Source organism: Vidua chalybeata, chromosome 14, assembly GCF_026979565.1.
Source record: "Vidua chalybeata isolate OUT-0048 chromosome 14, bVidCha1 merged haplotype, whole genome shotgun sequence".
Classification (NCBI taxonomy): Eukaryota; Metazoa; Chordata; class Aves; order Passeriformes; family Viduidae; genus Vidua; species Vidua chalybeata.
The window spans coordinates 19,653,818-19,797,996 of NC_071543.1; the positions used below are offsets into that span (position 1 = coordinate 19,653,818).

Sequence of the window (144,179 nt, forward strand, 5' to 3'; positions counted from 1 at the left end):
CTATTTTCTGCGTGGAACAAAGACAAGACAGAAAGATCAACACAATTAAATATTAAACAGAAGTAATCACATAGGCAGCTAAGTAATAACTCAAACACCCTCTATTTTATTATGCATTTCCAACTAGCCAATTAAATTATAAAATATTCTGAATGTGCCTGGCATATCATGCTGCCTGCTAGGTCATTTAGCCAAGTTTAACTTCTAGTACAGAGAATCTGACTAAAATTTCTACTGAGCCAAGGAAGCATGCAAGACAGAGGGTTCTACTTTGTTGAAGCTGACAAAAAGCTGTTGCCCTTTCTAAGAAGTCCAGAAGTCCTCGAGTTTTATCGAATGCCAATGGGCTGCCAGGTGCAGCTTCAGAGCCATTCAAGGTGATAAGCTGAGATATGACACGTGTGGCAATTTGCAGCCTCAGCCTCACACCTCGAGATCAGGGGGCCAGAGCAGCACACAGCAGCCCCTACCTGCACGGAGACACTCTTCAGATCCAGGGCTCAGTGCCTGCCAGGCACAGAATGTATCAGGGCTTCATGGAACTTCAATGGCTCATTCACTTGCTCTAAAATCACACACCTGCTACAAGTGTTTGCTGAATCAGGGCCACATAGGCTATTTGCAAGTGATCTGTAATTAAATGCAAACTGTGCTCCCAGCAGAACAGTAGCAACTAATAATAATGATGATAAAGATAAATATTATCCAGAAGAGAGGCAAAGGACATCATTATTGCCAAATGAAATATGGCAACACTAGGGGTTTAATATGCTTCTAAGAAAAGCTTGCAAAATCTTTGGCAGCATAAGACTGAGACTTCCATCTGGATAAATAAGGATCCAGACTGAAACCTGACAAGTTTTTGATTTCTTTAGGGAAAAACTCAGAACCTAGCAGCATTTACTGCCCTTCAATCAAACAATACTGCTATCTAACAATTTCCACCTTAACAGCTCATCTCTCTGATGAAACCATAACTGTTCTTAGTTATTCAACTCATGCCCATAAATGGGTATTGGAAAATAATCTCTCTCAGGAAAATTGTATTCTTTACCTACGAGGAGAAAGAATAAACTTGAGATTTGGGGTTAATCTGATTCGTCAGGACATTGTCAGCATCAGGATGGCAGAGCTTAGAAGTGTCCTGTTAAATCAGGGTCACACTAAGATACCAGAGGATCTGGCTTTGTTAAGCTCATCGAGGTCAGGCACTGGCCTTTGTAGGCAGTCCCACAAAGCCCCAGCCCTTCTGTGGGGAATGGCACAGGCAGTGCACAGGTAAAGAGCAGACACTCCCAGTCTGGGCACTCAGCACCAGCTTCGCTTCTGATGCCAAAAGCTCAGAAGCTGCCAGCTCAGTACTCATCAGGGAAGAGACTTCCACCTGAGCTGCAAGTCTCATGCTAACTTGAAAACAGGGATCACAAAAGGGCAAAGGTTCAGGGAGAGCTGCTGGTCCACACATTCCCCGAGATTCTTACAGGGAAATCTCTTCTATTGAGCAAATGCAGCAGCTCCTGTCCTTCCTTCAGATGGAGGCCCCAGAAGGACATCAAGGGACTCTGCTGAGGTGACAGAACTTGCTCTGTAGACTGGCACTACACCACTCCACTGGTGATGGGGCCCTGAGGAAAGAAACTATCAAATGCTATGAAGATTGTCACTAAGATGTTCCCTTTTTTCAAGTTCAGGCATTGACGTTTCTTTCTTTTACAGTCACAGGTCAAAGTTCTGATTCCTGCTGCCAAAGGGAGGAGGGCAGTGTGATGAGTTAGACCCTGGTAAATCCATCTGTGACACAACATTGCTTTCCAGCCCTCTGTGGGTATATTCAAGAAATTTCCTGAAAGAGTTTTCAGGCAATTTCACAGGCACTGACACTGGGCAATGGACCAACACCAAAACACCAGCCAGTGTCTGACTTACAGGGCTAGGTACCCTCAAGAACATGTGCTAAACATATTACTTATAAATAACTGGATTCAAAAGGGTAACAACAGCTTCATAAGCAAACAGAGCTTTAGAATAATTAATAATTGAGAAAAATATTTTTAAATTATGCTGACATAGTACAAGAGGACTCTTCTTTGAACATCTAAGGAGAAAATTAACTAGTAATTGGGCATGTTTCTTGATCCATCTACTATAGTTCTGTGCTGCACCCCTGGCAACAAACTGGAAGCACCAATAGCCTTGACAATGAGTGGAACTTCCAACAATATTTTTGTGCATGTTTGAGGAAAAGAATAAAATCTTTCAAAGGCTGAAATACAATAATCCAGTGGAACATCAGGGTTAAAGATAAAGGATCTGGGATGCCATACATAACAGTAAAGCCCAGAGTTCTGAGAGAAGAGGTGTTCAGGCTCAGCTCCTGCAAATCTCACCCAAAGGGGTAGACACAGCACAGCCTAAAAAGAGCAGGGCTGGAGGGGACAACTCCACCACAAGCATTTTCTCAGGGACTCTCACAGCAAACCCTGACTGTGCTGACACGTGTGGCACCTGCCTGGCATTTTTCCTGACATATTCCTGGAGAGGGAAGGAGAACCCAAGGGCTGTGCAGAAGGCCATTCTGCCACTCCAGGACAAGGAGTGCAGTGTTTGCTGTCTGCATCAGTAAAAGAAACTCAGGACCTGAAACTGCTTCCTGGATGTGTGGGTATTTTAGAAGCTTTTTCTTGAGTCATATTTCTTATAACAATTTTGCAGCTACTCCAAATCACAAACACTTGAGCAAAATCTCAAGAGTGCCATTCAAAAAATGAAACCTCTATAAATTTTTCAGGGAGATAATCACATTAAGTGGTTAATAAATTCATTGTTTTAGAGGAAACTGTTAAATACTTGTATCCTGAGAAAGCTTCAGAGCAAAGACACTAGCTAGAAAGAGTAAAACCAAAACCAAAAGAGTGAAATTATCCAGTCTTGCTGTTAAAAGCCTGAAACATTTTAAAGATTAAATAAGTATTTCATGTTACTATTTTTAGCTAAAGAAAAACAGCATTGTCCCTATTAGACATTTCAATTTACTTAAAATAATTGTGCCTCAGTAGCTTACAAAGGAGTGATTACATACAATGTGACAATTGTATTACTTACTACCCTTGACATCACATCAGTGAGGGTCACTCTAGTTAAATATTTCATTTTCTATAATGTCCATCTTCATCAAGCTATTTTTGAAGCAAACTGAAAAATCTTCAAATCTTTGTTTCTTTGTCTTTGTAAAAAGAGGGCCCTGTTCATTGTTCCCTTTAATACTTAGCAAATTGCCAGAGCAATTCACAAAACCCTTAAAAGAAAAGGGCATGCAAGAGAAATTCAAAGTAACTCACTGAAATTGTCCTTTTCTCACTTTCTTAGTCTTTTCCACTGTCAAATACCCTGCCTAAGTCCAGTCTCTGTCAGAGAGGCAAAGATGCTTTATTAACAGTACCCTCATAAATATTCTGTGCTTGAATGAACGAGATGAAGGATACTTGACATTTAAATGTTTCTTACAACTTCATTTATAAAGCAATTCTCTGATATCAAAGCATGCCTCCATAGTTACACATGAAAAAAATTACAGCTTTCCTAGGCTGCTCCATAAGTGTCTCACCATCAGAGACACATCACCATTTTCTTAAACCCATCATGAAGGAAGTTCTATTTGCCAAGTCAGACCCGCCCGGATAGCACTGCTGAGAAGGACACAGCACTAAGCTTTAGTGTCTGTGCCTTACCTACAAACCCTCACCACAGAAGCAGCTTTCTGCCCTGGCCAGACTGTGGAGAGCTGTAAATCATGACACTGCACGGGGTACTGGGGAGTGGAGGGAATATTTCAGTGAAGTCACAGATCGGCCACCTCCTCTGCACCCTCAGCCTGATCTGCAGCACTCCTCACAGGAGCTGAGGAGAGACAGGAAAATCCAGAGGCCTCCCCACCCTGCAGAAGTGTCTCCAGAGCAGCAGAGCAAGTACCTGTCCAGGTCAAAAGCAAGAACTCCAAAGCCAGCAGCTTTCCAGCAAGTGGTTTGTACATGTACCAGAGGCTGATACTGACCCCTACAAAACCTGAATTCTCATTAACACTTTCATTACTTTTCCTATAGATTTGAGGTCTTCTCAAGTACTCTCAAAGAAAAAAAAATTGAATGCACTGCATTAGTATTAATTGATTGTTATCGTTATTGTTAATAGTGCTATGTATCTTCATATGGTAAGTATTACTTCCTGCTTCTCACATCAGCATGAAATAAGCCCCAGTATGGAAATGTCATTCTGCAGATCTCAGCACAGGCAGGCTGACCTCAGCTCTCAGGAATTAATGCACAGCTTTAAAGAAAGTCACACATATAAGTCACACACACAGCATATATTACTTTATGGGTTTCTCTGTAAAATAACCTATCCCTCTTTGAGGCATGATTTAAAGACAGAGCCCACAGGACATAAATCACAGCTGCTAAAAATACAAACCCCTTTAGGACATCACTCCTTAATGGCATCAAAATCTTCACAGGAAAAGACACCTGCCCTGGTGACAGGGAATAATCACCTTCTCCAGAGCCTGTGTTGGATGCCTGCTGGAGTTAGCAGGTGCACAGTGCCAAGTTTCCCTTTGGAAGAGAAGATGAGTTTCAAAATGCAAACCAAAAACCTGTATTTCCTCAAAAAGAAAAAAAAAAAGCTACTTTTGAAAAGGGTGAGGTGTATTATAAAGAAAAAGGGGCACAAAGGTCTCACACAACTCCCTGGAAAAGGCTGCCCCATTCTTGCACCCCAATTAGCAATGCAGTCAAGCCAGGACATGGGAACTGGCTGCTAACAGCCACCCTCACTTAGTGGCTTTACTTCCCAAACGACTGGTAAGAGACAGATTCAGAGAGTTAATTTTATGTAAGAGGTCTTTCTCCAAGTTCCTTTTGATGGTGCACTAGGTCATCAGGTCTTGGAAGCAATAATAATTCTGATTTAATGTTAATTTTCTTTCCCTTCCTGCCAAAGTAACAATGCCATCATACTTAGGCCATTTTCTTTGGTCAACAAGACTTTCCAGCCACCGTGGAAGATGTTAAAATGTTGATACAGTTTCATCCCAAAGTAGAATGTCTACAATTTACTCTATTTTTTAAAATTGACACTTTATCAGGCTTTTAATGAGCTTGTAACACATTGCTTCAAAGTCTTTCTTTCATCATCCCATCCACATTCTACTGAATATTAGAATAATTTTACAGAGTATAATCCATGTGCATCCACAGGGCACAAACGCTGAGCAGAAAGAGCACAGTTTGAAAAAATCCCCACAGATTTTGTCAAACCAAGATCATCTTACGACAAAATGCCTGACACATTTTGCTGATAGTACCAAAACCAACAAAGTGAGTATTATCATATATTAGTGTAAGAGCTGGACAACATGCAACTCAAACCAGAGAGCAGATTTGGCAGCAGCTTTCTCCTCCCCTCCAAAGTGACCTGGCTCACACAGGGCTCTGCTCTGTCCAGGCTGTGACAAATATTCACCTTTCAGTCACCTTTCAGTCACCTGGCCTCGAACACTGCCAGGGATGGCTCATCCACAGCTTCTGAGGCCAGCATGTTCCAGTGCCTCAGCACCCTCACAGCTTCAAACTTTCCCTCCCCTTGCCCTTTGCTGAAAGGCTTTAAATTCCAAAATAATGATCTAATTCTTAAAGAGAAAAAAAAATTACATCGTCCAGAAAAAAAAAAAAGCATCTCAGTTTGATGTGAAGGCAGATTATCCCTGACTAAGGCTGGCCCAGTGCAGAAGCTTGTGCCTGGAGCCTGGCAGCTCTGATGATGAAAGGCACAAAAATGAAGGCATAAATCTTGCAATACCTAGCTTGGACCATGAATGACATTCCTTTCCCTGCAAATTTCCACACCCATTTGGCAAACGTTGCATTAGCAGATCCTCATGGACACTGTAAAATAGGTGGCTTTTCCCATATAGTTTTGGTGCTTTTGTGTGGTGCTTTTTTCTGTTTCTTCATTTTTGCAATTAAACTGCTTGACTTCAGAAGTTATTGGCACACAAAGAGCACCAGAGATAACAAAGCCCACAACAACCACATGAGGTAAAATAAAAACAAACAAACAAATAAATAAATAAATAAAACCTTGCTGTATTTTTATTTCCCAGCTGGAAGTGAGAAGGATATTGGGAATGCTTATGAAAACATAAATAAAGATAAGAACAGTCATTCAAAAATGTGTGTCTCAGAAAAAATACCCTAAAGATACTATTAAAATATTCTGGATAATAGGTAACTGTCAGGTTCTACCCATGAGCAGCACTAATTCTGGCATGTATCCTGCCCTCAGCCATCCCAGAGGATGTTCCTCCTGTGCACAGAGCCAGTGCATGCACAAAACTTCCTTTGGAAATGCCAGCCAGGTCCCAGCAGCAGTGAAATTACCCTGTCAGCAGGGTCCTTCACTTGGGTACAGTATCTCACTGACAAAGCTCTCATGCTCCACAATCCCACTCTTGTCTGACTGTCATCATTTCAGAAATCTCTGCAATATGCTCCTGGAAGGGGCTTGACATAAAGCAACTGGAACCAAGCTTTGGATGGGGAATTGTCCCAGAAAGCATCCATTCTAGACATTGTACAATCCTGAACCAGATGCTTCTCACAAATGCTTTCCTAGTGGCACAATTCACCTCATTTCCATGTCTCATTTAAGATCTCACACTTCTTACAAAGTCTACTGAATAAGGCAGATGTCTTTGTGATATGTCAGGGACTTCATTTGCCTTGTGGAAGCTTCCCTGCTGACTGCTCAATACTCACATGTATCCAAAAGTAGACCTTATCTCCTTTGATACAGGCTAAGAAGGGAAAAGAGGCTTCATGAGACAATTTCTTATGTGTGCCTTCCTCTCCTGCCAACATCCCAGCTACACCAGTCCCATTTTCCCTTGGACTAGGCAATAAAGACAGCTGAAGTCTTCAACCTAACAACAGTGTCTTTATTTACTCACCCATGTTTTGAACATGCAAGAAAGGAATAAAAAGGAGGGAGAAAAGATGGGAGGTGGTTGTTGGAACAACATCTGCTACATCTAGGAACAGAGAGCATGTGCACAGAAATTAGGGCCAGATACTCACATTCAACAACCAAATATGTAAGCATGGAAAAATCATCAGGATTCTCAAGTTAGGATTCTCCTGCACTTTTACACCTTATTACTGTTACCTAACTAGATGGGATCTCTGCAAGGAACAAGCCCAAGATGTACCAACGTGAGGTTAGGGGCAAAAGCCCACTTTGCCTGTCCAGCACCTGGCAGCAGCACAAGCACAGCTCAGAGGGTGTATGAGCACCTGCCTAGGCGAGGCTGTCTCCAGCCCCGAGTGATCTTTCCACAGCACTTCCCTCGCAAAATAAAACGTGGCAACATCCTCGTTGGAAACTGCAGTGCCTGACACCCCTACCCAGATAACAGAGCACAACAGCTTGTCTCACCACCCTTCACCAAGGCCTGAGACAGATGCAGTGCTTTTAAAGCACTCAGCACTGCCCCTCCAGACACCACTGCCACTCTAAAGCCCAGCACTTCAGCTCAAGTTCACACCACTCCCTAAGAACTGCATCTAGCCCACAGCAGAGAGCTGCCAAAGAGAAGTGCTCTTAGCCATTCCCTGCTCCCACGCTCCCTCCTCAAATTAAAAGGCTGTGGCAAACATGGAATACAAACAAATTCCCCGTGTTCAGTGGCACACACCACATTTCTGTCCATTATTAGATGTGACAAACACGAGAGGGGGCAGAGCAAAGGGCAGGGCACTCGGCGATCTTGGCATACAAAACTTCTCAAACATGCTCAGAGCAGTGTGGGATTACTCAAGGCTTCCCATGTGGTGGGTCAGCAACACCAGACGTGCAGCAAAACAGCTTCCTGGGAAACCGAGACAGAGCAAGAGCAAAACCAGCCCTGGACACATCCTTTCAGCACCTGGCACACATCAGTGTGTTTCAGGAACTGTTCACCACTTTGGTCTCCTTAACTATCACCTTGTTACACTAAAACCAGCCCACTGAGAGAGATTTTGTCAGGTGCAGAAAGAGGTCAGGCTAATGCCAAGAATCTGGGGACAGAAAAAACTCCATCTTTTTCCATCACATGTTCAAGATAAGAAAACGCTGCTGGCACATCCCATTAACATCCTGCTCCCCAGGGCACACTGCAACATGGTTTGTGTTGGGGCATTTCAGCCCTCAGAAGACAGAAAGCAGTCCCTGAAGCACTGCACTGCATGCAGCATCCCCCTCCACCAAACTGCCTTTCCTGGAAAAGCTGCCCCAGGCCTGGTAAGTACATGGAGATGAAGTTTTACCATTCAAGAGGGACGGAAGAAGCTCTCACTACCCCAAGCACACGTGGTTTCTCCAGACCCAGGTAAGCACCTCACACTGTGCTGATGTGCCATTGTTTGTTTTTCAAGCATCTTCAGAGAGCAGCTTTCCCTTGTGGCAGCTCTCCTGCACAGGCTCTGTTCTCATGCAGACAGAAGGCTGCACTGCTGCCTTTTTGATCTGGAGGCCAAGCTGAGTGGGCTAGAGGAGGGGGATGCAGTGGGAATTCCTCCACCCTAATGCTATTGGTTTGCTTTTCAAGATGCTCAGCAGCACTGCACGAGACAATCCTGTGTAGCAGAGGCTCTCTTTAAGATGATATCCTCACTTTCTTGTGTGACCTTTATTCCCTGTTTGCTTTCCTCAGAGGGTGAGAAGGCTGTCACCGATCCCGGAGCATCCCCGCCCCCAGGGCTGCTTTGTCCCGGCTCGCACATCAGCATCTCCATCCTCACAACTGCTTCTCCTGCTAGCAGAGTCAACTACAGAGCACGAGGTGAAAACCCCTGGCACGGTGATGCTTGTGTGGGCAACTGCCCTCTCCCATGTCACTCCTGCAGCTTGCTTAACCCCAGCCAGAGCAATGAATGAGGGTGCAGGATGAGCTGCTCTCCTCGAGTGTTCTCCTTTTGCTCCCTTGCTGGCACTTCCTTCCTCCCGGCCTTTGCCACTAGTTCCCCCGAGGTGGCAGAGCCCAGAAACAATAATAGGGATATTGAAATGGCTCTCTACTAGAGAAACAGCAGCAGCAGCAGCGGCTGTCAAAAGAGAAGCTGCTCAAATTCTTCAAAGGGGTCAGGAGAAAGTAAACAGCCACCCGCTGTAAAAGTTAGGGACAGGAGAGGACAGCTTGCCTACATGCTCCAGGAGAAGCCAACACTCTCCATTTCACTGACAGTGCCTGACCACACGGAGAAGGGCTGATGGACTATGCCTCAGACTCAGCCTGTCTGCACTGGCATTGTGCTTCCAGATCAGAGGAGGAAAACATCTTTGGAGATGCTGCGAGACAGAGCTGGACCCGAGGTCTTCCAGCTGCCTTCTAGAGATGGCACTAGGGTAGTCCATGAGGAAGAAAAGTCAGACAGAGGCTTGGATTAAGAGTGGACAGGATCACTTCGAGAATTGTACACTGGGAGTTTTTATATTACCGCAAACTTTTTTATCATTATTAAATGTGAATTTCTACAACACTGACCAAGATTAGCACTAGTTTACAAACTCTTTTTCCCCTCATGTCTTCAAGTCCTCAAAATGTATATTTTTCCCCCATGAATTTTCAAATGCTCAATATTTTCATTGCAGATATTTCTAGAAAATTCACGACTAGCTCAGCATTTCCTATTAAATTAACATTGCGGCCATTCTTAGCAACTTTAACTTCTGGAAACAGGTCAAACCACAAAAACTCACACCTACAGCTGTGCTGTATATAGATATCCAAGCAGACAGGAGCCACACTGAGCAGTGTGTGGGAGGAAGTGGCCAGAGATGTTCGCAGACGTTATTGCCTCTTTTAGACACCAAGCAGGGACCTAAACAGATCCAAGAAATGCAGCTGAAGATCTGTGTGGCTTTACATGGGAATTTTGTGGTCATCAAAGCTTCAGATTAGCATTTCAAGGGGAAAGCAAAGTAATTATTATAGTTTGTTACTAATTTGCAAACAGCCCATTTCCCACCATACATATTAAGAGTATCCTGAAGACTTGTACAGCCTCCAGAGGAATAAAAATCATATTATAGTAATAATATGGGCAAATTACATGTAAAACTGAGAGAAAATTATGTTTTCAAACACCATATTAAAACCTATCAGGAATCAGCCTCCCACCCAGCCAAATGTCAGGAGGGAAGAGAAGACTAATTCAGCCCATTTTATACCCACGTGACCCAAAAGGATGCTGAAGGAAAAGGCCTCCTGTACCAGCAGCACTGCACACTCCTGCAGTTTCACCCCAAGTCTTGCAGCAGCTAGTGCTTCCAGGAAGCTTCAGAACCTGCAGGCATATGACTCACCCAAATCTAGGCTCTGTACAAAAGAAGAACATGTACCATAAAAATAAGTTTCCAATTTGCAGTTGCAAATAAAACCTTGTAATAGGCAACACAGTTGGACCTAAAAGCTCGTAAACATGACAACACATCCAAAATTTTTTTTAAAAAGAAAAAAACCCCAGCCTCATGAACTTTCTGAGGTATAACTCACTAATTTTGAGCACTTATGGCTGGCAAAGGTATACAAATGCCTTGTAAAGATGCACAGCAAGTAGGTCTCAGAATTCCCACGTCAGAGATACCACCTGGACTCAAACAACCAGACAGTGGCTGCTTTTCAGCATCCAGCTTTGCACAAGTCATTGCCACTTCCTTAAGTGCTGCTGTTGGCAGTGCAGGCCCCGGTACAGGTCCCTGGCTGAGCTGTTCCCAGCAGGCATGGCATCCCAGCCCTTTCCCTGGAGAAGGAAAGAGCCAGCCATCCACATAAGAAGACAGGGCTTTATCAGGGAGCACGACTGGGAAAGCCCACCTGCAGTCAGCAATACCACGTTTCTGAGGTTTTCAAAATGCAGCCACCTTTGGGGAGACCCACAGATTCCTCCTCACAGCAAGTTTGATGAATAAGAGTTGATAAAGGTCTGTTTTACAGAGAGTTTCTGCTCCTCAACATGTCCCTAGCCTACATTCTGTGTTTTCCAACAAAATCCTTTTTGTGCTTTCCCCCTGCTGCCACTCCTGCAAGGAAGAGCTCCCAACAGCCACCTCCAAAGTGCTTCATTGTTTGTCTTCAAGCCAGCCTTCAAAGTCTCCTGAAGCACCATGCAAACAAACAGCTTGCCAGCACTTAAACAGCACCTTTCCTGAGAGACATCCACAGACCAGCCCCTTATCAGTCCTCACACACCCCCATCTGCAAGCCCTTGTCTTGGGCTCACTTCGGAAGTGGTCTGAGGATAAAACCATTTGGTTTTGTTCCAATGCTTTCCCTGACATCCTGGAGCACAGCTAAGACTCTTTGGCCTCACAAAGCAAGTAACAAATTCTAAGAAAATGAGCCCATTAAGAGTTAACCTGAATGTGTGTAGATTCCCTGCATGTGTTACTAGTAGGAACTGAGAAACTACCTTGATTTCTTCTATTTTCACAGACACATTTTAGTTCCCTAACTAATCTATAAGATGACTTCATAGAATCATAAAATGCTTTAGGTTGGAAGTAACTTTAAAGATCATCTCATTCCAACCCCCTGCCAAGGGCAGGGACACCTTCCTCTATCCCAGGTTGTTTAGTGCTCCATCCAACCTGGCCTTGAACACCCACAGGGAAGGGGCAGCCAGCCTCTCTGGGCAACCTGTCCCTCACAGGGAAGACTTTCTTCCCAAAATTCCATCTTACCCAGCCCTCTGGCAGCTGGAAGCCATTTCCTCTTGCCCTGTCACTTGCTTTCTGTAAAGTCCCTCTCCAGCTCTTTTGTAGCCACTTTAGGCACTGGAAGAGGCTCTAAGATCTCCTGGAGCCTTCTCTTCTCCAGGCTCAACAATCCTGGGACACATTACCATGGAGCTGGGACACATTACCATGACCTTTCTAAAAGAAAAGATAGAAAATAAATCTGGAATCACAAAAACAAACCATCTGAGCCAAATACTATACACAAGTGAACTCCCGTGATACAGCTGGTTATTTATATTGATTTGTCTGCAGGAGCAGGACATGGCTGCAAGAAAATCCACGTTTTATTTTGTCACCTCCCATGAAAAATTTTGCTTGCAGGCACTTAGGTTACGATTCTCCTAACCACTCATGAGACCTAGTCCCACCTCTCTGAGTGGGACTGAAGATTCATCTTCAATCTTACAGAACTCTGTTAACTCCTCAGTGGAACAATTCACCCACCTGTGAAGCTGGGACAATACCTTGGTCATGGCTGTTAGGAAGGTAAATTCATCTCCATTTGGGATATATTATTTGATGACAAAAGAAAAAAAAAAACGGAGGGAAAAAATGCCACTGACCTCCTCCCTGTTTTTTTTTTCTCCTTTTAAGTGGTGGCAGGAAGATCTCAAAGTTTGTAAGAGTCATTAGGCACTATCATGGTATACAGAACTAATAATGATGAGCAGTTTAAAACATATCCTATTCCTTCAGCTCAGAAAAAATTATTATGACCAAAAAAATTAGAGCAAAGTGAAAAAAATGTCATTATTGAAATAAACCATGGAGATCCCACATGGCGAGAAGCATACATTTGGAGATATCATTTATCCCCTAAAGCTATGGCTACAGTAGAATAAAGTTAAATTGCTTGCAGTTCTTCCAAAAGACAACCTGTTCTTGGAGGTATCATAACAGTTTGGGATCCTGCAGTTGCTATGGCAACTACTGCTGCATTCAACAACAAAGTATTGTGTGTAGTCAGAGAAATCTGCTTAAGTTATATCTGCTCCGAGTTTCCAAAACTACACCAAGTTATTATGCACCCGTAAAAATAAAGGAACATATACTGAAGAAACATATTTAAACATTGCCTTTCGGGGCACGGTCATCATGGATTCTTATGAACCATTGGCAAATACAGGTATTTATTTAAATAAACCAAGGTGACATTAGGATGACATCTCAGCACAAGAACACAATTGCATGATCTCTGTGCATGTTTTGACATTAGCCTGGTAACACAATAGGCTTTCCCTCTGGCATTTGGTATGCATTTGCTGAAAAAAAAAAAAAAAAAAGCTTTAAAAATGATAAAATGCCCTGAGATCTACCACTTTGTCATTCTAGGTCTTTCATCTCCTGCCTCCAAGAGCTACAACCTTCCAGGGAAATCACAGCCCAAGCACACAGCAAACACACGGTGCCCTCCATGTAAATAATCTCACCAGTGCCAAGGCCCTCCATTTCCTTTTCCAGCTCATTGCTCTTCACAAAGGACTTCCAGCAGGAACACAGATTATTTGCAGTTCGTTTGCATACTACGGGAGAAGCTCTAACACACTTCATAAGTGCTTCATTTGCTCCAGTTGCTTGCTTTATCTCAGCAGGGATAACCAGCATATGAGCCAAGAGCCTTTCCCAGATGAGAGGTATCTGCCAGCAAGCAGCTGACATTTTTTTCAGTTTAAAAGATTACCTGCTTTTCTGTGGTAATACCTAAGCACAGATCTACTCCGAAAAGATAGCAACAGAAAACCAAACCATTTCTCAAAGGCAAAACAATAGAGATCACTCAGGAGTGAAGCTTGGAGACTGAAACAAGAATCACAATCTCTGCAGCACTACTGAGATTTGAACACTTAGTTCATTAAAGCAGGGAAAGACAACTCATCATTTCTGATTTCCCCACAAAATTCCTTTTATGTTTTGTAGTTAAGAGAAGCTACATCATTCACCACAGGGGTTTCTAACAGCCTAAAGTCACCTGCACTACCAGAACCTGAACACACTGGAGTCCCAGGCAGTGACACTGCAGGCTTGAGGAAGGAGGACTCATGGTCCCCAGTGGTGACAGCACCCTACTGCTCCTGCTCACAGGCCAGGGGGAGAGAGCAGAGCTTCTGCCACCTCCCACAGGGATGCACAGCCACGTGGCACCTATGGAAGTGCTCACAAACACACTTGGGTACAAAAGCAAGTGCTCTGTAGTTCTCAGATTTAAATTAAATGGCTTCAAAATTTGTGGAAGAGCAAGAGGACCCTTCTTGAGTATATCTGACTGTTGGAGTATATGTTCTTTGGGGCGGGTGTCTCCTTTATGCACTGGGATTTTAGCTGAGGAGCCGAAGGAGAACGCTGGAATGGTACTGAAGACACCTTTTCCCAGTTAATCAGCAGCCCCAGGAACAGAGAGCAGCTGAAGCCAGCGGTGAGCGCTGCCCTCCTGAAGGCACAGCTCCCTGGCACAGCCCGAGGCAGTGCTGCAGTGCTCCCTCTGACACACACAATGGAGAGGAGCTTCACCTTTTACTGCTCTTCCACCGACAGCACACAACGAGATCAAAGAGTTGGGTTTATTTTTACATTTTTATGACTTTTCCCACCCCTTTGCGACTACGCTGGCGGCATTTCCCACCCCCAGCACCGTGCCCTGGCTGACCCCACAGGGATGCCTATGCCCAGGAGGGCAGAGATACAGTTGCTATGGCAACACTACCTCCAAATTTTCTGGCCTCCATGCATGCAACGCATTAACCTTATCATTTAATTGCCAGATGAATTTCAGGGTGGCACACAGAAAATTACTTTTAAGTAGATTTGCAGAGTAGTCATTCTGCACATCAGGGCTGTTCTCCTCATTACCCCACCACTTGACCCACCGTGCAGAGTCCTTTCTCCCTCCACCAGCCAAAATCCTCACAGGAGTCTCTGCTAAAGCCTCCTGCTTTCCTCTGCCTCACAATCTCATCCAAAGCAGGGACCACCCCTTCTCTGTGGTCAGTTGGAGGCACCATGCAGGGACAGAGTGGGCTCACACTGTCACCCCAGTCCAGCCAGGAGGAGCCTCTTACAGGATCACATACTGCAGGAAATTAATCCCACACAGGGCCTGCCCTGCTTAGCCCAAGAGCGCTTCCTCAAAAATCTGTTATTGCAGAGAGCTCTCACAACAGGCTGGCAAAGTAATAAACCAAATTCTTCTTCCTGCATAAGGATGCCATGGAAGGAGAGCTGGGACCTGTCCCCTTCAGCTCCTCACAAAGCAATATAAAACCAGCCTCAGGAGCACCCCACCCCCTCCCACCAAAGCCACTGGTCAGAGCTACTGCCCAAAACCACTGTGAGAGCAAACAAACCACGCACCTCCTGTTGATCCCAAACCTCCTGGAGCACGTGACCTCACCAAAAACTTCTTGTTTTCAACACTCCTCAGTATAGAACTTCAGAGATTAAACACCTAGCCAGACCCCAGGGAGTACTGTGCAGAATTCCTTGGGCTTGTGGACTATTAAACCTGCAAATTGATTTTGCTGGCCCTGTAATTTTCTTGGCCATTTGCAGGAGTGAGAATCAACCACTTACCTTTTTTTTTTTACTACAGCCACTTATTATGAGCACATGGGGGAAGGAGAGAAGTGGGAGGAATCTATTTTATTTCTTGGCCACTTAAACTTGTTTATCCTAGAAAATAGCATCCAAAGGCATTTTCCAAGAAAACAGCATGATACTATCTGCTATCAGCAGCAGGTATGGAGAGCTCTCTGCTCTTTCCATGGGCTCACAGAAAGACCAGCTTCTGCCAGGAAAGGAACATGAACCAATATGAAAACAAGAGTATGTGAGTTTATTCACAGTTACAGTGACCAGTAAGTCCTCACCGAACCGTTTAAGTCTGCAAGGTTAATGCAGTATTACATAAAAAGCATTTCCATTCATTGCTTCAATGTATTCCATGCATTACTGAATGCTATTGTTGTATGCATAAAAATCCACATGTTCAACAAAAAAAACATTCAGAAAACAGAATTCACAGACAAGGCTGGGAATTTTCTATAAAAAATAAACACCTCAAGTGTGTTGAAGGTACACAGGCCACACAAGTTTGGAATGTCCCAGGTGCAAAGGTGACTCTCAACAGTTCTCTCTGGGCACTGCCAGTTTTATTCATAAGGAAACAGAGGAGCAAATGGCAGAAGATACGATGTGTAAGCTGGTTAAATGTGGCTGCCTCTGTTCCCATTGTGTGTCTGCCATCACAGTAGATATTTCCTGCTTCTGGATGTTCTGGACAATAAATATTTACAGGAAGGTCATTAGGGCATGGCAAATGCTGACAGAAGGGCTGTGTATCACCCCCCAGGGGGATGGATCTAGCAGTACATGGCATGTGCAAGACACCCTAAGCAGGCAAGGGTGAGTTCCCAGTACTTGGGTAAGTCCCACCTCTGGCTGTCCCTCGAGCTCATTTGCACAGCCTGCTGCTGTGCCCAGGCTTGGCAGCCTCTGTGCTGCCTGCACCCAGAGCCAGCAGCTCTGCCACGCTCCCCACAGGCAGCCTGAGCTGGCACTTGGCCTCCCCAGGCGTGCACACCCACAAGCCCAGCTCAGAAGTCACTTGAGCATAACCAAGTGGAAGCAGCTCACACTCCAGAAGGGAGCACAGGAGGGAGGGAAGCAAAGCGCCGGCATTTCCAAAGGGCGCTTCCCTTCCCTGGGTCCCTGCTGAGGCAGACAGGATTCAGCAGATCCCCAGCAGCACTGGGGCCCTTCCTCCCACAAATCTCCACGGTCAAAATGTTCCAAACCCTTTGTTTCAAGTCTCTCTCACCCTTTGCCCCGTGCAGACACATGATCATAATCCTCTTTCTCCACCACCCTCCCTGTGCATCAGTCTCCCCTTACACCACGAACCTGCTCCAAGAATTATCCTTCCTAAAACCCACATGGCCCACAAGGAGAACGCTCTGGAGCTGATCCCAGAAAAAACTTGGGGCCCTGAACACAGCTCTGCCTCCTTGCAGGGGCTGCAGTTGTGATGTGTGCTCTTTCCTTGTGGTTACACCCACTAACCTGTTTGCTGTTTTACACAGCCATGTAATAGCCTGACCACCACAAGGATTTTTCTATAATATCCTCTAAATCCTCTCACATCTGCCTCCTGCTAAAATACTGCCTGTCCATGCAGAGACACACACTCCCTCTGTCCAGTCTTACTGCTGCAGTCACTTGGACACAGACTTCAGTTACCTGCAAAAATAGAGAAATAGGCACTCAGTCCTGTTTTAAATAATGAAATATAGATTGCCCCAAACCCCCACGTTTGAATGACAGTCTGAACAGCACTCACTTCTTTCTCAGCCAGCCACTGCCTCCTCATCTGTAAAATGGGGCAATGGCACTTCTTGCATCTGAGCGACAGTGTTTGCAAACATTAAGAAACGACTCTGCGCAAGCCAAAAGGGAGTACTCTATTTGCATGCAAATTCATGTAAAAAATTAATCCTCACGTGGTTCCAAAAACACGATGCATACAAATACATTACTGCAAGCCTAAGAAATTTAGCTTTAGAAATGTAGCCAACTGTTTTCTACACTGACTGGGGGGAGGAGAGGAGAATCTGACAATGCACCTTCCTTTATTTAACTGTGAAGTCTTTATTCTATATCTAATATTGATCCTTAATTTTCTATCAGCGTTTTGACTGCAAGAGAGCAGGGGACAAACAGGAGTGGCAAAGACAATCCATTTATTTCACCCTTTCTTCACTCCTGGGGTCAGCTACTCCCTCTCTGAATCAGTGCTAGACCTGCTTGAATAGCTGAGAATGAACCTTCCACAAAGTGTGGATTTACTTTTACTAAATCCTCTAAGTATTAAAGCTCTTCACACCATTTGGTCTTGAAGTGATGCAAGAGTGAGGTGTGGACACCAGTGACAATAAAGCACCATCTGGCAAAGTGAACTCCAGGCAAACAATGACAAGCACAAGTGAAAAGAATTGCAATGATTTCCACAAACATGTGAAATACTATAAACTGTGTGACTTAGCAGCTTCCTTCTCCTCACAAGTAAATAAACATGTCTGCAGAAGGCTGTTTGGTTCTGCCTTTTATATGAGTTGAGAATACACAGAGACGACCCTATTTGCATTCTGCTGTTAAAAAAATACATGCAGATTTGTGAGCAAGGGGGGAAAAAGGGCGAGAAAGAAAGAAAAAATAAGAACTAACCAGACTTCACTTTTTCTTGGTTCTTTACTGTCAGGGTGATGTACTGGAAGTCTTTATTTCTTTCAGCTTGGGCCCCTCAGTAGTTCATTCTCCTTCCAGCCTGTTCTCATGCCTTTCTTATCACCTGCTGAGGCCTTGATCATGGACAGAGCAGACAAGCAGCAGGGGACAATTAGAGAGGAGTTCAGACTTTGATCATTTGACCATATGTGAATACAACAGCTGACCACATGTTTTAAAAGACAACTAACTTAAAAGTATTAAAAAAATCACAAAGCAGGCATAGATACTTAAATTTACATTTTAATTATCTGGCACAATGGTGCATTCAACTTTGCAGAATATTGAATTTTTCTTCCTAAATGTACACATGTACACATCTCCAAAAGGAAAAACAGCACTTTGCTGCTTCTCTGGAGCCTAAATAAGCATAGTAGCATTAAAATAAATATTTGGATGATTTAAAACATAAACAAACATATCTATCTAGTAATCTGCAGTTTTTACTGACAAATAAATTCACAAATAATTTCTGTCCTGCAGACAGCCCAATTTAAATAGAATAACACTGTATTACTTTACCTCTAAAATTACCATGTATTTTATAGTACACAGACATATGGCCCTGCACTACTTACACAAGTGATTTTTTTCCCAGAACCTCTCTGTTAGCCTTTAAAACTTAATACAGAAATACAACACGATTTAAAAGCTCAGCTGTTGTAGGGATTTGGTTCTTATTGCTCAGCTGCCTGTTTTTTCTTTCAAAAAAAATGAAAAAAAAATCTTCATTTACTCAATTGTTCAATCTTTGCTAAATCTTTAAGTTATCAAAGCAAAAGGTCCAGTTGTGAGCAGTTTAACTGCAGTCACCTGACCCCAAATACTTGGGAAAAATCACTGTTGGAAATTTCTGTATACAATAGAAGAGGTATCATCATTTGTGAAGATACGACATCCACTTATCTTCTGCGCCGACCAGATAATTAACATATTCATGAAATGGCTATTTACCCTCAAATAGGAGGATAATAGAAAAATAACACTAATTGTTTTGGCAGCAGTTTGTTTAGGAGTTATCTGAGGCAACAAATGTTTCTTTTGTAGTTGTGGAAAGGCAGAAATCCTCCTTTCTGTAAACACTTCTGTCTTCAGCTTTCCTTCCTCCCCGAAATTTGGATACTACCAAGGAAAAACTGTGGAATCAGTGAAAGGAGAAGGAGAAGGATTTAAAAATGAAATGGTAGTTAGTTTTCTTTGGATAGCAATTGTTTGCATATTTTTATTATAATGGAAGCCACAGAGTACAACAGCATTCTGGAAAATGCTGTGTTTTGCAGAGTACAAGAAGGGCTGTACCACATGCTGACTGAACAAAACAATGGTACTAATGGGGCATGAAGGGTGTGTACAAAATATTTGAAGAGGCTCAGGCTACTCCAACACTCAGGCTTATTTTTTGCCTCTCTGACTGGACTATAAGCTGCTTCCTTGTTGGCCCAAGCCTGCCCCTAATGAGGGCAGAGGGCCGACTGCTGGCAGCAGGTCAGGCCGTGCCTCGCTGCCACAGCTGGACAGCAGCAGTGACCACCCGTGTGCAGGGCTGGGCACTCCGGCCACAGGGGCAGTGCTGGCCACGCTGACCCACGGCCCCTCTCAGGCCACGCTGACCCACGGGCCTGGTCCGGCCACGCTGACCCACGGGCCTGGTCCGGCCACGCTGACCCACGGGCCTGGTCTGGCCACGCTGACCCACGGGCCTGGTCCGGCCACGCTGACCCACAGCCATGGTCCGCCCACGCTGACCCAGGGCCCCTCTCAGGCCACGCTGACCCACGGCCCCTCTCAGGCCACGCTGACCCACGGCCCCTCTCAGGCCACGCTGACCCACGGCCCTGGTCTGGCCACGCTGACCCACAGCCCTGGTCTGGCCACGCTGACCCACGGCCCTGGTCCGGCCACGCTGACCCACGGCCCTGGTCTGGTCACACTGACCCACAGCCCTGGTCTGGTCACACTGACCCACGGCCCTGGTCCGGCCACGCTGACCCACAGCCCTGGTCCGGCCACGCTGACCCACAGCCATGGTCTGGCCACGCTGACCCACAGCCCTGGTCCGGCCACGCTGACCCACAGCCCTGGTCCGGCCACACTGACCCACAGCCATGGTCCGGCCACACTGACCCACAGCCATGGTCCGGCCATGCTGACCCACGGCCCTGGTCCGGCCACGCTGACCCACGGCCCTGGTCTGGCCATGCTGACCCACGGCCCTGGTCCGGCCACGCTGACCCACAGCCCTGGTCTGGCCACGCTGACCCACGGCCCCTCTCAGGCCACGCTGACCCACAGCCCCTCTTAGGCCACGCTGACCCACGGCCCCTCTCAGGCCACGCTGACCCCCAAACATGCCCAGCTTCCCCCGTGGCCCGCAGCACGTTCCACCTGGCTGCCCAGTGAGCGGTGCCTCAAGGTGGCCTGGGAAGCTGCCAAGGCCACTCCAGCCAGCAGCATCTCTGCCATGCTCTCAGCTCCAGCCAGCCCACAGGCCACCTCAGCCACGGGAATGGGATGGCCATTTCAACAACGTGCTCTGCCTCCTCGCTGGGGCTCAGAGTCGGAAGAGGAGCACAGCATGCAGCTGGAAGACAGGAGTAAGTTCAGAGAATGGAAAAGGAAACCTCTCCAGTCCTGGAAGCTTATCAAAAGGAAAAAATAATCAGTCTGGTTTTTGTCTGCAGCCACTGGACCTTTCTTGCTTGCAATATTAGAAGATAGTATAGCTAATCAAATATGAATTTTCAGCCTAAGGCTGAGAGGTGAGTGGCCGAGGGTTTCTGGGCTTTCCCAGGTTATCCTGCAAGGAATTTGGGGTTGTTTTTAAAGGCAAAGTTCACCTCCTCAGCACCATACAATAGCTTCAGCCCTCCAAAGCAATTGTTCTCACTGAGAATCTTCCTGCACCTACGGGCTCTCTGTAATAAAATATGGATGCAGTATTAATTAAATATAGATGCAATTTCCTCCTCCTTTCTCTCCTTAGCTGCTATCATGAACATTAGTGAGGCGCCTAAGGAAAGCCTTGCTAACGGGGAACAGCTGCCACACTAATTAGGCGCCGTGCTCCATCAGCCAGGCCCAGGCCCAGCAAACAGCACCTGACTTCTCCCCTCGCCATTCCCACAGCTGGCCCTGGCCCTCCAGCTCAGCTTCAGGCACAGGAGAAGGCCCCACAGAACAGGACGGGGTTACCCCGACCCCCAGCAGGTTTTGGTTGAGCTCCCTAAATGCCACAAGCCTTGTCTCTGTGCTGAAGACACTGCTAATGGGTCACGTTTGCAAAGCATTTGGAGCTGTGCTTGGCAGCATTGCCATCTTTGGGAAAGGCTGAGGGAAAGGCACTGCCAAGGAACAGTGTGGCCGTGTGTCAGCTGCCAGAAATTCCTGCCCCAGCAGACAGTCTGCTCCCAGAGCTCCAGCTAAACAAAGCAAATCCTGAGCCCATGGTGCTGCTGGGCCCATCCCCACCTTGCAGCCACGGAAAAGAGGGGACCAACCCCCCCTCCAAGAACAGTAAACCCAGAGAGCAAGAGGGAAGGGCCCTGCCTCTAAAAGATCCTTTGCTTTCACTGGCAGACTAAAGGGACCCCAACCTCCCTCCTGCATCCTGGCTGGGCAATTTGACAGAAGCTTTGCATCTGAAGTTGTATCACTGGGACAAAAATATTTTAAAACAAGACTGAAGAACGAAGAGGCCAAAACAGGAATAGGACATCACTAGGAGCTCATACTCCACTGGCAGCAAGACTCATGTATGAGTGGGGAGACCCATCTTCCCAGCACTGCACTGTGGCTCATGAACCATTTCTTGTGATGCCATTTCCTGTAGCATGTGAGAGCAGCCTTCCTCCATCCCCACCACCACCTGCTCCCAGTTTACCAATTACCATTTAATGTCCTCCATCTGTACAATGGCAGCACTGGTACTTCCTGACCTCACAGGTATGCCTGTGTGTCTGCATGTGTGAAGATAAATATATTAAAGATTGGGAGGCATTCAGGCCCTGGGCCAATGGGAGCCATATAAGTGCCAAAGAGACTAAGACAAATGAGGGCCATATAAATAGATGGCTGGAGAGCTGCAGCCCTGAGGCTACAGGCAAGAAAGGGGCAGAGGCAGAGACAAACCGTGGGAAAGAGCCCTGTTTGAAGTCTCTGACAGAGCACCCGAGTGCCAAGGAACACGGAGCAAAGCCCTGCTCCTCACACTGCGAGCTGTGCTGACACCCCTGCCATCAGGAGGCATCCCAAGGAGAAGAGGAAGGGTTGTCAAAATAAGCCCAGTTTTAGAGCAACAGCTGATAAGGGAGCCCGGTGACACACAGGAGCCCTGCCATGGCTTCTGGAGAGGTGCCAGAGGTGTAAAATGGCTTTGGCTCCCAGCACAGGCAGGTCCTGGGCTCTCCTGGCACCACCCCCAGCTCTTGACACAGACAGTTCAGGCAGGGAAGCAAGGAGCAAGCAGAGGTGTCCCTCCTCAGTCCATGACACATGGACAGTCACCAGGAGCAGATCCACCCCCTACCTGCATCTGCAGCCCCAAAACTTGGTGGACTTCAGTCTCCAGCTCTGTCAATCCTGCTGCGAAATGCACTTTATAAAGTGTCATAAATCATAAAACGCATCTCCCCCTCAGATCCACTGCCTCTTCTGCAGCTTCTGAGGAGGAAAAAAGGCACCTGGGAGAAATCTGGCCCACAAAGGTTCACAAAAGACTGCACACAGCGCCTTACTGGCAAAGAAAGAAAAAAGAACAGAGGAAAGGTAGAGACTGTAAGAGGTTAGAGGGAAAAGCAGCAATATCCTTTGAGAGCTCCCTGAGCTTTTCTGCCTGGTAAGCTTTGGGGATCTCTCTCAGCTTTCAAGAAGAAGGCAGCAGCATTTTTCAGGGGGAAAAAACCCCGTAACATCGAAGGGACACAGATCCTAACCATCAATATAGTTATAAAGGAAATAGGATGATTTTGCCACAGTAGGTCTGCAAAGCGTCTCCCAGGACTCCAGCTGGTTAGCCAGGGGAGAGACTAAGAGGATCTGCTCTCCATTTCTTCCCTGGTACACCCAGACACTGCTAAAGCAACACCTCCTCTCAGCTTTATTATTTAACATTTATTACAGCAGCACCCAGAGGCCCTCCCAGATCCTCAATAACATACAAAACACACAGACAGTTCCACCCCCCAGAGATATTTAAAGGCAAACCACAGAGCACAGCAAGGAAAAGGGAACAGGCAGAGGGGTAGGGACAAAAAATACCTCTTTAAATTCGGAGCAGCCAAGAGCAGAGTCACAGAGCTGATTAAAGGCTGTGGAGATGCATTTCAGTGAGAGAACTCTGTCTAATTAGCTTATCAAAGCCTAGGTTCATGCACACCTCTGTGGGAACCAAACTGTGAGAGCAGTTTCCCAGTCTAGCAAAGGCCTAACAGACACAGAAGTTAAACACAGCCTGACTGGGCTACAAGTCACTCGCCACAGGTGACAGCGATGCAGATCCATCACTACAGGTTTTTAATGAAGACAAAGCAGATGGTTTGGAAAAGCACCCTTATTCAAACAAGTTCAGTCATTTCAGGAAAATCCTGTTGCCTTTTGGGAGAGGTGATCACAACAGAATTAAACACAGCTTTCCCTGCACTACAAGGATTAATCAAATTGAAAAATATTGAATAGTGGAGTAAAGGATCACAAAAAAGTACTAGAATGCAGCAACAATACATATTAGCTCCTGTTTATTTCACAGGGAGAAGGAAGAGGTTTGTGTATCTCTCCAGAGTCTTAAACTGCTCAAAGATAAAAATGAAGCTCTTCAAATATTCCATACAAACAGACTGCAATATACTGATGTTTAGTTTTTGCCTGGGGCTTAGAAAAGTTTGCAGCACTGCTATGCTCCATAAGTCTTCAGTTTAAACACTCCCTCCATTCTCAAAAAAAAAAAGGAAAGAGATCTTAAGTCACTGAAATTGATATGGATGCAAAGCAGAGAAAGCTATTTCTAGGAAATTAATCTTCCCTTTTGCTCGTCTCAAAGAGACTGATGCAACAAAGCTGCAATTGCATACATCCACCCAGGATTATGGAACCAGATAACCCAGAGGTTTTGCCTGCAGGGACTCAAGGGTATCAGCTCTCAGCTCTATCCAAAATCTACCAAAACTACCATTAACATGCAAGTTTAGCACAACTGAGGTTTTAAAACATTTCACAGTATGACCAAATCTCACATACCCAAAAATTACCATGAATTTCCTGAAAACTACATCTATCTGTACTCTGGCTCCAAACTTCCACTCTGTTTTGATTTTTCTTTTTTTTTTCTTTTTCTTTTCTTTTTTTTTTCCCATTCATATTTGTTCTTCATTTTCTCTTTAACTTTTGGAAGAACACTAAAGCACACAGAAGTCCTCTAAAAAAAGGACTTCTTGTGGAGAATAAAAAAAAAAATCAGTGCATTACAAAAACTGTAACCCCAACACCCACCTGGATGTGCTGAACTGCCTGTCAGGTTGTGACACATGACTTATCCAAGTCCTTCCACCACTCTTACCACATCATGACATCATTCATCATTTTTAGGGCAGGTTTTAAACACACCATGGGTCTTTACCTCAATTCTATTCCTGTATTAAATCTTTTCCTGGGCTGCAATGCTAAAGAAACAAAAGCAGAGTGAGGACCCTATTTTCATGCATCATACTAAACTGTGTATCATAAATACAGTCATAAATACAGCTAAAATCTGTTGCACTCTTGTTATTTCCAGCATTTCTGCAACAAAAAAAATCATCTGAGGTAAAAGAACACAGAGTAGCAAAATCAGCAGTAAACACTACTTTTTGAAACATAATAAATCAAATATTTCACATAGACTTAGCCAAAAGAAAAAAAAAAACAGTTTTTTGAGCCTCAGGAGACGTTTATGCTGTTAAAACAATGTCTTCACTGCCCCAAGAATCAAGGGATGGTTTGGGTTGGAAAGTACCTTAAATATCATCTAGTGCCAGGTCCCTGCCATGGCAGGGACACCTCCCACTGCCCCAGGCTGCTCCAGCCCCAGTGTCCAGCCTGGCCTCGGGCACTGCCAGGGATCCAGGGGCAGCCCCAGCTGCTCTGGGCACCTGTGCCAGGGCCCGGGAAGAATTTCCTCCTAATATCCAACCTAAGTACACCCTTTCACCTAAAGGCCACTAAGCACTGAGTTTTTGCAGAGAAAGGACTGCCAGCTAGGCAGGAGCCCTTTGACAAACAAACCAGTCCAGGGCAGCAACTGCAAGGGCTTGAGGGGTTTAAGAGAGAAGGACACGCCACCCTTTTGGAGCTAGTCTTTCATTATTTTTGTTGGAAGAGAGAATCCTGTGTGCTGGGAGGGAGAGCCCCACCCCATCCCAGACCTCATCCTGCCATTTCTGCTCTGCAGGATTTTGCTTAATGACACCTGCACCTCCTTGAAAGGAATAACACAGCAAACCAGAGACTGTAGTGAAGGTCACTGGACTAAACCTTTTTGCCTTCTGTCCCATAGAAGGGACCACTAAAGGAAACATCACTTGCCCTCTCATTTTAGTGGGATGTGATTCCGTAGCTCTTAAAAGTTCTGGTTCAGCTTTTCTCTCCCCTCAGGCCCAGGAGTGGCGTGCCCAGTGGAAATCACCCCAGCAGGTCAGCAGCCAGGCTGAGGGCCAGCAGGGCTAGAGGCAAACAGCACACTGCAGCTGCACCTGGGGCTGGGCCAGGCTGCTCCTGCTCCTGCTCCTGCTCCTGCTCCTGCTCCTGCTCCTGCTCCTGCTCCTGCTCCTGCCCAGCTCACTCAGCTGCTCCCCACCCAGACAAGGGCTCACACAGAGCTCATGCCTTTGTCTGTCCTCCCAGGCCAACAGCAGCTCACAGTGACAGGCCGCATCCCCAAAGGGTCAAGCAAGCCAAGACAATGAGGAGAACGAGACAAACAGAGATTTCCCCTTTGTGGCGTCACTCTGGATTTTTCAAGCATCCACAGTTACAGGAAAATGACCATAAATTTGACAAGAAATTGGAACTTGGCTCTTTTCCCTATGTTTGCATTTTACAAAGAAAGGGGGGGAGAGAGAGAGAGAAAACCCCCACCTTTTGGTGTTTGTCCCTTGTTGGTTTCACACGTTAGAAACCTAGACTAAAAACAAGAGGGCAATAGGAGCTGTCAGACTTCCACCATCGCGTCCCTGGCTCCTCCGAGTGACACACCAACAAGAAACTTCTGGTATTGTCCAAGGGAAAAATCAGGGCAAAAGTTGAAAACGCAGCTGAACGGAGAGAATGGCAAGTTCTCCCAGCAGGAGATGTCTAGAGCAAAGCTGCCGCTCCGGGTGACCGGAGCCCAGCCCGGGTCCCGGCAGAGCTGGGAGAGGTTCCTGTGGCCCTGCCACCGCTAGAGGAGGGCAGAGTGCCACCGACAGAAGGGGCGACGCTTCCACAGCTTTGGGAGACAAACCACAGCCTCAGCTACCACACACAGACTTTGCACTGCCTCCTTACCATTTCTATTTTTGTAACCGAGGAGTCTCCTCAGTATTAATGAGATTCAGTAGGAGCTGGGGCAAATGACATGACACACACCCCCAAGGTATCTCCAAATTTCATTTAAAACCCAAGGGATCCCAAACCCATAGACATCACTTCTAGTCATCACTAACAATGTTAAATCATGATTCAGAAAATTTCAGCTGTAGAAATCAAGCGTCTGCAAGACAGAGTTACCTATTTTTCTTTTTAAACAAAAGCTGAAAGTTTCCATCCCTTCTACTCATTTCTATAATCCCCATAGAAAGTCTTCAAATATGAGCTGAATACAGAATAAAAGTTGATGAACCAAGACAGCAGGACAGCCTTCAAAAGGACTCCAATTTAAACAAAAGATAATCTTCCCATTTTTAAGACCATCTCATCATTTTGGGTGGGTTCAATCGTTAATTTTCAAGGGTACAGGACTGCTTATTTTGTGGGCAAGTTTCTGGCATTGATGGAACAGACAAAAAGCTATCATTTGAAAAGATGGCAACACTGCAGAGCTGAGCCAGTTCCAGAGCCATGACTTGTTTACCTATTGAGCACTCTTAGATCCTTCAAGGGGCAGAATGGTTTCTAGAGGCTTCAAGCCTACCTCTCTGAGCAGTACATTTGACTGTATCCCACTCCATCCCGTGCTCTGCTGGAATTCCAACTCCTAGCCATGCATCCGAGCTCCCATCACCCTGACAGACCCAAAGGCACAAGGCTCACCGTGGCTGCAGCATGGAGCTCTTCTCTGAGGACAACTGATGGTTTCATTCTCTGCAGGAGATGCTTGGATGGAGTTCTTGAATGAGGGCTACTGCAAGATGCACGTCACAACAACAGCTAGTCCTGGAGCTCCGCTGCAATCCCCAAAAAGGGAAAATTCCCATGGCAATGCCTTAGGAATTCAGCTGGAGAGAATGGGAGAACATGCATTATTAAGTAATAGTCAACAGCATGAGTAGGCACTGTGCATTATGCCAGCTACAAGTCTAATTATTTAAGTCTGTACACAAGACCCACACATACGAACACACACATGCAAATATACATTTAGGGAGAACAGATTTTACTTTTTGGCATTGCAAGTCCTTCCACAGTATTTTTCCATTTAGGAAACTCAGATATGATCTCCCTATTCTTCTTACAGAACAAGTTCTCTGTTTCAAACAAAGAACAAACAAAGTCCCTCAGTTGTGAAAGCAAGTCCTTCTTCTGCAGCAAATACATCAACTCCACCCCACAGTATTAGACAGAAATTTCAGCAAAAAGTAAATAATACAAACTTATTCTGATACATAGTCTACCACAGGTAGTATGCTGCAGCCCTAAACATAAAACCAAAACCAACCATACAAAAAAAAAGAATCATTTATAAGACAAAAAAACTTTTCAAAGCATTGAATTTTAAAATCAACTTAGAGAGTAAGTTCTTCCCCAGCCTCCAGAGTGTTTTCTCACTTGCAATATCAATCACAGTAGCCAGAACTCAAGAATTAGGATGTAGCAGAGCACTACTCTGGAGCATGACATTTTAACACAATGGTGGCCATTTCTGAGCTTAAAATAAGCAGTACTACTTAATGGTAAAATAAATTCTACAGGCTCTTCCAAATAGCTCCATCAACTTGGATTAAATAGCATACATTTCACGTGGCAAGAGGTACACCATATCCAGTGCTGAACTTAGCTATTTTAAAAATTAATTAGGCAATTATACACATGGGGAAACTGTTCTAGTAATTTAGCTGCTTAATCAAATCCCAGGTACCAAATTATGGACCTGATCCTGCAGTTCTTATTCAAGTCAAACTCCTATTGATGTCAGTGGGAGTTTTGCCTAATTAAAGATCAGGACATACACATGTGCAAGGCTGCTTTTAAACTGTGGCTTTGAATTTAGTCTTAGGAATATGAATATGGCTCTGAATCCCAAATCGTTGCCGACAAGTTTCTCATGTGAGACTTTGAGTATATTTATATATCTTTTTCCTAAGTCTGGCTCAAATTAACTTTTAGGTAAAGTCTGGAGATTTAGCTAAAGAGTCTTACAGTGCCCAATGGCAAACTGACCTAGTTTTGCAATTTTATTTTAAAACCAATGAAGCACTGCTAGAAAACAGGGAGCAGGTTGCAGACATATCACCTATGAATCACACACAGCTGCAGGAGCTGGGTTTGTGCTATTGTTTGGATCACACAAGGTGTCTCCAAGGGGTCAGCTGAGTATGTTCCCAAAAGGGACTGTCCCAGAGAAAGGTTCTGGCTGGTATGCCCAAGTCTCTGCCAAACAAGCTGCAACACGAGTACGCGAGGAGGAGTCTTTGGGGTGGAGGAGCAGGAACAGTGTCCTCCCTCACGTTCTTCAGTCCCAACCATCCAAGAGCCCTTGTGAGCTGCACTTCAGGCAGGGGCAGACTGGGCTCAGGGCTCATGCAAGAGAACTGCCTTCACCCCTGGCTGCTCATGCTGGTGTTGAGCCAACGCCTTCGGAGCGGCTGTACTGACAGACTCTGCTGATCCTGCCTCTGCCTCCTGCAGATGCCTTGGTGATGTGTCAAGGGGCACACTGAAGCATCAAAGGCTAGGAAAAGGTAAACCAAAATCAGTCAACAAGCAAGAAACCTGGTGGAGCAGAAGATTACTAAACACTGACAGTTGCCTGGTTAGTATTAGATGCTTAAAGGGAAATGTCTGTCTGTCCAAAAAACATGGCAGTGGGCATATACCCCAGTTCCCTTCTGCTCAGTGGCAAGGAAAAGCAGCAAAAGTTTTTTCCTTTTAAGCAAAATAGAAGCAACACTTTTCAGCCAGCACTGGGTTGTCTGTGCATTTGCTAAGTTACGCCTTCAAAGCAGGAAGGACAAGACCTTGTGTGTGTCTGAAGATAGAAGGAAATCACAATTCTGTCTAATATACTGGAGCAATTGACCATGAAAAGGTTACATGTTAGGAAATAATTATCTCTAGACACAGCTACTGACAAGGTCAGTGTCCACAAGGATTATTTCCTGCTCACCCAGTGCCTGCTGCCTGCAAGGGAGGTGGGTCTCCTGAGCTCCCAGCCCCACATTTCACTGATGCTAATGGCACTTGTGCACTGAGTGGCCCAGCAGCTGAAGCAGATAACCAGGAGTGAAGGGGTTAAGTGCCTGTCACAATAGAAACCTCTGGGGGCACTTGACCTTTTCACATTTTTTATTCAGGAATGAGCATCTTGTGCCTGTTGGAGGAAGTTCATCTACATTTGTCCTCATTCTTCACCCTGTTTGTGTATTGTCCCTTCCCTTCACTCAGTGCCCCCAGTGTCCCATTAAGTACCAAGCAACCTCTGTTGATGAATACGAATTTAGAGCAAAGATAGAGAGGGCACAAATACTGCACATTGATCAAGTGACTTACAAGGAATTTAAACATATTCAAGGCATATGTTTCTGCCAAATAGCTTCCTACACATATAATACTCACCTGTCAGTACTTTGGCGTGAAGAGGAAGAAAATCACAGATAGTGAACAGAAGCACTATGCTACCTGGAGCAACAGTCTGACAAGAGCATTAAAGATGTTTAAATGCTAAAAAAAAAGACTAAATCATAGCACTGACTTTCACATGTTAAAGAACGTGCCACAGAGAAGGCACAGTGATACCTGCCCTTGGTCTTTCAGTCAGCAATTAAGACTGTGAATTCCTCTGTTCCAAGAGGGAGGGTCTGCAAACCTCTCTGGCTGCAAATCAGTCAAGGGGGATAAATCCAGAATGAGTTTGTCACTGTTTCGTTTAGAGACAGATATTCTAAAAAAGTGCAAGCAATATTCAAGACCTTGATCCTGCTGGGATCAAGGAGAGTTTTGCATTGGCTTAAATAAGAGCGGGCTCTAGTCTTAGAGCACATGTGTCCAATTTGTTAATGTTTTGGGTTCAAATAAAAAACAAATCTCAAGTCTTCCCGGCATGGGAGTTTCAACCACATTCTTCCATTGGGGGAGAGCATCAGGGCTTAGACAAGAAAGAGTTTCTGAATGATCTAAGTGAATGGTCCTGAGGAGACTGGCATTACTGTGAGCTTTGAACACAACTACAGAGGGTCTTTTATAGATGTACTCCAGAGGGGAGATCCTTAGATGGGTCCTTTAATGCCTACCCCCATATGCAATCCAGATGAAACTCTTTATCAGATGGGGCCTGGATCTTGCTCCCATTAGAAGTTCTGCCACCGAATTCAGGGGGAGCAGATCTATTTGTCTTAGATGCTTATATGGCTTCCCTTATCTCAGTGCCTCAAAATAATTACCTTTCATTCTTTTGAGTCTGAGGAATACTCTTTTCTCCACTTTGCACACAGAGCACAGCCAGACCAGGTGACATAGTTATGTGTCACAGGCATATCCAGGTCACAAAAGGGGCTTAACTCCAAGCATCCCAAATCTTAGACCAAAGTACTATTCCACACCTTGTCACCACCATGAAACACCTTTCTCAAGTGGAGACACACAAGTCAGATTAGAGCAGCCTGTTTCCTTCTCTTGTTTGGACAAGGAGGAACAAACCCATGTGAGAAAACAACATTCAAGTATCTCTCACTTCTTTTTTCAAATAAGTTTTTCCAATTTGTCTTCTGCCACTAGTAGATGAACAGCAGTCAGCCCCTGGCTGCTGAACTATGCTGCAGTTCTAGAAAATATCCTTCACAACTTACACATCTCCACTGGCTGCTTTCCAGGACTCAGCAACCCATCCCAAGATAAAAGTAGTGATCCAATAAGCCAGTGGGTATAATACCAGCACTCTAGCAAAATCTCTGGGACCTTCAGTCACTGTCCACTATGTGCCAGAGGTAGCAGGTAACTGTGTTGTCACCAAACTGTCCTTGAAGGACATCCACAAAAGAGCTTTTGGGAGGATTCGGTGCAGAGTAGAAGGCAGGTCTTGGCCTAGAACAAGAATTAACTGAAGACACCTCAAGCTCACAGAGGAATGTTTCCTGGCAGTGGATGCTGCAAAGTCCCTGAAGTGCTGGAACACTTTCAGAAAGATCCATTCCCCACTGGCAAGGGACAGGTGTGCTCCTGCAGCCACCACCCAGTGTCAGTCTCCCCACCTCACCTCCAGGGACGTGTTCCAGGGCAGCACCAGCCAGCAGGGATGAGCACTGGTACTGCAGCAACTTGTTTGCTCCAGGCACTCTTGCACAGCAGCCAAGCCAGCCCATGCCATGTGAACACACCTGCACGTGGGAGGTGGCACAGCAGCCTCCTGGAGTGGCAGCAGCATCTAATTCCCTGGTAGCTTCATGTCATCCCTGTCTACAAACCACCCAGCCCTTGGCTGCACCTGACAGCCACTTACCAGCATTTAGCCCATGGCTGCTTGGAGCACTAAAAAGGGAAACACTGCGAAAGCAAAATCACCTCCCTGAATATTTGTTATTACTTACCTTCCTGACAGCCCCCAAAGGGCTCCAGCTGGGCTTTACAACCATGCCTCAGAGTGAAGGCTGTTAGTACCAAAAGGAACTTGGGAAACAGAGGGAGAAGAGGTCACTGGGAGCACCCGAAGGAGAACCCAGGTTCCCAATTTCCAGACTAATACCCTGCCCAATCGCTCCCTATCCATTTTCAAGAGTACTGACCCAAATACATAAATGAAAGCAAGCATGTGTTGTTTATTTCCAAGTATGACTGGCATGGTTTCCCCTGGGCTCCATGTTTCTTGGAATTATTTGAACTGGAAACCAATCAGCCTGTATTCGCTATTGATTTATTTTATAAAAATCTCTCATCCCTAAAGTAACAGTGCCTTTCCATGTCTCAGCCTGCTGTTTAGTGACACAGTAATCTAAAAGTTATTGATCACTTGGGTCTCTGCAGCCATAACATATCTTTCTAAGTGCCTTCATGTAGGACTATTTGCAACATAAGTACATAAATGGCAGGGCTGCTAATAAAATCAGCAAAGACATTAATAGAGATGTAACACTTGTGTTGTAACACAGCATGGACAAAGGCCAGTGGAGGCCAGCATCAAGAGGGAACAAGTATGGTCACTATGAGAGAACTTTCATTTCTCGTGGAACACCAGAAAGGCCACAACCAAATTTTAGTCTAAACAGGATTCCCAGGCTGGACACGGACTGGTCAGGCTACTCCCAACCTGAGCAGCGGAGTATCAGTGCTGGAGACACCAAGATGGTCTCATTCTGCTACAGCAGCTCTACTTGACTTCAGTCTACCCAACATCCTTCATGACTTCTGCTTTTCTACAATAGCAATCAGGGTCAGTGCACCCCAGGACACAGGACCCAGAGCAAGGAAGGTGTGGACACGTCACAGGAGAGAGCTGCTGCAGAAGTGCCAAGCTCTCCAGCTCCTGCTGCCTTGAACGGATGTTGGCAGCTGCATTTTTTTCTTCACCTGCTTTGACAGAGTCATCAACATCAGAGTCCCAACTGATCTGAAGCCAGACAGCACAGCAGCTTTCCAGTGGGCCTGCCTCAGTGCCACAAAGAAGGAGACCGTGTTATTTAGACCAGGTTCCGTTTCAGCAGGAAGATCAAATTCAGTCAGGAACAAGGTCTCCAGGAAGGACACTCAAGTGCATTACCCCAGCTGAGACATTCGAGGAGCTACAAATTTAAACAAGAAACATGTTGCCCATGGCAGAGATAAGGTGTCTGTACATCAATAGTTATCAGCATGTGCCACTTTACCCAGGCAAGCCACAGTGAACTGTGCCTTCCCTGTCTCCTCCAAAGAGAGCCAAAGTGTGCTTATTTTACGTGGCACAACTCATCTCTGCAGCCTGGACTCTGTCCCACGTGGCAGTGCTGTCTTCATGACCAGAAGAGAATTTCCCCCCTGCTAAAATGAAATCAATCATGGGAACAGGACAGCCCTCCCTGACACCGCTAGGCAGTGAGCCTGCAGACAGCCGTGCTCAGAACACGCTTCCAGAAGCAGCTTCCAGGAAACATTTGTAACCATTTAAATTTCCCACCCAAGAAGTTTTGCACTTGTCAATTTACCTTATGCCACAGGTTTTTAATTTAGTTGTACGGGAAGAAACTTTATATGCCTCAAATTTTATATGTTAATGCCAGATGTGAACACAATAGCATGTGTTCCCTGTCTGCCTGCTGCACTTCTTGGGAAAGGATGCTGTAATGCTGCAGCTCCAAATACTCACACAATCACCAAAACACTTGCCCCTCTTCTTCAGCGATTCCCCCAGTGCCCTGGGGAATTCCAACTGGCAAGACAATCTGCTCACACATACTTCCCAGCCTTCGGAGCACAAAATATCCCTGGATGCAAAAGGATTAAAGACAAAAATTTGATTTGCTAATTACAAAAGATAATAAGGAAACTGCTGAACACCATGCACTGTCTATTGCAACATAAGAATGCATTCCAGCTGCTTCCATGTACAGAGAGGGTGGAGATTATTGATCCAAAAAGCTTTTAAATCAATGAAGGTGCCAGAGTTCTTTCTACTACATAGACCTGAGATGGATGAACATGAAAAGATGCGACTTCTTTTGATTATCATTGTTTTGCTTTAAAACTAGGAATTCTTTTGCACATTTTACTGTTTGCTTTAGTGGGTTTTTTTTGTTTTGTTTTGGTTTGTTTTTTTTTTTTCCAGAAGTTAAATATTTTTGCAACTCTTATCAGTTCTTGAAGTGTAACTCAATACATGATACACACGTTTGTCCTCCTGGACTTCCAGCACTCTTCCAAAGGCATCCCTGAGGACAAGGCATACAACTTCAAATTCCATGACTACTACGAGGCATAAAAAATAGCATTACCTGTTAATGGCATCAAAGAGCTCACATTTGTTAAACAATGAACAATATTTTCTTGTTAGAACCACTGCCCAAACATTGCTGGCACAAGCTGGCACTGGCACAGCTGTCTTCCCTCAAAGCCTGGCCCAGAGGAGATGGCCAGGCATGAACTCTGCCTTGCCCAAGCTCAACCCCCATTTTCATCTTGATCCCTTATGGAAGAACTGCCCCTGCACATTCCAGGGAAGGAAGACGTGTCCTGCGGACAGCCAGGGCAGGTGAGCAGGGAGAGAAGACATCTCTTCTGGCCTCACTCTGTGTCTGTCACTGGGCACATGCTCCTGCCTCAGCCTCCAACTTCACACTCTACAAACCAATTCATTTCTGAGTCTGCCCTAACTGGGACACCTGCCCCATTGGGAAGCACATGTGTTTGCCCCAGCCAGCCTGCTTTGAGCACTTGCTCAGCATTATAACCCTCAGCAAAGCAGGGGGAGAAGGGGCCCAGGGCAGCTCAGCATGGCAGTGCAGAAGCCACGATGGGGCCCATTTCAGTTTGATTTGTTGCGGCACTCTAGATGCAAGATGAAATCTGAGAGATGAAATCTGAGCAATTTCTTGCTTCTCTTCTTTCTGGACAGTTATTAACACTATAAAGAAGGCTGAACAGTGGGGCTTCCCAACTCCATTATTGTCAAGGCCTATTTCAAAGGCAGTGGCTGAAATGCCCAGTGCTGCCTTTGTTGATCCTGGGCTCAGGTCTCCATGTTCACTTCTGTCAAACCGCAAGGCTGAGCAAATTAAACATAAGCTTTCTCTGGAGGGGTGGAGGAGGGGGAGACAGGGACGAGCACTCCCTCAGCCTGTGTGCCCATTATGCTCACTCCACTCTCACGTCCTTGTGTAAAACCAGGGGAGCAGAAAAGCCACAGCAGTGCCAGCTCTCCTGCCTGAAGCCTTGCTGGGCACCACTGTGAAGCCAAGCCATGGGCTGGGCTGTAAGGGGTGCTGCAGCCTGACCAGTCTGCCCTACCTGCCACCAACCCTTCTGATCACACTGAATTACAAAACACACGGGCTCTTTATTTTCCACCTGCAGGGAGGGGTTATTTGTCCCCAGGACCCGTGACAAGCTTATTACAGACCGTTTCAATTCGAATCAACTGTCAAGAAAAGAAAGTGGAGAAAACGCATTAATTAAACGGCTTTACTCATGCAGAAAAGCTGCCAGCATGAGCATTTTAAATTACCTGGGCACACCTAGTGGATTTGCATTCCCTTGGCACGGCTTTGCTCTGGCCCACAAAGCATCATCCACTCCATACTTCCATCTGAGCAAGGAACAAAAGAGACTGACAGCCCAGCACCACCTTCCCTGCTTGGGGGCCAGCACCCTTCCCGAGGGATTTTGTGTCCGTTTATGCAGAAACCTTGCTCCTGCTAGATGCAGGGACAGGAAGTTTGGATTCTTCTATAAAACTAAAGACCAAGGCAAAAAGAGGCCTTCTAGAAACAAAGGAGGTGGAGTGGTGCCAGCAGGGGGGTAACTGCATGCCATTGTTAAATATTAACATAAAATAAAGCAGTAGAAATGGATGTCCATCAACAGAATTAGAAGGAACTAAGAGAGTTTAAGAACAAAAGGTTTACTTATTTAAATTACAGGAGATGAAAAACAACTGGAAACGCAATTTATAGCACAAAGTACAAAGCTACAAGATTGCTAAATGTAATTATATTTCAAAGTACGCTTCCCCCTACATTTTAAACTAAACATGTACAATTATTTTCACTAAAATAAAACTAATGACAATGTAGCCTTTAGATGTTCCATCCCTTCCCTCAATTGCTTTCATATTCAGTTCATCCCTTTACAATAACCAAAGAGTTTGATTCCCTCATTCAAATAGAGGTCAGCCTTCAGATAGAAGACTAAAGCTTGAAGAAAGAAAACCAGATCTTTATTTTTAAAAATTACCTCTTACTCTTAAATTCATGGACCTTAGATTGTACTATTATATTTCTTTTTATCACTTCTCTGCACAAAGGAAGGATGGAAAAGCAGCTGACTAATTAACTTCACTATTTGTCATGTTTGATTTGTACATTTAATCGTGGCAGGGATGCTTAAGAGTAAAGACATTTTTAAAGGTGTTGAAAAGTTTAAGGTTTTTGAGGTTTTACCCTGCTTGGGAAAAAGAGCAACAGTGCTAAAGGCCAGCAGGGTCCAACACTAAGGCGGATACCTGCATCAAGGCCTGGCTTTGCAAAACCAAACCACCCTTTATTGCACTTTTTGGCAACAACATTCTCCAGGTGCAAACTTTCCTTCAGCTGAGACACTGGGCTGTTCTGCTCTGCTGCTGCAGAGCTGCTGCTTGGTTCCACTGGGCTCAGGAGCAGCAGACTCCATCCCAGTGGGCAGATCAGTCAGACTCCACAGAGTCCTATCCACTAGGCATTTTAGGCATCTTCAGTTCCAGTTAAAGGCATTTTCAGTTCCAGGTGTTTCCAGCACTGACCCACAGGACTGGACCCCGACCTGCAGAGCTGCCTCTTGAAGCTGCCCCTTGTGTCCCAGGTGATCAGACCCTTTATTCCTCAGGCCAAATTCAGTGCAACACAAGGCTTGTGGCCATCCAGCCGAAGGTCATCGCTAATGGTCACTGCTTAAGGCCAGGTAACATTCAGAAATGAGACTGGAGAGGTTTTCAGAAAAATCAAAATGCTGGCACAACCAACTTTATCCCACTATTAACTTCTCCATCAGGAAAAAAGTTCAGGACCTAAGTCAAACATCAATACATTACATTTCTTAAAGTTTCCCTCTAGTACAATTTTTATACTTAAAATATATTTAAGAGCCAAATGAAAACTTTTTGTCTTAGTAAAAAAATAAACCTATTTATTTCAAAATAAAATGTCTTGCAACTCCTTGCTGTGACAAACTTTTTCTGGTTTAGCTCATCTCAAAAAAATATTACTGTTTCAGATGCCAAATAATTGCCAAATGAAAAAAATAAAAACAGTTACTTGGGCACATCTTTTTAAAGCTAAGAGCATATTTCAAGTGTTCTGTGCTGCAAACCATTCGTTTTGATTCACCTAAAAAAATTTACCAGTTCACCAAGAATTCACTGAAAAAAAGTACCAGCCCCTGCTAATGAGCTATAAAAAACACATGCACATATAAATTAGTTTATGTTCTTCTGCCAACAGCCTGTACCAGATGTTTCAGAGAAAGACACAAGAAGCCTTGAAGTAGACAGATGTGAGATAATCTGCCTCCCACCATGGGTGTTTTCCTAATCCCTGAAAGCAGAAGCAGAAGTTGAGAATCCTTCCAAAAACATTGCAGCAGTTTCTGTTTGCATTAGCTGTTATTGAAGACAAAGCTAGCAATGACAGCTTTTACAAGCTCTGTTTTCAGTTACCTACAGCTTTGCAAAAGTTTAGACAACGTTTCATGCCAGGTACATTTTGGATTCAATTTTTGCATTCTCTCTTGATAGATTCTGCAAGAAATAATAACTTTTAAGAAAACTATTTGAGGAATATACATCATTCCACAGGCATTATAACAAACTCTTGCTGACTGCCTCAAGGCACAGATAGCTTCCCAACAGAATTGTCCCTCACATTTAAGCTGAGGGCTTTTGCTGGTGACAGGGATTTCACTGTACCTTTTACTAATTTAAAGAAAAAAAAAAAAAAAAAAAAAAGAAGGAAAAAAGAACCACATTTGGCCAGGCTGTAAATCTTTGGGGAAGAGAGAGTCGGGACCATTCTCTTCCAGCAGTGTGTTCACAGAGCAGGCTCCAGCCTGGCTCAGCAGGGGCTGAGCTGGGTGCTCTCCTGCCCTGCTCCCTTCTGCCTGTTCAGCAGGCAGAAGAGCCAAGGCCCGGGAGGTCACGGTCACCACTCCCGAGATGCTGCTGCTCCTGGTACCAGCACAAGGTGAACAGGCTGCAGAGCACACAGACAGTGAGAACGGCCCCTGGGAGAGAGCGAATCGGGGAGCAGCGCTGAGCTGGAAAAGCTGGAAGCTGCTAAGTGCAAATGAGGAGCTGCTGCCGGGGCCAGGGCACCCCCTGAAGAGGACTGAGGCATGCACCCCGTGAGAGAGGTGCAGGCAGCGCCTGAAGAGTCACCGTGCCCTGGGGAAGTGCCCAAAGCTGACAGAACAGGGATGACCAGCAGTGTGGGTAGCACTGGTTACCAGCTCAGCGTGGGCTGAGCTGGAAGATGATGCCATCCAGCCCCTGTCCCGGGCAGGGACAGCCTGGCTGGATCAGGCTGCTCAGAGCCCCAGCAGCCTGGCCTGGGAGCCTCCAGGGATGGGCACCGAGCACCTGCAGAGCTCTGCTGATACAGCGAGCACGGGAGGGAGCACGGGGCAGCACTGGCACAGGGAAACACCTGCACACACCGGGGAAAAGATGCTCCAAGAGCCAGAGAGGGCAGCGAGACCACTCTGCTGCAGGGGCTGAAATGGAACCCGAGGTGCTCCATCAGCCACACAGATCATGTTCCTGCAAGGTCTCAGTCCTCCACAAGGCAGATCACACATGAAGGCATTCACCCGTCTTTCTGTTTGTCCTATTTCAATTACAGGAAACACATCAAACCTGTCAGGGAGCTGAAGTCTTGATTACTACAAAGTCGCAATATTTGGGTGCAAATACTTGGATCGAAAAGTAGGTCTCTGAGAAAAAAAGCTTGATCACCTAAAAACTGATGCAGTGCCCAGTGTAGAGATCTTGTTTATACACACATTTTTACTGGCTTAACACAATGTGCCATCTTAATTGGTTCCGTCTACAAAAAGCTAAATGCTAAACAAACACCAGTTTTGTTTAAAATAAGTCTTATTCCAGCCTATTTTAAACAGATTAGGAACTTATTAAATTTAAGAACTTTGTTGAACCACTCCACGCTGTCTTACAGTTTGAAAGTGGAAATATACATGCAGAAAATCCACAAGCAAGACAGATTTTGCCAGCATCTTTTGGTAAAGGCCATATGTTCAGATGCTGAAGTATTTGCACCCGCAAAATCTAAAGTTAACTCCTAAAGTTTAACTGCAAGCAAGATGAGAACAACAAACTGGTGCAAAAACAGTTATTAGTGTCCTGACAGGAAAAAAAAATCATTTTTAAAAAATGAAAGAAAAAAGAAATCTAACTCCCAGGAGATTATTGTCAGAAGAGAGGCCTTGTTAAGACATTTCTAATCTGTTATTTTTGCAAAATGAACTATGAAGTATTCAGTATAATAATTCCAGATATAATGGGCTCAACAAAAAGGAGAGGCGCCTAAATTTTAAAAGAAATGTATTCTCTTTAGTTTTTATTTGGGTTGCTTGAATATTAATTTGTTTTTAAAGTCGTAGTTTTACAAAAGTTTTTTTATGGCTGAAAGTCAGAATTCACAACATGAACATATGAAAAACTCTTTAAAGGACTGGAGTCTTGCTGTATTTCAGCTACAGCCTGCAGCCTATACTCCAGAGAGACAGCAAAAATCTCACCAAAACCAGGAATGCTTTAATAATAAATAAAAGCTTTCCTGTCACTGAAAAATATTTTCACCACAAAAAGTAACATATTTTCAATTCTAATGTTGAACATCTCTTCAACATGGGGACGTTTTCCTTTAAAGAACCCTTAGCACGGGTGCACACAGTGACACATCTGCTCAAGCACTGGGAAAACCACCAAGGCCAGCTTCATGTCCAGGCACTGCAACACTTCTGCACGAGGAGCTCCCACAGCCAGGATGGGACCAGTCCAGGTAAAACAGGTAATAGAACTCAAAAAAAGGTTGAATTTTATTCTTTTGGACAGGGGAGCAACCGCCTTGCCCTGCCTTCCCCTTACGGTGACATTGAATCATCTGTTCTGCACAGAGCAGGTGAGCACGAGCACACCTGACCCGTGTCCTTCTGCAGGACTGCTACAGGACAGAGCCCAAAGTGAGTGAGCACACCTGACCCGTGTCCTCCTGCAGGACTGCTACAGGACAGAGCCCAAAGTGAGGGAGCATGAGCACACCTGACCCGTGTCCTTCTGCAGGACTGCTACAGGACAGAGCCCAAAGTGAGTGAGCACCTCTGACCCGTGTCCTTCTGCAGGACTGCTACAGGACAGAGCCCAAAGTGAGGGAGCACCTCTGACCCGTGTCCTTCTGCAGGACTGCTACAGGACAGAGCCCAAAGTGAGTGAGCACGAGCACCTCTGACCCGTGTCCTTCTGCAGGACTGCTACAGGACAGAGCCCAAAGTGAGTGAGCACGAGCACCTCTGACCCGTGTCCTTCTGCAGGACTGCTACAGGACAGAGCCCAAAGTGAGTGAGCACGAGCACCTCTGACCCGTGTCCTTCTGCAGGACTGCTACAGGACAGAGCCCAAAGTGAGGGAGCACACCTGACCCGTGTCCTCCTGCAGGACTGCTACAGGACAGAGCCCAAAGTGAGGGAGCATGAGCACACCTGACCCGTGTCCTTCTGCAGGACTGCTACAGGACAGAGCCCAAAGTGAGTGAGCACCTCTGACCCGTGTCCTTCTGCAGGACTGCTACAGGACAGAGCCCAAAGAAAGGAACCAGCTGAGCTGGGACTGACCAGGGGCACAAGCACTGCTAGGCGAGGGGGGCCCAGCAGTGAGGTGGGACACGGGCTGCACATCCTGCACTGCTGGGCCACCAAGCCCCTCCTGAATGCTCCCCCAAAACCAGGGAACGACTGGCAAGGATGAGCCCATGCGGTACCAGAGCCGGTTACCCACACTGGTTATCATCTGGGTAGCCCTATTACCCATCCCTGTACCCACACTGGTTACCATCCCTACCACCCACCTGGGTTATCCATCCTGGTTACCCATCCCAGTCACTCCCTGGGTTACCCACCCCGGCCCCCGCTGGCCGCCCTGCAGAGCCACTGCAGCGGATGCAGCGACTGTCAAACTGCAGGGGTGAGCACCCGCAAGCAGGAGGGGATCCCGCTGGGACCCGGGGAAGGAGGGGATCCCTCTGGGACTCAGGGAAGGAGGGTATCCCTCTGGGACCCGGGGAAGGAGGGGATCCCTCTGGGACTCAGGGAAGGAGGGGATCCCTCTGGGTACCCCGGGAAGGAGGGGATCCCGCTGGGACCCGGGGAAGGAGGGGATCCCTCTGGGACTCAGGGAAGGAGGGGATCCCTCTGGGTACCCCGGGGAAGGAGGGGATCCCGCTGGGACCCGGGGAAGGAGGGGATCCCTCTGGGACTCAGGGAAGGAGGGGATCCCTCTGGGTACCCCGGGGAAGGAGGGGATCCTGCTGGGACCCGGGGAAGGAGGGGATCCCTCTGGGTACCCCGGGAAGGAGGGGATCCCTCTGGGACTTGGGGAAGGAGGGGATCCCTCTGGGACCTGGGGAAGGAGGGGATCCCTCTGGGTACCCCGGGAAGGAGGGGATCCCTCTGGGACTCAGGGAAGGAGGGGATCCCTCTGGGTACCCCGGGAAGGAGGGGATCCCTCTGGGTACCCCGGGAAGGAGGGGATCCCTCTGGGACCCGGGGAAGGAGGGGATCCCTCTGGGTACCCCGGGAAGGAGGGGATCCCTCTGGGTACCCCGGGAAGGAGGGAGTTTAACAGTGTCCATAAGTGATGCAGGCCCCACCATCACTGACTGAAGCCGAGATGGCTCCTCTGAATTACACACCAACTTTTCACATGCCTTCTTTCAGGTGGGTACCTTTCTTTTTTTTAAACTCTTTTTCCCTGGCTACCTTTTAGAGCTTATTGCTGATTTTCCACTTTGTTGCTCAACAAAACCCACAAACACTGTTACAAGACCATACCAAGCATCTGAAACTTATAAAACATTTAAAAGCTTTACATTTAACCTATCAATTGGCAATAAAACATACTCCAACACAAATCCACTATTTGAGACAGATGTTTGAAATATGAATGAATGTTTGAATATTCAGTTTTAAATACTCATGATAAAAGAAGCTGCAGAGACATGCCATTGATCTAATACTTGTTTGCACATTCCTTAGGGCTATGCATGAAGCATAATGGGATTTCTATGTTACTAAACAACAAAAGGTGTAAAAATGCCTTTTCAGTTGCAAACTTTGTTCATTTATTCCTGTGGCAAAAGAATGCAAATCTTAAGTCATTTTTTTGTGCACTGACATCAAGTCTTTCTCACACAAAAAGTTCCTTAAAGAAACAAGAAGAAAGTTCAGAATAAAGTCATGCTTCCTCCCCCACATGTCCCTGCAAAAGAAAAAAAAAAAAGAAAAAAAAAAAAAAAGAAAAGAAAGAAAAAGGAGAAAAGAGAGAAGGAAATGTCACTTAACCCAATTGTACCTGCCAGCTAAAAGCAAAGGCTAGTTAAGTGGTGACTCTAAGCTATTAGGCATGTATGTCAGTAATAAACATGGGTTTGCAAGATCCAGGCTAAATATTTGTATGGTTAAGCCTTCCATATTTCTACTGCAGGAATTTCTGCCCCAGCCCTGGGGTGAAGTGACAGAACCTCTTCACAGACGGAGGTGGCAAAGCAACTCTACATGAAGGCAAATGACAGCTGGTAACTTATAAACATGACCAAGAAGATACTCTTTAAAAAGCAATATTCCCTGTTAATACCTCTAGTTTTGGTCTTTTCAACCTTTCATGTGTAGAGTAGGAGAGGAGCTTTTATTTTCACTATGAAATTGCAGATATTTAAAATTAATACTAAAGCAGGAATTGAAAGAATGGGGTGGTGGGATGCATTTTCAAGGAGTGTAGGAAAACAGTGTTAATGTCAGAATCAATCCTTGAGCTATGAATAACTTAACTTCAAAGCTGATGCTACTGTCTCACTGAGCACCCTATGTCTTCAAGGAAGATAAAGCCACATATGTAGTCAAACCAATGTTTAATTCAGATTACGCAAAACAATACAGAAACTCGACTGGAGCCAATTAACTAAGCTTTCACTGACTGATAAAAATGCCATTTCATATCCTTTCTGTGTACAGCAGGTAGCAGTTTGAGGGTGTTACAATTCTGAACCACATTCGCTGACCAAACACGTTTTTATGCTTAACACATCAGCAGTAGAATTTCAATGATGACAGTTGATATTCTCCACCTTCCAAAATGAGAAGAATCTTTACCTCTACCAGGAACAAACCCTCATAAGCCTATATTGACTATGCAGAAGTACAGAGAATATTTTCCAGTGAAAAATATCATTTCGATAGGAGATCCTTTGGAAAATGTGAGATACTTGGCTCAGGCACTGTGCAGAACTTCAAGTGGATGTCTGCTACCAGTGTTACTACTGTCATTCAAGAAAGAGGCCAACTTAGGCCCTGTTCTTGCCCAGGGCCAGATTTTGGTTCATCTGTGTGATGCCTCATATGAGCCAGTCTGCCCAGTGCCCCACCAAACAAAGAACAAGGACAGCTGTCTCCCAGCTAATGTCCCTGTGAAACACCACTCCTCAAGAACCTGCGCTTAATAGCTGAGCTGCCCAGACACAAAACGTTTATGCTGACTCAGAAAAATGCAATGAAACATGTCCCACTTCAAAATTTAGTATTGTAGTTCCACTGAGTCATGTATTTCCAAAATAACAGTTGCTGGCATTGTTGAGAGTGAACACAAAAGTATCCCTATGGAAGAATTTACAGTTAACCTACCTTAAACCTTTTGGGATCTGATTCCAAGACAGCCAAAAACTTTATAGGTAACTGATGGGGGACTATAAAAGGCTAAAAGTTGGCACAGCCACACGGCAAGGCAGACTGGTCACCATGCAGTGGGTGGCAATGACAGCATCTGAAACCTGGAAAAAAGTCCCTTTATCCCTGCAAGGAAGAAGCCAGAAGATTACACCATTGATTATGTTCAGCTGCAAGTCTTCCACAAAGCCCTATTTCCAAAGGGCTGGCCCCAGTGCTCCTTCCCAGTTCCTACTTTCTGTGTGCCAAAAGCAACTTCATCCCTGTCCACAGCTTGCCCACCCATCTATGCAATTGCAAGTTCTTTGGGGTGAGAGAAGTGCAGGTGAGGCCTCACAGGGGGGTGGTGGCCCTTTAGGAGTGACAAATACAAACAAAAACTGTGCAGGAAGTAGCGACAGTCTGAGCAACCCTTGGAAAGAAGCAGAGTTGGAAAGCAGCTGTATCACCCTAAGGTGATACGTAGTCTAAGCCGTGCCACTGGTATCAGACAAATGCAATGCAAGCAATGTTAGCTGCCTGCACTAAACTTCACAACAGACAGCCAGGAGTGGAGGGAGAGAACAACTGAGCTACTTGCCAAGAAATTCTGTGATTTTCCAGCTAACCATGCAGCTGTAAAACTGAAGAGTCCAGGCTGGATTATGCAGTAAGTCATATTGTAGGCAGTCAACATATTTCAAAACACACTGGTGAGCTTTCTGTGGAATTTTGTCTTCTCCTTTCGCCCTCCTGTCCATTTTATTACAAGTTTCAAGGCCCCACCGCTGACATCATCTCAAGGGACTGGTGCTGGCCAGCACTCACTCCTCGGCCACGCAGATGCCCAGTCCCGCGGGCACCACAAGCCAAGAGAGACTAACAAAGAGGAGAGGAGGGTTTCTTCAGAGCTCCTCGTAATGGTCAGCGTCTGACTCCGTACGGGGGGGATAAAAGGAGAGCGGTAAGTCTGTTGTTGTCAAGATGCAGGAGAACGCTTAAAAAGCCTTTGAAATAGGCAATTTCCCCTCTCATCAGTATCCTCTTGACTGCTAAGCTCCCTCCTTTGTCCCTCACCTGAATGGTGATCAGCAATGCATGATTGGCCAAGGGCCATCAGCAGTAAGGGACAACAGCAGCCGAAACCACTGCGGGAAGGCAAGGCTGATCTCTAAAGCCCTCTCCGCCGCACGGAGGAGAGGAAGGAATGGCAAAGATAACAGCTTCATTTGTCCTGCCTACTTAGGCACAGGATATAGGATTTGTGCTCGCTCATATTAGGCATCCCATCTCTGAAACGAATCAGAATCAAATGTGTAGGTGCCAGGAACCCCGCTGCCAAACAAGCTTCCACTCTACAATCCTTAATGATATTTTTGCTTCTATCCTCAAGGATGAGGGCAAGTAGCCCTTCCACTCTGCTCGTTTGCTGTCCTCAAACAGCCACACTGCCACCAAGAAGTTTCTTCTTTGCAAAGTGTGTTGTACCTTCTGGTCACACTGGTTTTGTGTTTCACCCGACTGGCACATGCCTAACAGCACCCTGAGCTTATATGGACTTAAAGATCACCAAAAATCGGCTTCATGGCCATAGAAAAAAGGGAAAGTTTTATTCTTTGAAAAACTTCATTCCTCATTAGGGATAGTTCACCTGTGATACTTTAACATTGCTGTTGAACCTGACTGCGTGAGGAAGAGTTCTCCAGAGTTGATTGCCATGTAGAGATTCTTCACTAACCCAGCTCCATCCACATACAGAGCATAATCACCAGTGTGTTACCACATTATTTCTGAAGGGCCAGACTCCCATCTTTTATGATTTTTAGAAGCTAGAAATAAAGTTTTAGAAAACAATAAGGGAGTAGAGAGAGTTTAAATAAAACCAAGCAGAAATTAACAGTCTGTTACTTTGTGTGTGTGGCCATTTTCCTAGGGAAAAATTATATTGTGACAATTCTCTGAACAACAATGCCCTAACAAAGACATCACATGTTACATCATTTGCTCAAATAATTACACATCATTTAGATATTAGTCTTCTATCTCAAGGCATCACAAGGGAGTCTTAGCTTTTTGAGCACATGCAACTCCCATTAACAATAATGAGAGCTACTCACATATTCAGGATGGACAGTTCCTCCCTTGGGAATCTCTGCATTTGTCATACCTCAGCTGGGGAAACGTAACAAAGGCAGACCCTAAGTCAAGGAGGATTCAGACACTGACCTGCCATGACTGATTCTCAGCATTTCTCATCAGTGATTGCTCCCCCAGCTCCTCAGGAAATGTTACTGGGATGTTACTCACTGTGCTCCGGAGCAGCACACCTGTCCCAAACTCTCCCCAGAGCTGCTCTTGCTCCAGGCTACACCACCAGGCAAACCCACGTTAGCAATGAGTGAGAACCACTTTCTGGCAATCCTGTTTCTCAAATTCACCTTATCGGATCAGATGCAGATTTTCAGATGGTGTTTTTTACTTTGGGCTTTTCCAAATATTGTGCCTACTAACAAGTCCAGCACAGCAGCCAGCTGGGTTTGCTGGCAGCTTCTGTTAGGGCAGTGTCAGTCAACATCATCCTCCTCTGTGCTGCTGGTGCCTTGAGAACTGACATATGCAAAGGAGAGCAGAAGTGTGAATCACACAAGTGTGGCAGCCAGGTCACACTGAGACTGTACCAGCAGGTATTTAACCCCTTCTTCTCCTCCCCCTCCTCAGCCGTGTCACATCTGTAGAGTTCTGATCAAACTGCTCTTCGCAGCTATGCCCATGAGGAAAGTGCATTTCCATGTGCTGCACAAGCTTTACTCCTGCTTATAATTCAGCAGAAGGTCCAGGAGAAGAAGATGGAGGTGTCACTGTTGAAGATGAGCAGAGGACTGGTCATCAGGGGCTTTCAGCTCTATACCAAATTTTCCTGTTGGGAATGAAATCTTTTTCACTTCTGTTTCAGCCTCCAAAACAGTGACTGCATTACTTCTCATCCCTCTGAAGGAATGCTGAGAATGCAGCCATTCTTTCTGAAAGGCATTTTAAAAGCAGAAATGCTTGTTAGCCTTGTGTGTCTGCACTAGCCCTTCTGTCATATCCCTTCCAATGTCTCTTCAGTCCCCTGCTTTTGTTTCACACCAAATGCTTTCAACTTCAGCTCACACCAGTCAGGCTGATATAGAGCACTCTCCTCTCAGCAATCAAGTCCAGCAGTAAAATTCATTGAGCTTAACCAAATCAACAGAATTTCAGTGGGACATTTTAAATAGTAGCATAAGTTACAGGCTGAACCTCACAATTATAAAATTATCACCATTTTTCATTTTTATCAGTAGCCTCAGTGCTCAGTAGATAGAAATAACACTGACTTCCAGGGCTGCATCTCCCAAATCCAGGGCTGCCCAAAGCAAACTCCCCCCTCCAAATGCCTGCTGTGATGTGCAGCACTGCCTCGTGTCCTAAGGAGTCCTTCGCTGACATAAACTGCTCATCTAAATATATTACTTTCTGTGGCCAACATGGTCAATAAATGGTGTTCCCTTTATTTGTACCATTCCACAGTCATTATGAAACCTGGTAAAGAACTTTCTCCAAAGCAAAGTTAAGCCAGATTCATGCTGCTCCAAAGTGCTGATTCGTCTTTCTGGTTGATTATCACTCAGAGGAAGACATCACTGTGCAACTGAAGAGAACAGTACAGGAGGACACTCCAAAGAAGAGAAACAGTATTAAAAAAAAACCAAAAAAACAAAAAAAAAAACCACAACCACAAAAAAAAAAAAAAACAAACCAACAAAAACCCCAAAAAACTACTTACCTTCTCTTTCACTTGTTATCACAAAATCAGAGCTTACTTTAAAAAAAAAAATTCAGAGGAAAACAGCTTCCAAGATCACAATGCCATATGAAATTCTTTCCCAAGCTCAATAAACTATGACTTATAAAACTTGTAAAATCCTTACTAGACTCAAGACAGCTCCACATGTGTCTGTGGCAAGAAGAATGGAACCTTTTGCTAAACATCTGCTAAATCTTGCCTCTTGGCTGGAACAACTCTACCCATCCCAACAGAGTCTCGGCGCTGCTGACTGCAGTCTGGGACCGATGAAAGCTGGCTGTCTGCAGGAGAACACTGCTCTGCCATGGTGCTGTCCCACTGCTGTGAGTGCTCAGCCTTTTCCAGCAGTACTGCATGAAGGCACAGCTCCCAGGCCAGCTGCAGCCCAACACTGGCATGTCACAGATCATCCCGGGCTGAAACCACCCGGCTGCCAGCCACAGAGAGCACCGAGAGCATCTCCATCTGTGCTCTGGGCCTCTGGAGCCCAGCACCCGTCCTGACAACAGTCAGAGAAGTTACAGGAAGTAAATCTGCTTACTTGTGCACTGTATCAGCAATTAAACATTTCCCACTTGATTCCCTGTAAAAGATTTTTAAGAATAATCTCTCCTTAACCCAACAGACATTTTTCTCTTTTGAAGCCATCCTACAACTCTTGATTCAGAAGAGCAGAAGCATCCTGTGTTAATACTATTTGGAATAATTTGCTAAAACAGTTCAACACATGGAATTCACAAAAACATTGCTTGCATTTGCTCAGAGCAGCTTTTTAGCTTTAAGGAGAAGCCAGTGATTTCTCATTGAGCTGCAGAGATGCAGAACAAAGTCGCTGATGTTTCCACAGTCTGCTGAGGTCCATCTCCACACACAACTCTTTATAATAGCACAAGGACTAGATCTGCTGAGTGGGAAGTTTGCCCATCTACACCTTTAAGACGTGCTGGTCCCTGACCTGGATGTGGGAAGAAGCTGGACATCTACAGAGCAGCTGAATGTCCCAATCTTTAATGACACAATCCCTCCAGCTCAATTCTACTTCCTACTTTGGGATACTTAGGATCCTAAATATTTATTTTTAAAAGTCAGCTGTACCACAAGATGCTTCCCACTTCTTGTGAGCATAACAGATATTTTTTACCATTAAATACCTTTTTTTTTAATTGTTTTTTCTTCTGACAGTCCACCCGATGCTATTTATAATAAATAGGCATTTCCCCATTGCATCTCTGCACAGCCTTAACACTCTGTTAACTCGTTAACTGTTAACTAGTCTCATGGATTTGACTGATTTTTGGCAATAATTTCTTTCCCCACACTGTAAAGCCTTATATTTTCTGAGGCTGTCCCTAACACTGTAAAATATTATATATAACCCAAGTAATTTACCTTGGAGTACAGCAATGCTCAAGATGGTCTCACTCGGTCTTTAGCATGTGGTGCACCATAAACCATGAATATAAGAAGCAATTCTCCTGTATATCACAAGCACTTTCCCTTGCTGGGGTGGATTTTTTTGAAACTGGGAAGTCATCTTGACAACCTACACAAAGAGGCCCTTCAGAAAACTGAGCACTATATCACTGTATTTATTCCACACACCTCCCTCTTCTCAGATGGAAAGAGGACAGAAAGACAAAGAGCAGTCTGCATTCTCACAAGACAAAAAAAGATCTCTCACATCTAAAAAAGAAAACACTATGGCAATCTGGGAACTCCAGTGCATTAGAAGATGAAAGATAAATTGTGTTCTGTAAATGTCACACATGTTGTTGTTATTCTCTCTAAGAGGAGGACCCCATTGTGATAAGTACTACACATGCTCAAACTAACAGGCTGTTCCTGTCCCAGAGGCCTCATAACCCAAGAGAAAAGCAATATTGTTACCTCCCTTTTATGAAGGGGAAGTGGGACACCACAAGATTCAGTGACTTGAACAAGTTACTCAATGAAACAGCAGAGCTGAGAACTGAACCCAGATTCAAGTCTCCATCACATGATTTAATCCTCACAGTGTTCAAAATCAATTTTAGTTAAGCAGTATCTAAGCTTCCAATTGGCACCCATGATTATTTCTACTTCTACAAAAAATTTGATTTATTGTTCATTCCCTCATTCATTTTAGATTCCTGTAAAACTCATCTTTAAAATATATGTCCAAATGATACAACACAACCACAAAACAGAAGACTTTTACAAGAAGATTACTTCCACATTCAAATTCTGAGAGTACTGACATCTATCTTCAAACAGGCACTTCGAAAAACATACACAAAAAGCCCCCATTACATGGAAGCACAGAGTAGCAGTATTGTGCTTCACAGGTGATCACAATTTTGTTCTATTACAATAATAGAAGAGCGATTATTATGCTGCCCATGAGGGCAACATTAAGAACTGAGGTGCTCAAAACTTTCTGAAAATCAAGGTAGTACAAACCAGGAGATGGGTACCTAAAAAAAACCCAACCTGTTAGCTATCCAAGCCAGTGGCTTCAAATTCCTGCCTAATTTCATATATGAAATAAGAGGTGAAATCACACACTAAGTTACCTAAACATTTGTCTATTTAATATCTGAACCTAAATCAGTATTTTCAAAAATCCTGAAAATGTTTTCTTGGGAAATAAGATCAAAAAGTACTCTAAGTCTTAAAACAGAGTGAGGAGGGATGTAAGTTTTTTGGAGGTGCACAGAATATTAGAAATTCTGAATTTAAAAATAATGTCAGAGCAAACACACTAGTGTAGAGAAGCTGAAGAGATGCCCAGTTTGGAACTGTGACCTTTAGAAGAGTTAACCCTGGGTCTTACACAAGAGCTGAGGTAGAAGAACACGTTTATAAGGCAACAAGGCTAGACAGAAAGCTGCACCCTGGGGAACCATGAAATTTGTGCAGGGTGAAGAACATTTATAATGAAGTTCCAGCACTTTGGGCCGGGGAAGAGCAATAGTCCCGCCAAGCTGGATGGCTCTGCTAGGCTGGAAAATGTCCTTTCGCAGAATCCAAGGGTTGCGTCAAGTGCAGCAAGTTCTTCCAATTATTTTAAAGAAATATTGGCAAAGTGCATTCTGTTCCCATGCAGTGGGCTTTGCACAGCTCCAGGAGACAGCAGTGGGGTTTGGTTTGCTCTCAGTACGCGGTGAGACCGGGCTGTGGCCACGTTCTAAGGGAGTTGGCCAGAAAAGGTCAGCAGTAGTGCAGGAGGGAGCAGAGGTCTCCAGCAGAGCAGACTGCTACTGCGATAACCTGGAGGTCACCACGGTGGCCAGAGCAAAGCCCTCACCACGGCTGAGAGAACACGAAATTCAGCTCCTTAGAGAACTGATTCTCATTCATCCCTCTGGAAGAGAGACTGGGAAGTGCCTCCTGCTGCAGCTCTTGGGATTTCACGGAGTAAGAGTTCAATCAATACCAGAAACTGAGATTACAGTGAACGTCTTGGAAGTGCATGGAAGTGGACTGCTCTTCTCACTGGCAGCCCCAAGCGATTCTCCTAACCTAACTCACTGAACTCTATTTGTTCTTATTCTCTTCTTTGCCTTGACAGTGCACTTATTTCCTCATTTTTACAATGAAAAAAGTACATAGGGCAACCTAATGTTGCCAGATGCTCTATTTGACAAACTGGGAATAGTAAAACTATGTTGGATTACCGAATCTGCTCAGAAAAATTTCCCTGTTTATGTCTGACATTTCAGCTTGGTCTATTCTGACAGGTTTCTGGCTTTTCAGCAAGAAACCCTAAACCAAATATTTTCAAACACTACCTCAAGAAAATTAAGTTTGCAGAGTTTTTCTTTGGAGAGGCCTTATTTAAAAATAATTTTAAAAAACCCAAGCCAAAACAACAGCAAAAAAAAAGAAAACACAAAAAAACCAACACAAAAAAAAAACCCAAACAATCAAACCCATAAAGTTTGTTTTCTCCTCCTCAAAAAATAGACCATTTTCTTTTCTTGTTAAGTGATTTCAAGGACTAGCAAAGTAGGGAAATTTCAAGTAACTCTAGATAGTAGTACTAGGAAAATCACCCTTCCCATGCAAATTTCTCTCCAGTATCAGCAACCCCATATCTTTATCCTCCACTGAATGAAAGTACACATGGAAATTAACAGAAATTTCTGCCAACATGTTCCCTTTCTCCAGGGAATGCTGCAGCAGCTCAAAATTTGCCTTCACTGCTGCAATGCTTCAGTTATTGTTTGGAAAGCAACATGTAATTCTTTCATTACCATGTTTGAGAGAAAGATCGCTCATTTCTCTCAATCTTCTCCTTGGTAATATATCATCCAGTGTTTAGGAGGGAAAATAAATAAAATAAGAGAGAAACATTGCATTCTCCCCAGGGAAAGTCAGATCTGGGACACTGTGAGGAAAAAATAATTGGTCCCATTATTATCATTGTGTCTAGCTTTACACTTAAGGGAGAAATATGTCTGAATAGCTGAATAGCTGGCTCCATCAGCAAGGCAGATAGAGGAGAAATTCCCACAGTGTGAGTACGTCTTCACACACTTGGAGAACGTGACCACACACAATACACATGACAGTGGAGAAGAACAAAGCAGCCTCAGGAAGTGTCCCCGATTGTTTTCAGCTGATTAGGGACATATGCCAACAAGCCTCGAGTTGTTGAGGGAAGCTTTGCAACTTGGGGAGGTCAAATTTACATAACACAATTAAAGGCACCGAGTTGTTTGGGTCCATATAAAACTCACATTCAGAACAATGTAAGGTACAAGTTTAAGACAATTTAGTTGTTTCAGACCAGTTCAACCAAGGGACAGCTTTATCATTCAGGTTGAGTACGGAGGGGAGAGATTAAAAATCAGTTACTAATGCAAAAAGCTAATTTACATTAACACCATCCACTTGTTTTGGAATCAAAACGCACAGACTTCAACTAGTTCCAGCAGTTTTAGAAAACGGCGTTAAACCAGCATGAACATCAGGCCTTGAAACAAAAATACTGCCTATTACTTTTTTCGAAAGTCACCACACAGACCTAAATTTCTTCGGATCAAACAAACCACCTGAAAAATGAGTGCACTGAAGTTGGCAGGAATGTGGCAGGTTGGTGCTCTTTCCAGCAGAGAAGCCAGAATTGCGGGTGTGAAGGCTCAGTCATCCTCAGTCCCAAAGGCTTCCCTGAGCTCTGCAAGGGGTGCAGCATGCACCTCTGACTGCTGATGGCATCACTCAGAGCCTTACCTGGAGCTAATCAGGTAAAGCACCACCTCGGTGCTGGGCCAGGAGGGCCAAGAGATGCCTCGAGAGCACCTCACCTCCACGAGGACTGCTCCTTCTCTCCTCCCCAGCCAGCCTGCCCAACAAAAAAGGAATTACATTTCCCTACAGATCGTTCAGACTTCTGCAGAGATGCATTAAAAAGAGCCACAGTGGTTTAAAAAAAAAACCCAACAAGATAAACTAAACACAGTACTTGGAGAAAAATGTAAGGCTTCCTGTAAATTAAACTGAGCCTTTTTACATAATAGATCGCTCACAGCTATTTGTAAGGAAGTGACAAAGCTGCTGCAGATCTTAAGATATTGTAGCGAGGTTCACAGATGCAGTTATGTAAATATTTTCTGACAACTCGGCTGCTACCGAAAACATTTTTGAAGTTATCAAAAAGAATTCAAAGTATTTTCCACTCTCGTGATTAAGGTTTTATTGGCAAAAAGGCAGTAGCAGAAGTGTTGAGCAGCATGATCCCTTCTGCAGGAGGCACGAGGCCGGGCAGCAGCTGTCACACACGCCGGGGGCCTGAGCCCCAGCGCTGCTCCTGGGGACAGCAGGGTGGGACTCTGGGGGTGCCCACAGCCCACGGATGATGCCTCTCTGCAGGCTGCACAGCTGGGCCAGGATGGGCTCCCATTGAGGTGCCAGAGGTGACACTGCCAGCTCAGCCAGGGCAGCTCACGTGTGTGCTGAGAGAGTCCTGCAATCAGCACCCGCAAACACAGACAGCAGCCTGAGCTCAGAGGCAGATCCATTTCTTGGCATTGCAAGCAGGAATATCACACAGCCTGGCAGCGCTCCGTTAGCACATGTGTTTTATCTACTGTCACAAATGCATCGCCATTCAGCTGCAGTTGCTTTTGGAGCTTATTTTGCTCTCCAGACATTTAAACTGGATAATATTTTTTTTACTGTTAAGCAAATACAAGATAACGTCCATTAAGTGAAGACCATACCAGTTGGAAACAACTAAGAGCAGGCCATTAGAGGTTTGTTAACTCTCTAGCAATCCTCCAGGAATCATTAGTGGACTCACCAGCTCCTATTAGAGTCTGCAGTGTTTGAGTCTCAGGTTTGAGACAAAAAGCTTTGTGAAGACATGTCAACAGACAGCTTTCCCTACTGGGCACACATGCAAGTCACCTCAAGCATGCAAGACATAATATTTTACTGCTAAGGTCAGCAGGAATTCACATTATTAAAAGGAGCTTCACTGAACTCCATTTCAGGTGTTAAAAGAATGTAGTGCTTGAGACTTGATACCAGTTGTCTGGGTTTTGCCCAAATAACACCCTTTCAAGGGGAGTAGGGGCGTTTAAGGGCAAAGGCTAGGACAAGTCTTCATTGCTGGGGAAGATGAGGTGATAGCAAATTGCCAGGAGACCGCATCTGAGGTACAGAAGCTGCCTGACAGCTCCTCAACCATGTAATTCATTCCTCTTCTCAGAGCTAGACAGGGCAGATCTCACAGCACAACAGATCTTCAGGGCAATCTGCTTTCAGAGTTCAACACCACATTGCACTAGGGATGCTTAGAGAAGTGTAAAAGACAACTGGACATATTTACAGCACCATCTTCTGACCAAAGCACCCAATTAAAAAAAAAATCATAGATAAAAAAAAAGACAAATTACCATGTGTGTGTACTCACATATTAACCCCATTTCTGCAAGTTCTTATTAGTCTAATAGAATTAATAAATGCCTCTTTAGTTGGTTCTTTTTAATTACTTGATTTCTCTGTGTGGGTAAGAAGTATTTATAATACCCTTCACTTCACCAATGTATCAAGCAGGTCACACAGTCCTGGAGACATGAAACAGATTCTTCCCTCTAGAGGAAAAGACACATTTAAAATTAAGGAATGGTCCATACTGGAGCACACTCTCCTGACTATACAAAGGAGTGTAGGGAGTTTAATCCTACAAATACCCACAGGTTTTCCTTCTGCTGTCTGGACACAGACATGCGAGTTTGAGAGCTCTGGCACTGCAGCTGTGGCACTTATTTTCTATAAAGGAACACCTTTATATGCTATAGAGCTTCAGTAGTAAAAACTGCAGTGGACAGAACTCCAACTTTCCACAGAGCTGGGATAAAATGCTGCTCAAGTCCAGTACAAAACTCTGTGCCACTGACTTCAGTGGTGCCTGGATTCCACACTAGTTTTGCAAGGGTTCTCATTGTTGGCTGGCAAGATTTCAACCCTTTTTAATTCCCAGAAGCTCAACCACAAATCCCTCTTCTCCTCCCACACAACTGCACTGAACTCCCCAAGCTCCTCCAGGCAGCAGAGCAAGCCTCCTTGGGAAGACACAGGGCTTTGCTTGCAGGAGATCCCCACCTCCTCCGAGCATCTTTCAGCTCCAGAAAGCCACATCTGTGAAAATCTTCAAACTGATTAATCAGAGACACCCCCTGAGCTTGGCCTTTCCCCTCAAGCTGTGTATTGCTGCCCACAGCACTCACTCCTGGCTTTTCCTGCAATTCAACCAAGGGAGCACAGCCCTGGCACAAGCAGGACTAACAAGATCTGGAAGCATGGGCCAGAGTCTGGGGCAAAGCAAAGGACACAGCACTGGACTCAAGAATCTGCAATAGTCCCACGAAGTCACAGCACTGAGCCTGATCCTCCCCCAGTGTTTGTTTTTAAAGAAAGCAGACATTAAAAATAGATAAAACAAAACTGCAGTGACAGAAACAAGATATATCAAGTATTGTTCAGCCAAAAAATTAAGAACCTTCCTTTTTGGTGTCCCCAGGTGTCTTCCACATACAGAGCTTATCCCAACCATCTGGACATTAAACATGGAGACAAGACAGCAACAGCCTAAGGAAGGATAGATGTCAGAGAGCCACAAAGCAGCCCTTAACAGGGCAAATAAAAGGATGAATGCAGCCTTTTGAGAATGAAGTGTCACTGTGATTGGAAGGAGAAAGCAATTTAAAAGCTCAGGGAGGTTTTCAAACTAGGAGCTTAAAAACACCAATATCCATCAGCCATCCACAGACTTGAGGATCCTTTGACAAAACCTGGTAGTGCCAGCAGTGTGAACAACTGGCATGTCAGGGGTCATGGGCACAGCACCAGCAGCAGGCACAAGCGAGCCCGAGAAAGTGGTGCCACATCTGGTGTAACATGACAGACGTTGCACTGGTCACAGCAGAGATCAGCTCGTTCAAGCAGCACACAGCCTTAGCAGGCAGGTCATGGAGCAGCTAAGCCCTCATGCTGCAAAGATGGGCCATGTTTTTCACACACAGACACCCCACGGCTGTGGAAACACTCCCTCTCGACCAGCCTGCCAGGATGGGGGACTCTGCAGCTCAGTCTGGTAAAAAAACAGAACTCCTGGGGCTTTTTTATTTCTGGCCAACCTCATTACTTTTTACTCATGGTGCAGTCAAGTCTAGAGAGGTTTCAGTCAGAAGCTGGAGCCACTAAACACTGCACAGTCTTACACTCCCATAGTAAAAAGCCAGCCTTGACCCTGAGCACTCATGTCCCTCATATAAGACAGTCACAGAGAGAGTCACAAAATCTTTCTTGAAGCCCAGAGATTCCTTAGGGATGAGAAGATGAAATGATTGTACAGTTAAAATGCACAGGCAGCACAAGCTGTGAGACAGAGACCACTCTTACCTATTTTGGACAGGACAGGGCTCCCAGATCAACCCAGCGTTAAGTTCCCTGGGCACCAGCAGGAATTCCTCACCTGTAACACCGTGCCACCCTGGGCTCCAGCCTCTCACTGCTCCTATGTCACATCAAGGGCCACTTGTTGGCATGTCCCTGCTTCATCCTGAGCTATACACAGGAGAAAAAGGAAGCAGGTTTTCCACCCTTGGTGAACAGTCTGTCCCTTGAGGGATTTCACAGGAATCTTAGCTGGCTAAGGAATATTGATGCTGGTAAGGGTCATTCAGCTTGCATCTCACCATGTACTGCCACTAACTGTGTGAAAGATCCTCCCCAAAACTTCCTTTAACAGTTTCTGCTTCACGTGTGTGTGTTACATCTTAAGGCTCCCATCAGAGTCAAACATTCAGTAGGGAGCTGCCATAACACACAACAGGACAGCAAAGTTATTCTGCTTGAAGCAAAAAAAGGTCCCAGTTACAAAGATCTTCCAAAGACAGAACATGCAGCAGTTCCCAGGGTTGAGACAGGACAGCAGAGCCCCTTTTGAGTCCCAGCTCAGCCTGCAGGAGAAGGGTGACAGTCCCAGAGCCTGTCCCCAGCAGCACCATAACCCCAAAGAGGCCGACACTCAGCCCCCACGAGCCCTGGGCTGGTCCCTCGGGCTCCCTGGGCTGGCCTGTGCCCTCTTTCTGCACAGGGCAGCCCAGCAGCCCTCCCCTGTGCCCCCACATTCTCCTCTGGCAGATCTCAGAGCAGCTGTGCCACACTGAGGAGGTGATTAGGCCCTTCCTGAGCCCTTTTCAGGCTACTGCCATTGATGTGCCCCACAAATGTATTCCACTTCATTTGCCAAAAACATACAGGAGCTACAAAAGAGGAAGGTATCTTTCAATAGCTCCTAAAATGACTTTTGCTCCTTTCCCTAAAAAGCTGCAACATAAATTAGGGCAGACATGGGCTGCTAAGGGAAGCTCCTTTGTCCCTGTTATGTTAGAAGAGAAAAATAATTGTTGGCTTTCCATCAGCCAGCAGGAACAACTGCTGTGGTGCCATGCCAAAAGGATTTGCACCTCTCTGTACTTCTTTGTGGACAGCTATGATCTGCTGTTCTCTGAGTCAGTGTTTCTTTATTATGGCATGTATCAAAAGAGCACTGTTGTTTAGAATATGCTCCTTATTTCACATCGGAAAGGGAAAATGATAGGAACACAGGGGCTCAAAGTTTGGAAGATAAAAAGGCAAACACAATAAAGACAGTTGTCTTTGAGCTTACAAGCCTCTGACATGTCACAACTGTAAGCACTGAATCATCTCCTTGGTGTACCTTGTGAACCACTTTCACTTCAAAAATAAAAATAAAGCACCAGGATTCTTTATGTCTTGACAAAATGTGCAGTGCCTGGCATTGAGCAGTGGCACATTATTTCTCTTGCAGGTGACCTGGGAGGGGTTTTCAGAAAATTGATTTCTGTTTACTTTCATATGTTTCTTTACAATGGATAAATAAAGTCTGAACGAACCTCACCTCCCTCAAAATCTCTTTCTGTTCTCACTTACTGCCCTCAAACGACTTTATTTCTCAATAGCATCAGGAACTCCAAACACAGACCCATCCCTCTGTGTTGCCTGGTATCACACTCATATTGTGACTCTTACAAGTTGAAATAAGTGCTAGGAGCACCTAGCCCAAATGTGCCTCACCCCCAAGCAACTGCCCCAGCCATCCACTCGACATTCCAGCTAAGAGGCCTTCAGCTCTGACATCCCTGCCCAGCCAGCTGCAGTAACAAGGTGCACAGCTCATGCAGGTGCTGCTGTCACACAGAGCTCTGTATCAACGCACACATTCAACTTTTCACCAGCCTGGACTACCCCAGGTAGGGCACTAGACACAGCACAAACCTCTTGGTTTTCACTGGAACTGATGGAGCCAAAAGACTCCTGCCTTTGCTTCCAAGCAAGAGACATTCCAGATGTGTTTAAGCTTCAGTAAGCACACTCAAATCCACTAACCTAACAGCTTCCAGACATCAGAAATTTTGCAACTTCTAGATTTCACTTGGACCTTAATTATTTTTGCATCCATATGAATATGAGGCAACACTGGCCTTCTCTCCAGCAGAAGGCGCAGGAAGAAGAGCTCTGAATGCACAGAGCACACCAGAGACCATCACAACAGCCTGGGTTTCGCTCCAGTGCAGCACACAGATCCTGTCCAAATCCAACATCAACATGATGAGCACGTTCTGAGCTTCTGCAGCAGGTTTCTGGAGGAAAACATTCTGTCTTGATATCAGAACTTTCAATGACAATTAAATCACCATATTCCTCAGCAAGCTGTTCCAATGTTATGTACTACTGAAGTGAAGATGGATCTTTTTGACCCTGTGTATTCCTGTCTTGAGGAACTGGGCTGTATTGTGCCTTTCTTTGGAAGATCAAAGAGCCCTTTATTATGAAACACCTGCTCCCACATAAAAAGGTGCAAACCCTAAGCATCCAACAGGGCCTTAATTTGCTCAATTCAGAGGTGCCTCACCTGGTCTGAGTCCACTTCTGTGCCCTTCTTAGAGGGCAAACACCAGTGCCAAGCTGCATTGCAGCAGAAGTTAATCCAGTAATCCCACTCCTAACACTGGCTGCTAGACCTTTCCAAGCATTAAAAACACACAAAGACCTCAGTCATTAGTGAGACCTTCATTTTTATAATCGAGCAGAGAGGCAGTGGGGTTTGGCAGCAATATACAAGTCCTGGCTCCTGACCTGTCTCCTCAGTTACTGGTGTCTCTTCTCCTCCCATTGCTCCTGGAGATGGAGTCACAGCCATTTGAACCTGCTGCCTGTCCATTCTGCCAGTACAGCTCTGGGCAGTATCGTCCCCCAGGACCAGGTCTGGGCACTGCTTCCCTGCCCAAAGGCTCCCGTCCCACTGCAGAGGGGTCTCTGAGCAGGCATCTCATGCCAGCTCTCCTGCTCCAGGCACAGGGGCACTGCTGCCTGCCAGCACTGCCCAGCCTCGGCCCCACAGCAGGGAGTGACAGCTCCAGACACAGCCCAGCAGCAGCAGCAGGAGCTGCAGTGGAGCAGGGCTCAGAGCACAGCCCAGCAGCAGCAGGAGCTCCAGTGGAGCAGGGCTCGGAGCACAGCCCAGGAGCTGCAGTGGAGCAGGGCTCGGAGCACAGCCCAGCAGCTGCAGTGGAGCAGGGCTCAGAGCACAGCCCAGCAGCAGCAGCAGGAGCTGCACTGGGGCAGGGCTCAGAGCACAGCCCAGCAGCAGCAGCAGGAGCTGCACTGGAGCAGGGCTCGGAGCACAGCCCAGGAGCTGCAGTGGAGCAGGGCTCGGAGCACAGCCCAGCAGCAGCAGTGGAGCAGGGCTCAGAGCACAGCCCAGGAGCTGCAGTGGAGCAGGGCTCGGAGCACAGCCCAGCAGCTGCAGTGGAGCAGGGCTCAGAGCACAGCCCAGGAGCTGCAGTGGAGCAGGGCTCGGAGCACAGCCCAGGAGCTGCAGTGGAGCAGGGCTCAGAGCACAGCTCAGCAGCAGCAGGAGCTGCAGTGGAGCAGGGCTCGGAGCACAGCCCAGGAGCTGCAGTGGAGCAGGGCTCGGAGCACAGCCCAGCAGCAGCAGCAGGAGCTGCAGTGGAGCAGGGCTCGGAGCACAGCCCAGGAGCTGCAGTGGAGCAGGGCTCGGAGCACAGCCCAGGAGCTGCAGCAGGAGCTGCAGTGGAGCAGGGCTCGGAGCACAGCCCTGCAGCAGCAGCAGGAGCTGCAGTGGAGCAGGGCTCGGAGCACAGCCCTGCAGCAGCAGCAGGAGCTGCAGTGGAGCAGGGCTCGGAGCACAGCCCAGGAGCTGCAGTGGAGCAGGGCTCGGAGCACAGCCCAGGAGCTGCAGTGGAGCAGGGCTCGGAGCACAGCCCAGCAGCAGCAGCAGGAGCTGCAGTGGAGCAGGGCTCGGAGCACAGCCCAGCAGCAGCAGGAGCTGCAGTGGAGCAGGGCTCGGAGCACAGCCCAGGAGCTGCAGTGGAGCAGGGCTCGGAGCACAGCCCAGCAGCAGCAGCAGGAGCTGCAGTGGAGCAGGGCTCGGAGCACAGCCCAGCAGCAGCAGCAGGAGCTGCAGTGGAGCAGGGCTCGGAGCACAGCCCAGCAGCAGCAGCAGGAGCTGCAGTGGAGCAGGGCTCGGAGCACAGCCCAGCAGCAGCAGGAGCTGCAGTGGAGCAGGGCTCGGAGCACAGCCCAGGAGCTGCAGTGGAGCAGGGCTCGGAGCACAGCCCAGCAGCAGCAGCAGGAGCTGCAGTGGAGCAGGGCTCGGAGCACAGCCCAGCAGCAGCAGCAGGAGCTGCAGTGGAGCAGGGCTCGGAGCACAGCCCAGGAGCTGCAGTGGAGCAGGGCTCGGAGCACAGCCCAGGAGCTGCAGTGGAGCAGGGCTCAGAGCACAGCCCAGGAGCTGCAGTGGAGCAGGGCTCGGAGCACAGCCCAGGAGCTGCAGTGGAGCAGGGCTCGGAGCACAGCCCAGCAGCAGCAGCAGGAGCTGCAGTGGAGCAGGGCTCGGAGCACAGCCCAGGAGCTGCAGTGGAGCAGGGCTCGGAGCACAGCCCAGCAGCAGCAGCAGGAGCTGCAGTGGAGCAGGGCTCAGAGCACAGCCCAGGAGCTGCAGTGGAGCAGGGCTCGGAGCACAGCCCAGCAGCTGCAGTGGAGCAGGGCTCGGAGCACAGCCCAGGAGCTGCAGTGGAGCAGGGCTCAGAGCACAGCCCAGGAGCTGCAGTGGAGCAGGGCTCGGAGCACAGCCCAGGAGCTGCAGTGGAGCAGGGCTCAGAGCACAGCCCAGGAGCTGCAGTGGAGCAGGGCTCGGAGCACAGCCCAGCAGCAGCAGCAGGAGCTGCAGTGGAGCAGGGCTCGGAGCACAGCCCAGGAGCTGCAGCAGGAGCTGCAGCAGGGCTGGGTCACTGCCCAGGGCTGCCCACAGAGCATGGCAGGACTCCCCTGGGTGACCGGCTGAAGGAGTTCTGAGAGCCACAACAAAGCCCAGAGCACTAACTATCTAACTGGTAATTACTTTCTGGTGAAGACTGAAAAATGGGTCATTAAAACCATATTAAACTGTTTTCATTAATACAAAAACCTGATTTACATTTTTTTCCCACAGAGCCATTATGTTCCAAACGCGCTGCACGGATGATTTATTTAATCACAACCACATGGAATAGCAATTTTAAGGGCCTGTGACAATCACTTTTTTAACCAGAAAACCTGGCTTGCAATAATTGTCATGTTTTCTGTTAGCCACCCTTCCCACTGCTGTCATAAACCCTCTCCTTTCCAAACACTGCCTTCCTAGTTGCACATAAAAGCAGCACAATCCACTGATACAATTAATAACACTGAATATTTAGGTCAACGTCAGTTCTATTAATTTTATCTCTTAAAGACTCACACATTTTCTAAACAAGTCTAGCCCTTTGGGGGGTTAAACTATAATTTGCAGTCTGGTTGTGAGTCCCTATCACATAATAGATCAATTAGGTTGAACACTCTAGTATATTAATGTTATTCACACATAGTAAAGGCAAATATGGCTAATTACTGTATTACAATATTGCCTACTTTTTGCAAATATGTATTAAGGAAGAGGGGAGTTTACTACATTGAACTATCAAATAAAATTATCTTGATATTAAACTGACAAGGAAGGTGAATGCTTGTATTAATCCATCTTATTTTACCTAAATTGATTTCCATTGGAAAATCTCTTTGTCATTACTAATGTGCTGCATGTGTAGAAGAGGTTCTATCGTATCAACAACTCAGTATTTCCCTTCAAAGCATGGTTTCCATGTCATAGCATTCTGTGAAAGAGCAGTGAGATTTCTTTTGCCATAACTATTACCTTTATTTTTGTAGTTTCCAGTTATGAACTACTGGTAGGATTTCAGTGACTCCAGAGAAATGCAGGTACAAGTCTAATTTCTGTGCCTCTCCCTGAAAATTCGCATGGCCAGAGGGCTTGTCTCTGTGTTGAAATTAATTGAATTCAGTTTTTAAACTGCCAAGTTAATCAAGATTGGCACAACAGCTAACTGGCCAGGAAACAAGGAAGAGTCATGGTCAGCATTAAGTTTACCCGAGGCAAGCTGAGGTGAGCAGGATTTGTCCTTGTCTGCTTTCACTAATTAGCAGGTAAGAGTTAAATCATCCATAGGCTCATAATAAAATGGGACAAAAAGTACTGTAAGAAGTCACCTAGTCTGCCTCGAGGCACCATGAAAAATTAGTTTAGATGTGACTAAATATCCTAGCAGAAACCTAGTTCTATTGCTCGTTCTGCCACTGATCTGCTGTGTGACCAAGCCAGTTCCTCTCTTCCCCGCTGCGGTGATTCCCTGGCCCCATCCCCTTTAGTTCCCACTCCAGAGCCCAAAGGGAGGAATTCCCCTCCCTCCCACGTGGCAGGGCACAGTGGGGCTGGTGGAGCTGCTGCTCTGGGCATCACTGCACTCAGATGTTACACACTATTAGGAGTGAAGACAGAGCACAAATTAAGAGGACGGGTGTGCTTAGTGCTTCCCTAATGTTTTGCACATTTGAGTTTTCCAGCAACAGCTCACAAGCTGTGAATTTGCTAAAGTGGAAACCAGGCCAATAAAAATAAAGACAGAAATCTAAATGCTTGGGCTGCTGCAACAGAAGTCTTGTATGAAACACCTGACAAAAACATAGAGATTAATTTGCCCACATAACAGACAGTAAATTCAACAAAAACATGTTACTTTAAAAAAAAAAAGGAAAAAAATGTGTCATTTCTTCTACCCTGGTGCAGCATATAGAGCATCTCAGGATCATTCTACAGGACACAGGTGAAAATCAGGTTCCTCAGCTTTAAGAGCACACAGAATGTGTTTATGCTAAGCAGCTACTCATGCCAGGAACCCCTTGCTCCAAGGCAGTCCCTCAGCACATGAAACACGCTGCTGTGTGATTATTTATACAGTTCCACACACATGCACACTCCCACATACAGGAAGGAGGCTGAGCCATGGAGGATGCAGGAGCCAAAATGCCGATTTCCTGTCGTGGGCTGACATCACTGGTGTACTATTTGCTATTGGAAACCTCCTTGCTTAGAAGCATTTCCAAGACTTCTTGCATCTCTTCTCTGCAAACTTGGGAAGATAGACTATTCTCAGGTGATCCACAAAATAAAATGCTCCATAATTGACTCTGCTAAGAGCTTACACAGCTGCATGAATTATAAATTATTATTTCTGCCTTGAAAAGTATTATTACATAGTCTGAGACTACCTTAGTCTTTTCCATGCCTAGAACTGGTCCCAGCTAGAGCTGCTTCACATGTGTTGCTGTTTCATAAGCAAATCATTTCTTAAGTGGGCCATCAATACTCTGGGTTCCCCTTCTCACCTCATGGGCCCCTAACTTCAAATCCTCTCTAGAATTTTTTAACTGCCAAGTTGAAGGAATGCATAGCCAGAAACATCCAGATGTTATAAAGGATTCAGAATGAGAGTAACAATGGAGAAAAATTTCCTATTTGTTTACAACAGTATCAAATTATCTCTGTGCTCCATTTACCAAAGTCAATTATTGAATTGAATCTGTTCCTTTTGTTTAATAGGGCAATCTCAAAGAAAAATCAGTCTCTCAGTTCTAGGAAATCTGTGCAAAGGACGACATTTTTTTCCTTGGTTGGACCAAACTGTACTAATCAATAGTTTAATTGCATCATATGGAGCCAACACTTGGAATAATTATTTTGACAACAGCATGATCAGCAATAGGATTGCTGACTTCATAGTGCCAGAAGTTCCCAAGAAGCCAGACTCAAACTATTCAAAACAACAACACTTAAATATGCCTGGAGCAAGGAGGAATTCTGCAGGCGAATCTCAAACATGAACGTGAGCTATCTCCCACTCTAACTGCAATCTGGAGTGCACAGCTCGTGCTGGGCAAGGAAGAGAGCCTGGAGGAAACGGCTGGAGGAGCTGGAGCTGACTTATTTCCACCAGTGGCAATCAGCTCTGCCAGAATTATGATTTCAGACAATACCTGCTCTCCAGAGCACAACAGCACCTGGGGAACACCAAAGGCATTCCAGAGCCACAGCCTGGATATGGCTTGCTCATACCACAGTCAAAGAACTATTAAGCTTGCAAGTTTTTCCCTTGGCTATATTAATTTATCTATATTTCACCTATTTTCCTTCACTATTTTCAAATAAGGGGTTTTAAAGATTTGCCTTTGTTCTGTGCTGCATACTATTTTAAAGTATGCACCAACCATCAACAAAGCATAATTTTTAAGACTCCAGGCATATCAATAATCCAGGAAACAAAAGACAACTCATACAGAATAAAAAGGAGACAAATTTGGATGTGTAAAGCAGCAGAAAAATTAACGCTCAAAAATTAAAGTGCAACCAACATAAGGGGTCACAAGGAACTGTAAGAGTTAATACTCTCTCCCTCCATTAAGCACATCAAGAGTGTTCTTTTCCTAATGAGTTAACCTCTTATTATTCAAGTTTAATGGGGACATATATTTGTTTAACCCTATAGCCTCAGGAGTCAGAATTTCCTGGTGTTAATTATATGGCATATATTCAGACTCTTTGCTAGCAATGTGAAATGACAATTTCTGCCAAACCTTGAAACCAGGAATCTCCAGCAAACCTCAGCCTGCTTGACAGAAGAAATACACCTGAAGGTTGTAATTCCCCACGGTTCCTGTAGTCCACTTCCTGCAGGGCAGTGGACAACAAGCTTAGCACACATCTTGCTCCCTAAAGCCAGCTTGGACTCATGTCCATTGAGCAGGCAGCAGAGAGAGCTTCCCGGAGCTTCCCTTTGGCAGGAAAGGCAGGTGAGCCAGACAGATCACACACCAGTGAAGAAATTCCACCTGGGAGCTTCCATTTTAACCCAAATGTGTGTGCACAGGACGCTCTGCTGTAACAACCCTAACCGAGCTTGAACTGGCGTTGCTGTTTTGGTCTTTTTCTTTCAGGAGAATTTAGCAGGAGGAAGAGCAGAACCCATCCTGTAACAAGATCTCCAGCAGCAGCAGAGTGCTGCTTTCAGCACTCACCAGGGAATGGCTATGCAACCCCAAAGGACAGGAGAAAGGGTGTGCACATGGGACATGCACAGATCAGACAGTGCTAGCAGTGGAAGGGAACACATGGAGCCCCGCAGAAAACTCCTCCCTGAGTTTTTGCACATAAAAGCAGAAATTGGTAAACAAAAATATCTTCAGAGACAAGGTTACCGTGGTGGTTCATTGGTCTGTTTACTGATCATGCAGACCCAGAAGAGCATCAAGCCCATGACAGCAGCATGGCATATGAATTTACAGGACAGATACACAACAAACTGTAGTAGATCTCCAAAAGCCATCTCCTCCACAGCCTCGTGGACCATTTATTGTTATCCCAAAAGAGAAACATTCAGTCATGGTTTCAGGGTGGAAGTAGACACACAAATATCCTAATTCATGATGCAAATCACTGTTTAAACAAAACACAGGTGTCTTTGGTGTGACTGATTCAGCATCCCCCCTCCACCTTAATTCTCTGCTAGACCCGGGCACTCAAAAAGGAGGCTATTTGCAGCAACTCAGCAGTTAACAAGAGGCTGAATTTCCACTTCACAACATGTCTTGAAATGACAGCAAAGAAGAATGAGTTGCTACGAAAACAGGAGATAAGTCCAAGTGCCATGAGTACACAACAACACAAACCCTGATCTCCTCTTGATCAGGAAAGAAGCTGTACTTAACTCTCTGGAAGTTAAACTACACCCTGTGTCTTCCTTTGCTATTTTAGGCTGCAGACAGGATCACCCAGATGGCATTTAGCAATGAAACGTTACTTCTCTTCCAATAGATGGAAGGTACACACACAAGCTCTTTTCAATCAAATCATGGAGGTGTTCCTAGGCCTGGAAAGGAAAACTCCTCCAGAGTCCCACCAGCACCAGCAGAGCAGCAGGTCCAGGTGGCACCTCCTTGGGAGGGTCACAAGAAATCAGTGTCCTTCCACCCACACACAGATCAGCTGAGCCTGCCATCACCCTGCTACTGCCATCCTGCTTAGTGCAGTAATCAATGTATCAATAATTAACAGCAAGTTAAGATGATTTGCACTTCTGTAGGGCCCTTTCTCTGAGGAGCTCCTTGACAAAACACAAAGCCTTGCAGAGCCATTGTTCTCCCACTGCACAGACAGGGCACCCCATCACATCCAGCAGGAGAGTGCCTCCTCCAAGGGCCCTGGAACAGCCCAGCAGCAGGAGAGGCCAATGCTGAACACACGCTGTACCCACCAGGCTGCACTGCACTTGGGGAAAAACACCAAGAGCACGGGCTGCCTCCCTAGCCCTCCCGTGAAAGATGCAGGTTCCTTTTTGCTGGGTAAAGACAAGATTTCTGGGGTGGCAGGCAAAGTCAAGCAAAAGGGGAAGATGGTTATTTGTGAATAACCATATAGCCATGGCTTGTGAACCATGGTTAATTCAGTACCCACATATGCTCATTAGAGCTATTCATGTGCCTACTGCAACCAGCTTGTTTACACACTTATCAATGACAACGTTCAGATTATTACTTTAATTAAGAAAACCCCTTCATTCCTTGGGATTATATCACCAAAACTCCTTTTCTGGGGGGGAGAAAACTAGTATTTACAGGAAGACAAGGAGCTGAGCTAGTCACTACAGCTGTCAGGTGCTACGTGGAGTTCATGCTTCAAGAATAAGGAGGCACAGGGAACCAACACCAGGTGCCTCCACCATAAGCAGCAGGAGACAGGAGTGTAATGAACCAACTCTCAGTTACTGACCTGCAGTGAAGAGGCTTCACAGCTAATCCTGTGGCATTCACTCACTTCTGAAGGAATATCCTGTCAGGAGCAGGCCTACAGCAGGTTTCTATGCAGCCCTGGTGTTCCTGGTCTTTCCCAGGTGCCTGCCAACAGCCTGTCACAGAAACACTAAAACTCAGAGCCTTTGGGACGTCAGTGGCTGAGTCTCACAGCTCCCCCATACTCCCCACACCTCTCTGAGGGGACTTTCCCAGACCCCATCATCAGGTGTGTCACAGCAGGGCCACTCTCCCAGCCCAGCAGGGCAAGGCCAAGTCCAGACCCAAAAAGCTACAGAAGCATCTTGCTCCCACCAGCCCCACTGAGTTTTGTACTGGGCACCAGCTCCTCCACACCTGCTCCAGATGCTCCCCAGAGGGCTTGGCTCAGGACAGTGCCCTCCAGGAAAGCCAGCAGCTGCAGGGCTGTCAAGAAGCTGCCTGGGAGCCACCAGTGCCCAGGAGCCACTGCTCCTGCTGGTCCAGCCCCACACAGACACCTCAGCACCAACAGTGCTGACCTGCCACCACATCAAAGTTCATTAGCTGACCCGATTTTATCATGGGAATAAAATCATTCCTTACTGATCTTGTCAAGATGCCAAGTTCACAACAAATCCACCTCCAAGTCAAAATTATCACCTGATTATCTCCAGTCCAGCTAGAGCAAGACTCAGCTGCAAATGAGCAACTGATTAACAACTGGTTAACTTCACCATCATCTCCCAACCACCTCAAGTTCTATCAGTGGCAAGCCATGTGACATTATTTCCCAGAAGGGGATTTTAAAATTGTTACCATTTTATAGAGCTAAAAAGGAGATGTTAATAAAACGCATAATTGGAAGTTACCCCTCTTCTCTTACTTAGAAGCTATAAATTTTTTGAAATGTCTGTCCTAAATATTTCCTGTATTCTACAGTTATAATTGTTTCCCTGCACAAATTTTATACTGACACATTAATCAGTGCATTTGTTTGCAGCTATTTCTGAAGGCAGTAAATTAATCTAAGTTATGACATCTGATTACAAAGTATCCTACAGGTTACTTCTATGCATCTGCCAAATACTTTCCAAAATGCTGCATGGAATAAGTACCAGATAAAGAATATACTCTGAAAAACACCAAAAAAAGAATATTTGTCTATTTTTTCCAGCTCACCAATTCTTCTCTGTGCTTTTTTTCCATGCATATATCCAATTTTCCATTATTCATCTGAAAATCCACTTTTCCCCTTGTTTAAAATTAAACCCTCAGCTATTGACACAGAGGAGATTGGCTCACACTCTCAGCAGACTGTAATAATAAGTTGTTGAAAGAAGGAGCCGGTGTGAACTCAGGCTCCCGGCACTTGGAGCAGGAATATGAGCAGGAATACTCCAGCCAGCCACCAGCAGCTCTTTGGTCTGCTTTTTCTCCACATTACCCATGGTATGTTCTACAAGCTAAAAACCAGAACAAACTAAATCACTTACTCCCTTTCATTTCAAATTTGTAGTCGTCTTTGATGCTGACACAACTGTCAACAAACTGAGTAAATTTCCTTTGCCACTTGGGCTCAACAGTAAAAAAAGCATCCCCTGATTTACCAAGCCTCTATTTGTCTCTACACAGAGTCACTGCCCCAAAGACTTTATATCCCCAAGGAGTGAGCCAGAGCCCTCAAAACATCTTCTGGAGCAAATGACTTTCTATTACTAAGAATCACATCTATCCTCTGTATAAGCAAAGCCTCTTTGCAGGTGCTGGCAGGTGGCCACAGAGTCACTGCCCACATCTGCACCAGTAGGTCAGTAGAAGACACTGAAGAAGCCCAGCAGAGACGCCAGGTCTGCAGCAAGGCCCAGAGCAGATGCAGCACTGCCTTTCAGAGTCAGAGCTGACTTCAAGAAGCACCCTAGACCTTTAACTCCAGCCCACAACCCACACACGGATATTCTGAGTTACTTACATTTTAAATATCTGTCCCAAAGTACCCATTCCTGGGATAAAGGCTTTGCCTTGCATGCAGTTACACATATACACCCCCACTTAAAGAACATCAGGTAGGGGCAGGAAATCTATGAAACCTTTCTTCCCCTCTGCAAAGCAGGAACTTTGCACTGAAGGTCACCTGCTTGCTCGAGCATGTGCTGCTGGCACCCAGCTCTCCAGATGCCAAGGTGCTGTTCCTGCAGGAAAAGGCAGAAGCTATGTGAAAAGACAACATAGACTGGTATTTTATGCCTAGAGAGTCCTTGGTAGATGCAGAACTTCAGCAACTTCTGGAAATTTCTCAGTTTTCGTCTGCTGGATGGGAGGGGAGGAGGGATGGTTGTCATTACCAAGTTAGAGGAGTTTTTTGAGAGACCAATCCTTCTCTGTGGAGTTCACTAATGCATAAAAACCATCCCAGGATCTGTTCCTGTACTGTAACATGGAAAGGGTGAAGACTCAGATGGACAGAGCAGAACAAATATAACCCACACTCCACAACAGAGCAGCACAGAACAGCGCTGCTGCTCAGGGCACTCCTCCCAACACCAACGGGAGCTCTGCCATCCTCTAGGATGGGATTAAGTCTCAGCTCCAGATAACTAGCGCAAGGGGAAGCCACTGAACATGCACTGCAGCTGGAACTACAAGGCAGAAATAGAAAACTATGGGCCAAATTCTGTCACCTTTATTCAACCCTCTTTCCTCCCTGTCAGGCAAGCACAATCCTGTCCACAAAGCCCGATTGCTCAGCAGATCCCTGGCGCTGGACAGCCGGGATTGACCAGCCACGCTCAGACATAAACAGAGATCAGTCTCCAGGCAGGAGCACACAAGGGCACATGCAGCGAGGCAGCCCAGCTCCGATGACACCGATGAGGAAGGTACACTCGGAGGGGTGAACCAGCAGGAGACTGAAGCAGTGCTGGCACTGCCATCGATGCCAAGGGCAGCCAGAAGAGCAGAGCCCAGCGAGCACCCCAGCACGAGAAAGGTTAGCGGCTGTGGGCACCCCAGCGCCCCAGATGTCAGAGCGGATCAGTGCCGGGCGTAGCAGGGTGCTGGGTCCCAGGGCAGGGCTGGAACACAATGCAGGGCACAGACAGCGCAAAGGCTGGTCATTAAAGCCTGAATAGGCAGAAAGGAAAAGGAATCTCCTAATCATTTCCTTTAGCCATCTCAGCTCCTCTCCCATCCTTTCCCCCCTCCTGGCCTTTTGAAGATGCTTGCTAATAAGTGTTAACGAGTTGCCTGACAAAGGAGGAGGGGGAGGGGGAAGACGCTTCCAAGGAAGAAAAGGGACCAGAGGTCTGCGCATGCCGAGGCAGCTTCTGGATGTAAAGGATCCCCAGAACAGGACCCTCACTCCTGGCAGGCTCATTTCAAGCTCTGACCTCTCTGACTGAGTTTTTAATTTTTTTTTTTTTCTGCATGCCACATGTCTCCTTCCCTTTCTTCCCACCCATCTGAGAGATGCTTGCAGCTTGTACTCGCCAGCTCACCACTACGTCAGTGCTGCCACCTTCTTCAATTCCACCACTCGTTTTCTTTCTCCCTCCACTTCAGCCCTCACCGATGTGAGCCACAACACAGCTGCACACACTGAAACACCCTGGGCTGCCCTGGTGATCCTGTCCTTCCTGCCACAAGAACTGTCCCAGAGCCCTGGCAAAAGTCTCACAACACTCTGCATTTTCCAACTGCCTCTACAGCAGCTGCTCCTTCCACCTTGGAGGGTTCACCATCTCCATCAGATTTAGCCCTTACAGCCTTAAATGCAGGTATTCCCATTCTTCACAGCACTCACCCTTTGTATGGAGGGGCTCTACCACCACCCCAGAGCTCCCTGGGGACACAGGATGCCATAGCCCTCCACCCTCCAGGAACCACTCATTCCTGGAATAATCCACACCACTTTTGCTCTGGACCAGCAGCTACAGAAAATGGCAGGGGAAGGGAGAATCAGGACAAGCATCTTTTCTCATGGGAGAGTTTATGTCAGCTAGCTTCTGCAACGGCTCCATTCCATGGTGGCCAATCTGCCCTCTCAGCCCAGAACTGGAGCACCAAAAGGAGATGCCACAGAGCCTGAGGATCACCACCCCCCCACTCTCACCAGACAGAAGGGAGACCTTCACTGCAAAAGCAGCACCTCTTTGAGAAGCACTAGAAGGACTCTGAAGAAAAGTGCAAAACAGAGTTTCTCTCACCTAAATCTGTAAGAAGAGGCTGAACCACAACTCCTTACAACGAAAGCTGCCTCTCCAACAGACCTTTCTGCTGAGACACTATTTTATACAGACCTCACCCCAAAGCAATCAGCTCATTTCTCCCAACTGGCCCATCCCAACCATCCTACAAATCACTACCTGCTGCACAGGCCTTGCTCTAGCTGCTGTCAAGGGGCTGATTAACTCCTTCTCTGCCAGCCTCTAGAGGCTTGTCTGGCTTGTGGCAGCTTCCCATCAGTATTTTTTCTTCCCACTGCCTCTAAAATGGAAAAGGTCTCCCTCTACCACAAACACATATGGACCCTGCTCTACAGAAGGAGGTCGTCTGGCTGTTCACCTCATTTGGAAAATCACTGACCTCATTTATATTCCTAAATTCAAACCTGAGCTTCCAAATGTATGAAGTGGATCAACCTGAAATCTCAGCCTGAGGAATCTCCCTCACCGGCAGCTGTCCTTATTGACTACTGACCTCTCCCCATTTCTTGTGCCAGAAAAGAGAAGGCAAAGGCAGACTCCCCCCTGCTCTAACAGCATCAAGAGGTATTTGTGTCAGCTGAATCCAGCTTCAGTGGTGTTACAGACTAAATGAATTTAATCCATAATTTTGTTTCCCACAAAGTACTACTGAGACCCTCAACATATGGATATGTCTTAAGGAAGTGATTTTCTGAGAACAATAGGGAACTTGAAGAGACTGACAATGCCTCTTTAGTGGTTTGGCTAGCACAAGAAGGTTATCGAGTTGTTCCAGGGGAAGAAAAAAATAAAACAAAAAAACACCAAAGCAAAACTGAACTAGATACATAATTTCTGAATTGCCAAAAAACAAGTGATTTAGTATCTAATCAGATCATTGTGGTTTTACTCATTCATCCTCAATTCATCAAGAAAAGCAGTTAATTAATCTAAAGAACCAGGCATAAAATTTATATATCGACTACTCTGTTTTATTGCCAAGCCTACTGTATTATACTTCAGTTTTATGTGCATTATAATAAAAAGCACGTGTAAATTCTCATCTTCTGAAATAGTTGTGCATCCGTGTGGTTTGAGTTAATGCTTTTGAAAACAGTCTCCACATGATGCTATCTGCAAATAGAATCTGACTATGATAAAACTTTAACTCTTAAGATGTGGTCTAATAACATATTGCGATAAAAAGAAATCCATTTTCAGAAAATGGACTTTGCCCATGTGCACAAAAATATTTTAAAAATATAAAACTTCTAAGGAGGCAAAGATCAATTCACTGCAGCACAAACTTCACCTCCACTGAGGAGAAAACATACTTCAGATACTGCAGCATGGGGGGGAAAATTGCAATCCAAGCCAGATTGAAAGGCTGGAGTGAGTAAATCAATAATTAATCCCCATAGCTTACCCAAGAAGGAAAAAATATATATATTTCAGCCCAAGTACAGGTTAATACTAATATTCAGTTGCTTGTGAGTACCATATACACGGAAACTGGAAACATGCTGTTGGCAAATGGCAGACTTAATCTCTGTGTTCTTCATATATAATGAAGGCAGCGGTTGCAGGAGGATTATGAAACAAACATTTGTTCCCGTTTTACTGAGCCTGTTTATCAGCAGTAAATATCAGCAGCAGAGATAAGAATAATATCCACTTTGTATTTTTCAGGACACCATCAGAGAACAAGACCTCCTGCAAATAATGAAAAGAAGATGAGGGTAAATGAAGCTCTAAGTATTTGTGCAACATAATATTCACATTACTTACGTGCTGAGAAAGAATACTTATGTCAAATGCTGAGTGGAGTTTAACCATTTTTAGTTCCATATATTTTACACCAGCTCTGTGCCCTTGGAAGATGTGTTAATGCAAGAAGTGACACGTTTATAATGCTCGACCTCTGTCATATAAATAGCAGTGATACACCATCTTCATTTGCTTCATGCTAACAGGTGCTACCAGCTCCAGTCTTCACCAAAGGTCAAGCACAGCTTTCTTAGAAACCCTGAGTTCTAGTCTGCAAATGTTTCTTTTTCTGCTAAGGTAGAATTGTTCAGCAATCATGTCACAATATGGCTTATTGTTAGAACAAATTACCCAGTCCATTAATTACACAGCTATCTTTCCATCAACTAATAAAAATACCCCCAATTACACACACATAATACGTAACCTGTTGTTGCAGCACAGTCAAAATGAATGGTGATGTAAAAAACAGCAGTGTAACACCCCTGGCCCTCCTGAAATTAAACCAGGATGCTTTTGGCCAGTTAGTCTAAAGAAAACAGTGCTCTTCTTGGGTGACTGATCTTTAGTGACAATTACTAAGTACTTGTCATATTCTGAAGTTGCTGACCCTGCCCTGCAGGGACAAGAGGCCCACTTGAATTAGTATTTGTGTCCAAGCAGGGGGGCTGACTGTTGCCGTCCTGCCCCGGGGTACGGAACCGGTACCGAACCATCACCCTGATGAGCTTGTTTGGCTTCAGCACCTGAACACTGCAGCCATGGACGTCCTTGAGCCAGACCTCTGCTCCTCAATGTTCTTCGTATGTAAAACAGAGAATCCTGTAATTAAGAACCAGAACCTGGAGCTTCTCATTCCCAGGAGAGACACTTGGGCTTTTGGTCTGCACTGGATCACACTCTGAGGCTGCAGCAGCATTTAGAAGTATTACATTAATGAACGTCTTAGTAAACCATCCATTGCACAGTGACAGAAACTGCAGTTCCCAGTGACATCGTGTCAAAGCTTCAGTATGCTTCAAGTGACTCAAAATGACACTCAGCTATACAAAACATCTTCAGAACATTTCATTTTCATAAAAGAAATAGCTAGGACCATGCAATTTTTTTTTGGGGGGGGGACTTCTTTGTTTGTTTGTTTGTTTCCAACTCCTAGATTTCATTATTCCACCCAAGCAACTGCTAAAAGGAACCAAATGTTTCATATAGAAAGAGGCACAGAAAGTGGATTACAACCATTAGAAGAATGGGGACCTCATGAAAAATGAGTGTATGGTTCCCCCTGTGACAAGATATGAGAACTCCAGCAAGCCTGGAAGCCCTTCTGTCATGTCTGCTTACTTCCGCTGCATCTTGTGCCACCAAAACATGTTCCTCTTTCGCACAAATGGGAAATCTTTACTCTTTAGTGAATCTAGGGCAGTATCTAACGACACAGCCAAGCAAGCCCAGCACTCCACCTTCCACAGACATGCAGGAAGAGGCACAGACAGACACGCTTTCTCCTGCGTTCAGACAAGATAAGTAGCTGAGGCTCACCACCATGCTACTGCATTAACTCTTCCTGACAAAGGCTGTGCTGGGTTTAACCAGCTCGGAGCAGGCAGCAGGAAATGGGGCTGCCTGCATATGCCCTGAGGGATATAGCCAGTGTCTGACAAAGATTGCAGCCCGTATCAGATCTTTATTCATGGCACTGGAGCTTCCACAGTGGCAATGGAGAAGCAATACCTTCGCCGGATGTTTTCCATCTGGGCTCCCACTACAAAGGCACATGAAGCAAACAAGCTGTAGCATATGATGACTCTGATGTTCTTTCCCCTTCCAACCTCTCTGGTGGAATCCTACTCTTATGGTTTGTTGTTCACAATTATGATACAAATGATTTGTGGGTGTGTAATTCAACCAGTCACTGCAACACTTGTTTGAGAGGATTCACTGCTCACAGAGTATTATTATGCAGTGAGGTTGGAGATCTGCATCATACCTCAGCAGTACAAATCAGCTCCATCAAATACCTGGTTTTGGATTGGTTAATAAGTCAATTCAGCAAAGCAGGGGCCATCAGGAAGATTTAAGCATATACATAAAACTAAGCATACATTTAAGAGCTTTACTGAATACATGTCCCTTGCAGTCTTGTGATAATCATGTATCTTTGCAGAAACAAAATGTTAATGAGTATTCCTCAGAATCCTTTTTGCTTCACATTAAAAATACTCTTTGTGCAAGTGTTCCCAGGAGAACAAGGAAGAGAGCATGGAGATTTCACAGTTCTCTGAAGGCTTTTTATACAGCATTCATCCTATTTTATCCAACTCAATAGCAGCTTCTGCTGCAACCACAAGTATACGTCACCATCACTACTATCCCCTAAAAAGGCAGATATGGATTCACACTAAAAATTACTGTGTTGAAGACAAATTTGGCTGAGTATCATCATGTAAAAGAGACAAAATAGACTGAGTGGGGGTTGTAAAAGAAAAACAGCGGGTCACCAAGAGTACAGGCAGAGAATAAGAGCAGAAAGCCAAATGCCTTTAAATAAGTCCAATGACAGTCTCAGATAGATATCACTTTTGAGCTGGCTTGGAGTGGGAACACAAAATGACTCTTGATGTTTTGCTGACGGCAATGTCCAGGAGCTGGTGCATCTTCTGGGTGAAGACATATAATTGCATCAAAGTAATTTCTGTTTTCCATCCTAAAAAGAAACAATCTACATGCCCCAGGTTTTGACTAACCACCCGATTTGATTTGAAGGCAGTGAGGCTCCAGAGCAGGCAGCCAGAGCAGCTGTTTTTGCTCAGGGAGCAGAAATTACATTATGACTGCAGTTAAAGACACTGAGGCCAAAGAAAGTCTCTGTCTGGACTTCAGGTTCATGCTCACACTTCAAGAGGCTCCAACACAAAGCTAAGGACATATGGTGTCCTTGACTCCAGCAAGTCAAGTTTTACTTGACAGTCAGTGCTGTGACACCATCCTCCGGCACTCAGCCACATCCTGGCGCTTTTCAGCTCTTCTCAGACATTTGGGTCCCATAAACAAACAGCAACTTTTGTTAGCACTGGCTGTGGAGGGTCCCTGGGGAATGCCTTCCACCACCCTTCCCACGGTAAGCACCCTGCATTTTCCAGCCCCCCATCCAACAAGGCCTTGACTTTTAGGCTTTGGGCTTGAAATAATGTCCACAGCTTCCCACTAATTTCTCTATGATAGTCACTTGGAGAAATGCACCGCCAGAGCAAACACTTTCCCAAATATTCCAAGGGCTTTGCATCATCTCCTGACAAGCATAAAGAATAGGGGAGTCTGAAAGTCAAACTGTGCCCCCAGAAAAAGTGACCACCTTGCTGTGATCATGCTGTGCAGGCAGCATCTCTCCACATCACTTTTCATGCAGTCCCAGTGGTGAAGCAGCAAACAGATTCCCATTATTAGCAGCTCTCCAAAGTATAAGAGACAAATTGCAGCCTGGTAGTAATTATTAATGAGAAGAATATTTTTTTACTATCAGATTTTTGTTTATGTGACTAACAGGTTTTGAGTAATCTCTCAGCCAAAGGTGTAGACACAGGTATTCATGCAGCACCAAGAAGCGCTTGTTCAAACCAGGCACAGCTCAGACCCTAAAGGGCACAGGCAAAGCCACCAGGCCTCGCTGCACAGATCTGCGTCTTGCACCCAAGGAGCCCAGGTAGCTGGAGCACAGCCACCACTGGAGGGATTCAGCAGTGCTTGTTTGCTGCGTTCTGTCACTGCCAGAAGCCAGGGCTCGGACTTCCCAAGCTTGTCTCCTAACTGCGGGAGCACGATGCCCTCCTGAGCCCTCCCCACCCCTCTCTCAATGCCCTAAACTGACTGAGGAATCAGATTCGTGGAGTGAACTCAGTTGCTTTTGATGTCTATTCAAGGTGCCATCAAGGAATCTTAATAGGTAGTATCTTAGCAAATGCTTTAAGGCCTGAAACCGTCATTAAAGAAACTCCTGATTCTCACACTTGTCTGAAAGAATAGAGGAGCAAGCTGGCTTCAAATGCCAGTTGACAGATGGGAAGACATATGGACTATAGGATTGCTGATCTAAAGAGTCAGAGCCATGGTCAGGCTGAGGAAACATACATCTTTATTTTGATGTTGACCTCAAAGGGAAGAGGTCTGAGCCAACAGAAAGGGGAAAGGGCAGAAAATATCACAAGTCTGAGGCCACGATTGCTTTGAACTTGAAGACAAATAACACTAAACGGTACCAAGTTGACAAAAAGGCTTCTTGACACTCCGTGTCTACAAATTTAGCAGTCTGACCCAAATAGCTGCTTGATGCATTTTCAGTAACGAGACGAGTAGGGATCAGTAATGCTGATGCAATCTCTTGTGGCACCCAAGAAGTTTGTCATTTCTTCCAGCTCCAGATATTCACAGGGCTCTGGCATGGAGCAGGACGGAGGCACAAGGGGGCACTTGGGGTTAAAGCCCTCATTATCCTTCTGCCAGTCTCTGGAGCCACAGAGCAGTGGATTCCTGCAGAACACTTCTCATCGAGTCCTGTATTTGTTTCCCTACTGGCTCTCTATGGAAAAACGTACAACCACGTCCCAAGTCATTAACATTGCACATAGCATTTTCTATAAAATTCCCCCTGGGACACTTAACTGTATTCCTTTCCAGCACTGAAGAAAATGCTCAGGATAAAGTTTAGACACATGGAGCCTTCTGCTGAATTTAAATGGCTGCACAAGGAAGCCATGAAACAAATGAAGGGACAGATATCCTATTTTCTTCCCTGAAAAAAAAGCAGGGCCTTTTAGTTCACTGTCTTTCTTCATGTCGTCTTTTTATCACAAGTGTGCATTGATGACACTACTTTAATGCAGTCTGTTCCAAGAGATTAAATTGAATGTCTGTGTAGAGTTTCAGGGCTCAGCAGCATAGCATGGCAGCTTCGTTTCACATCTCCGGGACACTGGGCAGGCATAAAAATAATTGCAGACTCAGAAACGATCAAGGAATGTATCCTGGCTGCAACAGATGCTGTACTAAAAGGAAAGACAAAAGCCAAAGTGCATAATGAATTTTAAAAGATTTCTTTATCAAACATGTCATTTGTTTGAAGGACTGAATTGCTGGCATCAGATGTGGCAGATGAGCTTGTTACCAAAGTGAAACATGAGGACTGCTATGCAATGGCAATTGATGAGTCAATTGAAATCACTGATGTTGCTCAAATGCTCATCTTCATTTAATATGTCAGTGGTCAGAAGTTAACCAAAGACCTTCTGGTTTTGTTGCCACAGAAGCAAACCAAAGGCTACAAAACATGGTGTGCTAGCACTGAACCTCTGACACCCTAATATACTTAATGGGAGCTGACACTCCAACTACACTTGGCTGTGAAAAATAATTTCTGACATAGCCCTAACAACTGAACTCAGGTTTGTGAGCATCAGTGCCTTGTCCATCAAACCATTCTCTCAGCTGCATTAAAAGCAAGATATTAAAATGGCATTAGATTACCAAGAAACACAGTTGTTTGTCTAAGGCTGACACCAATTCTTTTGGTTGATTATTTCAGCACTCTCTTCATGTTTTTGAAGGAAATGGTTTGCTAAGTACTTGGGTGCTTTGCTGGTTAATGAAAATACAACTAATGCTTTTAAAACAAAGAAAACTATTTTAAAATTCTTTCCTCCTCCAAAACAAAAAACAAAACAAAAAAAAAAAACCAAAACAAAAAACCCAAACAGAGAATAAAGAAAAAAAAAAACAACCCAAAACAACCCCCCCGCTCCCAAAAAAACCCCAAAATATTCAAACAACACAAAACCCCAAACATATTTCTTCCATCCTTCCTAGCCATTTTCTGGTTATCTGGACTAATTTCTTGGTCTTGATACAACAAGCCTAAATAATCTTGGAAAATCTTTATGAGTTTAATTCTTCTACTGTAGAAATCCAGAAATATAAAGCAGAAAGTGTGACTTCATACAAACCAGTTTTCAAGACAAGCACCCATCTGGATTTTTCACTGGAGAAAAGAGCAAACTGACTGAGAGTGTGTAAAATCTCTCTCTGGGTCTTTGGGACATGTTTTGAAGATTTTAGTGCAGACAGGCAAGTCTCCTCTGAGCTTGGTAAACAACCCTGGCTAAACCTGCTGAGTACACGCAGGCAGATTTAACTGGTCGGGAAGAGCTTTCAGCAGAGTTTGCTCTATGAGCTGCACTGTGACTGCTTTTCTCTGCCCCAATATTCCCACCTCTCCTGCTGGCAGGGTCAAACGGGAGTGAGAGCTTAGCAGCCCGGAGGGCTGGGGCTGGCACCCACAGGGCTGACCTGGCAGCAGAAGTTGCTCTATGTCTAAAGAGACAGAGAGCAGTGCTGTGCCTCTGCCCAGGACCAGCATGCAGTCTCAACCCAGCTGCAGCACCATGCCTGGTAAACGCTCTGGGATTTGTTAAAAATGAGGCTTTTCTAATAGGCTAAAGATGACAGACCTCAAGTTGTCATATATTAAAATGGTGCGTAAATTCCTTCCTCCGAGTAACCAATAATGGGACAAAAATCCTTGCCAACTCTAGTCCATCCCTCCTGCCAAGGATTGTTTGAGCTCAGCTCATCCCGAGTGCCCCCATTGGGATCCAGATATAGATTAACACAGTTTTGAAATGCACAAGGGCCACAATCATGCAAAGCTTGATCCAACCCCGACTGGAGTCCATGGAAAGGTCTGCATTGACGCAAGTAGATGGAGCACAGCACCGCCGCTCCTGCTGCTGAGAAGCCAACCCCAGTCCCTTCGCCAGGGCAGCACTCACATGTGGCCTGCAACAACGGGGGCTAGTGGGAGCCATGGGGGAGCAGGAGGGCAACAACAGCTCCCTGAGGGCCCCTCTGCCCCCGGGCCTGGTGGTCACAAAGCTGCCGGCAGGACGGCAGCCCGTTCTCTCCCCCTTGCAGCTCAGGCCCGGCTCACTGAGGGACTGAGCCCCATCCCCACCCCAGAGCCCCGGCACAGGAACGGCACCACGGGTGCCCACGCACTGCACCCACCGCAGCCCTGCATGGCTGCAGCGTGGCAGCCAGCAGCGTGCAGCATCCCTCACCCCGAGTTGTGCCCAGCCCTGCACACACAGCAGCCCTGCATGGCTGCAGCATGGAAGCCAGCAGCATGGAGCCTGCAGCATCCCTCACCCCGAGCACCACACGCTTCTTCCCACAGGGCAAACCCTGTGCACGTCTCCAGAGACTCACACACTTTTGTGGGGGCTCTGCCTGAACAGCCTGCAAATGCAAAAGGCTCAGCTGGATGTATTCACACACAGGGACAAGGAGCAGCTCCTCACTGCTGCACCAGCCTGGCCGCTTTTCACTCCACTATTCCTCCTTCGCCAACCCGCATCTCTTTTGTTCCTCCGTTCCTCATTCCCACGTTTCTGTGCTGCCCTCCCACGCATCCCCTACGCTACCCAACAGCCTGCCCCTTCTACACTCTTCTCCAAGTTTACTTCTCAGCCATCATTTCTTTGGGATTTGCTGCAGTCAGAGGAGTAGGAATTGAAATGGGGAAATACCAGCCTTGGGGCCCTCTCCCCTTAACAGTCTCTGGTACTGGTATAGAGCTCACAGAAGACAGTACCAAGCCAAGGGGGGCAGCATTCATGCATGCAGTAGTCCCCAGCTTGGGGCCTTCTACTCTATAACAGCAATAAAAAACTGCCCATTCAAGTCCTTTGTCTCAAAGATTTCCATCCTGGCTACAGCAAGTGCAGATTTATTGGTGGGAGCAATTGCAGGAGGAATAGTAAACAGCGTGCGCGTGCGTGTGGATGCGCCAGCGCACCGGGGCCGTGCCTCCACCAGAAACGCAGCACAGCCAGCATTAAGTATGGGACTAATATAAAATGGGCTCTCTGGTACATAAAAAAATATCTCATCTGGCACCTGATTTCAGATGCACAGCAAGAGCTTGGTGGGGAGGCAGAGATGGAGGAGCGCAGCCAAGAGCCGGCTGCCTGCGCTGAGTCTGAGGAGTCAGACACCGGCCTCAGCAGGCACACTGAGGCACGGCCTGGCCTCCGCCTGCTCCCAGGCCTGCACGCACGCGGGCTGGGCTGCACAACCTGCGTGCCCCGCTGCCTGCCTCACCCCTGCTGAAAGGTGCAGCACCAGTGAGAGTACAACCCGCACGGAGAGCCCGCCAAGGGCAGAGCCCAGGCTGCCACCCAAACCTCCTGCTGCAGCCTTCCACCCCTTCCACAGAGACACACAGAACTCTTCCACGCTTGTTGACACGTCAAAATAATACGTTGCTAATGATGGAATCAGCAGCCCGAGCTTTTGTTGACTTCTGTAGGAATTTTGACGGAGAAAGGATGGTAGACCATGACTCCAGCCTCGTTGAGTGACATCTTATATTTTCTAAACCATTCTCAGATTTTTCATAACATCCAGCAAGCAAGCTGCTGACAGATCAGGATGGTTGCCTGTTTGCTGGGCAAGAATATTTTGCGATTCAGTAGAATACCAAATTTGGTAGAATGTCTTCCACTTTGGTAGAAGATATTACAAACAACTGTGCATTTTAACACGTTTTCACATTACACATCATTCATTCTGGGGAGGGGGTGGTGATCGCTCTGTGCAGACAGCCAGCAACGCTTCCAAGAATGAAAATGTTCATCGAAAGATAATGAAAAACAGATATTTAGTAACATTTTCATTTTGCATGTTTAAATATTTATAACTATGTTCATAAAACCACATGTTTGCTCTCCTAATGCTCTAGTGATTTTGTTTATGAAATGCAGTATTTCTCCAATGCCCCTTCCTTGCGTCAGCCTCTCCACGGAGCATGATTTAGTCCCGTTGCTGTACTGACAACCAGCCTTTTGTAAAAGACTGGCCAAGATGAAGAGCAGAAAACTAACAAAAAGAAGAAAACGCATTTTCAGGGCATTAATGTTTCACTAATACAAATGTGATTTTATACTTTGTAGGGGGCATTTATGCCAGTTTAATTTTTTCAGTGCAATTTTACTGTCAATCTGGAAGGGAACTATTTCTTACTCTACAGCAAAACCACAAAATCTAGAAATATAAGTGTGATACAACTAAGGTACTGATATAACCTATTGTTCTATAATTTTTTTTCCCTAGCTTGGATGAAAATTAAATAACAACAAAACTTTGCTTTAATACTACAATTGCTCAGGTTTGTGTTACAAATTTCTGGAGTTTTGAGTTATAAATTTTTATAAAGCTGATCGAGTGGACTTAGTCTGAAATTGGGACTTTTAGAAGAGCCCTCTGCAGTTTTCTCCTCTGTCCTCTGACTGCAGACATCATGACATAGCGTACAAGGTCCACTCTGGTTTCACGTTAAACACACAGAGAGACCACGGCTGTGAGATGAGGTTGCCAGAGCTCAGCCCCAGCAGCACCCCGGGCAGGACACAGGAAGTTCTTTACCAAATCATAATTCTAAAAATGCCCCATGTAATCTCACAGTTTAAAAAAGGAGCTAATGTTTAAATTTAAAAAAAAATATATATTCTTCTTCTTTTTGAAAAAAAATATTTCCAGCCAGTCATTTTTTAAAGGGAACTCCTCTGAAATCAAGACCTCGGCAACATAAAGTGAGCACCAACAGAGAGGGGTTTTTTTTAACCTCAGCCCAGCATCCTCCCGAGAAGGTATGGGGAGTGTCTTCAAGGCACATTTTCAACTCCTTTGGTCTTTGCCCGCCTTCTTCTGCATCAGCAAAGAACAAAGAGGAAACAGAAAAAAAGTAGCAGATTGCAATGACACATTGGTATCTCATTTTAAAAACAAAATGAGTGCTGCAAAGCCATTAAAGTAAAACTTCTACTAGCTGTATTATTTTAAAATACTCCTATGGGTCAAGATTAAAAATTAAATATATATTTTACCGCACAGTTTTGCCAATTTTTACAATGTTTGCAATAGCCTCATTTTAAAAAATCTAAGTCAAGCTCCAGAATCATGAAATTACACAAACACTCAAGCTCACTTTAAAAGACTTTTTAAAGCAAGTTAAGTGCCCCTTTGGCCTTGAAGATGTCACCAGGGGGGGAAAAAAAAGGCAGCAAAATAAAATCTGCATAGTGAGGCTCTGAAAAATAGGAGACAAAGAGAAAAAATTGTCCATTTTATTTTCTTTTATAATCTTGTAAAATTGAGCAAATCCATTTCAAGTGCACATGGCATATGATTTTAAAATATTTATGATTCACAGAAAGTTCTTGCAGCATCTTCTTTTTAGTAAAAATAAAAATATTGCAGGGAAATGAGTATTCTGGGGAATGTCTGCCTTCCTCACCAGGAGTCCTTGGACCAGTAAGCAACCAGAGACAGTCCTTGCAAACTCTGCACTCTGCATGACTCAGAAACTTCAGTCACATCACCTGCTGCATGAAGCTTTTTCTCTTAATCAAAGATCATATCTGACTCCAAATTAAAATGTTTCTGATAGTTAAGGCTGAGTTTCACCAATCTCAACACAAGCTTAACATTTTTTCTTGAGTTTACCAATAATCTCTGAAAAGTTCAAGTCCATGGATTTAATAAATGCAAACAAAAAAAAAAAAAGTTTATTTTCAGTAAGAACACGCTGAAGTAGTGGAAACCCTAAAACCAATAGCATTCTACTAACACAGGTAAAAAAACAAACAGAAAAAAAATCAAAATAAGGACAAAAGCAAACAAAAAGAACAACATCTTTCTCAGAACAAGAATTATGCTATGTAAACTACAGAAAGTGGCAAAAATACTTTAAAAAATAACAAACACCAGATTTTGCACGGAAATAATGTCTGAGTGAAGCTGGGACGAATTTAAAGAAGGCAGAGATTAGTAATTAATTTTATGTCAGGCAAAGACTGTGTGTCAATGCCCTGCCTCTCGAGCCGTTCCGGACGGAACTGTATTTTCGAAAGGGGTTGTTGTGTGGCACACAGATGCAGCCAGCCCACGGCAGAAACCAAAACGCTGCCGTTTTCCACCCTGCTGTGACCCTGGCAGCCAGAGGCTGCCCAGCACGCTGTGAGCAGGGCACAGGAGCCCTTCCTGCCGCAAGGCCCGCACCTGCCCGGGCACGGGCTGCACAGAGAAACACCGTCCCCTCCCAAACCCCACCGAGGCTGCACATCTCTCCTGCCACACTCCAGCTTCGGGCAGGGCAGCACAGAGGAGCGGGCAGCGGCCGGGCCCGGCCCCAGGAGGGCCGGGGGCTCTGCCCAGCCCCTCGCCCTGCCAGGCCCGGTGCCCAAACCCTGCCAGGAGCCATTTTGTAGCTGCAGAACCCCCACAGGCCTAGACTGGGTTATACCAGGCTCTGAAAAACAATAAAAACAAGGGAACAGCCCTATTCTGCACGTATCCCTTATGATCCTCGGACATGAGGCTCTCCAGCTTCCCCGGCCTCCTCCCAGGCAGCAGCACCGGCAGGGCTTTTCCCCTCGCTGGGTCTCCCTGTCCCAGGTCAGGACACCCTCCCAGCGTGCACAGCAATGAATCCCCAGCGCACGGGCTGCATCTCCCTCAAACGAAACTCCACGTATCGCTCATTTCAAAGTCAAGCCTTGACAATTTCAAAGCTGCCACTATTGAACAAGCTGCCAAAATCATTCAGCTAAACTATTTTTTTCCTAGCTCTTTTTATTAAAGTTTCTTTTCACACAAACATTTGAAATGGAGAAACATTACCAAAGTATCAGCTAAAAGAAAACGTACGCAGCACACAACCTTCTTTTCTGAGAATAAAACTAGCATCTAAATATTAAAATATATCTGCACCTATTTTGACAACTGCGTCTTCTGGATTCTGCAGGGTTTTTTTCCATGACTTGAACAGAACAGATGTCTGTAAAGCCAGCCTAAACCATCTCCTATCACGTCTGCAGGGCAGGTCATTGCTTTGCCATTCTCACTCACCACTGTAAGCTCTTACAAAAACATTTTTACTGCCTACAGTTATGTTCAGGTGAGCAGGCATTAGCAAGACAGATTATATTTTTATCCCATACAAACACCATAGAAAGGTTAACTAAATATCTTAGTTCAGGGGATGTACAGATTAGTCACTACAATACAAACTATTTCCTTCTGCATGCTCCAATATAAAATTAGATTTCTCAAAGAATACAGGCTTTCTCTGGAGTTTCACCTCTTCAAATGAGGAGTGCATCTCTGCAGAAATATGTTTCTTACAGGTGATCACAGTAATAGTCATAAATAACAGGGATGATTTATCAAACAATTGTCAAAGTTACACTCAGTTTAAAAAGCTGGTGTTAGTATATGATGCTTTTAATCTGAGAACATTATATTAAAAAAATAAAATGCAAACACACAATACTACACCCTATCCACTGCTTTGGAGCTTTACAGCAAACAGATTTGTTACAGAAACTTAATTCCTGATGCCGTAAAGCCGAGACACTTGAACACAACCTGATCAAAATGCCTTCAGGACTCTGCCTTCACACAGTGTGCAACCACTACATGCTAATGGCAGGCACAATGCTTGAAAACAAAAATTTTTTTCCAAGGATTACACCAGACACAGAGACAGATATGCAAAAACAATGACACCAAAGGAATCAAAATGTTCATGGCTCATAAAGCATGGCAGAGATGGAATGGCTCCAGTTCATCGCCTGCCCCTGCTTAGATTCCTTATAGACAATGAATCAACGTTACCCCTTTAAGAAAACCATCCTGAGTTGTGTTTATCTGGGGACAAATCCACCTAATCCTGCTCTCAAAAGCAAGCACAGCAATTTCAAGAGAGCTGCTAGTCTGGGAGAGGCCAGCAGAATATGTCCCCTGTTTGTGGTGAACAGTCCTGGGACTCTTCTGGGGTGTGACCCAAGTCCCATTTTCATGACACACTAGAAGCTGAGCTAACAGGGCACCTGCCCTGTCAGTACTGTCCTGCCCTCATGAGCTCTGTAATCTTTTTGTCCAAGCTGTGAGCACAGGTCTTCACTGCCAGGCCCTGACTTTGAAAATCATGAGCTGTCTCTCCCCAACTCACAAAACCAGCCTAAGACATCCAGGAGAGAGGATCTTTCCCATTCCAGAACTCTCCGTATCTCCCTGCAACTGGGCAAGGGTAAGGAACAGGGACTTTTTACCTCTTTTTACAAAAAACACTTCGTATTTGTCCATGAAGGCTGAGGACTAGGCTGCAGGGTGAGACAGCCCTTCTCTGGTGTCACTCCCAAGTCTGAGCCAGCAGCAGCTGGTGGGGCAGAGGCGCTGGCAGCAGCGCCCACCAGAACACCGTTCGTTCCACGCTCGGGAGGCACGGTCCTCCTGCCCCACCTCACGGTGCTGAACCCTGGCTTTGCAAGCGTTCCAGAGCCAAGCAGCTCCCCAGCTCTTTCTATACCCACCCCAAATCCATTGCTTCATCTCGTACCAGACACAGACATAGAGCTGCACCTGCCCAACCCATGCCCCATTTTTGGAGGGCTGCAGAATGGCCATGGGGGACCTGGGACCTCAGTGGGGTGCAGTTCCACAGTTTGCTCCACTCTTCAGCAAACTGGCTGCAAGCCCTGTCTGGACGGGGACGCCCGAGGGTAGGGGAATGGACGTGACACCAGGGAAGCCAAATGAGCCAGGATGCTGGTTTTAAGCCCTGGCTATAAAAATGGCAGGGGCAGCGCTGCCAGTTGAAGGGAGCACCTGCGGGGGCAGGCAGGAGTGCAGCTTTGCCAGCAAGGCCCAAAGCCCCGGGGACCAGCCAGAGACGCTGTGGGGCCAGAAACGGCCCCTGCACTGATCCTCCAGCGGGGCCGCTACTTCAGGATCCGAGACGCTACATCCTCCCGGCCACGGCTCCCCAGGCCCGACAGCTCCAGCCACAGCAGAGGCCCCCACCCCGGGACGGCGTTTCGGGCCCGACAGCAGCAGGACCCGTCCCGAGGCGCTCCCGCGGAGCCCTGCGCGCCCCGCGCCTCCCCGGCTCCGAGCAAAGCAGTAACGAAACCGAGCCTACCGGCACCTTTTCCGAGCCTGGCGCGGTCCGGAGCAACGCAGACACGACCCAGGTGGGTGTCCGAGGCAAAGCCGACGGCCCCCGGCGGCTCCGCTGCTCCTGGCCCGCCGCGGTGCAGGGCGGTCCCGCGCGCGCCCCGGACGGAGCCGGGCCAGCAGCGCTCCGCCAGCGGCACCGGGCTGGGCTCTGCGCGCAGCGAGAGAGAGACTTCACAGCAAAAGAGAAGCAGAGATCCACGTCTAGACGGACACCTCGATGGGAACTATTTTAAGGGGCCAGCGGGGAGCTCGGGGGTACTTTTTTTTTTTTTTTTTTAGCTGTGCAGCTGCAGAGGCTGCAATGCACCTTTCTCCTGCCCTTTTCTGCCCGAGAAACCTTTTTTTTTTTTTTTTTTTTTTTTTTTTTTCTTTTTTTTCCCTACCTTTGGGGGAAGGAGAGGGTAAATTTGTTCAAATGTAAATTTCAAAGCATGCAAGGTTCCGCGGGTTGCTCGCCCGAGCGGCCCCTGCCGCAAGAGGAGGGGATGGGCCACCCCTCGTCCTTCCACTCTGCCCCCAGTCAAGTTCAAGACGGGCCGCTCTGGGGTCTCCCCCGGTCAGCAAAGGTGCGGCGGCCGTAGTGCGGTCCCTGCCTGCCCCCGGGGCTGGGCTCAGCCCGCGGCAAGCCCCTACTGCCGGAGGAGGATGCGGAGCCGAGCGGCCGGGCTGGCCGCGCCCCGCCGGGGCACCGGGCCGTCGGCGCTCCCGCCGCCGCCGCGGCCAGCCCGCCGGCCAGCCGGCGCCCTCCCGCCAACGGGAGCCCCGCGATGTGCCGGGAGGGGCGCTTTCCACCGTCGCTCTAGTTGCCTGGGGCTCCTGTGCAACGCCGAGGAGTTTCTCGGGGGAGACGTTTGATCTCGATCCCTCTTTCCTGAAGACGGGAAGGCTTTTCCGCATCCTAGTCAGAAATAAAAACAGAACAAAACAAACCAGACGATAACGGAGACAGTCCTGCCCGCCGCGAGGTCCCCCCGGGCCCCCCGCGGCAAGCAGCCCGGTGTCGGCGGGCCGGTCCGGCACGGTTCGCGGCCCCACAGCCCGCGCTGCCCGGTACTCGCCGGGTACTCACCGTGGGGACCTCCCCGTCGAGGCGGCCCGCTGCCCCCGTGGCTGCTCCAGCTCGCCGGCGCCGTGGCCCGACCTCGGGCCGCTCGGGAAGCTGGCGGGGGAGCGAAGCGCCGGGCGGCGGAGGGCGGGGACAAAGGCACAGCAGAGAGAGCGGCGGCGAACAGGGGGCTTCCCCCGGCATCGCCGGCTCGGAAACAACGGCCCGGCCCCGGTGGCAGCGCCATCCGGGCCCGCGACGGGACCCGCTGCCCCGTGCCCCGGAGGAGGTCAAAACCGGCTCTTTCCAAAACAATAAACTTTTAATGCTAAAGCAGTTATAACCAAAAGCTGTACAGAGTTGGATTTTTTTTTTGTTTGTTTGTATTTTTTTGTTAGAAAACAATTTTTTCTCCCCCATAAATATTGTTCAGTTCCCGGCACTTTGTATCAATAATTAAATTACGAACGATAAATATGGCATCATGGGTATGTATTTACAAAAAAAGTTATTACAAAAAGGCAACTGTTATACTAAACGTCACAATCTGGGCAGAATAAACACCACATCCTCATCCTGAAAAATACTGACCGACCCCATCAGACGAGAATACATTCACAAGTGTAATGCTTGGAGAGAGAAGGAGAAAGAGAAGAGCAGAGAAAGAAGCAGCAGGAGAGCTAGAAAGGAAAGTTCAAGACATAACAGGACTTTGGCACGGTTTAAGACTGTAAGTTTAAACAATCACCACTAAGGCGAAGGAGAATTTTCATCCTCATGTCAACATCCCACCGAAAGAAAGACAAAAAAAAAAAAAAAAAAACCAAAAAACAAATTAAGAAAAATAAAATAAGTGGGGAATTGGAGGAAGAGAGACTCAGGCAAGGTGGGGGGGTGAAAATCAAAGAAAAGACTGAGGCTGAAAAAAAATTACAACAAAAAAAGAAATCTAATCCTGAGAAAAGGACATGGCTAGTCCAGCGTCTGGGCTTGCAAAAAAAATTAGTAATAATTATAATATAATAATAAAAGAGCCCCCCCCCTCCGCATCCTGGCAGTTAAGTAGGTGTAGCCCTATGCGGTCGTCGGTGTGGAAACTCCATTTCCGTGGGAGCGAGCTGCAGTTGGCTTGGTTTGTCCTTTTTTTTTTTTCCTCGTTCCCTATGCATTTGGTCCAGTCTGTGGCCGGGCAGCAGCTGCCTTCACACATACCACTCATTAAAATTGGGGGGCAGTCCAGGGTTATGGCCGGGGTTACTCTGCAGGGCGGCCGGCGGTGTTTTAGTGGAGTCCTTACTGCCGGCGGAGCCCACCGCAGGGGGGGTGGAGGACTCGTACCCCGAACTGGCTGCAGGGGAAGAGTCCGACCCCTGGGATTCGTGCACCTAAAACCAAGAGGCAGAGATGGAAGCGAGCTCGGGGCCCCCGGCACCCCGCTGGGCTGCTCCTCCGTGCAGGAGGGCACTGCGGAGCAGCGGCTCGGCCCTGCCCGGCCATCAGGCAGCTCATGCCCGGCCGGCCACTGAGCACCGGCGACAAACGCCTGCCGCGGCCCCCGGACCCTCTGCCGCAGCGTCCTGGCCAGGGGGGCTGCGGCATCCCAGCACGAGGGGCTGCAGCTGCACCCGCACAGCCTGCCCGCACTGAGCCCCGCTCCTCAAACCGGGCAGCGCTTGCACCAGCGGCAGCACGGAAAGAAACTACGCCATTTCCCCGGGCCGTGCTCCAGCCACAGCCTAGACAGCGGGGACGGCTCGGGCCGTGCTGGGAACAAGGAGCTCAGCTCTGCCCTGCTCTGGGGGAATGAGCCCTGAGCACGCCGGCGACTGAGCATCACTGCTCAGGGAGGAACGGGCTGGAGCACCGGGGTGATTTACCTTCATGTGTTTCCTAAGTGAGCTGGGGTGGGTGTAGGATTTGTCGCACACCTTGCAGATGTAGGGCTTGTCGGAGGTGTGGACGTGCATGTGTTTCTTCCTGTCACTGCTGTTGGCGAAGCGCCTGTCGCAGCCCTCAAACTCGCACTTGAAAGGCTTCTCACCTGTGAAATTCAGAGAGGGTGAAGGAGGGCCGTTCCCCTCTCCATCCCCACCCGCCTCCTCCCAGGACAGCATCTGCCCTGTTCGCCCCACCTTAGGGATGCACAAGCACCACAACAAATGAAGGGGAAGATGGACAGCAAGATTTGTTACGTGTCAGATAAATTTGGATCAGCCTTTACGACTTTTAACTCACCTCCCGCCAGGCCCACGCTGGGCTCCAGCAGGGAAGGCGGCTGGGCGAGCTTGGGAAAGGAGAAGACCCGAGATAAATTCAGCGGCTCGGACAGCTTTACAAGACCTACTCGAGGATACAAGCCAAAGTACGTTTGCTTCCAGCCTTCCCCCTCTCTTCCCTCCACCCATGCAGGAGGGCTGAAGGAAAGTCGGGGCTGCAAATAAAAATACTTTGACAAAAGTATCGCCGATTTAATTAGAAGAGACGCCAATCAGGCCTAAAAATAAAAAAGGAGCGGAAGTCACCGAAAATGAGATTTCATTAGCATTTCTATGGTTCCCTCCGCTCCGGAGGCCAAGCGGAGGCAGCGCCGCGCAGCTCACACGCCGCCGGCCGCCGGCCCAGCCCGTCCCCGCAGCCCCGGAGCCCTCCGTCCCGGGCGGGGGAACACACGGACACGGGCCTTACCTGTGTGCGTCCGCTTGTGAATCTTGAGGTTCTCGGAGCGGGCAAAGATCTTGCCGCAGCCCGGGAAGGGGCACGGGAAGGGCTTTTCCCCCGTGTGCACCCGAATGTGGTTCACCAGTTTGTATTTCGCCTTGAAGGACTTGCCTTCCCGCGGACACTCGTCCCAGTAGCAGATGTGGTTGTTCTGCTCCGGCCCCCCGACGTGCTCCATGGTGACATGGGTCACCAGCTCGTGCATGGTGCTGAAAGTCCTGTCGCAGCTCTTCTTGGGCCGGCTGAGCTGGCTCTCGTCGAGCCACTTGCAGGACAATTCTTGCTTGATGGGCTGGCGCATGTACCGAAAGAAAGCGCCGGGGCCGTGGTGGTGGTGGTGGTGGTGGTGGGCCGCCACGTTCATGCCCATATTCATATTCATGTGGTTGTAGTTGTGGAACTGGGCGCCGGCGTAAGGGTCCGTGCGGGGGCTGGAGACGGCCCGGTAGGGATCCGGCCGCCCGAAGAGGTCCCCGCGCAGCCCCAGGTGCATCTGCCCGTTGTCCACATGCCCGGTGGGGGACGTGTGGCTCGGGCTCTGCTCGTGCAGCCCCGGGAAGAGCAGGTAGCCCGGGGTGTCCGGGATGCCGCCGGGGCCGTGCAAGCCGCCGGGGGAGCCGCCGAAGAGCCCGTGCTGCGCCGTGCCGGAGGCGGCGTCCGCGATGCCGGAGCCGCGGTTGCGGAACAGAAAGTCGCGGGTGGAGTTGAAGGCGGCGGCCCCGCCGTAGGAGGGCACCTGGCCGGCGTGGTGGTGGTGATGGTGGTGGTGGCCCAGGGCGCTGGCGTAGCCCGGCGCCTGCGGCGTGAATGCCGAGCTCTGCCCGGCGGCGAGGTCGTGCGGGGCCGCGTTCAGCTTGAAGGCGGCGGCGTGCGAAGAGTCCCCGAAGGGGCCCAGCCCCATGCCGCCGCCGGCGGCGTCGCGACCCGGCATCTCGTGGTGGCGGGGCGCCGCGAAGCCGCCCACCCCCAGCGCCGGGAACTGCGGCCCTCCGTCCAGCAGCATCGTCATGGGCGCGGGGCCGTCGGCGCGGCAGCAGCCTGCCCGCCCCCGCTCCTTCCGCCCGCCCGCCCCCAAAAAAGTACAAAACCACCCCAAAATGCACCCCCACTCCGCCCCCCGCTGCGGGCAGGCGCGGCCCCGGCTGCGGGCGGGCAGCGAGGCGAGCACCCCCCGACCGACACCAAAAACAAAACAAAACAAAACAAAAAAACAAAACAAAACAAAAAAAAAAAAACCAAGGAAAAAAACCAAAAACAAAACCACAAAACCCAAAACAACCAGCCCCAAAGCAGGCACCCGCCCCCCGCGCCGGGCCGGGCCGGGCAGGGCGGCGCAGCAGGGCGAGGAGGCGCGGGGCGGCCGCGCTCCCGCTCGGCACCGTCGGGGCACTGACGGGGCGCCCGTCCGCGCCTCGCACATAAACCAACTCCGGGCCAGGCCGCGCCGCGCCAATGGGGAGCCGCGCGCCGCCGGTCACCTGACCCGCCGCCCGCCGCCCCATTGGCGGCGCCGCGCTTGATTGGCACGCGCCCCGCGCCGCCGCGGCCGCTGATTGGGCGCGCGCGCCCCGCAGGTAGAGGGAGCGGGGGCGGCCGGGGGGGCCCGGGCGGAGCGAGCCCCGCGGAGCGAGCCCCGCGCGCGGCCCGGCCCGGCCCGCCGTGTCCTGCCGTGTTCTGCTGTGTTCTGCCGTGTCCCGGCCCGGCCCGCCGTGTTCTGCCGTGTTCTGCCGTGTCCCGGCCCGGCCCGCCGTGTCCTGCCGTGCTCTGCCGTGTCCCGGCCCGGCCCGGCCCGGCCCGCCGTGTCCTGCCGTGTTCTGCCGTGGCCCGGCCCGGCCCGGCCCGCCGTGTCCTGCCGTGTCCTGCCGTGTTCTGCCGTGTCCCGGCCCGGCCCGCCGTGTCCTGCCGTGTTCTGCCGTGGCCCGGCCCGGCCCGGCCCGCCGTGTCCTGCCGTGTTCTGCCGTGGCCCGGCCCGGCCCGGCCCGCCGTGTCCCACCGTGTCCCGGCCCGGGCCCCGCTGTGTCCCCCCGTGTCCCGCCGCCCGTGCCCGGCCAGCGCCGCCCCATGCCGCGCGGGATGCTCGCCCCAAGCGGCGCGGCGGGGAGGCGTAAAGCCGCTGCAAAGCCGCCGCGTTGGTTCAAAAATAAAATTTCATTAAAAAAAAAAAAAAAAAAAAAAAAGCCGAGGCTGTTTATAATTTATCTATACATACATACACACATATATATAATCATATATACTTTATACATTTGTTTTATTTTTCTATTCATTTTTACCTTTACTGATTAAACACGAGAGCAGAACCGCCCGCACTGTGCGTGGAGAGCCCGCTCCTGCCCCTCAGCCTCGGTGCGCAGCGTGACCGGGCCGGGGGTCACCCCGCCGGCCGCGTCCAGCCCCTCTTCCCCCCCTCGCCCCGTCCCCCACCCCCTGCCGACCCGCGGAGCGCGGCCCAGCAGCGCCCGGCACGGCGGCTCCTAGCTGGCTTTTTCCTACTCCCTACTCTCGTTTATTTTTTCTGTCTTTCTTTTCTTTCTTTCTTTTCTTTCTTTATCTTTCTCTCTTTCTCTCTCTCTCTCTTTTTAACCCCTTTCTTTCTTTGTTTTTTTCTTATTTTTTAAATTTTATTTTGCAAGGGAAACGTTCTGCCTTGGAATAATTATCAGTTGCAGACAGCGCTATAAATCCACTCATTTTCTGTTCTGGAAAGCATTTGCAAAGAACTATAGGGAGCAAGAGTGGAAATAAAAGGCAGAAAGAAAGATGGCTGTAATTGTAATATCCTGAGGTTTGCTGAGCCCCCAAGTCTGGCTATTGGGCAGGTCTCAGGCTCGCCGCCGGCTCTCTGCAGGAAACGTAAAATCTGATCAAGTTCAGAGACGCATTGAGAGCCCGCTTCAAGCAGCGCTTTATAACCGCGTCCCTTTCACATTCTTCCCCCCAATCAGCCTCGGGAAAGGCTTCGTCTTCTTTATTTTAGGGTTTGCAGGGGGCGAGTACAAGAAAAATTTAAAAAGAAAAAAAAAAAAAAAGAGAGAGAGAGAGACAGAGGGAAAAAAAAAAAAAGAAGAAAGAAAGGGGAGAAAAAAAAGCCAGCGATATAAAATCTCCCCGAGAGATAACACCGGTGCCCGTCAAACACTCAAATTTCCCAGGCCACAGCCGCCAAGAACAGTCCCAAAGTCGGAAGGTGAGTCCGCCGCTGCCGTTGGTGCACGATCGCAGCAGAGCAGGAGGCGGGAGCGCGGGGACCCGCCCTGGGGGGGACCCGCCCTGGGGGGGACCCGGCGGGGGCCCCCACCGGCGGCGCTCGGGGCCGCCTTCTTTCTCTTCGCCGCTCCAGCCGCGGCCGTTCCGCGGGCGGCGAGAGACCCGGCAGCATCGCAGCCCGTCCCGCGGCTCGGCCGGGAGCCCGGGCGCCGGCAAGCCGGGACAGGGCCAGGGATACCCGGTCACAAGCCTGCGGCCCCCGGGGGCGACGGGGCGAGGCCCGCAGCCACCTTGCTGCTCCGCTGAGGCTCTACCTGCCTGGCTCCGCAAGGCTGCGGCGGGGTCATTAATTGCCTCCCGCACGTGTAGGGTTTTCTCGACAACAACCAACCTCACAATAAAAACTTAAAAAAAAAAAAAAAAAAAAAGGGGAAAAAAAAAAAAAAAAAAACAACGGCCGGGGGGAAGGGGGTGGAAATTCAATTATTCCCGTCAGCTGAGCGTCGGGGAGGGCAGCGCCTCTGAAGTCGCCGACCTGGAGCGACCGAGGGCGACTGACCCCTGTTTGTGCAGAGGCCTCACGTGCGGCATTGTGTCCCCAGTGGGTGGGATGCGCCGGGCCGGTGGCGGTGGCCGAGCGGCTCTGCCCGCACAGGTGCCCACGCCACGCGGGGCTGCGGCTGCCCCGACCGGGCGGCGTGGGAAGGGAGGCGCGGGTGTGGGCTGGGAAACCCTCCGGCTCGGAGAGAAGGAGCGAGTGTGGCTCCACGGCGACGGAAGCTTAAAAAAAAAATAAATTTAAGTTGGTTTTCGCCTAAAAAAAATCTCGCTGCGTCGGCAATGGTGCGACCACGGGGCTTCGACAAAAACATCCCGAGGGGTTGGGACTGGGGAGAAAAACGAAGCGATCGTAGCTTTGGACGAGAACTCCCCGTTTCGGGACGGTTTGGTGGCCACAGCCTGCCTAGCAGCTGTGTACTTGCGGATCGGGCTACATCAATTAACCTATAAATCTCTTTTTATACGTTTCCCACATCTACTCTGCCAACTTTGCCTGGGTGTGTGCAGCCGGCAGCATCCGCACTGGCGTTCTGTCACTATTTACACCCCATTGCTTCCTGACTCGAATTTGCCAAATTGGGAGCAAAAATTGTATAAAACGAGGTGGGTTTTTTTTTTTGTTTGGTTGGTTGTTTTTTTGTTGTTGTTGTTGGGGTTTTTTGTTGTTGTTTTGGTTTTTGTTTTTTTTTTCAAGGCATTGTCTGTATAGCCTATGATCGCTTTTCCCTTGCTGAACTTTCGGAATATATGTGTGTATATATTTATATATATAATATATTTTGTACTTTATTTTATCAATTCAGTAATTTCCATTTCTATTCAGCGGTATTTCTGGACAAACTCAATTCATTTCCAGAAGTCGGGGTACCTCTCATCTCTTCCATTTAAAATCTATCTCAATTGCAAACGTGCAAACAACAACCGGAAAAGTAGTCTCCAGGCTCCCTTTTCCCTCCGTACTCCCAACGCGACGGGAAGGCAGAGGAAGACCCCCTGCTTTACGTCAAGAACAAATATTGTGCAGTTCTCCCACCTTTTTGTTTTGTTTTCCTTTTAAGTGTTTTTGGAATTTAAGAGCTGCAAAAATGTAAAATTCCCTGGAAAGCGTTGCGGGTCCCTCGGTGCCCAGAGCCCGCCGGGACCTCCCTGCCAGGCTTCTCGGCTGAACGCAGTTCCCGGGGCTGAACGCTGCCCCGTCCCACCACCCGGCACGGTCCCGAGAGCCTCGCCAGGGAGAAGACCGCGAGGTCTGGGCCCTCCAGCGCAGGAGGAAAACGCGGTCCCCAACGGGTGCCCACTCTTTATGGCAGATTTCACAGCGGGGCCGGGGCAGGTGAAGTTTCAGCCACGGCCCCAGGAGTGGTAGGTCGGTGGCTCTGTGGATTTCCCTCGTCCCTTACACTGAGAATGCGAGGAAAAGGCAGAACAAACCCGGGATAACGGCAACAAAAGTCCCCTCGCGCTGAGCTAAGACCCGGCGGCGAGGGGAATATTCCATCCACCCTAAAGAGCTTTTAAACCGCGCTGTATCGCGGTTAAATGAATATCCTTAACAAGCGTAAAGACAAGTAGTTTTTCTCCTGCCATAAACATATTGCATCTCCGGTGTAATTATATGCAAACCAGGAGCGAACGAGACATTTCCATTGTAGCTGTCACTCAGCGGAGGGGGAAGCACATGTACATTTGAACTTCAGAGATCCGGGCTGGAGTAAACAGGTCTGAACTTCGGCAAGGGGAGGGGGCGAGGAATATCAAAGGCCAGACGGAGGCAGGCAGAAAGACTGGAGTGGCGAGGAAACCAGTAGGTGCCAGCGGGCTCCCCTGCACCCCGGGGAGCCGGGTCGGCACCGACACTGGCAGCCTCGCCCGCGCACCAGGGTCTGTTGCTCGTTTTGTGATGATGGGGAGAAGTTTCCCCCCTAAAATGAAGATCACCGTTCAGCTGCGTGGGAAATATGCATCGGGCTCGGAAACGAGTGGGAAAACCACGAGGACCGGTTCAAGTGCTGCAGAATAAATTGTGTCCTGTCGCCCAAATGGGGCCGAGGTAGACCTAGGAGTAGGGAACAACGGGTGTCGCAGCCCTGCGGGGAGCTGAGGCGGCTCCCTGCACCTTGGGGCGGCCACGCACCGGAGTCACCCCAGGAAAGGCCACACTCTGGAAGGGGGAAACACCCACTCCTCATCTCTCCCACCCCCTACCCCTCGCTAAGCCATCAGTAGGAGGAACAGTGCAGACCCGCGAGCGGGCAGCAGGGCACGCCGGGGCCTCGGCACCCCGGCCCGGCCGAGAGCATCCGCACCCTCCGGCCGCGCCCCTAGGAACCCCCCCCACGCCTCCGAGGAGCAGAGAGGGTGGGGGAAAGCGGCGAATATCTCAATCAGCGAGGAGGTGACCTGTGACCCGAAGGGTGGCTCTATTGTCCCGCTGTTGCGGGGGACACAGACTTTAGGCAGCCTTTCTGCGTGACTGAGTCCTGAGGGGCAACCGCAAGCCCAGGGCTCCGGGGAGGCATCCCGGCCTCGGGCGTCGCCGGGCCGGCATCAGCTGCCGGGGCAGAGCCGCCCATTTCCCCAGCGTGCCCAGGCCGCTGCCTTTTTGCCCCGGCTGTTTCCGAGCCCGCACCCGGAATACGCGGCCCTCTCCTGCCCTGGGCCGTTCTCCGGGAGCCGGGCGAGGCTAGGCAGACCCTCCCCGCCCAATGGCGAGCACCGGTGAGACGGAGAGGCCCCGATGGGTGACCCTGGCGGTGCTGAGTTGGGGTTTGATGTGCAGAGATTCTCCGAGGAGCCGATGGGGATGAAGCGAGAGGAAGAATAAGGAGGGGCTGTCCCGGGAGGAGCCCTCGCCCCAGTTGTTCAGCTTGCGGCCCCACGAGCGGAGCGCTGCGGCGGGGCCGGGCGCGGGGCGGCGCTGCGGAGCGGCCGGGCCGGCCCCGACGGCCGCCGAGACCGCCGCGGCTCCGGGCGCTGCCCCCGCCCCTGCCCGCGCACGGACGGGCCCCCGAACCCTGCCCGGCAGGATACGGGGCAGGCAGACATGGGGCTCTGCCCCGGTTCCAGCCCCGCTTCCGCCCGGGGCCTCACAGCAGGTGTAAACACCGGCAACAAACCCTCTTCCCGGGGGCAAATCGCCCCTTTTGAACCGGCACCCCTAGGGGCTCTAAACAGCGGTCTCTAGCTGCTGAGGGTCAGCCCCGGGAAGCTGCCGAGCTCCGGGGAAGCAGATTCAAGCCCGTCCTGGGCACCCTGCTCAGCCTGCAGCAGGTCCCTGAGGCGGCTGCGGGGACGGCCCGGGCTGTGCCGGGCTGGAGCGCTCTTCTCCTGGAGTCCCAGGAGAGAACGTGGGGCTCCCTCTCGCTACCAGCCGTTCTCCCTCAGCACTGGGCACAGCCGCAGCCCGGAGCTGCAGGGTCGGCAGCGGGAGTCACCGCTCCCTGTGGCCCCGGGCGGGGACCTGCCGCCGGCCGGGACTGCCCGTTCGGTGCTCGGGCGGAGCAGGGATCTGAGGGGGGCCGCAGGTGGGCCCGAGACCGGGGGTCGGGTCACGCGCGTCGGCTCCGCGCATCGGCGGGCACCCCGGTACCGGGCACCGCGGGTGTCTCCCGCAGCCGGCATTCCATTAAGACGGGGACACGATTTCGCCAGCCCCGATGATGTGTTGGAACAAGGTGTTGAACGATTTAAAGTATTTTAAACAATTAAAACGACGATTTTCGCCATCCTCTCTCTGGCCGCATCGCCCAGAGACTCTCCCCCAACGGCCCGGGGTTTTCCCCAAGGTGTCGGGGAGAGGACCAAGCTCCCCTTCGCCCTCCGGCCCAGGACACATCCCCGACGGTCCCCTTGGGTGATCTGCTCATCCCTTTTTTCTCTTGTGTTCTTTTCCTCTCCGGGACAGGCGGTGCTCCCGCACAGCTGTGGGTCTGACCCGCTCGTCCTTTCGCCCCTGTTCCACTCGTTTCGCCAGCGAGGGCAGCGCTCGGGGGCCCTTCCAGCCCGCAGCCCCGACGGGCTCCGGCCGCCCCGGGCACCGTGGGTCAGCGGGGGCTGGGCGGCCGTGGCTCCCGGAGGGAACCGGGCTCAGCCCTCGCACGCTTTCCTCGGTTAAACAGTCCTGCAATAGGAGCCGCTTTCACCGGCAAAACCCTCCCGAAGCTTTGGGGCCAAGGCGGGTGAATCACAGCGGTGCGGAGTGGGGCAGGGGCTTCTGCCCCAATGTCCCCCTCTGCCCGGGTCCGGCTTGGAACCGGGGTGGTTCATCCCCTGCCTGTGTCCGCGGGGCTTCGGGGACAGCCAGCCGTATTCTCGCTGCCGATGTCCCCACACAGACGTCCCCTCGCGGGTCTGACTCCCTCCCTTCTGCATTTTCGCTGTGGAATTCCCCAAGGCCCCGCTCTGCGGGACGCGGGAGCGCACCCCGGGCGCTGGGGGCAGCGACGGGACCCGCGGTACGATTAACCCGCCTGTGAACGATGTGCTTGCCACGGGGTGAAAGAGTCGAAGCCTTTTAAAGGACTTCTCTTCCCCTACCCGGAGAATCAGTTCGGTAACGAGAACCTTGTCGGGCAGAGGCGGGGGAGACGGCGGTGGAAAAGGTGCGTCAAGTGATCGAGCCCGGAGTGGGCAGTGCCGGTGGGAGGGAGGGCTTGCGGCAATCTGGGCTTCGATGAGGACCGCACCAAAATCAAAATTAAAAAAAAAAAAAAGCTATCAAGAGACAGAAACCAAGATAAATCCAAAACACAACCAAGCAAACGGAAAGCCCCATCGCAGCCCTTCAGCTGCGGCTCCCAGATGAAGGCAGCTCTGTGCCCTCGTTGCGTTTCGATTCTCTCGGCAGGGCTGCGAGCCCGCGGAGGCGGCGGGTGAGCGCTGCGGGCAGGGCTGCGGGCAGGGCTGCGGGAAGGGCTGCCCGCCACATTCCACATCCTCTCAAGTTTTCAAAGCCAGGAAACAGCCATTTCCCGCTACCTTCGCCCGTTCCCAATAGCTTTCAAGGAGTCCACGTTTATTTTTAAAAACTCTTCAGAGAGCCGTAGTAAATTGAGTTTGCTTGTAGCTACAAAGGAGAAAGTTAAGCATTTGTCTATGTTGTTGTATAGGCAGCCAGTTGTTTTAATTAAAGGGTGGGGATCCGTGATATATACATCAGATAAAAGCAAATGCACAGAATAAACTAATTAAAACATTGTGTTTGGAACACATTTTATTTCTTTTTTTGATCTTAGTTGTGTTTTAAAGAAATGTCAGCGCACTATAAAGCAACCTTATTTCCCTTATAGTGTGCGGCGCTTTTCAAAGGCTAGTGTGATATATTTTAGAAAAGAAATCCCGCTGTGAAAGCTTGCGTGTCTTCTCTTTACCAAACTAAGCTCTTGTCAATCATGCCAAGGCATAACCAATCACCAAGTCCCTTTTTGGAAAGCAGCTCATCCCGCTGTGCTTTTATATATCACACCGCAGCATGTTTAGATGCATTTTTACTATCACTTCAGGAGCGGTGACTGATGAGAGCGCAGTTACAGTACCGGCTTCCCCAAACGCCGGAGTTATTAACAATTTGCCTGGCTATTGTGTGCATGTATTTCTCTCCCTCCTCCCTTTTTTCTGTCTCACGTTGCCTCTATTTGTCGTGGACACGAAGATGCAGGAATATTGGGGCCGGGGCTGGTGGTGGGGGTTGGCTTTCCGAGGTGCCCATCACCTGCCTGGGAAGGGGTGACAGGATGTTTCGTGGCTGCCCAGCCGCGGGGAGGGAGAGGCGTCGCGGCTCGGGCTCTCCCCATAGCACTGCGAAGGAAAATAAGGATACACCACCTTGAAACGTGCTCGACCTTTCCACGCCCGGCTGAGGAGAGCCCCGGTGCGAAGTCGCCGGGCCCCCGGAGCCGGCTGTCCCCGTGCCGCCGCTCCTGAGCCCCCGCGGGGGTTCCGCGGCTGGCGGGGTCCTGCTCCGCGCGAGGAAACGGCAGAGCACGGTCAGGTGTGTCGGGATACGAGCCACCCCGACACGGATCGCGACAATACCGCCTGTGTTTCCTCCCTCCTGTAACGCGGAGCCCCGAAATCGTTGCAGGGGCGCCGCGTTTACCTCTTGATCCCAGCAGCAAGGGAGGAAAAAAAAAAAGACATTTCTTCTTTTTGCTAAATTTCTAGACCCTAATTGAAGACAAGTGGCAAATGGTTTTTATTAAAACCCGCCTCCAGTTCCGGGCGTTTCCAGACAAACTGTGCAAACCTCTGGCATCGCGCACGTACAGACACATCCAATATTTCTCTGTTCAGTAATATATCAATATCATCTGGTTTTGTATCTCCAGGCTCAAATTTCAGGGACTCGGCTGTGCAGAGATCCCCCCAGCGGGTCCTTTGATGTGACCATGTCAGAAACCACAGAAAGGGGAGTCGGGAGGGACGGCCATCCCCGACGCCCTTCCGCCTTCCAAGGCGACCTGAGCATAAAGACTGCCGAAGCACAACATATTTACAGAGATCCCCCACCTTCTTCCATCATTTTATCTCACAAGATTTTGCACCGCTCGTTTGCAGGAAAAGCCTGGATCTTCTCCCCAGACTTTGGGGTGCCCCCACGATCATTGCGCGGGTTTGGCTGTACCGGGAGACACGAAATTATTTTGTCGTTTGCCTTAAAAACGGGGCAGATGCGGGCATTTATTTCTATTTTACTTCTCGTTTACTTCTGAGGTGGCAGCGGCTGCTGCATCACATCCACTCTGAAAAGAGAATTACAGGTGCAAATGGACCCGTGGTTTACTGGTGCAGGGGAAAAAAACTAAATCTATTATATATATTTTATATTCTTTCAATACCTGCCACTTCGATGCCGGGAGCCACCCCATGCCCTCCCATTTGCCCTGCAGGAAGAAGCTCTCGGGCATCCGCGCTGTGGCTCCGCATCCGTGGGAAGCCCCTGCGCCCATCCCGCTCCCCCGCAGCAGGGCCGGAGAGCCCCATAACCCCAGAGTCACCCCATCCCAGGAGCCCGGGAACAGCGCTTGGTGGAAGTGGGGGCCGAGCAGGGAATGCTGCCGGCAATGCCATAGCCCCTCTTCATCCCGCAAAGGGCTCTGAGCAGTAGTTAGCATTTTTCTTTTTTAATTTCCTCCACATCAGGCAGAGGAAAGGTCTCCCTTTTGTCCTACATTTCCACCTTCCCCCAAAAATTTGTCTCGTTTACCCTCCTCAAAACCGATGCTTTGAGCAGGTCTCAGCCCTTCCGGCCAGTTTTGGGTCATGAGATGGGACCACGCAGAGCCCCACACATGTGCCAGGGCTGCTGTTGCATTTCTGGGAGACTCACACTGTTCCCCCCTCCCCAGATCTCTGCCAAAGGGGACTTTGTGCCCCTTCATCCACTGCCAGAGGGCAGAATTGGAGCCGGGGCTCTCTGGGGCTTTGGGTAGGAACTATACTGAGAGAAGGGGGCTGCAGGGGCAGAGGCTTCCCAGCTGGAGGCCAGTTTTTGGGGACAGGAGGCCACCTGGGTGGGCACGTGTCCCAGGGCGTTCTCACCCATTTAGGACACCAAAGGTCCTGGAAGTGAAGAGCAGTGCACTGATATGGCACTTGGCAGGCTGGGGCTGAGGGGCAGCTCCCCACACTGAGGAGCAGCCCCCGCTCGTGTGCCAGTATCAGTCCCAGCACAGAGCCTGTTGTCACATGCCTTGAATCAGAAATATTGCATTGCTGCCACTCCCAGGGGCTCAGCACAGACACGACAGAGGTGCTCTGCTTGCCCAGGGGAGCAGCCCTCCCATAGCTTTGCTGGCAGAAGGAGAAGGGACCCTGCAGCAAAAGCACCTGATGGCATTGCAGCAAAACAGATACAGATGCAGGTGCCAGGAAAGCTTTAGCACCTGCACAAGCCTGCCAAAGACGTTGTTATTGGCTCTCCAATACTGAAAAGATTAACTTTAAAACAGTTTTCAAATATTGCTGTTTTAAAATGCTTGATGTCTCCTCCCTCCATAGCTTTGCATTTCCTGAACCTTCACAGGGCAGAGATACATTTACTTGGCTTTACCTGGCTTTTCTTCTCTAAATTATTAATTTAGCAAATTTTTTTTTAAAGGCAATCACCAAAAAAAAAAAAAAAAAAAAAAAAAAAAAAAAAAAAACAAAAAAAAAAAACCTACCTAAAACCCAAAGGTAAAAATAAGCTTGCAAAACTAACCCAAGATGTGGCAAGAAATAACACAAGATGACATTCAGCCCAAAGATCCAAGCAGTAAACACAACACTAAAATGAACCTCCTCAAATTCAGGAGGAAAAAACAAAATCCAGCTCATAGTCAGAACTAGAAAACCTTAGAAAAGACCGTTTTAACACCTTCATCCCACGCTGCCAGGAGGGCACTGTACAAGTGTCCTTTGCTACTGCTGTGACCCCCTTCCTGCAGCATGCAAGGTGAGAGGTGGCCAAGTGGGAGACAGAGTGCACTGTGGGGGGGGTGTCCCCCTGGGTGTCCCCCCTGGGTGTCCCCCTGGGTGTCCCCCTGGGTGTCCCCCCCGCTATGCAAAGTGCAGGGGGCTCACCCCAGACAGGGACACATCACATTCGTGCTGCTGCAGTGCAGCGTTTCACTTCCCAACAGCAGCAGAAGTATTGATTCCTCTAAAAGGTAGGATTTGGGCAGTAAGGTCTTTAGCTCATTTTTCCACATGAAAAGTTTTCCACCTTTCCCCTGGTGCCAGGTTTGGGAAGAGAAGCAGCTCACAGCACGGCAGCTTTCCCAGCCAAGCGCTGCTGCCAGGAATGCACGCTCTCCACATTGCAGCAGCGCCAGCCACTGCACAAGTTACCTGTGGGTTACCCAAAGCTCCCCATGCAGCACAGGCAGCTGCTCCAGTAGGGAAACTTTCACCGGGAGGGACACAGAAATGCCCAAAAGCAAAGCTTAAATACTTTTGAAAAATCTCTGTGTCAAATACTTCAGAGAAAGCCTGATGATGCAAGTTCAGCAAAACCAGAGGACTGGAGTCATGCTGGAAGTGCAGCTGTCCCTTTGCTGTTCCGGCCAGCAGCATTCAGAAAATGTTGCACTTTCCTACTATACACAGCCATCCCCTGCAAAACTCATCCCATCAGTTCTAAGCCCAGGCTTAATTTACTCAAGCCAGTGGTGCCCCTCACCTGCTGGCAGCTGAGGCAGCGCTGAGGTGCTGTGCAGGTGTGAAGGTGTGAAGTAGGAGCAGCATGGCCTGATTTGGCTGCTCTCACCCAGGCTGGTGGTCAGAGCATAAACAAGAGTAAATCCCCCAACCCCAACTGCCATTGAGCTGAGATGATTTGTGCCCATTGGCTTTAACAAGGATTCAGCTGGAGGAAAGCAGGCAAAACATCGGACTGGTATCTGGAGAGATGGAAACAGGATTTTATAAACAGAAATTGTATCCATTTCTCATATAAATTTTGAATTTTCAGTACATTGATGTTAGATTGCCTTCTTCAAAAGTGTAGATTTTCTTGCTGGAAATCATTTTAAGCACACTTTTAGTGTGAAGATAGGAAACCGAAACTTTTCCAGTCTGTCTGCCTGGGACAGTGTCTCAAGGAACAACATACAAATGACCATGTTGGATTCCTTTTTTGTGGGGTGAAAATAAATTTGGGGTCCTCAAATCCTCACTAGGAAGATAATAATGTTGAAATAGAGTGCATGGCCTGAGCTCTCCAGCTGTTCCCAACTTTTGCTGATATTGGTGGCAATTAGATGCATAAATACCTTTGGAAAGAGGGTTCTGGGGCCCAGAGGATGAAGCCGAGTGTGCTTTCAGCCTCGCTAAATCCCAGGCAAAAATGAATATTTTGGAGGTGCAGATGTTGGCCTTATTTAGCTGATATTTTACACATGCTGTTGTATAGTTCTGATACATTTCTTCATAAATTCAGCATAATTTTTTATTTTTTATTGAACTCCAGAGAGCAGACAGAAAGATTATTTGGGTTGGAAAGTTTTCAGGGTATGAAAGCAAATTATACTCAGAGCAACTGTGGTATCACTATAATAATATATATAATTATAATAATTTCCACCTTGAGAATTCGGAGCTGCATAAAACAGCAGCAAAAAAAAATTGGTGTTTAGAATAGAAACTTGGCACCAAGTTCTTTCTGCAGCTGCTGCAAAAATCTGCACACAAATATCACCGCAGGACTAGTGCTATTGTTTTTAACGGATTACATTTTATTAGATTTTTGAAGAGCGCACACATCATAAAATGCATCCAGGAAGTACTGTGTATGTAAAACACAGCCACATTAATTATGAAAGCTAGTAAATGAATCATACATTACTGCAAATATATTATGCATTGCTTACATCTCTTTGCCGTGGCATGTTTGCACGATAGAAATAGAAACTAGAAAGGAAAGTTGGTAGGAAAAAAATGAGAGAAAAATAACATCAGTTGAGAAGGCAAGAAGAAAGAGGAAAAACACAGAGGGAAGATGTGATACCAGCATGACCTTATTTCTATGTGAAGTCAAACTAATGACCCTTGTGATGTTTGAGTACCTGGGCACTGCAAACCTGTGAGCCAGAGAACTCACAGGGTGATTTCCCTGACGAAGATATGGGTGATTTTGATAAGAGAATCAAATGGCCCATCTCACACAGCATTGCTAGGGCTTGTGTATTTCTCTTTATCTTTCACACCATCACGTGCCTGGTTACAGATTTTAGCAAAGAGTTAGTGGTGTATTGTATATCAGGAATGAACTGGCTTTTTATGATGATGACTTATTTCCTGCCAAATTTGCTTTAAGAAACCACTTCAGTTCCATGCACAATACTTCATGTTGCTTTGATTTATTACCCAGGATATAAATGGGGAGCTGTCTGGTTATAGAGGAATTCAGAGCAAAATTAAATTTTTCTCCTATAGGAATAGCACAACTATTTCATGCAGCCAAAACACATTATCTTGTCTGTAAAACTCTCACTGTATGTTCGGATATATTAGATGGGGAGGAGATGCACACCATGAGCCTGCCGAGATAATACACACTCAGCTCAACTTGCAGCCAAATCACGATGTGTTGTGAGGCTGCGGGTACGTCTTAAAAACTGCAGAGCAGGCCCCTCAAATATGGGAAAACACAAACCCTCTGGCAGCCCCGAGATCCGTCCTGCCCTCGCTGGGGCTCCTGCTGACTCGGAGCCCGGCGGGAAGGGAAGGGAAGGGAAGGGAAGGGAAGGGAAGGGAAGGGAAGGGAAGGGAAGGGAAGGGAAGGGAAGGGAAGGGAAGGGAAGGGAGCTGCCCGCAGAGCCAATGCTGGCCAGCCCCAGCTTTCTTTTGGCAGCTTTCTCTCTTGAGCTAAAGGTGTTTTCCGAGCTGGTTATCCCGTGGTCTGCATTCTGCCGAGTCCGCCGGGATGTCTCCAGGCCTCAGGGAGCGCATCCCTGCCCGCGGGCAGCGCTGCCCGCGTCCTCCTCCCGCGGCTCCCGGCCCTCGGCTCCCAGCTGCTCTCGTGTGTCTTCAAGGCTCCAGTGCAAACTGCGGGAGGGACAGAGCACTCAGTCAGTTTGGAGTTAAAACCACGCCAGGCTGTGCCCAGGCAGCGAGGGTCTGCTCTCACAAGGCAATCCCAAACCCAACTTTCACTCAGTTTTAAGACCTTTATTTATCAATCTGGTGTGCACACATGTTGCTGAAAGGGCTGCTCCAGCCTCTGCTCTGCACTCGCTGTGGTACCCCAGGGACAGAGACAGGCTGGGGCTAGACTGCTGGAGCAGGTCCAGGGAAGGGCAATGGAGCTGGTGGAGGATCTGGAGCACAAGTTTGGTGAGAAGCAGCTGAGGGATGTTCCACCTGGACAAAAAGAGGCTCAGCAGGGACCTTATTGTTCTCTAGAACTACCTGACAGGAGGTTTACCCAGATGGAGGTCGATCTCTTCTCCCAGGCATCAAGTGACAGGATGAAAGGAAATGCATCAAATTGTGCCAGAGGAGTTTTAGACTAGATATCAGGAAAAATTTCTTCACTGCAAGAGTTCTCAATCCCTGTCACAGGCTGCCCATAGCAGTGGTGGAATCACCATTTCTGGAGGTCTTTAGAAGATTTAGATATGGCACTTGGGGACATGGCTTAGAGGTGCCCTTGGCAGTGCTGCGTTAACTGATGGATTTGCTGATTTTAGGAAGATTTTGCAACCTAAATAATTCTATGGTTCTGTTAAACCTTACTGAAGTCTTTCACTTTTGTCATATATTGAAAGGATATTTCCATTAAACAACTGATGCTAACAAACCCCATGGAGAAGGCCGCTGATTTTTAATAGAGAAAAATCTTTGAAAGAAGGAAACTTGAAAAAGGGAGTTTGAGACGAGCTAAAGCCAAGGAGGAGGAATGCCAAGAGCAGACACAAGGGTAGGCCCTTGCAGCTGGTGACCTTTCTGATAACTGCAGTCAAAGAGCTCTGTTCAATAACCTGTTTCATGTAGCCCAGTGACCAGGACTGCTGTGGCACCTCTGATACACAAATAGTTCTGAGAAATATTCAGGGTCTGATGTCTGTTCATATTGCCTTCCATGTCTGAATAGCCAAAAAAGCTAGTTGCACTTTCATTTTGGGGTTAGATCTTACATCGCATCTCTGAGACAAAATAAAGGAAGAACGCTGGCAGGAAGGGACCTCTGGAGGTCTTGACTTCAGCCCCCACCAAAGGCAGGGCTAATGCTGAGGTCAAATCATAATAAGCTTTTTACAGTACACAATCTGGAAAAGCTATGAAGGAATTACATCGATTCCCAGGTGACTTTGGTGAGATTTTCAACATTAAATTCTGGGATCTGATGGACTCTGCAGAACATCCCTCTTCCTCAGGATGTAAATCTGTCCTGCTTACCATGGTCAGCTAGAGAAATCCACCTGGCAGGAGACTGTTTCAGTGCCATTTAACACTGTTTGGCTCATACCATTAAAATTGCAAGGAAAAATTCTGGGATGTTGGCTGCAGGAACCAGGTGGTGGTTAGCACATCATGCATCAGCGAGGCAGGGGTGTGGAGTGGCACTGGGCTCCATCCCTCCCTGCCTTGTGAGGCTCTGGCACAAAACCAGAGCTCTGCTACCTTCTGTCTTCTATTTCCACCACCTTAGAGCCAGTAAGAAAAATAAAGTCTTTAGATGATTTCCACTAGCTCCAGCCAATCTAGAACCTTTGCCAAAGAATTACATAGAGGCAGTATTAAAAAGCAGGGTTTTCTCTGAAGTCTTTTAGACACAGAGGTTGCAACCAACACCCTTTCTGGCAGGCAGGGAACCCAACCTACGATCAGGACCCCATTTTGTGACTTACAGAGCCTGTCAGAAAAGATCGATAGTTGGCATGGTAACAAGCTCATTCCCCAAGAATAGAGCTCCTTTTTATTAAATTTGGCTGGCTATTGATCAGTTCCTGATCCACGTATCAAAACATGACAAGCACTTAATGACTCACAGATTTTTATTGAGGCAAATAAAAAAATAATAATATCATGAGGCAGCTGGGGGCTGCTGCCCATGGAGGGTGGCTGCAGTCGGGTCTGGGCGCAGCACGGGTGCAGGCATGGAGAACAAGCACACACGTGACCTACTCCTAGGGCAATTTTAAACCCTCTTTTGCCCTGCCATGGAAGTCTCTTAGAGCAATGTCCCCCCCAAGCAGCTTTGTGCTGTGTGGGATTTTATCCCTCCTCCCCACTTGTTCTCCATGTCTTGCTACTGTCTGCTGACACTGAGGCTCCCTCCCCACAGCCCCAACCCTCCAAACCCAGCGGTTTCCCAAAGGATCTTTTTTGGATGTTGAACATTTTCCCTCCCCAGCGGGCTCCTGGTTTCCAGCTCACCTGCAGCCTGCAGGCAGCACAGCTGTCTCACACTGACTGATGCAGTCAGCCCATGCAGATTTGCTGACAGCAGCTCAAAAGTTTCTGTTCAACTTATTTATCTTGGTCCTCCCAAGCAAGGCTGTTTCCTCTGCATCCCTAAGCACATGGCCAGAGCCTGAGCAGCAGCTTGGCCATTCCTCACAGCAGCCTGACGTCCTGGGGGTCCACACACCTCTCATTTGCCATTCCAGAGGACAGGTAGCTCTGCTGTGGCACAGTATAAACCCCTCAGCCTTCCCACTGGAAGGATATAGTCCCTCAGCAAGATGATTTGCCTGTTCAAATTGCTTTAATGTGCATTTACATGAGAGATAATAACAGCTCCAAAAGCTTTTTCCAGACTATTAAATAATACTCACTTAACAGAGTGTCTGAATTCATGCTGAAATGACAGACTATAATAATCCAGTCATATCTATCCTGCACACACAGCTGACTATAGAGGCTTAGAAAAACTGCAAGAGGTATTTATTTGCATGATATGGTATATGATAGCTAGTTTTTTCAGGTCATCTGCTGTGACTGGTCTGATACAGAGAAGTTGCTGCAAGAGGTCTTTCTATCTCCCTCTATCAGATATTTTAGGATGAGAAAAAAATGCATTTATTCCCAAACCCTCCTTCACCGTGTGCGTGGCACCAACACGGCTACGTGTGGCAATCCCTGATGTGGGTGTTGGTGCATTCTGATAATGTCTTTCTCCTCTTCAACCACAACAGTTCTGCTCTGCACCAGCAAAGCTGGACACAGCCAAGACCTCCTGGAAGCACTGAGATTAACACAGGGCAGCTTGTGAGCATCTTAAAACCTTCAGCAGATACAGTATTCTACAGCAATACCACCATACATCCTCTGCAGCCAGAAATACTCATTCTGCTTTACAGGCAGGAAGCAGAGCCCAGTTAACCCACTTGCAGCCACACCTGAACAGATCTCCACATTGCTGATGCTCAAGGATGTGCACAACCATACCAGTGTACACACTTCAGTGTGCACTGCTCTCACCCACATTTCTGCAGGACCATCACTGTGCATCGTCTGGGCCTCTTGACACTGCTGGAGCAGCCACCTGAAAGGTCACAAGAAGACAGGTCAGGCAGCAGTGGTTGTTTTTCCTCGGGCTTTCAAGAGAAAGCAATGCCTAGAGAGCAGAGCAGCCCCCTCTGTACATGCTGGCTGGGGATGACAGAGTGCCCCAGGTCTGCAAAATCACTGACATCCTCTGCCTCAGAACAAAGGGTGAACTTTGTCATCACATTACTCAGGTTTTTTTCCAGATGCTCAAAGAACAGGAAGAAATCAGGTTAAATCAGTAAGTGGGCAAGAGAAATTCTCTTTGTCATCACCTTCCTCCAACGGCAATTTTGTAGGAGAAAGAAGAGTGTTGCCTTATGAAACCTTAGCAAATCCTGCCAGCAATTCCACTGCAAGAACATCATGTTCCCATTTGTTCTCTATTTTAGATTGCACTCCCAGTCCTGTGTGTTCCCCTCCTGAGAACATTTAACCCCGAGGAAGTTACCTGAGCATACCTACAGGCAAATATTCCAGATTCCAGGGTATCTGGAAATATAGCAAATCCATCATGTCACCTAGTTGCTCCTGAGATCTGGCTGTGTAAGAGTGGGCTGGGGTCACGCAGTGGAGCAGTGGGCATTGTTTGCCTTGAGATTGAGCAGCTGAGCTTCAAGCAGAGCCTGGCAGCAGGAGGAGCTTCCCAGACTGCGGGTGGTTCATCCCCACACAGGCCCCAGCTACCCTGGGCCAACTCCTGCCCAGCTGCAGAGCCAAAATCCAGCCCAAACAGATAATTGATCCTCAGGTAGAGAGTTGCAGCAAAACCCTGTTTCCCATTGGCCACTTACACCAAAGACCTTCAAAATTACGTCAGTAATGTCGTTGCTTTCTGCTTACAAATTAACATCCAATTATTCAAGCGGCCAGTAAAAACTCCAAAGGCGAGCTGTGCTGTGTATCTGTGGGAATCAGCCACTTGTCCCTTGGAGCTGCTCTGGCTGGATTTAAAGGCCTCTGCTCTGCTGCTGGCGGGAGGCACAACGGTGCCCGCGGCTCTCCGGCAGCTCCGCTGGGCACCGCGAGGGGCTGGGAAAACTCCACAACCCACCAAGAGCATCCCCAAACCTCCGGGGTGGGCAAAGGCAGCGACGGGAGAGCAGAGCGGGGAGACCTAACAGCCTGGTCTTGCGCTAGGGTTTAATTTAAGCTAGAAATAACATCTCTTTCTCATCTAGATCATATTAGGATTTTGAAAGGGCAGTCACGCAACTTCCCCCGGCAGTTATGGCAGAACCGTGCTCGGAAATGAATGGAGCTCGTGGAAGCATTCAGGACTGAACAATTGGATTTATAATTAGGCCTAAAAAGGGAAGAACGCTGAATAAAAGCAGCACAGCCAATTTTAGAAGAAAAGGAAGTTCTGGATGGAATTCATTGGGGTAGAGCACTGAAGTGGAAATGGAAAGTGTTCAAAGATAAATGAGTTTAGGCCTAAGAGTTTGCTTGACATCTAGAAAATGTACTAGGAACACAGTGTCAAGAAAAGCTAACGTGAACAACAAAGAAACACAAGAAGTGAGAGAAGAGAGGAAAGAGCCATAAAACTTTGGGACAACAAAGAGTTGCAATTATAGAGGGAAATGTAATGAAGTGTAAAAAATCATAATGAAAGCAAAGATAGAGAATGAAAGGACGATTGCATATTTGCTTAATGCACATCGGAGAAGTGTCAAAGACATGGGGAACAAGAGGTCACTAAATGAGAAAATAAAGCCTCTGGAGGAAAGGCACTGAATTTTTTTCTTTAAATACAGACTTATTTGCTTGGGATTTACTGCTTGAAGGCCAATGACAGAGGCAAGCAACAGAAATATTTTCCTAAGGGAGAGAAAAAATTTCCAAAGAAAATGGAGCTTCTTTTTCTTAGACAACTGATCCAGCAATGCAGTCTGAACCAAGGCAAAACACTGGGATCTAACAAGGGCTCAAAAATAGAGGAAAAACTTAGTCTACACAGCCCCCAAGTTAATATTTTCTTAACAACACCCTCTACTGTCACCAGGAGTCCTGTCTCAAAGTGACTCAGTTTTTGTAGGATCTCTGCATCAAGAGGGGGATCTGTTCTCAGCCCTCCTGTATGGGATTTTTCTAATAGGATGAAATTGGTGCCCCAAAGGCTGCCACATCCCACTATAGCATTCCCCCGTAATATTACAGCAAGGGAGCTGCACACAACAGGCTAATGCTCTGGCCCACAAAATCCTTTTACCAGGTCCAGATCAGCAGTACAAATAGGGATGAAAGCCATCCCAGGTTCTCCTGTGGGGGTGTCCTCTGGGCTTCACTGCCTCCAGCACCTCTGTAGTTATTTAAAGGAAAACCAGAGTGTGCCAGCTATGGGGAAAGCTGAGCTCTGCTCCTGAATGAAATACAGACAGTCACCCACCAATATATCCCTTTCCCAGCACGAGGTGCAGCTGTGGCTCTGCATTTACAGATCTGTGGCTGGTTTTTGAGTCCAGCAGAAGGAAACAGCTCTTTCTATAGAACACAGGGCTTCAGTCCCTTTTTCTGCCCAGAAATGAGGAAGGGCTGTGAGCTGGGGTCCTGCTCCGTGGGGGCTGCTGGAACAGTACAGCACCAAGGGATGGGACCAGCACCCTGCAGGCAGCTGCCCAAACCCATGGCATGGAAGGAATCAGCAGCTAGTGGAAAACATGGATGTTCTCCAATGGATGGCTCCTTCACAAGCACCAAAGAGAAGCTTTGGATGGGACACAAGGACTGAGTCCTCACCCCATCCATATGTCCCAGTACTGTCTGTATGTCCCACCCACGTGGGTTCTTTCTCATCCCAGGTGAGGGATTGGGATCCCCAAGGAAGCACCAGGTGCTCCTGGACTGGCCCAAACCAGCCCTCTCCTGTGGGATCTGCCAGGGACAGTGGGACCAGTGACCTCAGAAATGGGGCTGAGGAGGAGCTCACAGCCCAGGACACCCACGGAAAAAGGAGAAAAAGGAATGGAACAAGGCTGCCAAGTGCATTTTCCCTCAAAAACCCTATGAAGAGCAGAGTGACACCCTGGCAATGGGATCCTACTGGTGCATTTATCAACCAAGCAATATCTGGACAATTAGTAGTTTTCTTTAATTTAGGACTAATTTTGTCCCACCAGTTTAAATTAAAGCCCCCAATAGGATAATTTCCTCATAACCATAATTTTGTTACAAGCTTTTCATTAATCCAATCACAACTTCTATGATATTATTTGGCAGCTGATTGAGACTACAGGAACCACAGGGGTTGTCTCATTTCTGATAAAAAAAAGAGTAAAATGAGTCCAATTAAAAATTCTTTTAGTACTGTCTAATATGTTAAACTCCCCAAAGTCAGGGCTGAAAAATCATCATTCCAGCCACACAGCCCATCTGTGGGTGACAGCAGAAGCTACATGCTAATGTCAGCCATCCGTAGGTGTCTGCCTGTCTTTCTAGCTGTCTGTAGCAATAATATATTTAAACAAAATTGCCAGGGTGGAAATATTCATGTTTGGAAATATTTGTCTATGGCTTTGGGGAATTTTCTCTGGAGTATTTTGGTTTGATCTCAAGGCTCTCTCAGCTCCCTGAAGTCTCACTCAAAGCATCCCAGGCCACGATGCAAATATTCAGCACAGAGCGATTCCCTGCAAATCTCATATTCATAGCAAGAAATGGAAAAGAGAGAAACCCAGTGGTGGAAAGGTCTTGTGGCAGTAATAACACACAGTATTGTCAGATGGGGAAGCTTCAGGAGATACGCTAATTTGGAGGGAAAAAAAAAGAATAGAAAGCAGTGGGGATTTTAAAGTGAATTCAAGTCTTAAAAATTGTACTTTCTTCAAGTCACATGCAATCACTCCTGACAGAAATTTTTCAGGCACATTGAAGTGCATAAGGGAGGTGACAGAAATCCCTTGAAATAAACACAACAGAGGAGTCAAAAGAGAAAATCAAAATTAATCTAGGCTGTCTAATAGAAATATTAATGCCAAGGGGATCTGTTTCCTTCTTCTCTATGAGCAAGAGCCCCAGGCATGGAGGGGCAGCTTCAGCACTGGGGAAAGGAGGATTCCCTCTCCCCTCTGTGTGCAAAGCTGTGGATCACCAGAAGCCACACCATGGCCCGGACCAAATTCCAAGATCAATAACAATGGCCTGCATCTTGTGTTTTGGTCAGGCAAGGCCCACCTGGAGACACCTGAGAGGGTTCTGGAGCCAGCAGAGGTGCAGGCAGGGGAGGGCAAGAGCCAGTGGGGCATGGGGGAAGGGGATGACCAAGGAGGCACAATAGAAAGGACAGGTTTTCCCCCCAGCAAACAATATGTAATGGCAAAAGGAGGGGGACAGGCACCAAAACACTCCTGAAATTGGGCCAAACATGGAAGAAATATTCTGTATGGACATTTCAGAGACAAAATGCTCCCACTTACAATTTCAATGCTGCATTTGCCTTTCAAATTGACATCAGCCCAAGTGAGAAAAAGAAAAAGGTTTAGAAGAACCCAGAGATGAGCCCCAATGTGTGGTTTGTCCTGGATGAAACCCACTTGATTTTGCCACATGGCCTTTGAGCAGGTGCCCATCAGTGGGCCATGCAAGACCCCAGAGAAAAAAAACTCCTAATTTTCAAGTTATTTCCACACCAGGCTGCTGAGAGGAGGAATGGGGCTGTGGGTTTTCCCCTCTGTACACAATTCCCCTTTATTGAAAGAAGCTGGCATCTGCACCCTTCCATCACCCACAAACCCCTCGATTCCTAATTAGGTTCTCATTAAGAGCCATACCTGCAGTGGCTGGATGCCAGCACAGTACGACTGGCAGTAGCTTCTAATCCTTCCCCAGCTTCACCTCATAGGCAGAAAACAGAGCTGAGCAATGCTGGAATTTCTATTCTGTGAAATAATTAAGCATTTGCTTCCTGTCCAGCTCAGGGATAAATCAAGACCCATAAATTATTCCAAACAAAAACAAGAAAATTTCTCTCAGAGCTGCCCATCTGCTTCCATGCAGGAGACCTAGAGTGTAAAGAGCTGGTAGAACAGGGGCCTGTGAGGATTCCCACCTGTTTTCATTTCCCACATTTTCCTGTTCACACTCTCAGGATATTGAATCTGACTCCACTAAACAGCCTGTCTGACAAATCTGACTCCAGTGGAAACAAATCCTGCCAGAAGTGGCAGGTGAGCTGTGAGGTACAGCCATGTCCCTGCTCTCCTACTCCTGCTCGAGCAGGATGGGACAGCCCAAACCCAGCCCAGCTGAGAACAGGGCAGCTTTCACACCTGAGGATGGCTGCACAGGCACCAAAGAGGTGCTCCTGCCCTTACAGCCCCACTCTGCTGAGCTGATGGGCTCAGGAATTATGGCTTTTCTATCTCAACAACATGTTTTTCTGGGATCTTTGTTTCTACTGCAGGTTAAACACATCAAGGCTTCCCTGCTCAGAAGTGAACATGGAGCAATTTCTGCCTTGAGAGAGGGTCAGGAGGGGTTACCTTCACACAGCAGCATTGCTCCTCTTCCCTGCTACCCCAGTGATCCAAGCAGATCTTTCCTTTTGTTGTAGCAGCTCTTCCTTTCGTGTCCTCAACTAAAAGGAATTAACTTCTACTGGGACCAGCCAATGGGGTGCACATCAATAATTAGGGGTTAGAGGCTTCATGCTACTGTTTCCCTACATCTCGGCCAACAAGTATAACAAGTGCCCCAGAAATGTTGAGTTTCCTGCCATGCAGGGAGGAACCAAGCCCCATGTCCAAGGAAAGGAGTATCATGGCAGAGGTAAGGGGCAAGCAACCAGAGCAGTATGTGTGCCAGGCACCTGGACCTGAATATTTGGGATGTGTCTGATTTTTGGCTTGTGAGGTGCCCCTGTGTGCTAGGATAGCCTAAAAAGTGTGAGAATTTAATCCCATCCAAAAGCAGGACAGCCACAGTGAGGTGCACAGGACTGTGCAGTTCTGCTGGATCAGAACCTGGCTGCAGTGAAGAGGCAGCAGAGCTGGAAATGCAGGGTCAGAGCAGTTCAGCCCCATATTCAGAGGGGCTCCAGTCCTAGTCCCTGTTGAAATTAGTCTTTGCATGGATACTTATAAATAAATCCAGGACACTGCTTGTGTAACAATAACATTTTGCAGTATCTGGCATTTGCCGCTAGTTGAAGGCTAAGCAAACCATGCTTCAGTGGAGCATAAAATTGCTTTTCCTTTGGAACAAGCAGGGCATTGTAGTAATAGGCAAAACTGTACATTGTGTTAACGGCTGTATTTTCACATTATTGATTTACATTGTGTAATGCCATGCAAGACCTGCTTTCGATGATATGTGCATCTGTCAGATCACAATAACTGCAAGGGGCTGGGTGCTGCTTGGAAAAATGGAGTGCTGGGGATCCCGGGGCAGATTCCCATCCCTGTGCCCATCATGCCGAGGTGATGATTAGGGGGATGTTGTGGTAATGAGCAGGTCCCAAGTGTGCACTGTGTAAATCAAGGCTGCCCGGGTCAGCTTCCACTCATTGTGCATGTCCAACTTTTCCAGGCTGCTTACTCTTGTGATGAGGAGAGCATATGGAAATGCTTCCCTTGGCAGCTCCCTCAGCTGTTTGTGTTTCAAGGTACCCAAGGTAGATGGGCTGCATTTCTTTTCCCCTCTCCTTTCCAACTATTTTCTGCAGGGGCCAGATCTGCCCAGCCCTGGCATGGGGATGCCTACCAGCAGAGCAGTATGAGAGAGAGCCACCAATGAAGCCAGGGAGGGCTGTCACAGAAAATGTAATCACTAAACCTTAAAACAAGAGAATGAATAATCGGTGGATATAGTGCTTTGAATTTAAGGGAGTTCACTTCAAAAATGCAATAATGAAGTGTTGGTATCAGTCTGAAACGTTTTTTAAAACACTATGTAGCTACTGCAAAGCTTTGTTTTGCATTACCTGGCTCGGTAGTAGATTAGGTAGGCTTCTATTAATCTATCATATCTGACTTCATTGCTTACACTGGCTCCAAGAGCTGTATATTATAACAAGAAACATTAAAATAATATTTTTCTTCAATTTTATTTGGTTATTTTTAAATGGATTGTCTCATTGCTCAAAGAGGAAGGACAGTCCCACATCCAGCTTGCCAGACTAAGAACTGATTCCATTTTTTTCCTCAGCTACTGATTTTCTGGCTTCAGGCAAGTCACATAGTCTCTTCATGCATTATCCCCTCCTAGCTGTAAAAAGACAGCCTTTCCAGATCTTGCAGAAGCCCACATAACTCCAGAACAGACAGACTTCCCTAAAATCATACATCACTTAAATATGTGTCTAGGATGTATCAGATTTAACAACCAGAGGTGTTTTTGTTTTTTTTTTTGTGTCAGATGGTACTGACAATTTGGAATATTAAAAAATTCATCTAAGAATCAGCTCTTTCCAGATGGAGAGCCATGGACACACCCGAGGTGAGGAACTTGGGGTGCTCAGATGCTGCCAGCACCTTGACCTTCCATCCCCACAGTGATGTTATGGCTTTAGACACCATCATGAGCCAGCAGGGTTGGATCCAAAATGCAGGGGAGAAGAGCAGTGAACCAACACACACTGGCCATGCAGAGGCTTCAGGAGAGATGTTTCACTTCCCCTGAGTGTGCGCAGGGATCTCTGTGCTGTGATGGATGCGTTGATGCTTTCTGGTTGCCCTCCTCAGGCATGAAGCAGCTCAGCTCTGCCCCTTTGCCAGCACCTCTCAGGGTAGCTGTAATTCCAGAAAATTGCTTTTGACCCCAGCTAGCTACAGCAGCACAGAGACATTTTTAAAGCTCAGGCTGAAGCACTGCCTGTCTCCTGCCTGTCCCTGCCTCAATGCATTCGTATCCACTGTGTGCTTATCACATCACTGAAATAGAAAACCAGAGTTAAATGAGAGATTTGCCTTTCAGTCCACCTTTCACTGGAAATTCGGCTGCTTTCTTTCCTTACATATTTATTTTCCTCACTATCTCCAAGCCTTAATCTATTGTCTTTGTTTCAATTGAAAAAGTGGGGCACATTTTACCAAATTCTTATTTCACATAATCCAAGATAAAATCAAAGATACAGCATAATCTTAGTTATTACTACCATGAACTGAAAAAAAAAATTAAGCCAAGGAAAGTTTTCACTCTTTTATCTTTTTTGTTTGTTTGTTTGTTTGTTTTTGTTTTGGTTTTTTTTTGGTTTTTTTTTGTGGTTTTTTTTGTTTGTTTTTTTTTGTTTTTTTTTTTTTTTGTTTTTTTTTGGTTTTTTTTTTTTTTTTTTTTTTTTTTTTTTGTTTTTTTTTTGTTTTTTTTGTTTTTTTTTTACTATTTATTCTGGTGCATTTGCATTGATTGCTTTTGAGGCTGCTCTATTCTCCAGACCTGCAAGTCACTAATGATCAGGACCTTAACATTGTATAAAATGTTAGTTGTCATCGACACCTCACAGAGGCAGTGCAACTCTGAATTTGGATCTCAGAAGGTAAAAATCTTTTCAGTTTGCCTTTAAATACTTGGATAAATCCCATTCACTTTCTCCATACCATCAAAGTATTTGGATAGCATAAAGCAACTGAATACATAAAAAATGTATCTAAAAACATTGTAAATCCCTACACAGAGATGCTGCCAACACTACTTTTGACCCTAGGAAAACATTCCACCAATTACTGATCAAATACAATACAGCTAAATTTCACTGCCAGCACATCATTTTGATAATGAGTATGGAAATTTTCCATTCAATAGCTATTCAGAAATAACTTAGAAAGATTGGTTTTCAGGTTCTTCTGAGAATCCTAGAATAATCCCCTAAAACCACTGTGATGGGAATCCACCAGCATTTTTCCCTTTGAAAAAGTCTGTTTAGGGCAAGAGCATTGGCAGTGTCTGCCCATCCTGCAATGAATGCATTCAAACAAAATATTTGAAGTCACCAGCACTTTGTTGACAGAGGACTGGGGATTTCATACTCTTCCATGACAGTCAAGAAAAGGAAGAGGCTTTAGCTCTCCTCCATCAGCTTGGCTTCTCAAGGTCACCTCAGCAACCCATCAAAATAAATTTTCTTCCTTTCTGACAAGGCAAACTTGCAACATTTTATCTCCAGAGTATGGAAGAAATGAAACAAACAAAATAAAGTACCTAAAATAAGCAATAACTACACTTTGCACTTCCCTGCTGCTCTGTGACAGCTGCTAAATGTGAACCAGGAGTATTTCAGATTGTTTCAATTTTATGACCTTTCTTGCTGCTTGGTATAAGGCTGAAAGGATTCACTCTTCTTTAGGGAAAGACGCTGTTTTCTGATTTACTGTACTGATCTCATAGATGTAAAATTTGTTCTGACTAGAGGAGATGAAGCAGAGGGATTGTTGGATGATAAATGTTTTCATTCTCCAAAGTGGTATTTAGGTACCAGACATGAGCATAACAAAATGAGACCCCAACGTGTCCAAAGCTTTCTTTTCCCCTTCAGTAGCAGAGTTTTTGCTCCATTATGAATTTCTGCTGCCCAGGTACCACAGAGTGGTTAGTCCAAGGAGAACTGAATTTCTCTATATTTCATATAAAGCGCTCTGGGGATCCCCTGCCCCTGTGTCCTCCTTGTCACCCCACAGCAGAGATGTCCCAGCTCCCCTGCCACACCCACCACAGTGGCTGTCCCCAAAGGGAGACACGACCTGCCCATCTAAAGAAAAGGGCAGCTACTGGCCAGTAGTGCCCTTCCCCCATCCCAGTACTGGGCTGCTTGTTTCCATGGGTAATTATGTAAGGGGTTAATTGGGGGCATCACAGTCTCTCCTGGGAAGCTCAGTTAAAGACCAGCTTTCATCCCACAGGTGAGGACTGCAGACACACACCCAGACTGTTGGAATCACTAAGTCTCTGTGGCAGTCCACTACCACCCCAGCACGGAGGTAAAACAAAAGTGTCACCAGTGAGGCACCTGCCCAGGGAAAGGCTGCAGCACCACCAGGACCCACGTGCTCCAGTCCATGCTAAAATGGCAAAGCCATTCTTTCCCATCCCAAAACTGCAAGGTTTTGGGATGGGAAAGAATACCCCAGGCGGCAGTGCATGGGGTAAAAGAGTTAAACCAGCAAAACACTGGCATGAAAAAATCTTTCTAACAGCTTCACACAAGTCAGTTTTCATGCACTAGCAAATTCAGCCAAAAGAGCCCAGGCACAAGCATCCACCCCAACAGCCCTGTGCTGGCTGCCATAAACTCTCCACAGTCAGAGGAAGAACCAAGCACCACAACTTCTTTCATAAGCAAAACCATTTCCAAGCAGAGTGAATCGTACACCAAACCTGCTCACAATAACACACTGAATCCCTGATGATACAGGGAGAGGCTGATGACAGCTCAGGACTGCCACTGGACAAGCCAAGTCTGCCTGCACATCACTCAAAGCCAAGATGGGGGCTAATTTGCTCTGAGGTAAGGGGATCAGGAATGTTTTTGGGGCTGGAGAGGGCACACAGAACCAGGCAGAGCTGAGAGAGGTGGCAGTACTGAGACCCGAGATGGAGGGGCTTCATCCTCCTCTCCGTCTGCCAGGGTGAGCCCTCAGCAGTGAGAGAAGTTGGATGTGAGGAATGTACAAGTCCCCCAAACCTTAGGGGTTTCCTTGCATAGGAGGAAGCGTGGCCTTCAGCAGCAGGACCTGAAAATCCTGGGCAACATTTCCAAGCCAAGCTCGCAGCCGGGCCGGAGGGGATGAGGCAGCCAAGGAGACCAGCCTGCTCCAACACCTGAGTAACCCTTTAAACAGGCTAGGCAGCACTCGGGGCAGCCTTGCTGCAGGGCTTTTTTTATATCAGCTTTACCTTCCAGACACGATTATTGACCTTTCCCGTGCAGTATTTAACAACCTCCATTCATCCCCACTTATCTCTTCCCTTACACTTCATTCCTTTTGTTGCTCTGTAATAAGAGAGGCAATAGGGCACATATTTCTGCAGAACAAAGCATTATCATCCTAACTACAGTTTCCCGGTGTTTTTTTTAACTTTTACCATTTTATTAAAAACAATTAGCTGAGAAAAGCCATCTTTTTTTTTTTTTAATCTCTACATTATTGCTCTAATTTCTCTATGAGTCCAAGGAGGTCTTTGGAGAGGCTATTTTATTCATAATTACATATGTTAGATCAACTGCTCAGAAAGTGAGCCCAGAAAGGATTCTGACAATCCTTTCCTAGCAGGCTTGGTCCTGCTACATCTGAAGTGTGTAATGCTAATGATTTAATAAAATGTAAGTGCAAACAAGGGCTTATTTTCAACAGCTTGTGTAAATGATGGATGTATCCATGCCAGGAGCATTGGCCTAATGGACTGAGGAGGAGTTGGAATTGCAGCAGAATCAGGAGCCAAAGACTTTTGCTTGGCTGCCAGACTTGGCTCCTCTGACTCCTCTGAGGCATCTGGCTGCAGGCAGGTATGACCACGAGGATAATGATTTTCCAAGATAAAGATCCCAGCTGCATCCATTTGTACTGCAAACCTGCAGGACTCTGTTACTGGTGTAAACTGGAGGAAGAGTGGCCCCATGGTCTCATTTGGCCCCAAAGCTCCAAGCCTGATTTAAGCACAGACCACTACAGCTTGAAAGATGCCTTCTGGAATTTTTGGCATATGTACAATTCTTATTCCAAAGCTTCCCCCCGACTCCACTTCTCTCTTTACCCAACAGGCTTTTATTTAAAAGAGTACAGCCAGAGCTTTGCAATTTTTTCATTTGAAAGAGATTTTTTAAATTTATTTAATTTTTTTACACTGTGAAAAAACTTTAAAGTGTATCATATTCAGTCAATTGCTCGTCACATTTTTTTTCAAACTTCCTCTCCATCACCTTTGTTAATTACCCACCATTTGAACAAGGGTCTTCTCCTGCCTTGATCCTGCCGTGAAATCATGATGCTATATTTGTCTTTCTAACATCAAAGTCATTTCCATGGTCACCAACTGTGATGTCATAAACACATTTTTAATGGCTTGTTTACAGCAGGGAACAGAAGGAGAGAAGAGATTATGAGTGGAAGGAAACTCTTATCGATACACAACAGTTTTAAGCACAACTGTGAGGCTGAAGCATGCAGAAAACTTGAAGCAAAAAAAAAAAAAATCCTGCTGAAATAGCTTCTCTTTTGTAGTTCATCCCAGCACAAAATTCCCTTTTTAAGTTACTAGTGAACAAGCAACCCCAATGGATTTCTAGTATGTCAGTCAGCTCAGAGTTGTGCAAGTTACTTGTAAGACTGGAGGGCAGCAAATCCATGTCCCAATCCATTTGGCTCCCTGCACAAACAGACTCACACGTCCCCAGAAACTCCTACAGAAATGCTTGGGCAGGGCACAGGGTGATCTGAACACTGTTGGCCCACAGTGGTACTTGTCTTAGGGCACAACAAGGATCTGAACTCCCCCACGAGACATTTCACTTGGACCAGAAGGTCCCTTTTTGTCCAGTGATGGCTGTGAGATGCCACAGGTGGTCCCCCTGCTACATGGGAGCTACCACGTGCAGTCACCACCCAGGAGATAGGTTTCTTTCAGCAGAGAAGATACCAGTTCCAGCTTGAGCTTTTGGCTTCCAGAACAGCAGGAACCTTCAGGCTATGTGACCCCACAGCACAGCCTAACTCCCTAAAAGGCCCAAAGCACCCCACTTCTGTCTGGGAGTCCATTGAGAGATCACTGGCTGATGATTTTGTGATAGCCCTTGGAGATCCCTGGCAGATGGAGATGGCTGTGGTCAGCCAGAGAAACCAGCACTGAGCACTGAGCACAGCTCTTTGGTGTTGGGGGATGGACCAGGCCCTGCTCAGTGGTGTCCAGCAGTAAGACAGGAGACAACAGGCAGAGACTGATGCACAGGAAGTTCCACCTGAACAGAGGAAGAACTTCTTTCCACTCCAGTGACCAAGCAGTGGAACAGATCACCAAGAGAGGTTTGAAGTCTCCCTCAACAGAGAGTTTCAAGAACCCTCCAGATGCAATTGTGTGCCATGTGCTCTGGGATGAGAGCAGGGAGATGAGCCACTGTGGTCCCTTCCAACCTGACCCATTCTCTGGTTCTGTGAAACAAAAAACCTTGCTGCACCTTCTCAGGGGATGTCAGAAATGACCAAAAAAGGGCTGACACACTCCTGGGTCAGCAGAGAGCTGCAAAAGTCTCTGCTTGGAAACGATTTTCCATACTAGGGTCCCAGTTAGCTGCAGGGTGTCCCTGCCCTCCTGCCTGGACCGCAGCCATGCCAGTGATACCCCCTGGGTGAGCCAAGCTCTGCACAGCCTGCATCTTCCTCCACACCCAGCCTCTTCCAAGCAGTCTTTGAGTGAAACTCATCCCAGAGCCTACAGCAGGAAAGACTGGGGCTGCTTGAAGGTGTGGAGCCAACCATGGCACTTGGCTCTCTTAGAGACATGATGACAAGGCAGCCTTGTACATGTGCTCCAAGGAGATTATCTCTCTCCCCTGCCCAAAGAAAACACAAGAGCGAGAGGAAGAAAACTCACTGGACATTGAACTTCCTAAATCCTCATCCCATGAGAAGAATTAATGTAGCTCTTTCCCCGCACCAATCCCGGGAGCTCTGCAGTAGGAAATCCTTTGTACCTCACACATGAGCAGGGGTACACCTCTCGGTGAGCTCCTGTCCCAGTGAGCACCGCCCCTGGCATGCAGGAGCTGGGATTTCACACCCCCTATTCATCACCCAGGCATGGAACAAGGGAGCCACCATTTTGCTGCAGTCCCACAGCAGGAATAAAATGGTGGCAGAGATGAAAACTGCCAGATCAAACACAATCCAGTTGCCTGTCACCACCTGCAGCTCTTCTCTGCCTTACATGTAACGCTGAATTCTTAATCAGGTTAATATTTGATTTCTGGGTGCTTAAACAAACACCAAAAGAAAACCCACCACAAAAAAACCTCACAACCTCACAAAAAGGATATAATGCCATAACAGATGATTAATGTTGCAGCGACAAAGTGCCGGGATGCAAACTATGGATGTCAGTATTTACATTTCCCCCACAAAATGGCAAGTCTGCACCTCTGGTGTTTTTTCATGACTGGCTCACCCAAAACCACCAAGAACATGTAGCTTGACACATGTTCAACATAAAAAGGCTCAATATCTTTTCTAGCAGCTTTTGGGAAATGTTACAGTGGCAGAGAAAGTCAGAAGTGTTCAATTAGCTGCCATTAAACAGCCCCTTCCCCACGTTACACCAAATTGCTGCTGAAATACTTTTCGGAAGGCATTCCTGGAGGATGAAAGGAAAGTAGGCTGGCATGGGGTTTCCAGAGAGGACAGTTACTGCGGATCAGACAGAAGAGAATTAGCTTTTTTTTTGTTTGTTATTTGCACATATCTTCTGCTCATACATAGAATAAAGCTATCCTAAAGCCAAGCCTAAGCTTAGGAGCAGTGCTTTTTCATTGCTTGATCTCCCAGACTACAGAAGTCCAGTCTTGTGAAAGAGCAGGTGTTGCCACTGCGTAATAGTCCAAGTTTAGCCTAAAAGATAAATGGTGTCTCTACAGCTCTAAATAGGGAAGCTGCTTCTGATGCATTGTGTCTCTGCTTTACACTTTTCTGACACACAGAAATGCCAAATAAAGCCACAGATTTGAGCAGCTCGTGCCTGGATAGGAGGCTGGCTTGCAGATATTTGCCACTGCTTGCAAGAGTAGGGCAGAATCTGACTGTACAGTGCATTTGCACAGAACAATTCCAGGACACTAATGGAATTCTGGTTTTAGCATTAATCAATGCTAAGGGAAAATCCGCAGTAGAGGTGATCAGCTGCAGGATGCCAGGATGGACAAGGTGAAACTGCACCTTAATCTGCAGCACAGGCTGTGAAGGTCTGGGTCCAGCTGAAGAGTCAGCAGGATCTCCCCCAGGCTGGGCTTACACAGCCACACTGATTGGGATATCCAGGCTACCACAAAACCCCTCTTTTCTTTCTATGTGCTGCTGCCTTTGGCTCCCCCTAATTTTTGTATGCATCTTTTACATCATTTCTTTGACATCCTTACACTGGACTACCACACTCTTAACTCAAGCTTCCTGACCCAGCCTTCCTTAAGGATTTCAGGAGAAGAAAAGAAAAAACCAAACTCAAACAAACAAAAGGAAGCTCTGGCACCAAGCAACCCTTCTACAGAAATGCCACACAGTTGGGTTATTGTCCCAAAATCCTTACCTCTCACCCCAGGGACACACATAATGCTTCTGGGAGCAAGTGAGAACTGAAAGACACACAGCACTCATTCAGGAGCAGGAGAAGTTGTCCCATCCTGCAGACACCTGAACTTACTTCCATTTTATTACTCACTTTACTCTAGAACTTCCATATGCATCTACCTGCAAAGTGCTGGGGGAAAGATGTGCTTTGAGCAGAGGCTTGAAGGAGAAGGCAACGGTGGAGAGAAGTAAAGAATGTCCCAGGAGGAGGCTATTAGTGATCAGACATCACCCACAAGTGAAATCAACTGCTCATCCTCAGCTTCTGTTTCCAAATGTGACGAAAACATGGGGAAAATATACTATTTGTTAATGTTTGTCACAACAAAATATTAGAAATAATGGTTTTGAGCATTTGGTTTAGTAAATAGGATATTTGTTAATCAAAAGAAGCCAAAGTGCCAGTTTATTATTATATTGGATGTAAGATGGGATCATTAAAATTCTCCTGTATATTGAGCAGCACCAGAAAATGCCCCTCATTGGGTAGCTGGGCATTTCTACCACCCCCTGGGAGAGCAATTGAACAGGCAAAACTCAGCATCAAAACTCAGTGGCAAAACCACCCCACTTTTCTGATTTCAAAGACAGAAGGATTAACAGCCAAGTTATTAAACTAATAGCAACCATGAGGGAAAATATTGAATGTCTTTGCCTTGGCTTGCTGTGTTTTACTGAGAAAGCTGCAAAACTAAATTTGTCAGGGGTAACAGCTTATGTTGCTCCTAGAGGCAGCCATCTGGGATGCTGAGATTAGTATTTTAGATTTCTATTATCTGAAACTCCACTGGCAGACTTTGCAAAAAGGTGTTTATAAATTCTGTAGTGCAGTTTAAGTAAAACTATTTAATCTAGGGACTAAGAAATATGTGTAATTACCGTAGGTGGATAATGCTTTTTCATTGCCCTTCACCAAAATTAGTTTACCAGATATTATTCCTAAGAGGTATAATTAAAATCAACATAAAATCCAGAACACAGTGAAAATAAAACATTAGGAGATAATGTCTTTAAAATTACTAGTCCTCTGCACTGCAGTGCAAGCAGAATCACTCTCTGGCTAGCAGTGTTTGTTTTCTCTGTGCAGGGATGCTTTGAACTCCCAGGCCTCCCAGCCGAGCTGTTACTTTGCAGCCCATTGTAAGAAGCAGATATTTAATGACTCTCCATAATAAACTCCTTCTCTAAATAGCAAATGAGAGAACTTCACTGAGTGCAGGTTTTTGACACCACATTTGGTCTCTACTCCCTGAGCTTCCATTGAGAGCAGGCTGGAAGCCTCCATGGGTTTTGAGGTAGGTTCACATCTGGACCCATGTACCTGCCATTAACTGCTGCCCTGGCAAAATGTCCTACAGAAGACATAACCTGATGTTAGATGCCACCTCTCATTATAAATGTCTGGCCTTCCTTGTTAATGAAAGACTTTGTTTTCTTTTTGCAAATGTTATTAAGCAAAGAACAAACTGATTGTCTAAATTGATTAAGCGGATTCATTCCAGTGAAAATTTTATTATTTGTCTAGTTCATTTCATCAAATAAATTCAGAGGAAAAAGGCTCCATGAATTAAACTAATCACAAATATATATTTTAAAAGCCAGTCGTTTCTGGCAGGACACAGTGCAGTCAATCACTAAGACAATAACTGATTTGAAAGTAGCATCTTGCATTGCTTCTCAGAAGCTTCTTTGTTTTTTCTTTCAGGAAATTGGTGGTTTGGGGACAAATTCTTCCCCTATTTGGTCCTATACATTCTGAATAAGCTTCTGTGGGTGCCCAGGAGTCATTCTTGGGGAAAAAACTGAAAATATTTAGCTGGCATTTTCCATAAAACAACAATCATATACTAATTAGAAAGTTAACTGTGATAGATTAATAAGAATTTCTGATTGCTTCAGTCCAAACTCTTGAAAAACACCTATTCATAAAAATAAAATGTCATTAATTTATTAGGATGAACACACACAATTCATAAGGCTCACTCACATCACAGTCAGATAAAATTCCTGTATAATTTTTTTCCAGGACACAGATGGAAAATCAAGCCCAGAATGCTAATATTCAATTCAGTTAAAAAGAAAGATCAACCACTGCATTTTTATTTCTCCAGCAAATTATGGACAAGCTTTGGACTTTTTGTGAATAGATATGTGTACACAGACACATATGTATATTATAGATTTTTTTCCTACAAAGGTAACTTTGAAACCAATATTCAAGGAGAATCTTTTGTTAATCACGTAGATCTTTGCGAAGATATTTATCACAGAGGGCTCGCTAAAAGCACCCAGGTCTCACTTAACAGATGATCTAATAAAAATAATCCTCTGACTTTTTCTTCTTTATATCCTGTGAGCCCAGAGGTGCAGCAGCAGCAGCACTGCCAGGATGCCCCTTCAGCGTGGCCATAACTCTCATACCATTGCAAGAGTTAAACAAAGGTGTTGCGAGTGCGTGTGGTACAGCCTGGAGACACCTCGACCACATTTCCATCTTGGTCTCAGCTTAACAGTTCAAATATTTTCCTACTAGCTCTTTATATTCAGTCCCACAGCTTTTTAATTGTGCCAGTTTCAAGTAACTTCAAATTTACCTGTCTCTTTCTGAACTTTGTGAGAGCAGTTTTTGGCTGCACTTGTGGTTCAGGACTCAGGCACAGGTACACCAACAAACACTTGATAATTACAGCTCATTGATCTCCCTTTCCTTTTTCAGTAACTTTTCTCTGAAAAGAAGGGGAAATATTGCTTGTTGTGCCCACTGAGGGCTGAATTTGTGGGGCAGATATTTGGTGGTGCAGTTGATGCCTTGTGCTTGCTGTCAAGTAGAATTTGGGGTCTTAAACAGAAGATGTATAACAGCACAGACAGCAAAGGCTAAAAACACTGGGGCATGAGCAGTAGTTTAAAAGCATGCAGCACAGGCATTAGCAGCAAAATTCAGAAACCTCACAGCTAAGAAGGAGAGATAAGCCTCATATACAGAACAGCACTGCAAGAAGAATTTAGTGCTTTGGAAAACACGGTAGTGGCAGGTCTGAGGATGTCACCCCAACCCTTTCAAATTTTTAAGCCGTTTCCACAATGTTACACAGCCTGCCTTGTGATTTCAAGGGCAGTACCAGTTAGTCCTGGGCTCAGCACAGCTACTGAAGTGCAATGCCTCTAATTTATGGGTTCAGAATTAGCAAAGCAGCAGAACAGGGACAGATCAGCAACTGAGAAGTGAGAGCCTCACCTGCTTCTGAAACCAGATTGAAAAATCCCATGGCAAGAGATACCAAAGAAACAATTCCAGACTTAATGGACTGCTCACTGGAAGCGACAAAGTCAGAGGTATAAGCCATTTCCTAGAGCAATACTGAAGCAGAGGGTGACAGGCAGCAGTCACACACCTGTCTGGGCTCCCTGGGACTCTGGGCTGTGTCCCACAGCACATCAGTCCAGCAGACCTGCTCCGTGAAAGGCAACAGGATGGGAGGATTGTCATAGGCTGCAGCTCACCATTCCCACTGCCAGGATGGCTGCTGCCAGGAGATGCTGATGTGCCATAAAAGGTATCTGATGCAGTCCCCTGGGCTCTATTACTTCAAAGTAAAATCTGGTCTCAGTGGAGGAAAAGCAGATTTATTTGGGAATGTTTAAGTTACTGCCTTACCAGTTACCCGGTGACATCCATGATCAACTACTTAACTTCTCAGAGTGAAAAAAATATCTGTTTAGGTTATTTCATTTAAAACCTGTGTATTCACCATTCTGATTCTTTTTAGTATTCCAAGGAATAGAAAGCACCTCTTGGGCACACTTGCCAGCTAAGCCAGCCTCCCCTTCCATATGGCACTAAGAACCAGGGCACTTTTCTGGAAAGTGGGATGGATGGGGCCCCTGGCAAGCAACACCCAGGTGTGCTGGGAGCTGCACACAGGACAGAGAGGAGAAGCCAAGATGCCAGGTAAGAGCTCTGCCAGTCCCTAGTGCACTGCTATCAAACCTGCTGCCAGCTGGGAAGTAACACAAATTGGAACTGACAAAGAAATGTGACAAATTCATTATTAATACCACAACTATTTTTTAATATGTAGAAGGCTGTACTAGATTAATAAAAACAGGCTTTTATATTCCTTTCTGACAGCAGTGATGCTGTGTGATCTCCAGAAAACCGAGTGCTACTGATGCTGGCTCTGGCTCTGTCTGGCACTGGGATGCTGCAGTGGATTCAGCAGGGACAGGATTTCTCTCCAGGACACTGCAACTCCTGCACACTGCAGAAGGTCACGGAGGCTGCCTCTGTGGCAGGCTGAAGCACTCACACAAAAGGTCAGCATGCTGTGGAAACCTGCACACAGCTCCTCCTTGGGGGGCTCAAACCTCTTGGTGTTCATTAGACTCTGCCTTGTTTTATCTCAACCTATAGTGGGTTTTAAGATATTTATTTTTTTACACAAAGAGCAACCCGTGGGGTGTATCAGAGACTCGCTCACCCTAGCCCACCACTCTGCAAACCAAAACTACAGCAGCACAGGTGGATTTCTGTTTCTCTCTCTCTGCCTACAGCACACAAACACGTGTCTGAACATCCACAAGCTCTCAAGCCACCTATATCTCAGTATATATATGTGTATATATATATACATGTATATATATATATATATACATTTATAAACCTATATATTTTTATTCTTACTATGGGAATGTTTACCTCAGGTTTACAAATGAGACCCATCAGCATGTAACATAAATACTTAATTTAACATCCCATTAGCATTTATTCCTTCTATCTTTTCTGTTTTTTTAACTTGTTCTCTTCAGAGGAAAGAAAGCCATGTCAGGGAAAAAATATTTCAAGCAAGTCTCAAAAAGGAGGAGTTTAAGAAAAACGCATTCACTCACTCCTATTGTTTCCACCTTTAAACCTAAGCGTAGCTGCAGTGCACAGAGTACTTACAAATGACCCTACACAGTCTCAGAGGAAAATAGTTTAGTTCTTTAGAAAAAAAAAATCTGATAACTGGATGTTTTTTTCAGCCTCCTTAGCATTTTCTGCTACTCTTTTGCATTTACCAGAGGCAGGTTCCATCACCTTTTGCTGCTTTCCTCGCAGCCAGTACCAAAGGTCTCAGCATCCCCCGGCTGACATGCAGCATCCCCACACGGCATCCTGGCATTCCCGGTTGGGGGGACGGGGCAGGCTGCTGCCAGCCTCGCTCCAGACACACGGCCACAGCCTGGAGCTCCCCGGGACAAAGCCAGGGCAGAGAATGCGGCTCCTAGAAAAACAGATGTGACACGGAGTTGCAGCAAACATTCCCCGGCCATGAGAACGCTGCCGTGCAAAGCCGAGCCGCACGCCGCTGTCCCCGCTCCGGCGGGGGAACCGCCCGGCCGCGCACCGCGGGGGCCGGGGGATGCGCTCGGCCGAGCGTGGCGGCTCCCGAGAGCAATCAGAGGCTTCCCAGGAGGGAGAGGAGCAATAAAGCATGTGGCAAGCTGTCACTGTGGGGGAAAAAGGGCAACTATGGCTCCTGTGAGAATTACAGTTCGTGGGATTCAGCGCCCGGCAAAGCTGCTGCCAGGCGGGAGCTGGGAACGCGAGGGGCGAAGTGTGCGGTGGGAAGGGGCCACTGATGCGCGGGGTCTGTCACCTCTGTCACCTGCTGCCCCACCCCACCCAACTCCCGGACGGGCGGAGCGCTCCTGCGGCAGGGAGCCCGCAGAGGAGCCCCGCACACCTCACGGGGATGTGCTCGGAGACAGCAAAGGCCAATTCCCAGAGTCTGCTCTGAGCCGCCGACCCGCGCCATGCAACAAACAGCAAATCCCGTATGTCCAAAGGAAAAGTTCCCACAGAAATTTCTTTCCTGACTGTTTAAGTAGAACGTAACACAAACCAAGAAACATTTCAGGTAAGGATGGAAACAAGGGGCTCCTACATCCCCACGGAGGTGCGAGTCTTATTCGCTGGCTCCTGCCACGTGTGTCCCAGCACCTCCGGGAGAGCAGCTCAGCGTGGCCCAAAGAAACCTGGAAGATCTTACTGCAGCTCCAGTTTGCCTCTGCACCACCCTGTCCATGCGCTGGCCAAGCCAGCGCGGGGGGACCGGTGCAGCGGCCAGGACTGTCCCCTCGGGCCGTGGCAGTCACGGCTGGACCCAGCGAGGGGGGACCCACAAGCACATCCCGGAGTGGGCGTCAGCCACGCCGGACTGCCGGGAGAGGGACAGAGGGCCCTCCCTGGGCCCGAGCACTGAACGAAAAGCCGGGGGGCGATGGCAGCCGCGCTGGGATCCTTGGAGCCGGAGGCAGCCGCTGCTGCTATTACCACACAAAAGCGATACCGAGCAGCCGAGCAGGACAAAAGAGGTGGGGGGCAGCCAGACAAGAGAAACGGAGGGTGGAGCGAGACAAGAATGGGAGAGGAGCGGCGCGGACAAGGAGGAGGGGAGGGAGACGCACACACACACAAAAATCAGAGAAAGGGAACGACAAGGGGATAACAAGGGGGGAAGAGACCGCATGGGGGAGGGCGTTCCTCACCTGGTCCGCTCCCTCCACGCTGCTCCTCTCACTCTCTGCTTGCCCTGTGCAAGGACGCCAGAGCAGAGCAGCAGAGCTTTGGGCTGAACGCCCATATCCAAGAGGATTTTCCTGTTTCCCAGGTTTTGCATTGCTACTGGGGAAGTTGTGATCAGCGGATCTGTAAAGGGACCCGGAGTAACTGGGTGAGTTTCTCACCAACAACCATATTCCTCATTCCTATTCAAAAAAAATGCACCTTGGGTGATGCCATGGTCATCATCAGCATCTGCCTGCAAAACCAAAAGCTGGTCCCGGTTAATGCCGGGTCAGGGACATGGATCAGCTGAGGTAAACAAACTACCTCTCTATTGACTACTCTCGAACTCGGGGAACATAAGATGCTGATGGCTTACCCAGCCCCACTCCTCTCCTTTACAAGCACCCACCAAACCTGGGAGTCCCAGGGGCACTTCCCTCCTTCCTGCAGCCAAGCAGCCCTAGCAGCCTCACAGGTATTTTAGGGACAATAAAACCCAGAAGAGGAGAGAGATCCACATTAGAAGATGCTGTAGAGCTAAAACACACATCAGCTTTTGTTTCCTGATAAGGCCTCTATAAATGACAGAGTAAATGACAGAACAAATGTAAAGCTCCCATCATTCTCAAGGATATTTGGAAAGCTCTCATGTTTCCAGTGTTTCATAAAACAAGAAAGTCAGAAATGGAAAACACATTTTAAAAGTATGAACTTGCAGGGAATTCAATAAAAATGCATTTTTCTAACCGAAAAAGTATCTTCAGGAATGAAAACTAATACTGGTGACTAACATGTCTCAGGCTGGCAGCTGTGGCAGCTTCACCTTTGAGCTCCAGTGCCCCTCACACAGCACAGCAACCAGCACTTCTCCCATCTCCCCCAATCCAATATTCTTTTCAAAATTAACTCTTTTTTTGTCTTTTTTTTTTTGTTAATTTTCAAGACCATATTATTTTTATTAGGATTTTTGTAGTTTTATACCTTTCTTTTTCCAGATGGCATTCACCTGCTAAAATAAAAAATGTTACCACTTTTCCCTCTAAAGCCACTGCCACACTTCTGGCCACATTTCTGCTGGTTACCAAAACCACCAGGAGAGCTGCCATCACAGGAAGGCCCATTTCTAATCTCTATGCTCTATCTCTCATTGCTGCAGCACATGATTCCTCAACACACATGGTCCAAACATGACCCAGAGCTGGACTGGTTCGCCTTGGACCACAGCTCTCCAGAGCAAACAAAATATCTGAAATGAACAAAACCTGGCTGAAAGTAACTGAAAGTGAATGCTGACATCTCCAACTCTCCTTGTTTGAGCCTCCCCATGCCTATGAGGAGAAGACTGATGAAAATAAGAGAGAATGAGGAAAGAGGGAAAAAAAAGGAAGAAAATTTCTTGGAATGATCAGAAATTACTCACACACATGTTCAAAGCCTAAAACGAGGATCATGGATGAGTTAAACCTTGACTCCAGCTACAGTTTGACTGGAATAAGGATTTAATTTTCAAATGCTAACTTGCATGTTGTTACTTTTTCATAGAGCTGTGGCCAACATAATTTCTGGCTTCCCAATAAGGCTAGAGCAGAGAATTTATGGGTGCAGGCATTAAAATGTTCGCAACACCTTAAAAATGTTTTGTTTTGTTTTAAAAAACCCTAATAGAGTTGTTAGGTTTCAAATGTGCAAAGTGTTAACCTCCCCACAAAAGTGACTTGAAAGAAAGATTTTTGATCAGCACCAGTATTGAGACTAATTCAGTTCATATGGGTTGAGATAGCTGTAGGAGACAAAATATTTTAGAAAACTGTTGCCCAGGATCTTTTACAATTTCAGTTTTCTTCCCCAACAGAATGATGAGGTCTAACCCATGGATGAGCTGCAAAACATCAGGCAGAAACCAGCAACAGGAAAAGAGGGAGAGAGCCAAGCCTCCTGCCTGCCACTGCACATATTCATATATGTTGGGGCAACACATTTCAGGTGATGGGAAATCAGTCCATGAGCACAGATAACTCTCCAAATAGGCTCTATAGTTTGAATTTCAATTTTTTTAATGGCTGCTTTTTGACTTCCAACACTGAGCATGATGGGAACAATACCAATATGTAATTTGGGAGTTATAATGCACGATGTGCTTTGAAATAGGAAAGAGGAGTCCGTTCATTTGGATGTAAGAATTGATCAGGGAAAGTGGAGATGGGTTGGATTTTGAGAAAGCAGTAGGGCTATGGTAAATGTTGTCTCTGAGCTAATGTCACAATCTTTCTCCTTTTTCACATTCTTTATCCATGCAGGATAACCTGGAACACAAAAAATGGGTTTTCCCATGCAGAGGCCTCTGGGAAGGGGTTTAGATACATGATTTCAGATGCAAAAACTTCTTTCCAGCCCAGGCCATCACATAGGAGCCAATTCCTGAACAAAGTGGAGACATCTCAGTCTTCAAATCTTTCCCAAACTCTGTCAAGATACCCTGAGTCTTTGTGATCCGACTGAACATACGTCATGCTTCCTCAAGTTAATAATAGATGTCCCAGGGAAGACAGCTCTTGAGGTCAGGGAATTTTTTTCCTTCTTTTTCTCTTTTTTTTTTTTTTTTTTTTTTTTTTTTTTTTCCCTGTTGTCTTTTCACTTCTCCTTTGGAAGGAGTGGGTGAGTCCAAGTGCAGCCCCTGAGCTGCCTGCTTGGCCACCCCTCACCACCTCCCCGGCCAGCAGCCCGGAGCCCCGCGGCTGCCAGCGCTGTGTTTGTCTTACACAAGTGTCCTCTGAATGAGGAAAAATAAATAGAAGAAGCAAACATATGACTCTTCTGAGCACAAAGCCTCCCCGCCTCCTCCTTGCTATTTTTTAAATTATTATTATTTTTCCTCCTCCTCTGGCGACATAAAAAGAGGCTGCGTCTGCCCCTGTTGAATGTAAATGCCTTTGAAGTGGAACTAATCATTTCAAGGATAGTTTGCGTTGTCCTAACAACGCAGTTGAATTGCGAAGCCCCTGTTTTTGTTGAAGATATGTTTTCTTTCTTTCAGCCCAACCTGATGATGATATACTGCTTTCACGCTCTGTCCTCCCGCATCGTAAATCTCCGCTGCCGCCTTCCCCGGCCCGAGCTCCCCACGCCAGCGGGAGACCGGCTGCGGCTCCCGGGCAGGGCCGGGCTGCACCGGGAGCAACCCCGGCCGCGCCGCGGAACCGCACCCGCGAAGCCGGGAAGGGTGGGAGGCACGGCAGCTGGCCCTGAACCCCTCCCCGTACACGCCTGTTCCTCCCCGGGCACCCTCGCGTTCATCACCTTCCGGGTAGCCTCCATCCGCCCCCGACCTGCATCCCCAGCGGTGCACCCCTCCAGGCACCTCTCATCCCTCTTGGTGCACCCCTCCAGGCACCTCTCATCCCTCTTGGTGCACCCCTCCAGGCACCTCTCATCCCTCTTGGTGCACCCCTCCAGGCACCTCTCATCCCTCTTGGTGCACCCCTCCAGGCACCCCTCCATACTCCGGGTACCCTTCACCCTCCCACCCTGTATCTCCCACACCCCTCTGGGCACCCCTCCATCCATCACCCTCTGGGTACCTTTCATCTTCCCACTCAGGCATCTCTTATGCCTACCCCCCTTATGCCTCCCTTCAGACTCTCCTCCCTTCCTCCCGCTCTGGACACCTTTCATTCTCAATCCCACGCGCCCCACATTGCCCTGATGCTCCCCTTCAGGCACCCTTCCATCCACATCCCTTCGGACACCCTTCATCCTCCCCTCTATGCATCCCGCGTCCCCCGCGCTGCGCCCTCCGTCCATCCCCTCTGAAAATCCATCCTGGCCCTCCAGGCATCCCGCATCCCGCTCCGAGCATCCCTTCCCGGACCCTCCGGGCACCCTCCTGGCCCGCAGCTCCCGTTAATGCCATTAGTGACAGAGGTCGGGTTTCAATCGGGGCTCGGTGACACCAGGGGCTGCAGCGGTGCTTCGGAAATTCAGGTCAAGCGGCGCGGGCTCGGGTTTCACGGTCAAGGCTACCGGGAGGCAACTTCGGAAATGCCCCACTGTATGGACGGACAGACAGACGGGTGCACCATAGGCAGTCAGCAGGCGGCTCCCCAGACCCCTGCCTGGACCACAGCTTTTCTGAAGCACCCCCCTCCCCATCTGAGCTCTTCTGGGCTTGGATGCTTTGCCCAGCAGGTCCCATTCCTGGCCAGATCTCTGTCGTGGGGCAAGTTCTGGGTTAATTATTCCCCACAGCAGGCATTGCAGTTAGACAGCCCTTTTGTTTTGTTTGTTTGTTTGTTTGTTTTGGCTTTTTGGTGTGGGTTTTTTTGTTTTGTTTTATTTTTAATTTTTTTCTTTTTTTTTTTTTTTTTTAAGAACACAGAAACATATTTTATTTACTGCCTCCTATAAATTATTTACTACCAGGACTGAGGTAATTCCATTAAAGCTGCATGGTTTGCACATACAAAATAGTTATCTGGGGACTCCTTTTGCCAAAAGCCACACAGTTGCCAGAGAGCAGGGAAAGATGAGGGCAGGAGGAGCTGACTGCAGGAAAAATGGGCCTCAGGAAGCAGCACAGGAATGGAAAGGAAAGAAATGGCTTTGCCCCCTCTGCTACGAGCACAGAAACAGCCACCTCCCAGGCAGGAGCTGGCAAAGGGCTGGGACCAGCCCAGGCTCATCCTTTCATTCTGCTGAGCTGCACCAAAGATGGCACAGCGGGGGACAACACTGGCAACCAAATCCACCATAGGCTGTGCCTGTGCTTCCCAAGGTGTGCCTGATTCCCCAGGAGAGCAGCAGGGTACCAGCAGCATTGCTTTTCACCTCTGCTGAGCTGTCCCCTGAGAATCCTTGTCCCCACAGGTGCCCCTCTGCAGAGCCACACTGGGATAGCATAAGGCACCGTGTCCTTCAGCATGGGCTGGTGGGGGGGCTTGGAGGTGGTTCCAAGCTCTCCCCCCAGCCCAGTGCTCCCCAAGGATGCAGCTCTCCCCTCCCCAGCTCCATCTGCCTGTGGGACACGTAAGTCCAGAGGCTCAGCCCCTCTGGCCAGTGCTCCCCCAGAGCTCTGCTGGTGGGGACAGGGCTGCTCCAGCACCCACAGCCCACACCCATCCCCGCGGGCTTTGCAGCAGGAGCAGCCTTCAACAACCTCTCAGGAGCTCAGCTCAGAGAAGATAAACACAAAAACCCATGTATGCTCCCCAGGGGGGAGAGAGGAGCAAAACAGTGAGATAAAGGAGAATTCCAGGTGAACATCAAGGAACTGTTTACCCTCAGAAAGTGGTACATTAACAATCATTCTGTCTACAAGCATCTCCCTTAGACAAAACTCACAGATTTTCCTATTTTATAGGGGAAGGCATGAAGATGAATGAGTCCATCTCTCTCCCCCTAATATCTTTTGCCACCTCATGCAAGGGTGTTTGCTACAGAAGCAGCAGAGTACTTGGTCTTGTAGCTCTAAGTACTCAAAACACAAGTCTGAGAAAATCAAGGTGTAAAGAAGCTGGAACGCAAACTGCCAACTCCAAGCAGCCAGGGCTGTCTCTGGCTGAAATGTGACATTTGTGCAGTACTGATGTTTTTATATTTACATTAATAACTCAATCACACACAGGTACCCTTCTTGCATCTGAAGTTCTCTGCATTCCCCATCTGCTACCTTCTAGTCTGTGAATCTCAATCCCTTCTAGGGAATGCAGGGCCTGTGAAGAAAGGAGCAGAAATTGCCGCTTGCTACTTCACCATCAGGAGATGTAAAAATGTTTCTAATTGGTGAACTTGAATATTTAAGACTGGCTGCTTCATTTTATATTTTAGGAGCCTTCAATGCTTCTCATTGTCTTGGCATTGGGACAGCTCTGCTAAGGTGGAAAAAAGGAATTATGTCCTTCTTGCATAGATTTGGTCACACTTTGTTGGCACTTTCCTGCCCAAATAGACTTTGCTCAAGAACATGAATACATTCTTCACATAGCACTTCATGTGTAAAGCATGGCAACCTGTTTCAGTATGTATTAAACCAAGGTGTTGTTGATTGGTGTGGATACACCAACTTCTGGGAGACCAGAACCTGAACACAGTGGCAGACAGGCAGGAGAGGTCCTGTTACAGCAGTGGGGGGTTGTGAATTCTCCGGGCTTCACAGCAGCCTCAGAGCAGCTGAGCAGCAGATGCTCCAGCATTTCACCTTGGTAGGCAGACACAGCCCAGCCATAAGTGCTTCTTGGCTGCCTGTCTCATCTCCCAGGACTTTTCAGTGCTTTTAAAAGTCAGATTTAATAGCACTGTTTGTAGAGGAGACACTGAGCAGGCATCCTTTCTATGTCAGCTCCTCCAGCTCCTCTCAGACACGAATGGCCACACTCCAGGCCAAGATCTTCCCTCTAGGAGAGCAGCCCAAGGACACAGACTCCATCCTCACCCATCTTCAGCAGCCTCTGCCTGATGTGCAGGAGGCACCAGGGAGGATGGGGGCTCAGGTCTCCTGATTCATAAGCTAAGCTTGGAAATCACACAGCTCTTTCTGAAGAATGCATATAGTTCATTAGAAGAAGTTTTTTGTTTTTCCAATTCACATTTTTGACCCCAAAAGTGGAGATTCTAATATATGGCCCAGATCCTTATGGTAACTCCAACAAACCTCAAAGTATGCCAGTATCATAGAAGTATAGAATGGGTTGGAAGCAACTTTAAGAGTCATCTAATTCCCACCCCCTGCCATCAGCAGGGACAGCTTCCACTAGACCAGGCTGCTCCAAGCCACAGTGTCCACCCTGTCTTTGAACACTCCCAGAGATGGGGCAGCCACACTTCTCTGGGCAATCTACTCAAACAGAGTTTGAGCCCAGGAACAGGTTCCCCCCGGCTATCAGCAGGTGTGCTGCAGGGTCACTGGTTCTGCTTGCACCAGCATCAGATCAAGTCCCAGTTTTCCTAAAACAATGAACTTAAACAGCAGTTACTCAATATACCTCTGCTCTCATTTCAAAGAAACTTAATTTTTTAACATATTTTGAGTTCTTTAGCTACGCTACCTTGGTAACCATGGAAATTTTTTATGACCATGGGCAAACCCACTACTTGCTAAGCAAATGCTTTATGATATACAAAAAAAAAAAAAAAGAAAAAAGAAAAAAAAGAAAAAAAAAAGTGTGCAGGAGTTGCCAAAATATTTGAATAATTTTATTCCCTCTACATCTTGAAAATACACACAAAACAGCCCCTTTTACCATTCAAAATGGTGATGTAAAATATGCATATTTTTCACCACATGTACTTTTGTTTTTCCTCTTTCCATATCATCTTTTCCAAAACTATCCTGCAGAGAGCTTGAAATTCTCACTCAGCCCTTCATCCGCTCTTCATTTATTGAGTTAAGACAGAAACAGTGTACAAAAAAAAATCCTCCCCCAAAAAGGAGAAAGCCTCAACTTGAAGTGTCCTGGGATAAATTTTAAAAGGTTTGTAAGACAAAAGAGTGCCAACAGCATGTAGCATGAGAAAGGCTTAATACTCAAAGAAACACCCTTCAAAATTACTACATCTGATGGAGCTGCAAAAGCCTCTTTAGTAGCAGCCTGCCTGCATTAACAATTTTGGACAGCCTGGTGCCTCTGAGACTCCACTGAGCAAGTCTTTCAGATATATTTTCTTTATGATGCTGCAGACTGCCAATCTTTACATAGCATCAAGAATAGATAGACTTAAGAAAATATTTTGTGAATAGCCATAAGTAAAACTAAGAACAAATAAGCCTAATTAAAAAAAAAAAAAAAAGAGGAGATTTGATTACTCTCACTCACTCCCCTTCCCCCCCCCCCCCCCCCATTAAAATGTGGCTGGATTCTGACCAGTGTTAGTGATCCAGGACACAACTGCACTGGGCATATGAAACAGTGAAATATCATTGCAGTAGGATATGAAGATATTGCCTGGGGTTTTTATGCTGAAAACGTTTAACTAGATCTCAAACCTTAAATGATGATGTTCTTACTCCCATCAGAATAGTTGCTGAGTCAAAGTAAAAAAAAAGTACTTTTTAAATGCAACAGTAAGAGAGTCTAATCTGACCATAAACACACTCTGCCCTCTTGGACAACTTGTATTAAACGACGATGTGCACACAGCGATGCAGCTCAGCTCTGCCTGCTCCTGGGGGCAGCCTCCATCTCCCTGGCCGCAATTATGGCTCCTCTATCCCTGCACCCTCCTGAAGCAGCAGTTTGCAGCACCAGCCTCTGGTGAGACACTTTAAATCTCATTCTTAATATTTTTTTTTAATCTCTCCTCATTCAAACAGTCCCAGCTTGAGATAGCTTGATATATTACTACGCCTGTCAGGGAGATGGTGAGAATAATACGAGCAAAAAGGCCGGGCTGCTCCTGGCCGGGGCTGCGGCAGGGAGCACAAAGGGGCTGGCGGGGGCGAGGGGGGCACGGCCCGGCATTTCCGCTCCTCTACCTACCTACGTGTCTAATCGCTGCTGAAAAAGCTGCGGCCGGGCTCGGACACAGGGCAGCTTTGAAGTGCTGAGCCTTGGTTCCACCCTGCACCTCTGACAACGCTGGAGCCGCTCCGCCTGCGCCGCACCCCCACCAGCACCCCTGCACCAGCACCCCTGCACCAGCACCCCCCTGACCACCCCAGCACCCCTGCACCAGCACCCCTGCACCTGCACCCCCCTGACCACCCCAGCACCCCTGCACCAGCACCCCTGCACCTGCACCCCCCTGACCACCCCAGCACCCCTGCACCAGCACCCCTGCACCTGCACCCCCCTGACTGCCCCCACATCCCCTGACTGCCCCAGCACCGATTCCAACAGCCCTTCTGGGGCCGCCAGGGTCCCCACCTCTCCAAGCTTCTCCCCAGAAAGCAGCTGCTGAGGCAGGGCTGCTGAGCTCTTCTGCACCTTGCACGGGGATGCAGAGATGCACCCGCTGCAGGGTCACATCTCTGGGAAAGGAGAAGGGTCCCACAGCCAGGGATTCTGCCCCACTGGGATACTGAGATGAGATTCAGGAATCCTACATGCCTGATGAGAGCGTGCTGTGTGGCAGAATCCTAAGGGTGAGAGCCCAGGTAAGTCTGTGGCAGGGCAAGGGGGAGAGACAGCATCATCCATGGGGCCATACTTGGCAGAATGAGAGGGGCTGCAGTGGCCTCCCATGCCAGTGGCTGCTCAGAGACATTCCCTGTGGAGAAGTTACCTCCCCCACTGACACCTGCCCTTTCTCAGACATGCCAGGCTGCTCTGCATTTTTTCATATAGGAAAAATTATTTTTCCCGGTGTATCTCATAATTTAACAGGCCTCACTGTTATCTTAAAAAGCACTACACCAACTTACTCCAAGAAAGTTCCTGCCCATATCCCAGCTTATCCTGAATCAACTGGGAAAAGCTTACATCCTTGGGAAAATACCTCTAGAGGAATTATCCTGGGTACTAGGTAGCTGTAAAGGAGTAGCCAGGAGAAATGAGCCCACGCACCTCACCTGTGGCATACATAGAAGTTGTTTCCAGCTTTCTTGCTACCAGGGATTTTGTTCCCTAAAGCCACCAGGACAAGAAAGCGATGGTGTTTGATGAAGGAACAGAGTCAACACACACCTCACAGCAGCGGCAGTGCTGGCAGCACTGGTGCCTGCAGGAAAGGCTGCTCATGCTCCTTTCTGCACCCAAGCTTTGCCCTGCTTATCTGTCCAAAGGCTTCCCCAAGGTTTTTCACTGGGCATTACAAATTTCCAGCACAAACAACAAGCAGTGGCTCTGGACAGTGGACAGTCCAGTAACCTGAACCCAACGCAAAGATCCCTCTTGGTTTTTTTTTGTTTGGGTTTGTTTTTTTTTTTTGTTTGTTTGTTTTTTTTTTTTTTTTTTTTTTTTTTTTTTTTTTTTTTTTTGTTTGTTTTGTTTTTTTTTTTTTTTTTGCAAACAAGATGTTTTCATGAAAAACACTGTGCTTACTCAGGTACCCCCAGCAGAGACCCAGGGTCTGGCCTTGTCTGCAGCTTTCCCCATCCCTTCCCTCCTGGTCTCAGGAAGGGCTCATGCAGGAGTGAGAGCAGGATCAGGCTGTGAGCTGTCAGAATTACAACTCACTCATAATTCTTCCACATTATTTCAAGCACTTTTGTACGTGAGGAATGAGTGCCTCAGTTTACTGATTAAGTCACCCTGAATCACACCTGAGCATCATCTGCACAGGATTGCCTTGACATTCTCCGTATTTCCTCATTTCTTTAATATTCTATGACAATTATAAGCTAAAGAATTTACCAATTAAGGCAAATTACAGAAGCAAATGTGGCTTAGTGTAAACAATTAGCATCATGCTATTGCATGAAAATGTTTAATTAATCTACAGATTTTCCAAAAGACTATTGTATTAAGAAATTATTAATTAATTAATAACTAATTAAGAATTCGTGGCAATTCTGGTGCCTTCATTAATTTCCTGTTCCTGCTGAAACGAGAGCAGCAGTAAGGCTAGAGTATGTGCACCTCCACCCTGACAGCATACACACACACATCACCCTTCATTCTGCCTAGGTAGCCAATGTTTCATGTTCTGGGATATACCTCCCACATCAGGAGGCTGAAGGAAAAAAAAAAAAACCACATCCCTGACTAACGTCTAGCATTGTCAATCTATTTTTTCTTCTTCCCAATCAAAAAATTAGAAGCCAAATTCTTAAAGCACTCTTCATAAATACTTTCAAAAAATGAAACAAAGATCAAAGCAATACACAAAATAGCTCCCTGATTTTGCTTTGTTTTATTTGTTTTATTCAAACATCAGAGGGGCATTAGGAGGCAGGCTGTGATGGTTTTTAATGATTCTGTTATTCCAATGTATCCCAAATCTTTCCCTGCATTTTATTTTTAATTGTTTTCTATTATGGGGCAACAAAGAGCCATTCATTCTGCCTAGCAGAAACCTTAGTTTTGATTAAGCACTTCTGGTAACCATTTAGGGTGCTAAAATCTATCATTGCATTTAATTATCCTTGGTTTTTTATGGTCTCCTTTATTGCTCATTAAATTACTAAAGATGCTTCTGTGGTTTGTTCTTGAGGAAGAATCCAGCAAGAAACATATGCTGGTGAAAGGTTTCTCAGGTTTCCACAGCATCTGAAGCTGTCAGCATAAATTCACTGATTTTGTTTTATCAAAGGATAAGCAGCTCTTGTAAAACCCTGGCACTTTGGTCACCAAAGTAATAGTCACATAAAAGAGGCCTTTCAGGTACTGGGTTTGCTGAGCAGCATTATCCCAGAGTTCAAAACATTTGGACTACAATTCAAAGCTAAGCAAATCATTTTGGCTGTGAACAGGGATGTGAAGGTATTTGTTTTCCCTGGGCCAAGTCATCTTGGCATGTTTTGCAAATAACACTCTGAGATCTGCAACACCCGTGGGGGTGTGACCAGAAGTCCCCCACCCTTCACCTTTGAGCCTCTGCCGAGGCAGCCAGATGACTGTATCAGTGGGAGACCTTGAAGATGCCAAAGCACTGAAAATACTGCCCACTGTTCCCACACAACATGAAAAAATGTTCCCAGAGGAGCAATAGCAGCGTTCTGATTGCACCACACCTGCAGATGCCCTGAACAAACATCTCTTGTGCTGGTCCCGTTGCCAGCTGTAGCCCCTGGTTGACCACAAAACATGGTTCTCACCTCAAAACACCACATAAGTGGTGACCATTTGGGCAGAAACTCCATTGCTCCACTGGAAAAGGACATAGTCAATTTAGATTACTGGCACTCATCTGTAACTGCTTTCCCCTGACCTCCTGATGCTCACTGCTCGTTGCTTCCTCCTGGCTTCCTGGTGCTGGGAATCTGCCCCCTTAGAGATGCTGTGGATAGATGTGGATGGGTCTGGGGAGCATTTGCTCCTCCTGCATGTTCCCCTGCATCCTCCCCATGCACGTGGACTGGAGCTCTGTGTGCCTCCAGTGCAGGGAGAGAGTATCCTGAACACGAGGGGCTCAGGATGGCAGGGATGTTGGATGCCAGCTGTGGTGCTGGCAATGTCTTCCCCATGGGCTGCTCTACGTTCAGCTTTTTGCATACTGGACCCAGCATGGCCAAAACCATGGCATCGTCATCCAGGCAAAACACCTTCCTTCCCTCTAT

The 144,179-nt window shown here is 47.3% G+C and overlaps 2 protein-coding genes and 1 long non-coding RNA gene across 4 annotated transcripts; all 3 read right to left on the bottom strand.

Moving 5' to 3' along the window:
* Positions 1–23,142: 23,142 nt before the first annotated feature.
* Positions 23,143–88,017, bottom strand: LOC128795257 (uncharacterized). Its single transcript, XR_008433459.1, has 3 exons — positions 87,674–88,017; positions 27,367–27,551; positions 23,143–24,761 (listed from the first exon to the last, which is right to left on the bottom strand). It is a non-coding gene; the product is annotated as an uncharacterized LOC128795257 (long non-coding RNA).
* Positions 88,018–88,111: 94 nt separating this feature from the next.
* On the bottom strand, positions 88,112–89,139 carry LOC128795256 (translation initiation factor IF-2-like). Its single transcript, XM_053955884.1, has 2 exons — positions 88,781–89,139; positions 88,112–88,609 (listed from the first exon to the last, which is right to left on the bottom strand). The coding sequence occupies exons 1-2, from the start codon at positions 89,001–89,003 to the stop codon at positions 88,341–88,343; spliced, it is 492 nt and encodes a 163-aa protein (XP_053811859.1). The 5' UTR covers positions 89,004–89,139; the 3' UTR covers positions 88,112–88,340.
* A 94-nt stretch (positions 89,140–89,233) lies between these two features.
* Positions 89,234–92,490, bottom strand: ZIC3 (Zic family member 3). 2 transcript variants are annotated; one of them, XM_053955883.1, is made up of 3 exons: positions 91,442–92,490; positions 90,685–90,797; positions 89,234–90,141 (listed from the first exon to the last, which is right to left on the bottom strand). In XM_053955883.1, the coding sequence occupies exons 1-3, from the start codon at positions 92,481–92,483 to the stop codon at positions 89,959–89,961; spliced, it is 1,338 nt and encodes a 445-aa protein (XP_053811858.1). In that variant the 5' UTR covers positions 92,484–92,490; the 3' UTR covers positions 89,234–89,958. The 2 variants fall into 2 exon arrangements, with proteins under 2 accessions (XP_053811858.1, XP_053811857.1); XM_053955882.1 differs by having other exon boundaries at positions 90,634–90,797.
* Positions 92,491–144,179: the final 51,689 nt, after the last annotated feature.

Excerpts from the sequence above, each read along its gene's own strand:
- LOC128795256 (XM_053955884.1), bottom strand. The coding sequence starts at position 89,003 with ATGGCGCTGCCACCGGGGCCGGGCCGTTGTTTCCGAGCCGGCGATGCC. Across the intron at positions 88,610-88,780 it reads TCGACGGGGAGGTCCCCACG|GATGCGGAAAAGCCTTCCCG; the intron begins GTGAGTACCCGG and ends ATTTCTGACTAG.
- ZIC3 (XM_053955882.1), bottom strand. The coding sequence starts at position 92,483 with ATGACGATGCTGCTGGACGGAGGGCCGCAGTTCCCGGCGCTGGGGGTG. Across the intron at positions 90,798-91,441 it reads TCACAAGCGGACGCACACAG|GTGAGAAGCCTTTCAAGTGC; the intron begins GTAAGGCCCGTG and ends TGAATTTCACAG. Across the intron at positions 90,142-90,633 it reads CACTTAGGAAACACATGAAG|GTGCACGAATCCCAGGGGTC; the intron begins GTAAATCACCCC and ends TCTTGGTTTTAG.